General features: G+C 44.5%; 2 protein-coding genes and 1 long non-coding RNA gene across 9 annotated transcripts; 2 read left to right on the top strand and 1 right to left on the bottom strand.

Annotated features, from left to right (window-relative positions):
* Positions 1-38205: 38205 nt before the first annotated feature.
* Positions 38206-42708, top strand: Egr2 (early growth response 2). Of its 4 annotated transcripts, none has more exons than XM_035450325.1 (3): positions 38206-38362; positions 38826-38934; positions 40300-42708. In XM_035450325.1, the coding sequence occupies exons 2-3, from the start codon at positions 38916-38918 to the stop codon at positions 41535-41537; spliced, it is 1257 nt and encodes a 418-aa protein (XP_035306216.1). In that variant the 5' UTR covers positions 38206-38362; positions 38826-38915; the 3' UTR covers positions 41538-42708. The 4 variants fall into 4 exon arrangements, with proteins under 4 accessions (XP_035306216.1, XP_027250857.1, XP_027250856.1 ...); XM_027395056.2 differs by lacking the exon at positions 38206-38362 and adding an exon at positions 38373-38725; XM_035450324.1 differs by lacking the exon at positions 38206-38362 and adding an exon at positions 38377-38520.
* Positions 42709-45089: 2381 nt separating this feature from the next.
* On the bottom strand, positions 45090-49343 carry LOC113833430 (2-aminoethanethiol dioxygenase). The gene has a single exon (XM_027395057.2). The coding sequence runs from the start codon at positions 49129-49131 to the stop codon at positions 48361-48363; it is 771 nt and encodes a 256-aa protein (XP_027250858.1). The 5' UTR covers positions 49132-49343; the 3' UTR covers positions 45090-48360.
* A 91-nt stretch (positions 49344-49434) lies between these two features.
* LOC103160115 lies at positions 49435-96672 on the top strand. Of its 4 annotated transcripts, none has more exons than XR_004771530.1 (5): positions 49435-51557; positions 53399-53588; positions 89536-89658; positions 95032-95414; positions 96312-96672. It is a non-coding gene; the product is annotated as an uncharacterized LOC103160115 (long non-coding RNA). The 4 variants fall into 4 exon arrangements; XR_003481104.2 differs by having other exon boundaries at positions 49435-52257; XR_003481103.2 differs by having other exon boundaries at positions 49436-49909.
* Positions 96673-142152: the final 45480 nt, after the last annotated feature.

Genomic DNA, 142152 nt, shown 5'->3' with positions numbered 1-142152 from the left:
TGCTTTAAAACCTGTGAAACACTCTACAGGCAAGAGTAGAAGGAGCCACTGTCACATCCATCCCCCATCACGGATCACCCTACACAGATTAAGTAATGTGTTAGCAATAGAGATACCTTGTGAGAAGGCCTCCTCAGTGAACTTGCCACTTCTTCAATACCATGAGATATGCGTCACAGACTAAGATAGTCAACCATGGATTAAAAGGCTTTTTATTTATTAATTATTATTATTATTGTTGTTAATTTTGGTTTTTTGAGACAGGGTTTCTTTGTGTATCTTTGGCTGTCCTGGAACCCCCTCTGTAGACCAGGTGGCCTCAAACTCATAGATATCCTCCTGCCTCTGCCTCCCAAGTGCTGGGATTAAAGGAGTGTGCTGCCACTGCCGGCTTTGAAAAGTCTTTGTGGAGTGAGTGCTCCAGGGTTAGACTGTACAAACACCCACCCCGTGTTCACAGGCCTCTGCCTCTTCCTTTCTTTCTCCAACCGTCTCCTAACATTGTCTTCCTCCATTCTCTGCCCATTCCATCCTTCTTGGTGCTCACAAACCCAACAACACTTACTTAGCTGACAACATTTTCTACACTATGCTTCAGAGACTTTTTTTCCCCTTTGAGACAGGGTTTCATTTATTCCAGAAATGGCTTCAAACTCACTCACTGTATAGCCCTAAATGACTTTAAAATTTTAGTTTTCTTGTCTCCATCTCTATCTATTGAGTTCTGGGATTACAGGCAAGTATCACCCTGCCTAGTTTATGTGGTGATGCAGATGGAACCCAGGTTTTTGCTTGTACATGTTAGGCAAATGTTACCAAGTGAGCCTCATCCCTAATCTCTTTTTCTTAGATTCCCTTTTATTACTGTTGTTCTGTTTTTGAGACAGGATCTCACTATGTGTCCTTGGCTGGCCTAGAACTCCCTATGTAAACCAGGTTGGCCTTGAACTCACAGAGATCTTCCTGACTCTGCTTCCAGAGTATAGCGATCAAAGGAGTGCAACACCACACTTGACCTTCCTAGATTTCCTAATCCTTTATAATGAGCATCACTGATTTGGTCATTCTTGTCATCTAAGACATTGGGAACTTGGGGATATTTCTGTATTTATGCAAAAAGAAAATATTTAGAATTAAAATATCCTATCAAAAATAAATGTTTTACAGGGCTGGAGAGATGGCTCAGTAGTTAGGAGTATTTTGCTGCTCTTGTAGAAGACCTGGGTTCAGCTCACAGCATCCATGTGGTGGTTCACAATCGCCAGTAACTCTTGGTCTTTTAAACCCCAAGAGCACCAGGCACATACATACATATGGGCAGAATACTCATACACATAAAACAAATAAATACAAAAAACTTTTAAAAAATTAACCTTTTCAGCCATGTGTATTGGAGTGTGTGTGTGTGTGTGTGTGTGTGTGTGTGTGTGTAATCCTGGTGCTCAGAAAGCCAAGGCAGGGGGACTATGAGCTCAAGGTCTGGATGGGCTAGTGAGACCCTGTTTAAAGAAAACAAACAAACAACAACAACAACAACAACAACAAAACCAGACCCACCTTGAACTCTTCATTGCAATAGCTTTCTTTAGCTCTTCATTGAACTTAAGATTATTATCATACAAATAGTTCTTAGGTGTTTTACATTTTGTCCGAACAACTGTCCTTTGAAAACAGATGGGTTCCAGGATCTCCAGCAGATAAAAAGAGATTCTTAGACATGCATATACATCTTCATACAAGTTGCTTACATGCCCTTTATAGTTAAACCATTCTTAGATCACCAACAGCTCGTTAACACTATGTAAATAGTTGTTATACTGTAGTGTTTAGGAAATGATGGTAAGGAGGGGGAAAAAGTGACATGTTCAGAAAAGAAGTAATGTTAATTCTGAGCATTTTGGGTTCAAAATGTTTTTAACCAGTGGATGTGGAGCTCATGAGTATGGAGGAAAAACTATAAATGTGTGGGGATCATCATTCCTCTGCTTTAAGCAGGGACTTGTTTTTCTTTTGGCTGCTCCCCTGTGTCCAGAACAATCTCTGTCTTGATGGACTGTTAAACGCAAACTTTTATTAGCCAATTTTTTTTGTTACTATAGCAAATGTCTAATACAATTAGCTTATAAGGAAAAAAGGTTTATTTAGGTCTGTGATTTTAGAGGTTTCAATACAAAGTCAGTCATCCCTGTTGCTTTGAGGTCTTGTCTAGGCCATGCATGTGGCAGAGGAGCCTGGACCCCTCCTGCTGGCTGGGTTGTAAAAAAGAGGGAGTGAGCTGGGAAGATGACACAGTCAGTAAAGTCTTGTCCCCAGCAGCATGAGAGCTTGAGTTTCATCTCCAGAACCCATGCAGAAAACTGGGCATGGTGGTGCACACTCTCAACCCCAGTGCTGGGGAGACAGAGGCAGAATTCCTGGAGTTCACTGGCCAGGCAGCCTAGCCTACTCAGAGAGCTCCAAGCAAAATGAGAGACGGGGTAGATGGCAGACACTGAGATGTGACATTCGAGTTTGTCCTTTGGCCTCCATGCATACACATGCAAAGGCACCTCAACACACATGTACGAGAGAGAGAGAGAGAGAGAGAGAGAGAGAGAGAGAGAGAGAGAGAGAGAGAGAAAACAAGGGGGACAGAGTTCTACAAGCTGTTTTGTCACAGTTTCTCAATAACCAGACTCCTCACTTCCTCCCAGTAGGTTCCATTTCCTTAAGGTTCAGCCAGCACTCAATAGCAAAACAGAATGGGGACCAAGCCTTTCACTTGCACATCTGGGGAGACACATCTGTAAACTGCAGGTACATCTAATGCTTCTGAGAGCCCATCGTCATCATCTCCGGAACCTGGCCTCCATGAAGGACAGCTGCTGAGAGACCACAAGGTCTCTTAGGACATCTCTTAAGAGTCCCATCACTTCCATCCTTTGTGAATCTGGAAAGTGTTGTCGACTGACTCTCATGGTGCCACAGGATGTGATTCTGGGTAAATCATGTCCTTTATTTTTTCAGATTACACATCATTCAAAGCCCCACTGAGGTAAGAGCGACTGACGTTATTAGAGACCAAAGAACCGGAAGGGCTCTCACTGTAAAAGAGAATGAAATAGATTTTCAGGACACACTTCGGGGTGTTGTATAAACATGGCTACAGAAGAAATAATGAATAATCAAAACCACGTAAACCTGTTTTCCTTAGACACGTGTTAAGAGCTAAGCGACAGTTCAAAAGCATGGATTTCTAATTCCATATATTCTGATTCAAGATAAAAGTGCCACAGTCCACAGCAGCCACAGTCTGCTTTCTTGAGAGTATCTGCCCCTAGGAGTCTAAAGGTCCAGCATGCAAATGGAGTCTGAAAGTGTTAGACAGGAAGGCAGCCTGGGGACCACGCAGTGCTCAGCCCACTCATTTTTACTAATAGAGACCGGAGGATCAGAGCCAAGATGCCTGTGGGAAGTTCCTGAGCCAGGTCCTGTGAAATAATCTTGGTCTGTCACTCAAGAGTCATCGTTTTCTATCCTCCACCATGGACTTCACACATCAGCTTCTCTCCCCTCTGGGTGGGAGGCAGAGTCAATGAGTTGGAGGTCTAGAGGAAGGAAGGCTGGGGTGTTTATTCACAACAACCTCTCTACCTATTGGGCTTCAAGGTAGCAGACTTGCATTTTCTGTGTGTGTGTGTGTGTGTGTGTGTGTGTGTGTGTGTGTGTGTATGAATGCACATATGTGTGTACAGGTATGAGTGTGTATATGAATGCACACGTGTGTGCAGTTATGAATGCGCATGTGTATATACAGTGTGTGTGTGTGTGTGTGTGTGTGTGTGTGTGTGTGTGTGTGGTGTACAGACTAAAGGACAACCTTGGGTGCCATTCATATTATTTTTGTGAGCAGGGTCTCTCATCGGCCCTGAACTCACCAAGTAAACCTGAGCAGTGAGCTCTAGGGATCAGCCTGTCTCCACTCCTAGCACTGATAGCACTGAGGATAAAAACAGGGGCCAACTTGTGATATATATATATATATTATATATATATATATATATAGTTTTTTACATGGGTTCTGGGAATCGAACTCAAATTCTCATGCTTGCTACACAAGCATCTTATCACCTGAGTTATCTCTCCAGCCCAGGGCTGTATCTTCAACCCAAAGCCTCAGCTCTTGCCAGACTAGCAACCACTTCTCCTTTATTTCTGTTTAGACCTGGACATGGTGAGACTTCAAGTTCTTGCTGGCTCCAGGATCCTTCATGAGATATTGCTGGCTGTGCTCAACCTGGCCCATGCCCTGGTTTCAAAGACCCTTTGATGATAACCTCCTCAGAATATACCATTTGCTTTTTACCTGGACCCTGACTACCAACAAGTTTGAATCAAGTCCTCTGGCTCCGATCCAACCCTCTTTCATTTATATCCTCCAGTTCATAAGCTGGTTTAGAAATCCAAATGGCTCTGGATAAGTTGAGGACATCTGATGTTTGGCATGGTGATAATAATAGTATTGCATTACATACCTGAAATACGCCAAGAGAGCCAGCCTAAAGCATTCTCATTGTGTATGTACAGGGTAGCTGTGTAAGGTGTCAGATATGATAAGTGTTTGATTGCAGTAGTCATTTCATAATGGATACAAAAACATCATGACTGTACGTCTTGAATTTCCCCAACTGTTTTATCAGCGATACCACAACAGAGCTGGAAAGACACGAAAAACCGTACTTGATCGAGAAGAAAGAAAGGCCTATGACTATAAATGCTCGGTTTATGTGGAAACGTTTTAAAGTGTTGGAGGAAGAAGGATTGAACCTAAGAGTGAGTTATGAGCCGCAGGAGGGAAAGGCTGACTCTGGGGAGGCTCTGCAGGAAATCTTGCAGAGGTGAAATTTGACCCAGGTAAAAGTGCAACCGTCTGGGGGCTGGGAGGGTGATGTGGTTCCGGTCATGTGGTTAGAGGAAGTGCGACTGCAGCCACTGGAGTTAGCCCACCCTAGGGTGATTAGATGTTTTCCAAAAAGCAAAGTCCCCAAACAGAAGCCAACAGTGCACGGGAGCAGCGGTCTTTAGCTGGAGTTACAGGGGACACTGGTGTTGCATTTAACATTGGCCTTTGGTCTCCAGGAAGCCGGCTGGTTTAGTTCTGAGGATACATCTGGCCCGGCAGAGTTTTCACCCTGCATCCTGACCCTGATGAAGGTCACCTTTACCTACTGGCATTTCATTTTGTTGCGCTCCCACCTGACTTTTCTCTGAGAGAAAATGGAGACGTGGTAAACCAGGAAGTAGGGGTGTTAGTTGAGACAAGGGACTATGGCCCAGAAGTAAATGAAACTTTATTCCAGTCTCAACTCTGTTACTTTGTGAGACCTCATTCAGGTCTCTAGAACTCTGCTTTCTCAGAGTGAAATGAAAAACCTTGGTGACAATGACCAAGGACATCACTTCTATTTCTCAGACTCTTAAGATTCCCCGAAGAACTGGACTCATGAGAGTCGTCCATCTTGAACTGTTCCTGGATAGCAAAGAATATCTCACTCAGGCCCTTTTCTCCTGGCTTTTGGAATCTGTCTTACAAGAAACGCAGTGAGGTCCTAATATCTCTAGCCCCACCCCCCCCACACACACACCTCCTACAAACTCTGCAAATAGTGTCAGGTTTAAAGACTCCAAGGTCCTGGAGTCTACAGTCTTAAGTTGTAGCATCGTCTCCCAGGAGATAGGAGAATATAAGCCAGGCGGAGGAGCAACCGGTTGTTTGACTACATAGTCAGGAGGACCAGGAAAGTCATTCCGAATATGGTTGGTGTCACCGGATCACTTTCCCATTCAGCTTGGCTCCACTTGTTCACATGTGTGAAAGAAATCAGTGCAATGCCTTTTCTTTTTGGTTTTTCCAAAGTCAACTAATCCTTTTGGCTGACTTTGCCCCTCATTAACTAGTTATTTGGATGCTGCATCGACTCTTCCCTATGGAAAACTCCCTCACGGCATTCTCACGATGCATAGGCTAGTTTAATCAAGGGGCTTTGATTGTGTGTGTGTGTGTGTGTGTGTGTGTGTGTGTGTATGTGTGTGTGTGTATGAACACACATGTGTCATAGCATGTGTGCTGAAGTCAGATGACAACCTTGGGTATTGGTCCTTGCAGGCCACCTTGTTTGAGACAGGGCCATATTGTCATTTTCAACCATGTTCACTAGGCTAGCTGGCCCATGAGTTCCCAGGGATTGTCCTGTTTCCATCTCCCATTTTACCACAGGAACCATGGGATCACAGACATGCACTACTACTGTACTTGGCTCTCTGTGGCTTCTGGGGACTCAGACTCAGGACTCTGAATTTGCAAGAAAAATGCTTTACCCACTGACTCTTTGTTTTCTCCGTCCCCAAGAGGATTTAACTTCTCTTCTCCTTGGCAAACTTTGCCTTTAACTTTTAAAGGAATTCACACGGAGCTCCTCTGGGCAACATTTCACATGTCCCTTCCTTGAGTAGAATCCTTGTCCTCCTCCAGGCCTTTCAGGCACTGTGCGTCTTTCTCCTGGTGACATTTGTCACTCATTGTAGAGTCAGTCATTCCTATCTACTCATGGGGGAGTCCCCAGAAGACAGAGACCCAGTTTTTGCGTATCTCTGACTAGAATATAGACTCCTGCAGGAGGACAGAGACTGAAGAGGGGAAGGAGGCGTGTCTTGTTCGCCACAACCTTGCAGATTGCATAGGCACTTGGTGAAGATGAAGTGACAGATGACAGGGAGAATGCGTGAGCATCTCTGACCACAGCAAGAATAAACAGGGACCTGTTTTCTGGAGACCCCGCCCTCATTCCTGGTTCCTCCATAGCTTCACTTTGGGTGTCTGGAGTTGTTCACTGGGAGGTACTGAGGTTCTGGGTGAGGGGTGGAGAGGAATTACTGACACCTGAAAGAGATGGGTTATATTATTTTGAGAGCATGTCACCAGAGGTAAAAGCCTAGCAGAATGGCTGCATCCTCGATAGAGTCTTCTCTGGGGTAGGAAAAACAGTCTAGAGACACTGCCTTGCCTTGGAGATGAAGACCTGGTCTGAGAGAATCATAAATCACAAGATGAATTTGGCAGTGGAACAGCTAGGCCAAACAGAACACTTTTCATAGCTGGAAGACTGTCTCCAACTAGCTACTGGTCAGCAATGGTCTGTCTTACATATTAAAATTATTGGTTCATGCTGTCTCTCTAGATCTCAAAATTCTCTCTCTGTAAGCTCCACCTTTCTTTTTGGTGGCTAAGGCCACCCTACAGACTCACACTTCTAACTTATTTTTGGAGAATGTAGTGACCTCATTCGTATGTTTTTTTAGTGGTGGCATAGCTGGCTAAACTTTTCCCTGTTCTGACTAAGCTGGTTGGTGGTTTTGGATGATTTGTGGCCTGAGTGGAGGTGGAGTGGGGGTGTGGGGGTTGTGTATGTGTGTGTGTGTGTGTGTGGGGGGGTTATAGCAGGTAACAAATATGCATTTGCACTCTTTGTCCACTAGGGGCTTTAAAAAAGTGATCTGGGTGAATCTTGGTGTGGCCATCTTCAAGCTGACAGACCTAGAAGTTAACCATCTCATCTACATTTTGACACAGGATCAAAAATTAAACCCCCAAGAAATGTTATTTCTCAGGGCTGCCAGACAACTTCACCTTGGTCACAGTAACCTAATCATAGAAAAATCTAAAAACATAGTTCATAACCTGATCATAGAAAACATAAAACCACTAGTTCATACAAGACACAATTGAGTAACAAATATTTATAAGTACCTATTCTGCAATAAGGATTATTATGCATACTTGGTGGGCATATCAGTGAAGAAAGTAAATCACTTTGGCTTTCTGGGGCTTACACGCTATCTGGAAGTGGGAGATGCAATAAACAATTTGTACAAGAAATAAAATGATAAGGAATGGTAAATACTGTGGAGAGAAAAGCAAACAAGCATGGTGAGTGGGGTTGTGTCCCAAAGGGATAGGAGTTAGGAAGTGTTCGGTTTTGATATGGAAGTGTCTCACAAAAGGCTTCCGTGTTCAAGGCTTGGTCCAGATGGCGGTGCTGTTGAGACTGAATGAGGTGGCTGCTGACTTCATTAATAGATTGATGCACAAGTGAATTCACAGCTGAACAGATTATTAAGAGGTTAGGGCCTACCTGGACAACAGGAAGACGGTCCCTGGGGGTGTGCCTTTGTGTGTGTTCATCTTTCCCTGAACACCCCCTTCTCCCACTTCATGAGGTGAGGTGATCAGCTCTACCACAGCCTTCTGCCATGATGCTCTGACCAAGAGTGATGGACCCGGCATACTGAAATTGAGCATTCCAAAGTGATAAGCTAATATGTAAACCTGCCTTTCTTTTAAGTTGACTAACACAGGAAGATGGCCATGGGCATTCAGGATGAGTAAAGCTGACAAAGACGTGGCGGAGGTTGTGGAGTTAGCCATGTAGACTCTAGGAGAAGAACGTTTTAGAGAATGGAAAAGGCAAATTCAAAGCTCCTCCGGTCTTGCTTGGAGACTAAGAAGGGTATGAGTAGAGTTGGAGCTGTGTGAGCATGAGGGTGTAGTACAAGTCAGTGGGAAGAAGACAATAAGGGCTGTGTTAGTGTGTACTCTGAGGGATTTGAGCTGTTGGAGAGTTCTGCACTATGATGTGACAGTTTTGCATGGTGTTTTTGTGTGTAGAATATATGCATGTTTGTTCTGCATGTGTGTGTGTGTATGTGTGTGTGTGTGTGTGTATGTGAGCATGTGTATGGAGGCAAGATATCAGCATTGATGTTTCCATTGTTATTTTCCACCATATTTTCTGAGACATTTTGGCTAGAGTTGTTAAAAAAGCAAGCCTGGGAACCCAACTGTCTCCAGCCTCCCTGAGCAAGGGTTACAAACCCACATGCCCACTCCAGACTTTTATGTGGGTGCCAGGCCTCTGAACTCAGTTCCTCACACTTGAGCAGCAAGAGTTCTTTACCCACATCAAGCCATCTCTCCAGCCCCCAGATATAAGGCTCTTACTCCACTGTCTCTTAACCTATTGGCTAAAGTCAACTCAGAGCATCTAGTGGAGTTTAGCCATACTGCAGACCTAGCCAGAGACCCTCAGGAACCACTCATTTCTGAGGTTGGTCAGATGCAGTTTAATAAGAAAGAAAAGCAGTCACAACAAAATGGCATGGTTGGAACAGTTTAAATAATGGAAACACGATTTCCTCCTGATTCTGGAGGCCAGAAGAACTAAGATCAAGGTGTTGACTGTGTTGATCTCCCCTGAGCCTTTCTCCTTGGCTTAAAGATGGCCACCTCCTTATTGTGCGCCCCTGCCCCCCTAGACAGTCATTTCTCTGTGTGCATGCCTTCCTGGAGTCTGGGTGACAAAATTTCTCCTTCAAAGAAGGACATTAATTATACAGGGTCAGGGTCCCACTTGTGGTTCCAAACTCAGCTACATTTGGAGCAACCACAGCTGAGGACTTGGACACGTGAATTCAGCCCAGGACAGCTAGAGTAGCCCCATCCTGCTACAGCCGTGACACCTTGGGAGGACTGAGGCCTCTTCACACGGTAAGGTCATTTGCGAGAGAGCTGACTTTCACTGAAAAACAAACAACCGTAGACTTGTTCTAGGCAGGACATGGGTCTGAGTCAGACGTCCAAGAGAACATTATTGTGTGCTGCTGTTTTCATGGAAGCCTCTTAGCAAGTTGAGGCTTTGGAGTACATTTGCATGGCTGGTCATGCCAGCTGTGACCTTAATGTGAGGCAAGACTCCGAGTTACTCTATAAACAGAGCCAAGTAGGAATAATGTGGCTGAAGACTGATGGCTCCTTTCTGCATCAACGTTCCCTTCTCATTTTCTATCTACAATTGACAGATGCCCATGAAACCAGGAAATTCCACCGTGAGGTGCCCTGGTGAAGGCTATTTGGAGAGAGGTTTGACAACCACCTGAGGGGGGTGACCTTGTTTTTATGCTCTTACCTTTTTAGTGTTTTTTTTTTTTTCCATTTAGTTTGTTGGACAATATTATCAGGAATATTAGACAAGTGCCCTGCTGTCCTTCCAATTTTACTTTTGGTGTAAGCAGAAAGTATCTCTTCAGTCACAGAGCCTCTTGTGTGAAGCTTCTTAGGACTCTTTTTAGAGACTGGAAATAATGAAGGTGTGTGTTGTCATACTACACAGAGAAGATGAGTAATTTATCTGGAGAATGCAGGTGACCTGGAGAGCTCTCTCCTTATGAACATTGTCTTGGTGGATTTGCAAGGGCTCACAATTTGGTCCTTAGACTATTAGTTGTCGGGACCCTTAATCTGTTCTATAAAAGCAGAATAATTTGCAGTCGCTGAATTTCTGAGACCTAGGTATAGTGAAGAATGTCCCCATCATGAGGACTAGGCACTCCTGTCATCTGGAAAGTCCATCTGGTTTCTGCAACATCCATGGGAAACTATGTTCTAATCAGAAGGTTTCTTGGTGAGTCAGACTTCTAAACAAAAGGAGTTACTTATGTGATTCAAATGTTTAGAGCAGGGATGAAAGACAGGTTTCATTCTGTGAGCTCGCTTATTGATTATTAAGGGCTGTCCAGCATGTTGAGAAATAGGTCATGTTTAGTTTTTGTGGGAAATCAACAGTTGATTAGTGATGTCTGCTGGGGCACAGAATTGGACAAAGGGGCAGGCGTGCTATGTTTGAGCCATCCCCAGTGTAAGACTATCTGACCAATAAGCCTGATGAATTCAGGCCCACATAATCATGAGATTATGAGAACTGGAGCAGAGGTGTCTGGGACATACTTGTTGGGCAATCAGTAGCATTCTTTTTTAGTACTTCCATGTGAGACAGATCATTTGTCTGATGAATTCATGTTTTTCCCATTTGTTTATGTATGTGTGCGTGCGTGCGTGCGTGCGTGCGTGCGTGCGTGCGTGCGTGCGTGCGTGCGTGCGTGTGTGTGTGTGTGTGTGTGTGTGTGTGTATGAGATTATGAATGGATGTTGAGGACAGCTTGCAGGAGTTGGTTCTCTCTTCCATCAAACTGCTTTCAGGTGTTGAATTCAGGCCATCAGGTGTGGTGACTGGTGCCTTTAACTGTTGACCTATCTCTCCAGTCCTAGATCCATCTGTTTTGGTAGATGTGTTTGGTCCAGGCAGGGTAAGTGCTAGAGAGTTGGCATGCCTGTAAACTCCAGTTTAGGCTGCCCTTCACTTTAAAGATAATCTTACCAGATTGCCCGGTATTATTACCGAGACCTGGTATTATTGAGACAAGATTATCTTATCTTTGTGTTGCTGACCTTGTTTTATAAACTAAAGCTTACCTGAAACTTCACTGTGTTAAACAAATAAGTGACAGGCAGATTTTTCTGTAAATTCCAACCATCATTATGTCACAGATGTTATTTTTTTCTACGTGAAAATGTCTTCAAACATACTCTAGTGAACCTTAGAAAGCCATGGGATATTATGGAAAACCATTCAGATAATGGGTTTAGAGTTGACTTTCACTGAAAAACAATCGTAGGGTTCAAGGCCTTCATTCCAGATGTGAGAGAATCCGGAATTGGAGAACAAGTTTTCTTTGGATCACACAGGACATTTGAGGCTGTGTTGGGAGAGGCATCCCCAACTCCTCACTCCTTAAGTGGCATTCTTTCCATGAGACCAACACTGTGGATTTGATGATCATCTGTCAACTCCCAATACCCCACCCTCATCTAAACCGTGAGCCCACCAAAGATGCCGTGCTGAGGACCCCACCGAGGGACATGCTTGACTCATCTTTCCCCCATTTCACAAGTGAAACCTGTGATTAGAAAAATAATAAAAGGCCATCTCACCTGTGTCCCTTATTTATTACACATTATACAGGTATCTGGTTGCAAAACCTGAACTCCTACTCCTGTCTCTTGGTGAGCATTTGAGGCAGAACACACTGACCTGCCTCATCCGATAACATCACATAGGCATTCAAAGAGTGACTGCTCCCTTCCAAGTGACTCCCACCCTCGCTCCACATCCCCCTGGGCTGCACCCCCAGAAAGAGTTCAATATGGGGGCACTCTGGCTAGCAGAAAACCCCCTCACCTTTGTATAAGAGGACTGTTTCTAATCCCACCAGGGGAAATACACAAGGAAATTAAAACAGCACCCCTTTAAAGGGGGGTAAATAGATTTCCTTGACAGGGGAGGGTTTCCTGCCAGCAGAGAGTGGAAGGAAGAAAGTTAAGTCAGAGGAGATTCTCTGTCTCTGGTTCCCTTTAGTGCCCCTCTTTCGGCTTAAGGAGGACGCCAAGGTTATTCAGGGAAACAGCTTTTCCTTGGGGGGGGGGAGGGACAAAGGTCGGGAGATAGGGAGCCAGACAGAGGGAGAGGAGAAGAGGAAAATGCTCAGGATAAAAGGAGAGGGATGTAAGAGGGTATAAAGTAATAACCAGATTTAGCAGTCCCAGGCTGAGCAGCCAAGTGGATGCTCACAGGTGAGAAAACGGGACAGGCTACAGAAAACTAGGCGCAGCACTGCCACCATCGATGCTACAACTCCTTGAATGAGGCCCTTCTCCCCTCTGAACTTCTGGTTTCTCAATATGCCCGGAGAAGAGTATGTGAGAGTCCAGGAACGATTCTATCCCCACCCACCTACCCCATCAACCCCAGTCTTTGCCCTGGGGCAGCCTTGAGTCTGTGCTGAAGAGACAGGGAAAGGAGAACAGAGCCCTTTGTGGCAGGCTGGGGACGGGCAACTTGAAAGCAATAGGGTTAGAAGAATTGAAGCATTTTTTTTTGTTGTTGTTGTGGAGGAAAGCGTAGGCTGCAGGCAGGGAGCCAGAAGCCGCTGACATCACCATAATACTTGGATCAGGCCTCTGAGAAGTGGGCGGGAGCCTCAGGGGAGTGGGCACAGTTACCTGCTAAAGGGACCAGAGGGCCCGCATCTGATCCAGCTGTGACAGGGACACTCACAGAGCTCACTGGATCGGGGGACCAGCAGTCACGGATGGAAGATATGAGGGAAGCCGGTGGAGACTTTGGGAAGCCATTTCTCCACTCGGTTCCTTGATTCAGGTCTCAGGGGAGCGATGGGAGTCAAATGTGTGCCTTTAGAGGCTAGGTCCCAGTTACCCTTGTCTCGGGGCCTGAAGTCAAACACTGGGTACAGCAGAAGTTGCAACTTCTCCTGTTGCTTTCAGAGCCTGCCAGGCAGAGAACGGGTAAAAAGGGCAGCCCCTGGGAGAGGAAAGGGATGCATCAGCTTCCTTACTCTCAGATGTGACCGACATTAAAATGCCAAGGGGCTTATAGTGTCACTGTTGCTAAGCCCCATTCAGGGTTAATCACGAGCCTCTTCTCACAGACTTCTTTTTGCAACCAGTAATTTTTCATCTCTCCCCGGGGATTTGAAAGTACTAACAACCATCCTTGTGTACGACTTAGTAACTCTGACCACTTCTCCTACACTTCCCATGACCTCAGAGCAGACAAGGCTAATCAATTTCCTGCTCTTTCCTGTTGAGCCTAGATACAATATCTGAATCCCTCTCAATTCAGGACCCTACCCAGACCTTACCAACTTATTTCGATCAGCTCTTGAGATTGACTCATCCACCCTTAGCTTGGGGTATATATCACTAGACATTTGCTTTCTGGACAGGAAGGAGGGGGCGGGGCGGGGGCAACAAGGTTGGGAGAGGCAGAGGCGGTGCTTATTTTTAGTGTCATTTGTTTTTCTTTGTGTTTATAACTTCCCTCCAGCTTCACACCACCACCCCCCACAAGAGCTTTTCTTCATCCTGGATCCTGCCATCCTTTCACAAGGGCTGTCAGAATGCACAGGTCAGTCATGAAAAACCTACACAGTTAGCAAAGTTGTCCGCTCATCTCCAGTTGGAATCTCTCTGCTTGACAAGTTCATCCACCAGCGCTAGTTCAAAATCCAGGTGTATCTCCTCTTTCCCCTCATCGGGTCTTTCAAGTTGCTTGAGGATGGCCACCGGGAGCTCCCCCAAAATCTATCACCCGTAGGTGAGATAGCACATTTCCCCCCCCACTTCATGGGACAAGGCACTGAGCTTCCTTGTCCTGGGTGACACCCCTCCCCCCACCACCCAGAGTTTTGGCAACCTCCTGCCATGGCAATATGTGTTTCCTGAACTAAACTGATTACTTGGTCTTGTAATCTAGCAGTTGACCTGCAAGGAAGCTATGCTTGCTTCTAAGATGCCACCTTGAGCTAAACATGCTGTAGCCTTTAGATTTATTTCATAGAATCTACCACCCATCCTGTATCCACTCCACAGGAATTTAACAGCCAATTACTGCTGTTGCTAAACAGGAATGTGTGTTGACTGTCCTTTTGTATGGGGTATGTGTTGGCATGGGCCACAGTAGCTAAGCCCTTGGAATTATAATTTGAATCTTATTTACTCAATATATGCTTATTGTTAGGTCTAATTTTCAGTGGGCAGTCCTTCAGTATTAGAATTTTATACAATTTTGGCATGTGTCCAATAGTTTATGTATCAGATCACTCGCCTAATGAACACCAAGTCCCGTATGTGCATATTCGTTGTGGTATTAATTCAAATTTTAAGAATTTTAATTCTAAAATAAGTGAACTTCAAGATGCTCCAGAGGCCTCCAATAAGCACATGGGTGCATCACTAGTCACTAGGCAAATAAAATTCAAAACCAAAAGATCACACCACTCATCTCCATTAGGATGGCTATTTTCAGAAAATCAAAACTAGCAAGTGTTAGTGTGTTAGAAATTAGAACATGCATGTAACTCTTGGCATGGAAAACAGCACAGTAGTTCCTAAAGAACTTAAACATACAGTTAGGGTATCATTTCCAAGTCTAGCTTCTGGGAATATAACTCAAAATAGGGACTCAAAGAAATATTTAGATATACGTTCATAGCAACAGTATTCACCATAGGCAAAAGGCAGGAGCAGTTGGCGAATGTTGATGGCCCTATATACACACCACACAGTAGCATTCAGTCTTTCAGCTGAAGGAAATTCAGATCCACGTGACATGGATGGTAGATACTGCATGTCTGTGTCTGAATCACTGTGTCTAAAATACTTGACCAGAACAACTTGAGGAAGGAAACTTCATGTTGGTCCACGATTTCAGAGAGTTTAGTATGTGACAGCCTGTACTGGTGAGTTTGAGCAGAACAACAAGATAGTGAGAGTGTGTGCATGAAGATGGTCATTCACAATAGGCAGGAAGTCAAAAGTGAGATGCAGGAAGTGACCAGGGATAATATACCTCCCACACTGTGGGTTCTTAACAGCAATCAAGTGCACTTAAAAACGACAAACAACCAAGCAGATAGATACAACATTTGATAGTTGTTGTCAAAACTATCTCCACTGGTTATGTTAGTTTTTTTCCTACAACTTACTATCATTGGACATATAGTGTGGAGATTTGAAAACTATGCCTACCGAACATCACCCACTGTGGGAAACAGCCAGGAATAGTAGCACACACCTAAGGGGCTGAGAGGCAGGAGGATTATTACCATAGCTACATAGACACCTGTATTCAAAAACAAACAAACAAACAAACAAACAAATAAAAATAACATAGTATAAAAAGGAACTAGTACCGTTCGGCTTATTTTTGGTCTGGAGAAAACCAAACCAGTTATCTCACATGGTTTTTGGTGGACTGCCCTGCCCCCAAATATCCTATTATGAGCCCTCACACCATTCCTCTTTCTGTCTTGCTCACACTTAGAATAACAGGAGTCTAAGCAATCACTGCATGTGACATCGACTTTTGGCAGATTCTGTTCCAGTCGAGAAGACTGGCGGCAAGTTATGACACCACCAGATCTGAGACAGCTAGAGACTGCCTCTGGAAGAAGATGTGTTGAACGATCGGATCGTGGATCATCTAAATTGTGCTCTCTGCAGACTAACACACACGTATAATAGGATTTAGAAGGGATTTGCCACGCCAGGAATTAATTAGACTTCTGGTTCCCATGGCGCCGTGGAACGTCTCCTGACTTCGTGCTCATTAAGTTTAGCTGTAATGGGTGGTTGGATGCCTTTGCTTCTCACTAGGATCTAATGTGGGAAGTTTATCTGCCTGCTCTATTGCTGTATCCCCATTGCTACAATATACCTGGATCATATAATATTAAGTATTCAAAAATACTTTTTGAATAAATAGATGCTCATATTTCACACTCGGTTCTGCAGCCAGGTAAGAGAAGGCTGTATAGAGTAGTATTTATAAGCATCACTGTTAAGTCAGACTACTCAGTCTTCATAATGTTGAACAAATCAGCTTCCAGAAGTATTTTCTTCCTTTCCCATCTTTAAAGCATAGATAAAAAGAGTGCTTATCTCAAAGTTAGGGTGATGATTGAGGTAATTTATTTGAAAATCAGTATCAACCCCCCAAAGAGTATTTAACTTAGTGGAATTGCTTCTCATGTTTAGATATTTGATGTCTTTATGAACATTTTATATATAGTGAGATGTTTCTTTAAAATGCATTCAATGGGTGCATATTATGAAGATTCTAGATTCCCTCCATTTGAAACCCCCATTGTATAAGAAGTTACAATAGAGTACTACTTATAAACTCAGGTTTTGGTGGACTGCGTAGGTTCAAATCCCAAATTCCTTATTACAGGCTCTGTGACCTTGGACACCTAATGTTTCCGTGTCTTGGGTTCCTGTTGGTGGAGATGACAAGAGAGCTATGTTGGGCTGTTGAAGAGTTGATGTGTGTGTGAGCTGAGATGCCCGGCCAAGTGTATTGCATAAACATTTTTTTGTTACTGTTGTTTATCTTTTGCCTTGTTAGTTTTAAGGCAACTAAAGACTTCAATTAAGTTGTAAGGTAAAAGGATATCTTTAGGATAAATATTATAGTTTTCCTAGGAATATCTAATGTAAGCAATTTGAGATTGGAAAAACCTGGATTGTCATTAATTCTTAAAACTCATTAATCATGGCCATTCAATAGGGAAATGTATTCAAATTAACATTTAAAAGTATATAGATGTCAACATCCATAATTGTTTATGATCTGAAAAGAAGAGCTAAATGTTAACTCCTTAACATAATGGCCTTGTCATTTAACAATTACCTTGTGTTAATATGAAGACTATTTAAAGCACAGATCCATGTAGATATCATAAATAAAAATGCTAACCTAAATCTATTTTATACCATGGCTCTCTTTTACAAATAAATAATATATTTATTTTGGTGACAGGCCTTACAATATTTAAGTGTTAGAGTTCTTAAAGAGATTGAAGGCCATTGATCTGCATTGTGAGCTCAGATCCTTTAAGATAGACTAAAAGACCCCAAAATTTTCATCAGTTCATCTTTGGGCTCCATCTTCAAGCTGTTGGCCCTGAACTCTCTTCCCTCGAGCCACATCAAAAACCTCATATGTCCTTGGTCAGGCTGGAATGTCTCAGAATGTCATGCCCAGGCTTCCAAATGTACTATCTTTTCTGCTGAGCCTCCAATTGCATGTCACCTATGGACAATAACACCCTTCTTGTGAATGTCCAGAGAGGAACTAGCATTAATCAGAGGGCAGCAATTCACTAGATGTCAGTTTTTCCCCCTCAGGTTAAACACAGCAATAATAACAGCTACAGTGTCTTGTTCTTTTCCTGTTGCTGTGAAAAAAATACCCTCACAAAAGCAACTTAAGGGAGACAGGGTTTACTCAGGTAAAGGTAGAGTCCATCTCAGCCAGCATCAGAAAGACATAGCCGCTTGTAGCAGCTGTTCACATTGTATCTACTCAAGAAACAATTGTATCTACTCAAGAAACAAAGAGCAAGGGATGCGTCTAATGCTCAGGTGTCTCCATTTCACAGTTTAGGATGCCCTGCCCAGGAATAGTTTCTGCTCAGAGTTGTCATGCCTCTTCCCATACCAAGTCCTCAAATACTGATAACTCTGCACTGGCATCCAGGTGATTTCAGATCCTGTCAAGGTGGCACAATTCATCACAAACTATAATAACAGAAAACCTTGCCATAGTCTCATTAGAGCCAATCACTATGCTCAATCTTGATTTCACATATCCCCACCGAGGAGGCACCTACTGTGTGACAAAACTTTGCCTGGTGAGATGCAGCATGCATATATATTCACCCCAAATAGGGGACCCACTACAGACCAAAGTACAGATACCACTGACGTCCACCCTGGTGAGCCAATGAGGTTTTACTGGTGTTACTCCCAGGAGTATGGGAGACGGGTTACTCACAGGAGTATGGGTGAGGGGTTACTTAGAGGAGCAGAAATTACTCCAAGACAGCTGCATCACCAAAGCCTTGCCCCAGCATGGGGAACAGCTCTTAAAACTGGAATCTGGAGCACACAGCACAGCCTTCAGGCAGCTCAACAGGTTGGGGAGTGTCCTTTCCAGGTGCCTCAGTTGGTCTAAGCCTCTTGAAGGCAGCTGAGATGCTCTTCCCACTTTTCTTTTTTTCAGCCAAGCCTCCCCAGACATCTTTGTAGCTCTGTTATGCCAGTCTCTGGGGAGCTCTCTACTTTTATTGTTGACTCTGGTAAGGAGGGGCCTACTGAATCTGGTGGGTTTCAGGGACTTCCTGAAGCTCATTTGGGTTGTTTACCTTCCTGTTTAAGGACCTTCCCAGCAGGATGGAGGCAACTGTTACACAACAGTACCATTGCTGTCCACATTACAAAAGTGAGGAATCCAAGCTTGGTGAGCAATGTACCACGTGGCAAAGTCATTGTACATCACAGATACCACAGATGAGTTTAGGCTGTTCTTGACATTTACAGGAACTGAACTCTGGTATGCTTATATATGTCTTTTCTCTTTGTACTTCACACTATGCCTATAAAATTTAGCTACCTTTTTCCAGAAACATTTTTGTTTTTATTATGGTGTCCATTATTCTATGTCTTGTAATTTATTTACTCTTTGGGTGGATTTGGACTGAATGGAGTTGTTTTGCTTATTTTTTCCTACACACACACACACACACACACACACACACACACACACGGCAGCATCTGCTAGTTTAATACCCAAGAATTAGCCTGGTCTTATGGTGGGCAAAAGTTCAGCTTTGGAAGAAATGACCAAATAGTTTTCTAAAGTGGTTTGGTGAATTCAACCACAAACCTGGGGTAAATGACTGCCAGTTGCTGCAGATTTTTACCAATAATTGGTATCTGTGGTTCTTAATCTTGCATCTATTCTGGGGGACATAGAGTGGCATTTTGCCATGGTTTTAATTACCGTTTCTTTGATGACTAATGGTACTGAAATGTTTTTATGTGTATTTGTGGCACAAATAATAAAAACCCAGAGACTGATAACAGGGGGAAAGCTGAAATCAGAGAAGCAAAAGTGGCCAACCACTAGAGAGTTCTTTCTTCTATGAAGGCTCAGACCAACAAGGGACAATCCTGTCTTCAGTGTGACTGCAGACCAAATACCCTGTACTCCTGTCTCCACAGCCTTATATTCCTCTCTAGTGCTGGGAATAAAGGCATGCACCATCACCAAGCTTCTATTGTGGCTGCTAGAATTAAAGGTGTGTGCTATCACTTCCTGGCCTATATGACTGACTAGTGTGACTAGTTTTGTGGCCTGATCTTCAGGCAAGCTTTATTTGTTAGATCATAAATAGAATATCACTATATGTATTGGCCAGAAACATCATTATTTTGTGTAGTATTTGTGAAAGTGTTTTGCCAGTTGAAAGTCAGTCTATTGGGATGGGAAGGCTCTCAGTCCATTTGGTGCCTACCACACAAGAATTAGGACCTGAATGTGGGTCCCTAAAACCCACATGAAAACCTGGAGAGACTGCCACATCATGCCTATAACTCCAGCAGGTGCAGGCATATATAGGTGGATTCCAGAAACTCATTGTTCAGCCAGTCTAGATGAGTCAAGGAGCCTCAGGTTTACTGAGAAAACCTGTTTCAAAAATTTTAGCTGGAGAGCAATCAAGGAATGACACCAGCATTAACTGTGGGTTTTCACATATCCATATACACAGTCACATGCACACGCATCACTCATACATACATCAGGACACAGAGGAAAAAGAAAACCAGTTTATCTGCTCAACATTGATTCACAGGATCCATAGGGTCATAGCTGAAAGTTCTACATCTTGATCCTAAGGCAACAGGAAGTGAACTGAAACACTGGGTGTATCTTGATCACAGAAGACCTCAAAGCCCACCCCCCTCTCACTATGCAGCCTACGTTGGCCTTGAACTCACCATCTTCCTGTCTCTACCTGAGTGCTGAGTCGGCAGGTGTGAGGAGCTCTAGTAGTTCTAAGCATGGCAAATGTGGCTCTGGCAGACCTTTCTCATCCCTCATTCTGCCTGTCTTGCTAAACTGTTAGATTACATTCTGTCTTTGTTAGAGTTTTTATTGTTGTGAAGAGACACCATGACCACGGCAACTCTTATAAAGGAAAACATTTAATTTGAGGTGGCTTATAGTTCAGAGGTTTAGTCCGTTATCATCATGGTGGGACATGGCAGTGTGTAGTGTAGGCAGACATGGTGCTGGACAAGGAGCTGAAAATTCTACATCTTGATCCTAAGGCAACAGGAAGTGAACTGAGACACTGGGTGTATCTTGATCATAGAAGAACAAAAAGCCCACCCCCACAGTAACACTTCCTCCAAGAGACCACACCTACTTCAATAAAGTCATACCTGCTAGCAGTGCCAATTACATTCAAACTACCACACATTGCTAAAACTAGCCACTAATTAGGTCTATTCCCTTATTTGGCCATTTCCTCCTCCTAAGGCAGTGGTCCAGCTATCAAAGTATTGAAGTCCAGTAATCAAAAATCCCCTTTTGACTACCCTAAATAACATGTCCGATCAAAACAAACTAACTCATCTTAACACAGGGGACAGGGTAGTTTTTCCCTTTATAAACTGTCATTTGCCTATGTCTATCTCCTCTCTTATCCGGAGGCAGTCCTTTGCCCCTCCAGGGCAAATATGCCTTCCTCCTCTCCCATGTTCCTTTTCTCTTCTCCCTCAGTCCTCTATGTCCTGTGCCTTTTTCTCTTATTCCATGCCCTTTGTCCCTTTGGGGCAAATAAATCTCCTTTGTGTTGAACTTGGTTTTGGGGTGTCTTATGCCAATTCTGGTCCTTTTGGTTGTGTGCCGCTGTGCTCATCTGGTAGTATTTACAATCATATTTTATGCACAAGCTTTTCTTTAGATACGTATGTGACAAACTCCATGGCCTGAGTTTTCATTTTCGTAGTGTGTCTTTTGATTTACATAAGTTTTACATTTTAATGGAGCCTAAATAATCGATGTTTTCCTCCACATTTAATGTTTTTATGGGCCATGTAGATTTATGGCCACCTCAAGATCACAAAAAGGTTTGCTTATGTTATCTTTATTGGTCTGATGTTCAGCTTTATTTCTGTTGATTTTGAATGGATTTTTATAAATGGTGTCAGGTAAGATTAAAAGGCTGGATGTTTTTGTTTTGTTTTGTTGACATATGGCTGGCTAATTATCTAGCAAATACCGATTAAGACCCATCATTTTCCTCTAATATTTTAGAGGCACCTTTAACACAATTCAAGTGACCATATAAGTGTGGGTCTAAGATCCTGTTCCCGTTCCTCTGGTCTGTTTGACTGTCTGTGAACCAGTTCTACTTTGATTTTTACTTACATGTCTGTGTGTATGTGTGTGAGTGTCTGCCATTTGTGTGTAGGTGCCCTTGGAGATCAGTAGAAGGTGTGGGAGCCCCTGAAGCTAAAATGGGTGCTGGGAATGGAACTTGGGCCCTCTGGAAGAGCAGCAAGCACTCTTAACCACTGAACTGTCTCTCCAGTCCCACCGATGCATCTTGAAGACAGTACAGTTTTATAGTAGGTCCACCTAATCCTGTAAAGTTACCTTTTAGAATTTTCTTTTAGTCATGTCGATAGTAAATAGTAAATTGAAAACAACTTCATTTTTACTCATTTTCCCAGTTCTATTTCTTCCTCACAATTTCTAAGTTGAGATTTATTTTATCAGGGCGTCAGGGTTTTCCCCCACAGCTGTCTGCCTTCTCTCATTGCAACTCCATGAGTTCAAGTCACAATTCTAGGCATTTGGTGTGTTTACTTTGCCCTCATTATTCTTGAAGTTCAACAGTTTTATTGCATTGAATCTACCTACCCCAGCTGGTCACACACAGTGTACTCTTTTTTGAGAGACCGTCTCCCATAGCCTAGGTTATTAGAAAATGACTCTTCTTTATCTGTTTGAAAGAAAGCCACTGTGTAAGCACTGTGTCTGTAACAGTGTCTATAACAGTGGTATGGGACTCATCCCCACAGGAGCCATGTCCATTTTTCATATTTGCTGTGTAGTCAATGGTTTAGGCTACGGTACATCAGTGCAATCGATATCAATATAGACTTACAGATGGCTCTTTGCTTTGGCCAACAATCCAATGCTATTTTGTTTTTGTTCAAGTGTTCCAGGTTTGGCCTTGGAAACATCAGCTGATTCCTGCATCCTTTTGACATATTTCCATTGTTGTCTTTTTAGAAGCTATGCCCTTGTTTTCTGGCCCTACAAGATACTCCACACCCATCTTGCATGTCTTCTCCCCCATTTTTTTTGAAGGAGCCCTGCTTACTTTTACATGAGATTGGTATAAGAAGCCAAGGTGTGGGTGCCAGCTGTTTTTGGCATTAAGGTTCTTGCTAAAAGCCCAAGTATGGCCTCTTTCTACAATGTTTCTATATCATCCTGCCCATTCTTTTCTTCTGGACCACATAAAAAGTTAGTTGAAGAGCCTCAAGGTGCCCATCAGGTGTCCTAACTCCCCCAGTTGGTTTAGTGTTTCCTTCTCGCCCACTTCCTCCTCATCTCTTTCATCTTGCTGGCTTCTGTGGCACCGTGTTCCCATTCAATAATCTTCCGTCTCTAATCCAGTTTTTATTTCATTATACATGAAAAATTGTTTTCACTAGTATATCTTTTCAAGATTTCTAAGCAGGTTACTTTTTTTGTTTTTAAATCTTGCTATTGCTAGCTCACTCACAAATTGGCCCACCCCATCACTTGGTGGTTTTGTTGAGTCCCTGGCCCCCAAGCCTTGAGGTTGGGCTGGGTTGTCTTCCTTTAAGCCAGAACCTCAGACCACTAGTCAGCAATTGTTCTGCTGTTTTGGTTTCCTCCATATTATTTACTATATAAGCTGGCAGTAAAGAACCTGCTTTAGCCCCAGGTAAGAGAGTTGGTCCCCAGACAGACTCCCATAGCAGACAATTGCCTGTGTTGACTGAAAACTCCAACATTGTGTCTATTTGTATGGTTTCACTTTTTCTACTCAAATGACACAGGTTTCAAATTTTCAGTAATAATATAGTTTTCTTTTTAAATATTTATATTTATTTTCTCTTTCAGGTGCATTGTGTGTGTGTGTGTGTGTGTGTGTGTGTGTGTGTGTGTGTGTGAGTGTGAATGTGTGTGGAGGTTGGAGGTCTATGTTAGTCTTCTGTTATGATAAAGCCGCCCGAGTTCTACCGCCACGTGGGCGGTCTCCACCAGCCGCCCCATTTCTGCCCGCTGCGTGGATGGACAAAATAATACACAGACTAATATTAGGTACAAATGCTGCTTGGCCAATGACTAGGATTCTCATCTGTTAGCTCAGTCTTAATTATCATAAATCTATATATTTTATAAGACTTATCTTATTGGACACCTTCCATTGGTGTCCCTCCTTGCTGGTGGATCACATTGTGCTGCTGGAGGAAGAGTGGAGGGGAAAAGGGACACTTCCTGTTTCTCCTTGCTTAAATATGAGTCTCCTTGCTATGTCACTTCCTGCCTGGATCACACTTCTCTACTACATTTCCCAGAGTCTTCCTCAGCTTGTTTCAAACCTATTCTTTGAGACAGGGTCTTTCACTGAACCTGAATCTCACCAAGTGGCTAACACACTCCAGGAGTCTGACTGCCTCTGCTACACCAGTGCTGGGCTACAGGTGCTCGTTCCACTTTTTACATGGGTGCTGGCACTTTACCCACTGGGCTACTTCCTCAGCCCCCTTGCTGATTAAGACAAACAAAGAGGAGCACAGCAGAAACAGGAATATGAAATACAATAATAACTCAACCTGGAAAGGCCAATCTCTGAACCAAGCAGAACACTGCCAGGGTTGGAGCATCCCAAAGTCCAGATTATATTGTGAACCCATTATTATCTGTCACTGTGTAGCAATAGATTATATTGTGAACTCATTAATCTCTGTCACTGTGTAGCAATAGAGCCTAAGTTTGGGACCTTACATGTTCAGTGATACTGAGGTAAGGGGATATGATAACTGGATACATTTTTTTGAGACCTATTTTGCAAGACCACAGCAGCTCCCACTGATTGGCCCAGGGCAGCCGTCCCCATGTGGTGAGAGGTCATGACACAGATGCTCTGTTCAAGAGTGGGGGATCCTGAACCCCTTCCTGGCATAGTATCTGACTCTCCGAGGTCTGGGGATAAATGACTACTCCAGACATGACTCACTGCCGTTTGGAAATTCTCAGCTGCAGCCTGCACTTTAAGAAAAATTATTATTATCATCTCTGACTAATAACTTGCAAACCCAAAGTTAAAAAAATAACTCTGTGGGAGATGAAGAGAAAGTTCTTTAAAAAAAAAAGCAAAAAAATAAAAAAATAAAACAAAGCTTCATAATGAGCCTAAAGCACAAGAACACAGAAGCAGAGAAACGCAAACGGCAAGTCTTAAAATATTAACTGGGTAATTATGCCAATTAACATTTAGTTGTATCTATGTCCATCACATTTTGTCTCTAATAGCATGATAGGTGGCAGTTACGGCTGGAGATTTCTGAAAGTTAATTAAGATTACTGAGACAGAACCAATAAAATGTTCATTTTTAAAAAAAATTATTGAAGGATAGATAATCTATCTCCTATTCTGAAATCCATGGACATGTTTTTCCTTCTTATAAAGTCCCTGTCATTTTGTTGCATTTCTCACCTGGGCTTCAGGCTGAGCCATGGTTGATGCAGAAAGTGGGGTAGGGTATGATGTTAGAGAGGCCCATGTATCGCAGTTTCCTGATTTCTCTGGTGTCTATTCCTAAGTCAAAGAGTTGCGTTGTTGTGAAACAAGTTTTCCCTGGCTCTCAAAATTCAGCCGCTGCAGTCTAAGTGTACTCTGAGGTTGCACTCCATGTATGAGCTCCGTGGAGGTATAAACCGAGGCAGCACCTGGCTCATTGATGACGACAACCCTGAGAGGTTCTGACTGCATACTGAATGCAGACCACAGATGGCCATCTGATGGGAATGACAACTGTGGAGGGACCAGTGACCAAATCTCTAGTTGCCTAAGGAAAGCCTATCTTCAGGGACCTACCATGTCTTGGGATGTGGAAACTGACTCTCTCCTTCCTTCCTTCCTTCCTTCCTTCCTTCCTTCCTTCCTTCCTTCCTTCCTTCCTTTCTCCCTTCTTTGTTTATTTATGTTTATGGGTGTTTTGTCTGTATGGATGTTTGTTTACCATGTGCATGCCTGGTGCCTGCAGAGGCCAGAAAAGAGTGTCAGATCCTCTGGAACTGGAGTTACAGACCATGGTAAGTGGTCATATGGGTGATGAAAATTGAATCAGGGTTCTCTGGAAGATAGACCTGCACTCTTAACTGCTGAGGCATCTTCCCAAACTCTTAGCTAGTCCAGTGATGTTTGCAAGGCTGGACTCTTACTTCCTATCCATTGACTAGATAAACCAGACAGGTGTGATTGTGGACACAAGTCCTTCCTTTGTGGGGCCACACAACCACCTGTTTATTCTCAGAATATTCTCCAGGGAAAAGAAAGTTTAGCTGTTGCTAAATATGGTCTTCTTCACTTGTGTGTGTGAGTGTGTGTGTGTGTGTGTGTGGTGTATGCAAATCTTGTTTTTTGCTCCCGTGGCTGAGTCCCACAGTCTTTGCCCAGAAAACTAAAGGTGATAAATACATGAAGAACTCATGTTTACAGCTCTGCATCTACAGGAGCTAGAGTCTGTCAGTTTCCAAGTAAATCCCCAGAGTCCAATAATGCTACCAAAATACTTGTAATGTGTTCCCTGTTAGCAAATATCTATCAATCAGATGATGCATCGATCATTGATGGATGTTTACTGACCATCTCTCACTGGCATCCCAGTATATTCAATCTAGACAGGTGCGTCCTTTATGAAGGGCAGGAACAGTCAATGGCCCTCGGGTGATTTGTTCCACACCTGTGACTGTCCCCAGCCCTCCTCAAGCCTCTAGGGGGTGTTTTGAACATGTCTGATTGTAACTTCCTTGTGAGCATTCTCCTTATTTGTACACTTGCCTGCCTCTATGCTAGAATTCTGGTTCCAAGAGTCAAGGGTTCTAGTTCATCCTTTATTCCTTATAAGCTCTTACACCAGCCTCCACACCCTACAGGTCTCAAACATCGGATGATTTTGCCAGTATCTCCCCCACCCCAGGCTTAACAGATGATATTAGTATAACTGCCAGTGACAAGTGACTCCTGACATTTTAGATACTTTTGGACCACGGTGATAAGATTTTTTACTTAACTTCTTTGCAAGCCCGTTTTCCTTTTACATCGTGCATTGAGTTGTGTGTGTGCGTGCATTTTAAATAACCAGGCTGTAATTAAGCTAACCTATTTTTGATTTTCTAAAAATTATATAAATTATGGTTTCCTTTCTATAGCCCAAATTAAAATACACCACCGAAATTAAAGTGAGCCTACAGGAGTGCTATTAGCATATTCAAAGCCAAATGTTGATAATAATGGTGTTTACTTACCGAAATTTAGCAGTATTCATTCAAAAACAACATGCAGCCCTCACTGCCATGGATGAAATAATGCACATTGCTTTATGGTTCTGAACTCTAATTAGCTGGGAACAAAACAACTCCTTTGCCTCTTATTAACTATTTCCTTTCGATCATTTTCTACATCGCCTTAAGCAGAACATCCCTTGGGAGGGGTTACTGAACTCCTGGGGACTGGAGTTCAACAAACGATAAGCCACCTTTATCATGGTGAAAAGAGGTCCAGGTGGCTACAGATAGTTCTCACTTCCTTACTAACATTGCCCTTATTTCTATCTATCTGGGTGTGGGTTTGCCTCCTTTGTGTTCAAATGCCTTGGCATGAGCAAGACACCAAATAGGAGTTATTTCAAATTGATTTCAAGGAAAAATTTCCTCCCGGGATCATCCAAACTCTTCCTAGGAGAAAGCATGGCCTGGGTCCTTAGATGGAGAGAGGTCTCTTCCATGGGCCCTTTTCTCCTGTTGTGCTGCCTCCATTAGATCATCTAGTATGGGTGGGTGATGGTTGAGACCACAGCCCTTGCACTCCCCACAAATCCTCAGGGCCAGATAACAACAGGTAGGCAGTGTTGTGTAGGACATGGGCTATCATTTTGTCTGGTGCCCTGGTACACAGATGAGGACCCAGGGACTCAAGAGAACTAAAAGTACCAAAATGAGGCTGTAGATCCAAACCTGGCTCATCGTTGTTCCCTCATCCATTCATTTAACAAACTCTGCCTTGCTTTGTCCTCTGCCAGAACTGTCCTGGGTGATGGGGGACTCAGTGATGGTCAGGACAAGGGAGGTCTTTGCCCTCATGGGGCAGAGATTCACTAAGCATGAACCCTTGGTGAGAAAAATGAAGCTTGGCCAGTGAGCATGGTGCCTGGGATTATGGGGAGGGCTGAGAAGAGAAGGCTCACATACCTGAACAAGACCTGAACACAGGGTGATCAAAAGGTAAGGCCTAGAGCAGTGGTTCTCGGCCTTCCTAATTCTGCAACCATTTAATACAGTCCCTCGTGTTGTGCTGACTCCTAACGGCAAAATTATTTTTGTCACTACTTCATAACTGTAATTTTGCTACTGTTATGAATCGTAATGTAATTATTTGTTTTCTGATGGTCTTTGGTGACCCCTGTGAAAGGGTCACTTGACTCTAAAGGGGTCATGACTCACAGGTTGAGAACCACTGCTCTAGACAGAAGGGACAGCCAGTACATGGATTCTAAAATAGGAAGGGGCCTGGAATACTTAAGGGTTGGGCAGGATAATGACCCTCAGGGAGATTAGTCCTCTGGGGAAGCATGGGGGATAGGCAAGTTATCCAGTAGACAGGTTAGAATGGGGCCAAATTTTAGCCAGAAATGCAAATGATACTGTGAGCTTCTCTGAGCACAGGTTAACAGAGTGTGGGAAACGCAAAACCATTAAGGCTGTCTGTTAGAAAGCTGCTCGGCTTGTCCCCTCCCCCTGGTCAGGCTGGTCACCCCAGTTGAGACCCAGCCACACTTAAGCCACCCCACACAGATGACAATCTCTGATTGCGCCACAGGAAGATAACTAAGAGGGTGGCAATCACCGAGTCAGTGCCAGCCTCATAAAAGTGGGACAAGTGAAGTCTCCAATGGATGGAACTAAGGAGTAGGGGGACCCAGAATTGCTTCCAATGACTGTGAGGCTAAGCTCTGGCTGGCTGGTGACTGTTTTTCACCTTTACAGTACTAGTTCTCATTGCTGTATATAATAGGATACCCGGGTATGAACAGGGGCAGTTACAGCTGTGGAGAAGCAAACACATGACCTAAATGATAACTGGCCATTCGCCATCCCAGTGTCTCAGCCATTGCACAAGCATCCACATGCCCAGGCCATCCCAACCAGTACTCGGACTCTCATTCCACAGACTGAAACTGAAATTCGGCACCCAGAGCCATGGTGGAGAATGCTGCCTCTGCTCCCTCTCTGGCTGTGTGACCCTGGGTAAGTCACCTGACCTCTTTGGGGTTCACTTGGCTTCTCTGGGCAGAGGGGAGGTGAACATGGCTTGTTAACACCAAGAGGTTGTGCATCTGAAAAGCTGCTGGGTGGGAGAGAGGGGCTTGGAACGGATCAAGTAGCGTCTAAAACAATACTATTAGACTTTTCAACAATGGGAAGCCTGGGTAGTCAGGAAATTCATCAAGATGTTGCTTTAGATAGGAAATGGACCCAAAGCCCCAAACCCCAAGACTGACTCTGAGAACTGAGATTTTGTCCATAGGGAACAGAAAAAGCCAACGGCGATAGTCCAGTCTATGACTGGTTCTTACAACATTGTGAGTAAGTCCTTTCAAGTCTCCCAAGGAGAAAACAAAATAGAATTCATGATGAAAAGGGGGTGTAGTCTATCTCTGAGGAATGCCTTGTGAGAGTAGACACCGGAATGAGTTATCAAAGCAAGTCTGGTATTCTTCCTCAATGGCCTTAGGAGAGATACCTACCCAAGTGTGGGTGGTTTAAATGGGATTCTGGCTGAAGCCAAGGGGACGACGCTACAAACCGAGTCTTCCCTTTTTTGGTTCCTAGAACAAACCCACAAGAACTTTCAGAGAGTTTTGTTCACTGACACTTTTCAAGCACTTATAATGTTACCTGCACACAGAAGGTGCTTGATAAATATCCAATGAAGAGATTAAGGAACACAGTAAGTTTGTCTGGATGTTTGGAAGTGTGACAAGCCTGTGTCCCTGCACTCACTTGTTCTGGCTAACTGGACTATTTAGCCACAGCCCCTTAACAGGAACCTTGGAGACAGTGAGCCAAGTGTACTAGGCTTAAATATTGGTGTGCAGCTTTCTCCTGAGTGTACATGAACACACACACACACACAGAGACACACACAGACACACACACACAGACACACACAACACACACACACACACATACACACACGCTCGCGCACACATGCACACACACATACATATACACACATGCACATATATACACACACAGTTTCCTGTGGACAGGTGAATTTGTCATTATTTGTAAACACACAGTAGTGATAAAATGCCTGTGTAATATGACACAGTACCCTGTAAAGGCCTTGTTAATCCCTAGTGCTCCTGAGCTAACAGATGTGGAGCCAAATCAACCACTTGGGCATGTCTTCAGTGTTCTTTCATGAGATGCAATCAGAGAAAACAATCTAAAGTGCTCCAGTCCCGTTCCCCCCACTCCCCGCCCCCCTCTTCGAAGCTTCCATGGGCTGTTGCCTGAAAAATCCTGTTTATAAAAAGTAAACTCTGGGACGGACATCACCAGGGTAGACACTGCTGTGTGCTTGTAAGACTGTAGATGAAGATTGCCCTGTGAGTAGAGGATTACCCCAAGGAAACCAAGGCAGCCTATCAGGTACAACATCCCCAGAGCAGAAACACAGTTTTGTCAATTGCTGGTAGTAGGACTGTGTGTCTAGCCTGTTTTAAGCATCAAGAGAAGAGCGAAAGGAACTAGTCCCAAAGGCTAGTCTGGGGAATCCCCCCTTCTGCAGTATGGAAAGGATCTGGACCACCCCCTAATGTGAGGAGGAGGGAGGATCACTTGGAAGGAGCCTTGGGATTTGTCAATTCAAAGTTTCTGTCCTAGAGCCAATTGGGCCTCCTTCCTTACCTTCATCTATATTCTCCCCTGCAGCCCAGCAACCACCCTGGCTGACAACAACTAGGGATATCCCACAATGCCCTAGCCATAAGCAGTAGAGTCAGACACACCAGTCCCCATCTTTAAAAGGATGGGGAAACAGAGGCTCTGAGAATGGAGCTGGTGTATCCAGTTACACAGGCTAGGTGGGGTGAGTACTGGGAACTGAGGCATTAGATTGCTTGGGTTCATAGTTCTTCTACTTCCATTGAATTAGAACAGGGAGTTGAGCTTTGGTGACTTGGCTCCTGTTCCTTTAAAGTAAAAAAAAAGAATAATGATATCTACTTCATAAAATGGTGGGCAGGACAAGAGGAATCAGGCAAAATCAGTTTAGTGGAATGCTTAGTACTCTCCAGTACTTAATATATACAAATCACCATCATCATTTATTTATTTTGCAAGCATCCTTGCTATGGATGGGTAGCCAATAATGCAGTCTCTAACCTACTGCTTTTCCCTTTATCCAGCTCTGTACTGGGTGTCAGTTTCTCGCACTTCCTTTTTGCATCTTCTTCTCCCTTCTCCCTATGCCCTCCACACTGTTCTCATTCACAACACGAAGGTTCAAATTCTCTTTCTGAAGTCCACAGCCATCTGGGTTGTTATTTAGTGTTACAGCAGGCATGAGGGAATGTCATGCCTCCTTGGATTAGTGGCTTATGATTAAGAAGTATCAAGAAATAGGGAAATGAAAAGCCTGTCTACCATGGCAGTCCAGAGTGATTGGATGGCAAGAAGCACAACTGGTTTCTCCCTGGATCAGCCATCAACTCTAAATCATGCCATTTCTCAAGTGATAGAGGAAGACCTGGGAAGAGGTCTCTGGTCCCTTTGCTCTGTGTCCTTTGAATTCACCAGGTTTCCTGCCTGTGGCAGGTGGTGAGAAGAATCAGGAAGAAAGAAATGGCTTATTTAGGGTTTCGAGGCAGATCTGGTCTTAGAGGTCTTCTCTGCTGGTGGCAGAGACTGTAGTCTCTACCCTGACTGATGAGGGTGGCAGCTCAGAGATGAGTGGTTTTTTACTCTTCAAAGGCAGCTCCTGGGGGGGTCCCTGGCTTGCTCTGAAGTACAGTTATCTTGAAGGGAAACTGTTTGCCATAGCAGGCAGGAAGAGCAGCAGAACTAATTAGGAGTTATCTATGAGGTCTCTCTCACTGCCCGGAAGACACTGTGTTCCCATCCAGAACTCGACTGGCTGGAACACAGACAGCAATCATACTTCTGAATTCAGGTGACTTACATAGTTTAAGAAAACAGTAGTATAGAAAACATGTGGGAAGATCATACAAGACAACTTCACAGGGCATACTGAGACAAAGAATGCCTCTTACAGGGGACTTATATTCACTATACATCCCAGGATGGCACGACACTTGACATCTTCCTGCCTCAGCTTCCTGAATGCTGAAATTATACATGTGTACCACTTTCAATCACTTCCATATCCCAATTTTTCCTTGAAGAACAATGTAGCTGTTAGGTATTTTGATCCCTCTGGAGGAAATGTGTGTTAATCAGGTCATTTTAAATGTGTAACTGGCCTTTTTGAGCTTAGATGTTTTTCAAAAGGTATAACCTGTTTAAAAAACATATTTCAAAGACTTCCACCTCTGGGGTTCCCTTTCCTCCTCACAACCCAAGCACGAACCTTCTCAGTAATGGTGTCTTCATTATTCTTGGAAGCAGAAACTCAGAATTTGGGAGAAATACCATGAATCTTTCTTCCTCAATGTCTGAAGAAAAGCTGTTCTGCTTTTATTTGATATGTGTTGTGTATGGCACAAACTCAAAACACAGCTTTGGGACCAACACAGCAGAATCCATTTTCTCATTCTGTATCTTGCTGAGATGACTTGAGGGGGTCATGTACCTCCTCTAAGCCTTGAACCCCCATCTAAGAAGCAAGAAAGAATAGCTGTGTCTTTCAAGTTGGTTCTGAGGAACACAGTGATGAATTCAGAATGATAAAGTTGTGCCTGGTGAATGGCCTTCAGTGATGGGAAATAATTTAATAACTAACACATAGTGGATAGTTACAATTCACCAATAGTGTAGTGTGCTGTCAGCTTTATATCACTGTATTTAATCCTTGCAATAACTAAAGGGTCATTTCATTCACTTTCTTGACAAAGAAACAAGGACAGAGTAGCTATGAAATGTGTTAAAGTACGCCCAGTGAGGGAGAATGGAAGACCAGAACCCATCATCTTAACCATAATAAATGGTGACATTCTTAGTGAGATTATTCAGTTGGAATACAAGAATATTTGTACTTAAACGATATGAAAGAATTGCTTAGGCATAGACACTCTGCCTTGCCTGATCCTTTTATAAACATAAAACCAAAAATTTCATGAGTCAGACATTAGTTGCAAAAGAAAAAGAATTACTTCCCATAAGCTGACAATATAAACAGGCTAGTAAAATAAAACATGGATGGGTTCCCTAGTCCTAATGGCTTTCATTTTTCATTCCCTCATGGACAATACTGACTATATAAGCTGAAAGATTAAATTACACAAAAGCACACACTGAGATGATCTGGAGGGAGGGTTGGTTTTGAGCTCTTATGACCAGACTGACAAACTGTCATTTGTTAAGTTGGGCCCTGGGTTGAAATGTACCTGTCTTAATCATGCACATGGGTACATTCATTTACCTGTTAGGGTTTTGTTGCTGTTGTTTCTAACCCAGGGATAGTAAAGTGACCTGTAGATTTGACACGTCGTTTCTCTGCTGCACCTAAGCACAATTTCATCTTATATGAGACAAAACTCATGCTGTTTGTCATTTCCTTATTGACAACCGAGGAAAGTATTTCATTACAAAAGTCACAGAGACACAACGCTGATGTCACTAAGTGTCTCTGCATGTTCTCCTGGATGAAACCTCGTTGGCAAGTTCTCATTCATCTGCGGAAGCTGAGTGTCAAGAAAAAACTCAAATGCAAAAAAAAAAAAAAAAATTGTAATGCCCCTGCCATTTTCCAGGAAAAAAAAAATAGGGATAGCACAAGAGGTACACTGTAGAGATTAAAGCCTTCTAGAGTACCCACAAGACAGCTGCCTGTATTGGCTACCATCAGCCTCAATGTCAGGCACATAAGATGACCTAGAATGTCTACCCACACTGGACTTTCTCTACTACATGCTTTCTCCCACCTTGAAGCCGCCTTTCATCTGCTCTCTCCCTGAAGCATCCTTCCCATAGATCTTGCCCCCAATCCTCAAATGCCCTTCAGATCTGGGATTTGATCAGCCATGAAACACCATTGGATCTTTGTTTGCTGAGAGCAAACACAGTCACCGTGATGATGGGTTCTCATGATGGGCAAGGCAAACCTCATGGGGTTGGGAACTGGCCCTGTCTGTAGGCACCACTGTATCCCCAGAGTTTAGTACACTGCTGGACACAGTAGATCTTCAAGAAACATCTTTAAAGACATCCATTTCTTGAGCCAGCACTGACATGTCTACAAAATACGGTCCTAAGGGTCTTCTGCCCATGTTATTTATGCCAACGACACTTCTTAGCTTGGGCTCCACAGCTGCATTGGTCATGGCCTGAGGTAGGTTTATAATCCATAGGGTGCCAGGCTTGTAGTGGGATACTGGGTGTAGGGAACTATTTCCCAGTTGTTTCCTCCCCCACCCTCGCCCAGGCCCTGCACTTAAGGGATGTTTATGATGATATTGCTGTTAGCATCCATCTGTGTGCCATCTGGATTGGAGATCTAGTCCTTGCTTGTGTCTACAGTTCAGGCAGATTCTAACGTGACTACATCTCCCCCTGCCCCAGCAGTTAGAGGTGGGATGAAAATGACATCACAGAAGGAAGAGTGTGTGAAGATATTCAAACACGCTGCTTTGCGCATCAAAATGCATGTGGTAAATTATTTGACCTGTCTCCTGAGTATAGCTGTCATCCTGTCACCACACTGTGAATGGCAGCCTGGAAGAAAATGGCAGACTGGAAGAAAAGTCCCAAACCACTCTGACAGGGCATTCCTTAGGACCTGCCAGATGTCTCCTTCTCCCAGTGACCCATAGGCCACCCCACCGCAGCCCCAGGAACAAGCCTGAAGCACAGAAGCTCCCCTGCTTTCTTCACTTTTCCTCCTTTAGACAAAGCAAATTAAAGCCTGGTAGCAAGTTGCTCCTCTTGACTCCATATGTTTTGGAATGTCTCGTTTACATGGGCAATTTGACCACTCTTGTTGTATTTATTTTTTATCTAAACACCAAAAGTCCAAATGCTTCAAAGTAGGGACCCTGGTTTCACCTTTGCATTTGACTCCCACGTCTCTTTGGGTTTCTTCCTTGCCTCAGCACAGAATCACACCCCTGCCTTCCTCTTAACCCTCCTTGCCTCCAGGAAGGATACTGTGGGGTTGGGTGCTCTTAAGATAGCAGCATTAATAGGCTGGGTTTGGCCAGCCTGGTCATTCCTTCCATCATACACATCTGCGGAGTCTCTACATTTAAATTCCCCCAGTATCTGTTGGGGTCTATCTGTAACAGCACCCCTCTCTCTTGCCTTTAGCCGCCCCCCCCCCGCGACTTCAGCTTTGCCTTCCTCTGAAATGCCATAGAAAGATGAAATTGATGAAGACGAGTTCTTCCCTAATGGGGTGAAGCAGGCTTTCAACACTCAACTGCAGACCTTCTGAAAGAGTTCTGAGCGCCCCACACAAGGTCCAGCCCAAGGGACTCGGATTCTGAAGACCAGAGGTAGCAGGTTTGAACTGGACCAATCACCAGCTTCGTGACTTTAGGCAAGTGTTTTAGGGTTTCCGAACTCATCTGTCTATGCGGTGGCTGGTTTGAAATATGTGTTCTTGATATTGTTCCATTATCTAAGCTGCCCATATTTAAGCGTTTGTAGTTAAAGAGACACTTAAAAAGGGGGGGGGGAAGAGAGGGAGGAAGAAGAAAGTTAAGTTAAGGCTATTAGAAGCCACCACAGGTGCGTTCCCCATGGATGTTGTGAAAGGACTGAGAGGAGGGCTAGCTCCGGGCACCTTCCAGAACCTGGCCTGCCAGGTCTTGGGGAGCTAGCGTCTACTGGCACTTGCTCCCTCCCCGACGCTGTTGCTCTCCAACAGCTGGATCCAGGAAAGCTCTTAAGAGAGGGTGAGAGTTCTTGGAAGGCTCGGCTTCCATAGGGTGCCCCGCTCCCACGCTCCCCCTTTCTGGACTCCTCGGTTGTGCGAACCCCCTGTTTTACCACCACTGACCTCCTGCGCGAAGGTTGGTAACCGCAATCGGCCAGCTTCCCGCGCTCCAGCTCTACCCTCGTCGGGGTCCTGCCCTCCTCTGGCTCCCTCTCCCCGCTCCCTTGGCTGCCCGGGAGCTCCCCCTCCGGGCGGCGCGCGGCGGCAGCCTGCGGGGTTGGCGACAGCGCCTGTAAGAGGGGCGGCTGCTGCAATCCTCCCGCCCACGTGCACCGACGGCAGCGAAGCGCCAGCAGTCGCCAAGCCCGCGCCGGCCGCGGGTGGGTGCTTCACCTCTAAGGCTGGTGGGGGGCTGTAACCCGAGCCCCACGGCCGGGACCTCTATTTGCATAACCCGACTCCCCCCTTCTTCCCGACCCAGGCTGGAGATGAGAGTCGGGCTCCCCTCCGAGGCGTCGTCTTGCCTGTGGTCAGCGCGGGGGCCGAGGGACCGGCCAGAGTGCAGGCGGAGCGGGCTGGCGCACGTGGTAAGAACGCGATTTTCTATTTCTTCTTTTCTTTCCCCCGTTTCTAAACAGGGCTTTGCAGGGTTTTTGTAGAGGGTGGGACACCTATAGAGGTTCCACCCTCGCTGAGCTTTCTCTCCTGTCCCCTTTGAATTTGATCCCCAATTAGAAAGGAGAGCGCGCACAGCGCGATCGAGAAACTTTCCGAGATTTGCTTTTGGGCGTTTCAAGTCAGGGCGATGACCATTCCCGGGAGAACAACTTTCGCGGCTGGCATGGGGAGAAAAGAGCTGCTGGGAGAGCGGTACCGAGCTGGCTCTGGTGGCCCTGACCTCCGTACTCCAGGAGGGGCAGGAGCGGGCTCGCTGCAGCCGCGGGCTCCGCAGGTGATCGGCGGGAGAGCGCCTGTAGCGCCGCTCTCTATCCACGGCGTGGCGCCGTGGCTCCTGCCCGCCCGGGTATCCTCGCTGCTCCGGGAAGGGGGGCAAGAAAGAGAACCGCGGGGCTCGCGCCCGATCTCTCCTCAGCCTGACTTTGGAACTGAGAAGGGCAGGGCAATTTCCCAGCCCGCGTCAAAGATCTCAGGCTAGGCAGGTCCGGGAGTCCGGGGTTTTCGGGAACCCGGCCCGCGCAGTGCGAGCGCTTCTGGTGAGGGCTGGGAGCTTTGGGAGGTGGGAGCCCAGAAAGCCAGCATGCGCCACTGTTTAGGTCTCTCGAAAGTTTTTGGAAAATTAACATTAAGGTTTCTACTGGAAGGGCTTGTTTGTTTGTTTGTTTATCATTGCCAAGGGAAATGTGTGGGTCCACCGAGACTCGAACCTGCGCCATTTGTTGTCACTCAGCACGGAGCAGGTTCTAAGTAAAGGAGAGGAAGACTATTCCTGGGGTAGACCTTAGGCGCGAGTGATAGGATGCACATCCCCACCCCCGGGAAGTGTGCACACAGGGATGGGGGGGGGCTTGGTGGCTGCGGACTAGGAGAGGTTGTGAAGGTGAAGACAGTGTCTTCGCAGGATGTCCTGTCTGGCTCCTGGGGACCCTCTCGGCTAGGCAGACACAGGCGCGCGCGCTGTCAAGAGGGAGGCATGTGGTGCGTAGAGTAAGGTGTGTGAGTGGGTGTGTAAGAGGGCAGCGGAGGAGGGAGGGAGAGTGCGTAGCGGAAGTGGAGTGTGAGTGTGTGTGTGTGTGTGTGTGTGTGTGTGTGTGTGAGCGCGCGCGCCCGCGCGTCGGGCAGAGTGAGTGTCCAAGCCTCCATCTGGTCGCCCCCCACGCAGCTGACCGCCCAGACACGCCGGGAAGGGCGCCCGCACTGCGCAGCAGCCGGGGGGGGGGGGGCGCGGGCAGAGGAAGGGGGTGCCTCCGGCGGAGGATCTCTTGAAGCTCCCGCAGCTCTTCTGCCCCATACTCTACTCTAACCCCTACCCTTAAGGTGCCTAAAATACTTAAACAAACAAACAACCCAGACCTGTTCCGTTTTCGCTCCTGTATAAATAGCACAGACTTTCCAAAAAAGCAAGACCGCATTCACTCTTATCACCAGACACTACTTTCCACCGTGTAATTCAGAAAAAGGCAGTCAGCTTCCGTGAATGCGGGTAGTTTTTTTTTTTTTTTCTCTCTGTCTCTTTTTGCTTGCGGTTTTGAGCTGCCAAGAAAGTGAAGGAGGGGTTTGACTCTAGTGTCTCGGCTCCGCTCGGTTTCTTTCCGAAGTTTAATTTTCCGGAATGGCTCCCAAACAAGGGCCGGGGAGGCGGAGCTGCCACTACCGGATCTTCTCCTTTTTTGGAAAGTCTCGGAGAACCGGAATTCCTCCCGGCCCCAAGAGACAGAGCTGCCATCGCGGCCCGCGCGTTCACCCGGGGCTACCGCGCGGGGGGTCGCCGATCGCGCCCTCCCCCAGCTGGACTCCGCAGCCCGGAGTACCGGCTGCAGTAGGGGCCTAGAGCTCCAGACCACGGAGGGTGTCCACCGGCGGCGGCGAGCCGTTCCCGGGGAGCTCGGCTGAGCCCGCACTGCCAAGCCCGTATGCAAATTGGCCATGTGACGGCAAAAGCTGCCTGGCCCAGCCCTGTTCCTCAGTCCATATATGGGCAGCGACGTCACGGGTATTGAAGACCTGCCCATAAATACTCGGAGCCTAACACTTTCCGTCTGAGAGAGCAGCGATTGATTAATAGCTGGGCGAGGGGACACACTGACTGTTATAATAACACTACACCAGCAACTCCTGGCTCCCCAACAGCCGGATCACAGGCAGGAGAGAGTCAGTGGCCCATAGCCATTTTTCTTCCTTAAGAAGCTAACAACTTGCTTGCTAGTTTTATTTCTGTTAGGTTTTATTTTTTTATTTTTGTTTGTTTGTTGTGTGTGTGGTGGTGGTGGTCTTTTCTAAGTGTGGAGGGCAAAAGGAGATACCAACCCAGGTTCAGCCCAAACCCTCTCCAAAAACGGCTTCTCTGGCACTCCAGGTAGCGAGGGAGTTGGGTCTCCAGGTTGTGCGAGGAGCAAATGATGACCGCCAAGGCCGTAGACAAAATCCCAGTAACTCTCAGTGGTTTTATGCACCAGCTGCCTGACAGCCTCTACCCGGTGGAAGACCTCGCCGCCCCGTCGGTGACCATCTTCCCCAATGCTGAACTGGGAGTCCCCTTTGACCAGATGAACGGAGTGGCCGGAGGTAAGCCTCGTGTCCTCTTCGGAGCTGGTGGGTGGGTGGGACTTGGAGGGGAGAATAGGGGCTTCTGGTGGTGGACGGCTCTGACTATACTGCCTCTGAAGACTGGAAGTGAGTGCAGGAGGAGCAAGAAAGAACAGGGACCAGGGCGCCCGGGCTGTGCGCGCCAGGAGATGCACCTGGTCACCAAAAGCTACTGGCATGCTTGCCGCCCTTGGTGCGCCCAACTTGGGGTGGTCGCAGGGCTCGAGGGATACCCTTACTGGGCTGCCAGGCAGGAAGCAGGTCCACTGGCCAGTCTCTGCGTCTCTGGGATAGGGCTAAAGTGACGGGAAAGTTGGGGAGTCCGGGCAAGAGCTGCGCGTCTGGAGAGCCAAGTGGCAGGGGAGCGCTTAGGAAGCGCGCTCTTAGTGCTCTCTGGGCAGAGCCCCCTTCGGGAGGGTCTCGGAGCTCGTTGCGCTTCGGGGGCGACTGGGAGGCACTCACACCACTTGCGCATCGCCCCAAAGTGAAGGGGGTTAGCAATACAGGGTGGCCGAGCAGGGCAAACAGCGGGAAGCGGTCCTGAGACTGCTGAAGGAGGCCAGCGCAGGCACCAGTGTGCGCCAGGCTCCGAGGCGATGCTGTGTAAAGTCGTCCCCCGCAGTCCCCGCGCCTTCCTCCAAGCCCAACCTCAGGTCTTGGGCTGGGGCGGAGACGGAGACGCGCGGGTGTCGGGCAAGGCTGAGGATGTTGGGAGGGAAGGGAAACCTAGACTCCTGCCTCCGCAGCCTGGGTTCCCACTGGCAGTCGTCAGCTGAAGCACAGCGGGAGAGGGAGGGAGGGGGAGATGGCACTAAGAATTAGCAGTGGGAACATCACCCACCCACTTACCAGTTCTGGGGTTCCCCTCTCCCGCGGCTGGCACTTTCTCAGCCTCGCCTGGGATTGGTCGGATCTTGAGTGGTGTCTGTACCGTTGCCTCGGCGGTGGGACCGACCACAAGGCAAAGGAGTGAGAAAGAAGTCCGAGGCAGATGGGAAATTGCTTGATATTGTTGCTATTATTGGGTGTTTTTTTTATTGGGGACTAGAGTCACAGATGGCTGGGGGACAGGGGGGGAGGGACACGTCCTGCTTTCTCGAAGATAGTCTCAGACTCTAGCTAACGTCTTCTTACTGTCTCCGGGCCTCAGTTTCCCCACCTGCTGGATTTTGCTTCAGCCCTATAGTGTTGGAATCCTGAAATGGGGATGGCCATGGTGTGTGTGTGTGTGTGTGTGTGTGTGTGTGTGTGTGTGTGTACACGCGTACACACACGTGCGCGTGTGTGAATTGGTTCTTGGCTACATTCTCATTGTTCCTTCTCTTTCTTGCCTCCCCTCCCCAGATGGCATGATCAACATTGACATGACTGGAGAGAAGAGGCCCTTGGATCTCCCATATCCCAGTAGCTTTGCTCCCATCTCTGCACCTAGAAACCAGACCTTCACGTACATGGGCAAATTCTCCATTGACCCCCAGTACCCTGGTGCCAGCTGCTATCCCGAAGGCATCATCAATATTGTGAGTGCGGGCATCTTGCAAGGGGTCACTCCTCCAGCTTCAACCACAGCCTCATCCAGCGTCACCTCTGCCTCCCCCAACCCACTGGCAACGGGACCTCTGGGTGTGTGTACCATGTCCCAGACCCAGCCTGAACTGGACCACTTGTACTCTCCACCACCACCACCACCTCCTTATTCGGGCTGTACAGGAGATCTCTACCAGGACCCTTCAGCATTCCTGTCGCCACCCACCACTTCCACCTCCTCTCTGGCCTACCAGCCACCTCCTTCCTACCCATCCCCCAAGCCAGCCATGGACCCAGGTCTCATTCCTATGATCCCAGACTATCCTGGATTTTTTCCATCTCCGTGCCAGAGAGATCCGCATGGTGCTGCTGGCCCTGATCGAAAGCCGTTTCCCTGCCCTCTGGACTCCCTGAGGGTCCCCCCTCCGCTCACTCCACTCTCTACCATCCGTAATTTTACTCTGGGGGGGCCCAGTGCTGGAGTCACCGGACCAGGGGCTAGTGGAGGCAGTGAGGGACCCCGACTGCCTGGCAGTGGCTCTGCAGCAGTGACTACTAGCCCCTATAACCCGCATCACCTGCCTTTGCGGCCCATCCTGAGGCCTCGAAAGTACCCGAACAGGCCCAGCAAGACACCAGTTCACGAAAGGCCCTACCCCTGTCCAGCAGAAGGCTGTGACAGGCGGTTCTCGCGCTCTGATGAGCTGACCCGGCACATCAGAATCCACACGGGCCACAAGCCCTTTCAGTGTCGGATCTGCATGCGAAACTTCAGCAGAAGTGACCACCTCACCACTCACATCCGCACCCACACCGGGGAGAAGCCCTTCGCTTGTGACTATTGTGGCCGCAAGTTTGCCAGGAGTGATGAAAGGAAGCGCCACACCAAGATCCACCTTCGACAGAAGGAGCGGAAGAGCAGTGCCCCCTCCTCATCTGCGTCTGCCCAGCCGTCAGCCTCAGGTCCTGGGGGCTCGCAGGCAGGAGGCAGCCTGTGCAGTAACAGCACCATTGGAGGACCACTGGCCTGCACCTCTCGGACCAGGACACCATGAGATGAAGCTCTGGCTGACACACCATTTTCTCCATGCCCCAGAGGCCCTCCGTCCACTTGAGCTGCGCAACACTACCACCCTTCCTGGTTCCTCCCTGTGATCCTCGGCAAAGGACCTTGATGGAGCCCGGCCCTGCTCCACCTTCCTAGACACAGGGCCTTCCTAAAATGTAGGCCGTTTCTCTCTTTGGGAAGTTGACTGCCACTCCAAGCAATGGGGAGCCAGAAGAGGGTTGGGTGAGGGTCCCTGGACTAGAGGGCTGCCGGTCTGGTTCTGACTGACTTCTCACTAGGTTTTGCTAGTCCTTCCCTTTGTTTTGACCCTGGATGCCAGAGTTGTTCTGAGACTTTTTCTACAAGAGGTTGGGAGATGCTGATTCCTCTGAGTGAGGCCAGCAAAAAAGACTAAGAAAAACTGACATTGCACTTTATGGCTTGGGACTGATGTGGGGGAAAAATTGTACAGTTAGAGGAGCCTGGTCTGGGCTGCGGTATTCTGTGTAGCCCCAGAACAGTGAATTGATGTGTATCTAGCCGTCTCAACCCTTAAGCAATATGTACTAAAAACTCAGAGAACAGAAGTGCAATGGTGGGGGGGGGGCAAAGCAATATTGGCTCCTTTTTGTTGAGAAACAAAGATTATTTTTTCAGTGTATATCCATTCAGATTTTGTGTATTTTTGATGTGCACTGTTCTCCGAGTTCTGAACCTTCGGGAAAAAAATGTAAAGCATTTATGATCTCTTGAAATGAGTCAGTGGTTAACTTATTTAAAGGGGGGTGTACATAGGATGCATGCAGTTGTGTTGGAAGTGTCCTCTGTGCCTTTTGTGATGTGGGCAGTGTTACAGGGTCTGCATGTATACAAGATGCCTTACAATGGAAAAAAAAATCATTCCCTGGGTTTAAGTATGGCTGTATATTTCTGCCTATTAATATTTGGAATTTTTTTAGAAAGTATATTTTTGTATGCTCTGTTTTGTGACTTAAAAGTGTTACCTTTGTAGTCAAATTTCAGATGAGAATGTGCATAATGTCACTGCAGCTGATTTGCTCATTAGCTCTTAATAGTTGTGGAAAAATAAACAATCTATTCTAACATAAAACCACTAACTGGAGTTCAGATAATGGATTGTTTATGACTATGGTGTAAATAAATACTTTTCAACAATATTTTTGCTATAGAAGTCATTTATGAAGTACTTACTGGGTGGAACTAAAACAGCTATTCCTGTCTGTGAACTAAGAACAAAAGGTCACTCCAGCTAGGGGGCGAGCACAGGACCTCCACGTTGCCTCTCTGGCCTGTGGATACCAAGGGTCACTATAGTCTCCATTCATAAGCCATAGCTAGTCTTCAGGGATTTCCCCCTTGAATTAGTGTGAAAGTTGGGAGGCCTTCTGACTCATTGTTCCATCCCCCCTAACAGCCTATAGCTTCTTTCTGCTCCTGAGTGGGCTCCGGTAAACAAATACTTACAAACAAGTGCCTACTTGGAGATGACAACCTCAGGGCTGCTTTCAGAACTCTGACCACGGCCTGGGACTCAGTGGAGTTGTGGCTTTGTGGAAAGTGTGGCGGCATGGTCAAATTGGAAATGACTTTTGGGTTCCAGGATTAATCTTATGACCACAGAAAACTTTTTCAGAGGGCTATCATCCTTTCAGATCAAAATTGCTCAGACACTGCCTATGACAACATTAATGGGTGGTTGCAGGAATTACCCCAGGACTCATTTCTCTCCAGTCCTGGCTTCTCAGATGATTGCCCATATTTGGAAAGATTATTTGTCACAAGTTCAGTGGATCTAGAAGTGATTCTCAAAATAGCTTGTTAGGTAAGATAGGTGAACACCAACCTGTAAAGACTCCAAGGCAATCTAAATTTAATAGGTAAGTAGCCTCCCCCCAAGATACCAGATAATGGTTTGCAAAATAATAGTGTTAAGGTTTCTTCTACTGGGAACCTTTTCCCATTTTCTTTTAAACCCAAAACAATAATCTGACCTACCCACTTACCCTACAAAGCAAGCCGATCATGTCTTTGTTAGCATCTTTACTCTGAGAATCTAAACCTAAATACTTAATGTCCAGTGCCTCTAATAACCAGTAATCTGCATGGTCTCATCAGAAATCCTTCCTTTTCTTCTGGTCCCTCAACAGTCCTCTGGCTAATGGCTGCTAATCAAGGATCTGTATTTTATAGTAAGGGGTCACATTTTTGGTTCCAACAGCACTAGGATTTGAGATTCAATTTACAGCGGCTACTAATATTTTTCTCCCCCTGCATCGCCTTCCTTCATCCCCATTTCACCAATATAGAAAGTCTAAATAGGGATTTCAAAACCTGAGTGTTTTCCTTGTAATTTCCCACTGGATTCAGGCTTGCCAACTGTCAGTATTATTGTTGTTGTTTATCCAACACTGTCAACTATAAAGTAATGCCACATTACAGTAACTTTTAAACAAATACTTCTCTTCCCAGAAGCTTTCATTATTTAAAGATCTAATACACCTAAATTTTCAAGTTTTTAACCATCTTCCCAACTTTAATTATAGAGCATCTCCAATCAAGACCACGAAGGCCATTTTAAAAGCAAGACTACATGTCATTTAAAGAACAAAACAAAAAACTCTCTATGCTAAACACACCAGTTGATTGTGTGATCAGTTTCACCTTGGTGTGGTGGCAAGCCTCACCAACAAGCCCTAAGATATAAGCTCATCTGTTTGCTCAGGTTCAACCTAGTGGCTTTTGCCCCCAGATTGTTACACAGCAGATCAGTCAGTATCTTTAGCCAGGTTTCTTTCTCAGCTTAAAGCATTCAGGGCTATTTTCAAGACATTTTTAAGTTTGCCCAAGAAATCAGCACAGAAAGGTACGTTTGGTTCCTGTAATCTCTTCCCCCGCACTTTAAGGGATACTATAAATGTTTTGTGTTCTTGTGAAGCGTGATTCCTTAAAGGTTCATGCCTCTGAGATGGTTTGATTTGTATCATAAACTGTTGATTAAACCTAAATAATGCTCTGAAGCCAGGTTATTTAATTTCCATATCCTAATTGCTAATGTGACCAAGGATAAAAGTTTCTCAACTGTTAACACTTCAGTGTGTCCGTGGAGGCAGGTAGGTCCAGATGCCTAAATGCTGACAGTTCAAACTACTATCAAGTTCGTAAGAAAAGACCAAGAGATGAAAATTCTTAAAGTCTTGAAGAATTTTTTCATCTAGGTTAGAAGTTCAATGTTTTCTTGTTATTTTCTTTAGGTTAAATACAAAAGTGGCCTTTTCTGTTGCAGCAAAATAGTGTAATTAGACATTAAATACTCTCAGATGTGTTTTCAGTCATCTTGTTTCAAAGGCCACTCTCAGGAAAATAAAGCCATTTTAAGTTTATACCACTTCTTGGTCTTTGGAAAGCTGTAGTCATTGGCTTTTGGTACAATACAATCTTATGGAATAAACTGTGAGCTTTTAACAATAATTAAAATATAGTTATCATCGTAGGTAATGTTTCCCTTTTCTACTTTGTAATAACCAACATTATTTCCACATAATTTTAAGCATGCCTTTATTTCCCATAAGTACACAAATTTTACTCAGAAATGTAACCACCCCTGCATTTAAAGCTTGGTTATCATTAACAAATTATCTTTCTTTGACAGCAGAAACCTCAGTGCAACGGACCAATGAGCATTTGAAACATCTGGATTCCGTATAACCCTAAGCTCTTAATTCAGGACTGTAGGTCTAGGAGTAAATGCTGTCAGGATAGCTGAATAGCGGTGGCAGAGGTCTGAAGTGCGGATGCCTTGCTTCCCTGCCGCCTTGCTTCCCTGCCGGGCAGGAGAGCTAAAGCAGAGGACTCATTTGCAATAGAAGTGGGCCAAGTCCTCCCCAGATGTCAAGAACCTACAAGACAATGCGATGGGGGGATGGAAGGTGTACATTTTGATAGGGAGACTCTAGCCATGTTGAAAAGTCAGAGCTCACTCTTTATTGATACAGCGGGTTACTTAAAAAGCAGGGTTTTTCATTTAATCAGCAGCATTTGGTATTAAAACCATCAATTCTCAAAGTAGTAGGAAGGTACGAAAAATCTTACATCAATGTAACTGGTCATTGATATAACTACAGAATTTAAAAGCTTCAGAGTATTTAGACAGACAGTTTCTCATCCATGAGCTGCAGTTATTGCATTTATTATTCATCAGAAAAGTTAAGTGACTAATACCATTGTGCTCATTGGTCTTCCCGAAGGAAAGGAGAAGATAACTTTTAACCCAGCTTCTAGACTGATCTATAGTGTAGACCTATAGGAAAACACAACGGCAGCAGTTACAGCTAATAGTTTATGCATAGAAGTGAAAGGATTTTTCTGCATTTTGTCTTAGTAATGAGCATATCTCTTCCATAGTGGCTCATTAAAACATATTACACTGTTTTCACCATAAGTTTACTCAATTTATTAGTGAAACAATAGTTCCACTGTTCTTATTGAACGGATGAAGAACACAGTATTGCTGTTTTAGCCCAGAACAATTTTAGTTATTCTTTTGAAAAGCACCTTAGGTTTTTCCCTTCCAAATTGCTTATAACATCTTTAACATTCCCCCTCCTTTTTTTTGCAATAAAGGCCTTCATAATAATTTTTATTACTAGCCTAGTTCCAGGCAGGCTTAAAGTACCTCAGAGTATGCTGTAATATACACAAGACTTTGAACAACCTTTGTGAAAGAACCAACCATTGCTACAATCCAAAAACTGCATGTGGCTGAAAACTACACTCATTGCTATCCTATGAAGAAAAATATCATCAAGTATAAAACCATCCGTTGCTATCTAGATTTCCTAGTGAATGGCTCAAAGAGCTGCTTCACAGGGATCCAGAGACATTTCAAACACCATGATGGGAAGCAACTCAAAATCTAGCAGCCCTGGTGGAAGTGCTTGGTGGTGGTACCTGTGTCAGATTTCCAACAGGTTTTCACTGGCCTGTTGTTTTCACTTTTATTAAAAGAAAACAAAAACAACCACAAGCCACAGCATCAGGAATTTACTTTTTCAGGCTACTTTAGCAACTGGGGACAAACACCCTGTCAGACTGGATCAATATAACTTGGATATGTGGAGTCAAATGCAGTTTCCCGACCAGGTCAACAAACACTAGCCACCCATTTATTACAGGTATTAGAATTCTATTGCCACGTGAGCAATCAAGAGGGCTTAGAAGACAGCTGGACACATTTTATTTCTACAGTTTGTCTTTATGAAAAGGACTGTGATTAAAAAGGAACCCTATAAATAGTAAAAAGGGAGAACCAATGCTCCATGGCCAGAAGCTATGGTGCCAACACATCTGTAAACAAGGTAAAGGTACTTAGCCCGTGATAATGCTGCAGACAGCTGCTAGTGTTTGTTACAAGAGTTGGCACAAGGGTTTAATCTTCAACCTTGTTGCCCTAAAATGGCTAAATTCTCAGTTATTTATCCATGTATCTATTATATATATATGTGTGTGTGTGTGTACACATATATATACACAGATTTATGTTAGTGTCTCATGTACCCAAGGCTCCTCTCAAATTCCCTATGTAGCCAAATCTGACTTGTAACGTCTGACCCTCCTGCCTGCCTCTACGTCTTAAATGCTGGAGTTATAGGTGTGCACCACATTTGGTTTATGTAGTGCTGAGGATCGAGCTCAGGGCTTCTTGCCTGCTCAGCAGGCAGCCTGCATCCAGAGGTACCCCCCTCCCCCCAGGGTACCACATGCCATCTACCCCTTCCTATAGGAAGGGACAGCAGGAGCCAATAATGGCTCTTGTTTACAGGTGGGCTTGAATGCAACATCCAGCAGCACTGCAGGAACCACAGCCCTCTGCAGGGTTCCTAGGAGAATGCATAGGATGGTCAGATGGTCGGAGTATCCTGTAAAAGCCTCTACTTTTACAGGAAGATGCTGGAAGTAAATAGTAGGAAATTCAACAGGTGGCCAGGGGCTTTACATTCAGTTATCTGGAAGCAGAACAGATTCAGCTCCCCTGAATCTACTGGATCATCTTTGAAGTACACTAAGAAGAAAAGTCACTTGAGGATAATATAGTCTTTGCTTCAAAGCTGAATCCCCAACAACAGGAACAAGACTCAAGGGACTGACCTCAGGGAATCCACATCGGTGAACTTCTTACTAAGGGCTACCTGAGAACACAAATGTGGTGGCTAGGCCAGGAGGACGGAAATCGTCCTCCACGATTGGAGTGAACCCCAGTGCTGGAAATGTCTTTTCAGATCTACTCACTTTAGAAACTCAGTTTTGTTTTTTAAAACCAAACCAATGACTTGAACTAAAAAAAATTAATTCAAGGTCATGCACAATCAGCAATAAATTATTAAGGAGCAAAAGGTCCAATGGGTAGGAGAGAAAACAAATCTTAAGTCTTCGAAGAAAGGAGGGGCTCAAAACCATTTAGTGTATTTTGATAGAGGAAGAGAAACAATATTTTCATTATGGCTTTAGGATGGAAGCGCTTTAGGGTCCCCTGCCCCACTCCCTTAAATCAAAGCCTTGGTGGCAGTGACAGTACCAGGAAACAACCTAGCCTCCCGCCCACCCGCCCGCATAACCGTGCCCGGTGGCTGTACTCCTGTGGGCCGCGCTCCCCAAGGTTGTCCAAGATGAGGTGCTGGTCACTCCAGTAGATCCATCGCTCAGGAGAGGGGACAGAGAGAGGAGCCCTTATGGTAGGTGGCGGGCAGCCAGGCCTTTCTCGAGCAAGGCACGGCCTAACTTTGGCCCACAGTTCCCAGGAGGCAGCGAGCTCTTCAAGGTAGAACCTTGGGGCCTGGATAGGGCTCTCCCTCGCACCAGAAGTCATCGGCCTGTGGGGTCTCCAGGAGCCACACTTCTCGGGGCAGGTCGCTGGCAGAGCTGGAGGCCTCCTTGGGTGGGATGGGCTCCAGCACACGGTAATAGTGGCAGTCCCGTCCGTCGTCCGGGTCGTAGGGTGGGGCCAGGATGTCCAGGAAGGCGGCTGGCCCGTCCACCGCATCAATCTGATGCAGGTTGTCCCGGTGTGGCGTGAGCACGCAGGGCCCGCTGGCCTCGGTGTACTCGGCCCGGGAGCGCAGCACTCCCGGCCGTGCGGCCTCCCGTTCCCGGGGCTGCAGCGGCGGCTCGAACTGCTGCTCAGGCGGCGGCGCCCGCGGCCCTCCACCCGTGTCCAGCTTGTCCATGCAGCTGATGCGTACCGTGCCGTAGAGCACCTTGAGCATACCGTGCATGCCCGGGTGGTCGTGCAACGGGATGCACGTGCCGCTCTTGAGCAGGAACACGCCCAGGCTGAAGCCCTCCGTCTCGTAGATGTGCATGTAGGTGACCGGCGGGAGGTTGCGCGGCTGCGGCTGCGGCAGCGCCTTCCGCGGCGCGATGTTGAGGTCTTCGGCGCGCACCTGGGTCAGCAGGCTCTTCAGCCGGCTCAGGTTCTCGGGGAAGCCCGGGGACGGCACTTCCGAGCCCGCGGAGCCGCCGCGGAAGGTGAGGCACGCCTGGCGAGCGATGCGCTGGATCAGGGAGGCCATGTTGTCACGGGGCATGCTTGGCGCTTCCTGCGCGGCCCGCGACCGGCCCGCTCCGCCTCGGCGCCGCGCCTTTCGATCCCCGGCGGCCGCCACGGCTGCCTGCAGCCCCGCGCCAAGGGGAGACGCCCCGCAACCACCGGCCGGCGGGGCGCGCGGGGCCGCCTTGCACCGTCGCCCCGCTAGCGCGCCAACCGCCGGGCGCTTGCACGCGCGGGCGCCGGCGCGCGCGAGAGGGCGAGTGCGCACGCGTACGCGCACGCGCACGGCGGCGCTCGGGGCACAGGTAGGGCAGCGCCGCGCGGGCCGTGCCAGGCGCGGCCTCACGCGCGCAGCTCCATTCACGCGGCCCGCACCAACGACGACAGCCGGGGCGCGGCGGGCGCGCCGCCAGGCACGCTGGGATCTGTAGTCCGCGGCTGAGCCTGCGCCCGCACGCCACGCGCCGCCGCGCGCGCGCGCGCGCACGCACTCCCGCCGAGCGGGGAAACCAGGACTCTTGAAGACTTGGCAGAAAGCGGGGCCGCTCGTTCTCCTGAGCCGTAGGTTGTTTCTGTTGTTGGCTAAAGCTTAACAATGGTGCAAGAGGACCAGCCTTCTAACTACAACTCCCGGCATCCCCGCAGGCGGGGTGACGCACTTCCGGCAGCTGTCCCGGCTTGGTTGGGGCTTTGCGCCGCTCGGAGGAACCGGGTTGGAGAGCTGTCAGCCTTCTGGGTCATTCGGGGTCACCTTTGGCCTTGGCCCTGGGGGACGGGGCTGCGGGGTCAGCCTCAGCTGCTCGTAGGCCGCGGAGGTGCGGGGATGGCGGGCGCTCGCTTCCGTGCTCTTGTGTTTGTTAGGAGGTGAATGGGGTCGAGCGGGTAGCCGGAGCGGTCACTCGGCACAGCTGCGCCCAGCTGTTGTTTGCCGCGGGGCCTGCTGACTCACCGACAGCAGGGAGACTCTGAGAGGACGTTTGCTACGGCCAGGGTTCCCTACACCAGCGGTTATCTATCCCTGGAGCGTCCCGAGAAGCACCCGCCAGGGGCTTTTTGTCTGTAGATGATCGCTGTCATCGCGAGATGAAGGCTCTAGTGCCATGCAGCCATCGGGCCTGCTTCTGGAGTTAGTTCACCTCCGAGTGATTAATTATGCTCTGGACTTTTGACAGACGTAGGTGGTGGCTGGGGAAAAATAAAAATAAAAATAAAAAAGAAGAAGGCACTAGATAACCGTGAAATTAAACCTGAGTTTAGGGTCTTCTTAGACTTTCAAAGCTGAACACGGGTCGCTTGTACAATTTGTAACGGCAGTGGCTTAGAAACTCCTCTCCCCAGTTAAACAGGCATGGGTTATGGGATCTAGCCAGTAAGTTATAATCAACAGGTGCCTTGTTAAGCGCATTAAATGACTAGCGTTATCTTAGTAAACCTTCACAGAAACTCTGAAGTAGGCACTGAGGTTATCATTTCCCTCTGTACACGAGGGGATACGATGAGGGTGCACATGGAGAGGAGCAGTTAAGTGCAGCTTTACTAAACACAGTTTGCACTGATGTAAAGGGAACCAGGAGGACGCAAGCACTTAGCTTCTCCAGGGTATTCTGTTGCTTACAAGCTCCATATCCTTTGGCACATCCTACCCTTCCACGTCCTCAGTTTGTTCATTCACAGAATGTTGATTTTGGTGTAACCAGACTTCTGAACCAACCCCCCCTCCCCCATCGAAAGCTCCTGGTTGGCTTAAACGGTGATTCTAGAAGTTACACTCTAAGGCTTCTGACTCAGGAGAACCGGAGTGAAGGATAGAATTCTGGTTTTTTTTTTTGTTTTGTTTTGTTTTTGTTTTTTTGCGGGGGGGGGGCTGCTCTCTGAAATAGTTCTATATTCAGCACCATGTGAGGGTCACTGTGAGATCTGTAAATGGTAAGCCAACTCGTAATAGTAGGAGGCTGTGAGTAAGATCAACTATTTTTGTGTAAAAGGATCCGTTAGAAGCTGGTGGTGTGCCATTCTTAAACGCACCATCAAAGTTCCCTGCGCAAAGAAGTCCCGTGCAGTTTGTTTGTAGGGTGAGGGACATTTTAGAGAAAGTCCTCTCCATTTGTTCACAAACACAGACTTTTACTGGCTGGCTTTCCTCATATTAAGGAGTAATTAGGGAGAGGTTTAGACTTCACAGTATACAGACTTGAACAGCCTACAGACATGCTCGCTTTACACGAGTCCCTTCTTAATAATTGTCTGAGTTTACATAAATGAAGCTGAGCATTTAATAAGTAAATTGGCAAGGTAGGACATCACCTACACCTTTGGGAACATTGTTACTAACACAGGACCATAGGTATTAAGAGTTTCAAAGGCTAAAAGTGACCCTTTAAAAGCCAACAGGTTTAACCATTCAGTGGGCACCACCATGGAATGCAGCTTGACTTCATCAAAGGCAGAGCAGAGCTTCTAAAGGTGATTTTGTTGTTTTGAGCTGGTCATACCTCCACTCAAGCCCTCGATATTTATTCATTCCTTAGCTGAAGAGTTCACAGTTTCTAGATTACCTGCATAAGGAACTGGGGGTAAAGTGAAGTTCCCAAATTACATTAAAATCTGTATCAGAATCTCTTTGGAGACCCAGTGAGTATATGCAGGGCATACGGTGCTTCATAGGTCACAGGCAGGCCAACTCATAATTCCTTTAGATGCTGTCCTTCAGAGCCATGCTAGTGAAGGGTACTGAGCCCAAGGGGGGTTGCCATTAGAAGTGCCTTGCTTGGCTCTCTGCCCCGCTGCCAGTAACACAGACTGAATGGGACTCTGTATTAATAGCCTTTGAAATATTCTTAATTTTCATTTCTCCATCTTGTAAGCAGAGTGAAGACCAAAAGAAATTTGGGAAAAAAATAATAACAAAGTCCAGGAAAATACACGGCAGCAACATGTTTGGAGAAGTTTGGGACACATGGAATATATATATTATCAATAAGTAGTATCTAGTTGGTACAAAGTATTGCTCTATGCTTTGAAGGTTTAGTGAGGAACAAGGAGGGACAAGGTTTTGTTTCCCAAGGAACTTACTAGTCAATGTGTCTCCCTCAAAGAACATATATTGATGACACAATATCCAGATCCACAGGTCCACGACTGATGGAGACGGGTCCTTTGGGAGGTAGGCATATTAAGTGATGAGTTTGTAGCCCCATGATGACATTGGTGGCTTTATGAGAAAATGACAAGCTTTCTTGTTACCTCTTTCTCACCACGTGATACCTACCCTCTGTCTTGTTAGGATGTAGCAGGAAGGGCCTTGCTGGATGGAACCATGCTCTCAGCCTTCAGACCACAGGGATAATTTTATTTATAAATTCCTCAGTCTGTTATAGCAGCAGATAGTAGACAAGGCAGGATGTTCCAGAGTACAAAGACATGAATGTGAAGTTTCTTACTGTTGTAAACACAGGGAGACAATTGAACAGGGTAATGGGATGATGTGGTATTTGTGTGTGGTATCTTACTTCACATTCAGTTATCAGGAGTGATCAAGGGTAAGAATTGGGTTTGCCCCAAGTATCAAAAAAATAGTTATGGAAAAATATCAGAGCATGGCAGTTAGGAGTCTCAGCAGTTAAGCTTGCTGGCTGCTCCTCCAGAGGACCTGGGTTCAATTCCCAGCACCCACGTGGTGGTTCACAACCATCTATAAGTAATCCCAGGGGATGTGAGTCTCCTTCGGCCTTGCAGGCACTGTGCTGCATACACGCATTACACGATGTATAAGCAGGCAGAACACCCATACACTTAAATATTTCTTAAAAAAATAAAATGATGTCTGTGGTTCAGATAAAAAGGTGCTTTCCAACTCAGAAGAGCTCTGTGTGCATTGTCACTCTCCCAGAGTCCCTGGCAGTGTGCTCCTGAGGGCCTCTCATCTCATGCTGTGTCAGTGGTGCTTGAGAAAGCCATGCACTACAACAGCAAGGATCTCCAGTCCTGCCAGGCCACGGGGAAGTTGCTTAACACTATTCATGCCTCTCAGGAGCTATGAAACCTGTAGTCAGGACATAGCCATGGCCTGACACACTGACTGGCCGAGTCAGAAAGAACTTGACTCCTACCAAATAGGAAGGGAAGAGAAAGGTTTCAGGGACATAGAGAGTTGGGGTGCTGGTGGAGATGAAGTTAGAGAAGTGGGCAAGACCTAGCTTATGAGTGGGGTTGTGCTGTTTTATAAGTATGGCAGGAAATGTTAGAGAGCTGTGGCTGGACAGGGGACTTGACTGGCTCCACTTGCTCATTTCTTTTTTAAACAGGAGACAATGCTGGTGAGTCCAGTGTAGTGATTCAGGAGAGACCTGAGAGATGGTGTGAAGATAAGAGCTTCCGCTTGGAAGAAGGCACAGCTAACCCGGCTTTCTAGTGAGCTGTGGCTTTGGTGGTCTATCTCAAAGTGTGCTCTCCACAGTCTCCCTTTCACAAGCTAACAAAGCTCTGTGGTGACAGGTAAGAGTGAGGAATCTCTCATCCTTCCTTCTGTCCACAGCTATTAAATTTAGAAAGGGGAGAGCAAACAGAAGCAGGAATAAAACAAATCCTTTTTTTCTTCAAATTGCTTCGTTCACGGGGAAGCTGCTGGAAAAGCCCCAGCTGTGTCTGTTTAGCTCCCTCTCCCTGCTAGGGTTATGTTTTAGTCTTTGGGATAGGCTGTCCTTTTGCTTTTCATCTTCTTCTCCCCTTCAGTTCACACAGACTAATTTTCCTTTATTCACAAGCTAACCTCCCAACTTTTACACAGACCTTTCCCTACAATGCATTCTGCCCATACTCATTATTAGCGCTCTGGACGGCTGGAAGATGGTAAATAAACTGCTAAATTTCCCTCAGTTTTAGACATACTTGTATAATTAGACTACTTGTATTTCATTATATTTAAATATTTGGGGTTTGTATTGTGGCTTCCTCTTCAGATTTTAAAGCATATTAATTTTCTCATTCTATATTATGAGTGAATACCAAGTTGCAAGAAAAATAAGTAATTGCCAAACCAGAAGAACTGGTTGCATGGTCTTGTGAGTATCTGGGTGTCACCTGACTTCACTAGATGCTCTGCTTCCAAGGGGTGTTGTGGGAGACGATGCTCACATTTCCTTCTAGCTTCTCCTTTAGCCCAACACAGAGGAAAGAGACCATTATGAGAACAATGTAGGCAAAACCAAGCTCTGATATTTTCTCCATTTGGGTCACTTAAATGGCACCCTCTTAACTCAGGCCATCCGCTATAATCTCACACAGGAACTCCTTTACTCTAGCTTGGTTTGGTTATCTGAACTCTCACTGCTCTGGTGTGGAAGCTGTTCACATACATATGCTAAACTCAGAGATATTTAATGTTGGGTTAGACATTAGGTGGCCATTACACCAACACACTGCAGATTTCCATGGTGTCACATAAGCTGTAGACACCATTTTCTGGCTAATTCTGTAGACCAGGACTTTTTGCTCTTTTCCCACTTGTGACCCCTTTTTGACAGATAAATTTTTAAATCACCCCTGGTTATAAAGGTACATAAACTTTATGTCTTGAACATATATAAGCCAAATATTTACTGACACTACTTCATAAAGACATTTATTTTGAAACAATTCCGGAGCCAGTTGTGGTGACTCACTTTGTAATCCCATCACTTGGGAGGCTGAGGCAAGAGGATCACTAAGGGGTGGAGGCTAGCCTGGGCTACAAAGTGAGACCTGGTCTTAAAGAGCTCACAAAAGTTAAAATAAAAACAAACCTTTGGAGTCCATGTGATTTTTTTTTTAACATTCATTAAAGAAGAAAGAGAATTTGCATGCTAATGAGATTGATGTGTCTATTTATGTTTGCATAAAGGACTAAATCTTGGCTGAATGTTTAATACTGAACGACATAGAGCTTCTCCCAACAGTTTTTAGAGTTGCTGGATATTTTTGATTCACAATTGTGAGTGCTGAGAATGCCACTCTGTGTAACAATGCAGTACAAAGCAGCCACATCAGAAATCATTGTGCATTCTATCTTACTTCTAATCCAAAATTTACTTTAAAATCTTTTTTTTAATGAATCCCAAGTCAGCAACTACCATAGTGAGTTTTAAAACCCAGCAGTATAATCTAAAGGTAGACTAATCTGAGTTGTGCTGAAATGTAGTGGTTGAGAGCATGAAGAGACTGTTTTCCCTAGTATACCCACCCTTTTCCCGTAAAAGCAGAAAATGTTCCGTGTACAGTAAAACACTGCAGTTGTAACACAGTAGGTGGGACTTTGAGCACGGTGTTTGAGGCAGTGCTCATTGGTGGTGTGTGGAGTGACAGCATGCAGAATGCTCATTGGTGATCAGAACGAAGGCTGCCATGGCATCATCCAATGTACCATAGGCAAGCACTGTTGGAAATGCCTTGGCCTGAATAGGCATTTGATTTTGAAGTAGTTTTGGTTATTGTGCATTCAGAAATTACCATTGGCATATTTTTACACCCACCTCCTGCATTCACTTATGCAAGCCTCCCCGGGGATCACATCCCCAGTTTAAGAAGCCAAACTATGGGTCTGTGAATGTAGTTAGGATAGGGAAGGACTTAAGCTGATTCCTTCCCATTCCTTACCAGCTTATTTGAGGCAATGAGAGATAAGGGAGAATGTAATGAAAATCGAATTTGCAGACAGAAGTGGGGTAGGGAGTGACTCACAAATTGTTAAAGAAGAGAAACTTTTGCTCTGCACAGCCTGGCATGCTGCCAAAGTCCAGTGTTCCGGCTAGTTTCATGTCAACTTGACACAAGCTAGAGTCATCACAGGTGGGAGCCTCAGTTGAGAAAAATGTCTCCATAAGATTGGGCTGTAGACAAGCCTGTAGGACATTTTCTTAATTAGGGATTGATGGGGGAGGGTCCAGCCCATTGTGAGTGGGGCCATCATTGGGCTGGTGGTCCTGGATTCTAAAAGAAACCAGGTTGAGCAAGCCATGAGGAGCAAGCCAGTAAACAGCACCCATCTGAGGCCTCTGCATTAGTCCTGCCTCCAGGTTCCTGCCCTATTTGGGTTCCTGTCCTGACTTCCTTTGATAGTGGACTGTGATGTGGAGGTGTGCACCAAATAAACCCTTTCTTCCCCAACTTGTTCTTGGCCATGGTATTTTATCACAGCAATAGTAAACCTTAACTAATATGCCCCTTTGAGACTGGATTCAATGGTTTCGGTAGCCTCCTTACCAGCTTGATATTAGAGAGGTTGTCCCCTTGTGCTTTAAGCAAAGTGACTATTATGAGACCCAAAATAGTCACAAACTGTAAATTAAATTCAAACACATCTTACCTCTCTTAAGTAATCACCCTCCCTCTATGATTTTTGTTTTTCTTCCCCCCAAGAAGATAACAGCTATCTCCACCTCCTCCGCTTTTCCATCTGTCCTTTTCCTCCTGGCTGAAGCTGAGACTTTTTTTTTTTTACTCTCTATTTATTTTAATTAATGGATTTTAGACACAAGTGGTGAAACAGTTGATGTTCAGCTTTAAGAGGCAGTGAAAGGGAAAACTGGCTTCCCTGACTGTCAGGAAATATCTGTGTGTTTGTTGCCGGCACTTGCCTGGACAGTGAGTGACTGGAAAGAAGAAGGCTAGTGAGTCCTGTGAGCTTGCAGGTGAACCCAGGCCTGACTGGAGGGAAGTGAAGGTGGGAAGTGCTCTTTGGAAAGTCATTCTTTCTTGGGAGGCATCCTTCCTCCAAGGCTGCTCATAAGGAGTTCTGTGGTCATGGACTGTGCATTTTAGGATCAGATTCCCTAGGAATAAGATAGCTGGACACAACCTAATTCTCTAAGCATTCTGATTTGTGAAATTCACGGTTCCTCTTTAGACAGATTTTAGGCAGGATGTCTTTACCCTCCACTGTGTGTGTGTGTGTGTGTGTGTGTGTGTGTGTGTGTGTGTGTGTGTGGTGTAATCTGCACCCTTGGTAATTAATCTTAAAATATATACAGTGCATTTGGAAGACTTATAATAAACAGTTATGTTATTGCATGTATTTCTTTTGAGGTGACCTTGTGGGTATTTTGAGAGAGCTACCTTTCTCAGCTTTTGGTGAGCTTAACTCTGAAAGCTAGGGTGCCAAGCAATCATTGGTCACCAACGCCACCCTGAGCCAGTAGCTTCCAAGTTTGTTGACTGACTCCTAAGCAAGATAAAATTTGTAAAAAGGATGAGCAGAGTAAATAAACATTTATTAAGGAAAAATAAGAAAGAGGTCCTGAGAGTGGGAGGGCCTCCAAGAGAGAAATAGTTATGTTGCCTGCCCACTATCTTTTATGGCCAGAACTGGCAGGAATTTGATGGACACTCAGGTACTTTTTTATTGAGCTTAGTCCTTTTTTTTTTTTCTTAGCTCATCATGGGTTCAACCACTAGGACATCCACATGCCCTGTTCCTGATCCCACCCAGTCAGAGGAGTGGCTAGTGGTGCTCATGATCCACCATGGACTTTGCAGGTGAAATGCACTCCCTTCTTTTGGAAAAGCAACATTGTCAATAGTGGCCCCACTCTAGCATCTGAAAGCCAAGTGCCAGGGGTCACAGTACAGTCTAGAAATACAAGAATGTGAGCAAGAATCTCATCTGACTACTGTACACTCTCCATCCAGGTTAAAAAAGTGTGATTAAATGACATTAAGTAATGTGTTTTCATACTTGCAAACTGCTGTGGGGTGTTACAAAAGATACCTTTAAATGTATTTTTAAAAATAACACACAGGGAACACTCAGCAACATTCTTACAATGATGATCTAGTTTCTCTTTTGTGTCTGTTGTAACTTTTTTAGTTGCTGTGGATTGTGACTTTTCCTGAATATAGATCATGGAGCAGAATGAACAGGAATTCCTGTTGAAAGCATTTGTCTTTATTCTGAGTTTCCACAGCCTATTTTTCAAAAGAAAACTACTTTTTTCTTCCTAAGTACAAATTATCATGCAATCAGAGTGCCATGTATTGCTGTTAAGAAAAGCAAAACATGCCTTGAGTTAACTACACATTTCAAGAAGACGTGCTGAGGTAATTGACAGCCAGCATCAGAGCTCCTTAGATGCCTCTAAGCCAGCAGCCTTCAGTTTAATTAGATAATTAGCCCTGGTCAGCCTGTGATGAATGCATAGGCAATTAGCAATGAATTTGGGCTGCTAAAGCCTATTTTTCCTCTTTTGTGTTCCTTTGCTGTCATTAACAGTTTTAACTACTGAACAATTTATATCTTCACACTAACAATCAACTTTATTATCATCAAATTCTTTGCAAGTGAGAAAGCAATGAGACCTGATGTTGGTTGCACAACATTAAGTGATTATGTTAAGTAATGCCATTTATTTGCCTGGCCATCCTGCTGCTGTATTATGCCAAACAAATAAGGCTTTTAGAAGTAGTGCACACTCCGTGATTTCGATGATTGCTTTATTTGTCAAACTCAAGCAACTAGCAAGAGCTGCACCTCAATTTGTAGTTGTTTCTGAGTAGCTTTCAGGAGACTGGAATAAAAGAGAAGTTCCATAGTTTCTTCCAAAGGCCAGGCCCTCAGATCAGAGCCTTTCTTCCTGGCTTAGTGGTTCTTGGAGCTGGGACAATTGACAGGAGCCTTGGTAAGAGAGAAAGTTCCATGGACTCATGGGTGAGGAAAGACACCACTGTGGCCTTCCTGCAGATATTTCCACTGCATGTCTTTTCTGCAGTTCTTGATCTTGCTTTGGGATGACAGGAGAGGAATGGAAGGGAGGAGGGTGATGCAGGGGGAGGTGCCTGCAGCAGTAGGGGTTCAGAAGGGGTCACCAGAAAAGGACAGCTGAATTCTCAACACGTGTCTTGAAGGTATTTATGTTGCTCTGGTTCTGGATGTGTGAACCACAACTCTGAATTACAAATCAGTCAGAACTGAGTTTTGAGCAGTGGACATTTTACATTGCTGCAGGCTATTTTAAGTTTTGTACACCTACAGGAGGATCACTTGTAGTAGCCAAAACCAATTCCTGCCATGTGTGTGTGTTCCCATCACAGTTTATGAAGTCCTTAATGCACAGACCTTCTCACAAAACTCTGCTCTGCTTATTTACAATCTAATAGGATTTGGGAGATTAGGCCCAGTGTTAGAAAATTAGTCAGCCAATTAATAGCCATTTAGGAATCAATTAAAGAAATGTATGGCTTACTACTTAAGTAGAATTAAAAAAACGGATAAACAGAATTTTTCTTCTGATTGGAATATGAATGCTGGCTTATAATTCTTATCTTGAGACTTCCCATCTGGCTGGTCTTGGAAATATTTTCTTCCCACAGCAAAGCAGTAGCTAACAATTAGAGTTTCAAAAATGTCAGTTTTAATCATGACTTCCATTTCCCAAATAGAAACACATACATGAACTATATAAAGCCTCTTCCTTTTATTCAATTAACTGTTTGGGAAGTAAATTAAATAATTCAGAATCGAGCTTAAGGTAACTCAGAAATGCCTAAGAACACAGTGCAAAGTCTTCTGAGCCCCAGCCCCTTTTGCTCTGAAGGTGTCACAGAGGTTTCACTAGCAATGGCGGCTTCTCAATCAGAAAGCAACGTTACAGCTGCTAGCATATAGTAGGCCTTACTATATAGCAGCTAGCACACAATAGGTTTTCTCCATTCTGACACTTGGCAGTGTCAGAATGCCAATCCTTTTTTATTGGTGATGTTCTCTGTGTGTAGGATGTCTAGCAATACTCCCAGCCTCTTTGTTCTGTAACAGTAGCACCAGCTTCTCCACTACCCAGTTGCCAGAACCATACATATGTCCATCTGTTGCTGATGTCTCTAGGCTAATACCCCCAGCTAAGAATCAGTGGTACCAGATAAGACCTTGGCAAGTTTTTCCTTTAAAAGCATACTTATTTGTATATGCTTATATCAAACAGAACACATTTATATACATGAGTATATACATACAACACACATATGTATAGTTTGCATGTAATGCACGGATGTATATGTGTTTACATATAATTCACATGTATATCGCACAAATATCTATTTATATAAAATGAAATGTGTCAAATTTGCATGTCTAGATAGCCTTTAGTAAGTCTTTTTTATTTGTTTGTTTTGAGACAGGGTTTCTCCATGTAGCCTTGGTTGTCCTGGAACTTGCTCTGGAGACCAGGCTGGCCTCAAAATCATAGAGATCCTCCTGCCTCTGCCTCCCAAGTGCCAGATTAAAGGTGTGTACCATCACCAACTGGCCCAGTTTATCTTAAAGATAAATCAGTTAGAACCTTGATGATTTGGGGGCTCCATGGTGAAATGCTTCTGCACCCAAATTGTAGCCAGCCTTCCTAGTGGCCTCTGCAGTTGTGCAAACCCTGGCCCTGCTCTTAGAATGCTGGTGTCTCAAGGAGCATCTTTTATAGCAGAACTGAAATTTCATCTTAAAGCTAAGATACTGTTAGTACCTCCCTAGCTTCTAACTGCCATACTCTTTCAGGCATAGGACCTAGGAGAAATGTACCACAGGTCCAGGAGCTGCTGGGTGAATGGGAAATGCCTTGGCGGAGAAAGCAATGGAACAGGGAAGTCTCTAAGAGGCTGCTGTTAATGAGTTAGTCCAGTTGCTCTCACCGCATTCAAGTATTTGTTTGCTTTTCTCTACGACTTTTATCTTTGTTTTCCAAAAGTCATGAATAACCAGACTTGGCATTCTTTAGTAGATGAATGAATAAACAAACCATGGCCTATCCAGGCAATGGGACTTCACCCCTAGAAAATAACAAGCTACAAACACAGTGGCAGATAGGGAGGGAAGTTACTGCATGGGTCTAAGAGAAAGAAGCCCCTCTGGAAAGACTAAACAGTCTGTGAGTCCAACCATATGAGGTTTGGTGGGGGGGACATGACTATGTGACAGTTAAAAGTTGATGGCTGCCAAGGGCTAGAGGACAGGAACTGATGACTAGTCAGAGGACAGAGGGCTCGTAGATACTAGAACTACTCTTTACAGTGCAGTAGTGGAGGAACATGCCATGTAAATTTGCCCAAATCCATAAAGTCTACATAGAGTGTGACTCCTAATGCAAACCAGGGTTCTGAGGCATGATGATGTGTCAGGGTAGCTCATCAGCTGTAACAAGTGCTCCACTCTGGGCAGGGCCAGGGCTGACTATGAGGACTGCATGTGTGGGAGCTGATGTTACTGGGATCTGCACCTTCCACTGATTTTTATGGGAACCTGTTTTGGAACATCAGGCTGAACACCACAGGATGTATTCATTATTCTTAAACAGAATCCAAGACGGTGCCGTGAGTGAACACACAGTAATGAATATGGTACATACTCCTTTTGTCTTTTTCCCAAGAGCATTCTGGACTCCATGCTTAGAAGAGATGGCAGAATGATTGGGGGAATGTTCTAGAGAAGCGAAGACTGTTACAAAGGAACAAAGAATCTGAGGTGGAGATGTTTTATTTGTTCTGTCCTGAAGTGATGAGAAGAATGATTCTGAGTTGCTCTCCTTGCTTATAAAGAGGAGAAGAACTGGGGGAGTCGCTCACACAAGACCTCTCATCTAATATCAGTACAGCCCTGGTTTGATAGCCAGCATCACATTCATACCAAAAGGTGCCAGGGAAAGATAAACTTCAATTCCTGAGCTTTAAGCATGAAGAGTTGGGGAGAACTGTCAAATAATGCAATGGATAGTTGTGTATATGTGTGGGAGGATGGTTTGCTTGCATCTGTGTACATGCATATGGGGGTGAGAGGACAACCTCAGATTATCATTCTTCAGGTGCAACCACATTTTTATTCTTTGATAAAGGGTCATTCATTCAGCTAGCCCTCGGAACCAGCCTGGCTGGGATTATAGCCAGCTATATATATAGTGTGTGTGTGTGTGTGTGTGTGTGTGTGTGTGTGTGTGTGTGTGTGTGTATGTGTATTTTTCACGGAGACTCTCTGGGACTGGAACTCAGAACTTCATGCTCTCAAGGCAAGGACTCCACAGACTCCACTCTCTGTGCAGCCCACCAGTTAATACATTTTTATTGCCCTTTGTCCTCCAATGCCAATAGAGGGAGCACCTTGGAAGCACCCCTGTCCACAGTTGCCAGTTTACTCACACAGAGAGCACACCTATTCTTGTGTGTCACTGCTTGGTGATAAGCTAATAAAGATGAAGGGAAAGGGTCCCAAGGAGACTGTGCCCACTTGACATCTTTTGCTGGCCCTTTGAGACTCCCTGCTGGCTCCTTCCCATGTCTGGGGAGGCTGTTTCCAGAATGGCTAGCAGTAGATGGGAGAGTTGAGTTCAGCTGATTTACTGAGACTTTGGAATGAAAAGAATTGATCTAATTATTCCTTATGGTTCCTTAGAGGAGAATTTGGTGAAAAGCCAAGAATCAGTACCTTTATCACCCAAGACCTCAGAAGTGGGGTTCTGATCCTCAGAGCTGAAAGGTGGCTTGAAAAGATGCAGGCCTTCAGTGGCATTTGGGTCACAAGATGGAATTCAGGGAAGACATTTGCCCATCACTTACCCTGCATTGTCTACCATGTACACTGGGTTGTGTCACAACCTGGTCGGTCCCTTCTTTCACCCCATCTCATCTTCATTATTATTCTACATCCCCCCTAAGACACAGAGATGCTCACTGTACGTTGCTGTATCTGCTTGACATCTGGCACAGTTCTTTTCCTCGATCGGGTTTCTGTGCCACTGCTCTCTGACCTGGAATCTTCAGCTCCTTGATGATTTCCTCAGGGCTTCCTTGAATGTGGCAGTTGGGTCTAGCAGTCCTTCCTTGCTTCCCACCCCTTGAGGGAATGGCAGCCATTACTCTCCTCCTCCTCTTTAAGGGGGGTAATCATTTCTCTTCCTCTTAATGCATTTCAGGGTTCCACAAACTACAATTCTGTTGCAGAGACGCCTGTTTCCAGGCACAGTATTCCAGTCCTGTAGGATATTGTCTCCAAATTCACCCCTCGGCCTTTACTAAACAGTGTCCATGAGTTACTTTCATCATTCCCAAATAACCTGATGGAAGCAGGGAGGGAAGACTCATTTTGGAGCATGGGCTCAAAGGGCTCAGTCCATGGTTGCTTGGCCCATGCATTTAGATGGAACATCATGGCAGGGGGAGCATGTGACAGAAGGGATGCCTCACTTCATAGTGGATAAGAAGCATGTGATAGAGGAGACTCTTCTCTTCATAGTGGATAAGAAGCAGGAAGAGAAGAGGGCTGTAACCCTCAAAGGCACACGCCAGTGACCTCTGGCCCGGTTCCTAAACTTACCACTACCTCACAACAAGGAAATCCATGTGAAAACTTTCAGGAGGATCTGGATGACTTAGGGATCTCACTAGTTTTGAAAGTACAGAAAATGAGCCAATGTATCCTGGCATTCATTAGCATCTTCCCCTGAGATGTTGAATGGATGAAATTCGTTCAAAACTCGACTTTCAAAGTTCTGTGGCAAACACACTGCCTGTGAATAAGAGCATGGCTCAAATGCCAGTGTATGTTCTAGATGTAACTGGTGCCCCAGGTCAGCTTTTCACATGCTTCCTCCAGAAGGTTGGACAACTGATAAAAGAGCAAGCCCATCAAACAGGTGTGCCTGTGCACGCTGGCAAAGAGAAAGGACCGATGTTGTTAAAATAGTTTATCCAGACACTATTTCACAATAGAAAATTGCCCGCTTTCCCACACTTATTAGTCAAGCCTGTCTTCTATTTAATGTATAAAATAATAGTTTAGTTTTCTGGGGGCCCTGGGATTTCCCCTGCACAAAAAGTATGGGGTGCCTTTTCATATCTCCAAGCTGGGGAAACCCCACTCTAGGCAAAGGGCCAGTTTCAGAGCCAGAAGCTCATTAGGGAGATTAGAGTCTGGGGAACCACAAAGAGATAATGACATGGAGGACACAAGTAAGACAATACCCACTGTTCCGATCAAGTGTACAGTGACCTCGCTGTCTTAGAAAGAGGAAGAAGGATACAAATGAGGTGGGATGCCAAGTGAGAAAAGTCACACTCGTGGCAGTGTGACTCATTGGCAAGTCTTCCAGAGACTACAAGGCCACTTTTATCTTAAGTGACCCAAACAGATGCTTTATAAACCATGAGATAGAAATCAGTCTTAGACTGGAGAAATGGCTCGGTGGTTATGAACCCTGGCTGCTCTTCTAGAGGACCCGAGTCCTTCCCCAGCACCCACATGGCAACTCACAACCATTGTTAAGTACAGTTCCAGGGATCTAGGGTCTTTTAGTCTTCAAAGGTACTGAATGTACATGATGCACAGACATTCAGGCCAAACACCCACACCCACCCCTCACCCCTCACCCAACTCCCCCATCCCTCCCCACACACAAGAAAAGAAAAAAGAAAATATTAAAAAATATCAATCTTAATACTGCCCAGTCACAATCTCTCTGATGAACATAAATGCAAAAATTCTCATTAAAATACTGGCAAGCCAGGGCTGGAGAGATGGCTCGGAGGTTAAGAATACTGCATGTTCTTCCAAAGATCGTGAGTTCAATTCCAAGCAACTGCATGGTGGCTCGCAACCATTTATAATGAGTTCTGATGCCTTCTTCTGGCATGCAGATAGAATGCGGTATACACACTAAATAAACAAATGAATAAATACATAAATAAATAAATCTTTAAAGAAAATACTGGCAAGCCAAATTCTAGAACACATCAAAACGATCATCCACCATGATCAAGTTGGCTTCATTACAGAGATGGCGAGATGGTTCAGCATATGCAAATCAATGAATGCAAAATCCTTCACATAAAGGACTTAAGGATAGAAGTCACATGATCATTTCAATAGATACAGAAAAGACTTTTGGACAAAATCCAATGTCCCTTTATAATATCCTTGAAGAGAGTAGGAGTAGAAGAAAGGTATCTCAATATTATAAAGGCTATTTCTGATGAACCTAGAATAAGTATTATACCAAATAGGGGAAAACTGAAAGTGTTTCCACTAATGTCAGGAACTAGTCAAGGGTGTCCACTTTCTCCACTGTGACTTGACATAGTGCTTAATGTCTTAGCTAGATCAATAAGACATGGACATAGAAGGGGTACAAATAGGAAAGGAAGAAGTAGAAGTCAAAGTATCCTTTTTTTTGCAGTTGATTCCATACATAAGAGACCTTAAAAACATCAACAAACAAGCCAACAAAAAACCCCTAGACTGAGAAACTTCCATCTAAGTAGCAAGATTTCAAAATTAGCCTACAAAGACTGGTAGCCTTCTTATACACCAATAACAAAAACACAAAGAAAAGAAATCATAAAAACAGTTCCATCCCCAATTTCTATGAAGAAACCAACCCCCTAATCACAGCTAACCAAGAAAGTGAATGACCTTGATAAGGAAAACCCTAACATCCTGGATAAAGGAATTTCAGAAGACCCTAGAAGGAAAGACCTCCCACACTCATGAACTGGGAACTAACAGTGTGAAAATGCCTGCTACTGAAAGCAATCTACAGAATTCAGTCATGTGTCAAAATTCCAATGCTATGCCTCACAGAAATAGAAAAGTGTTGTAACATTTATACGGATGTACAAAAGACCCCCAAAAGCAAAGCAAATGAGCAAAAAGAATGATGTTCAAGTTATCCCATACCTGATTTCGATTATACTACAGAGCCATAGCAAGACAATAATGGATCTTTGCCTTTCTCCTGCCTAGTAAGGACCACGTGACTTCAGACAGCTACCCCATAGCTTGTAAGCTTCCTGCTTTGAGACTAAGCACATCACACACTTCTGCTCTCCTGGTTCTGGTCACTCTACTGGGTTGACTTAGTTTGTGCAGGTCCTCCATGAAAACCATGGCTGGGTGAAAAACACAATTGCTGTGTGTGAGAGGTATCCCCCCGAGTCCCATGTGTTGAGAGCAACCTTCAGTGCAGCGGTATGAAGCCATAGGACCATTAAGAGGGGATGAGCTCATGAGGCCATGGCCCTTGCATGGATTAATAAGGGGTTGTTGAGGGAGTTTGTGATAAAAGGATGAGTGATCTCTCTCCCTCCCACCCGCTCTTTTTCTCTCTTTTCCATACCACCTTTCATCTTGGGTCAGTGCAGCAATAGGGCCCTGACAAAGTGCCAGCACTTTTATATTAGATTTCTCAGCCTTCTGAGCTGTGAGAAATAAATTTCCCGGTTGGAGGTATCCTTTTATAACAATAGAAGGTAGACAAACATTATATAATAGTCTTCTGGGTGGAGTCCTTGAAGTCTGTACCCAAATGAGTGACATCATCTGCTGAGCTGTGGATGCAGATTGGGCATCTGGCCTCATTGAAGTTATTACCACCCTGTGGCCTATATTGATGTGCTCATAGGACACTTCATTTCAATTGTTTGAAACATAAGTCAGGTTCTCCCCTCTACATCTCTGCATGCATGTACAGGTATGTGCGTTCTTTGTTGTCAGGGTGGTTAGATTCTAGGTCGGTGTTTCAGTTTTCCCTTTTTGCAACAGATAGATTTGATAAGAAGCAGACCCTTGCTTATCCTCTACCCCAAGTCACCAGTCATGTGTTTCAATAGGTGCTTGCAGCCGGCAGCAGGGAGGAGACATCCACCCATCACTTCAGTAGGTTCTGAGTGTCTAAAGTCACTCTGTGTCTTCCTTGCTATCCATAGCACTTGACGTATCTCCTCTCCTTTTCTGTAAGGATCTTCACATGTTTTGAGAAATGCTGGCTGGAGTGACCATACATAGTATGGCATTTCCCTGGGTGGATTTGCTGTGCCTTTGAGGATTCTTGTGACCCTTTCTTAACCCAGCCTCCTCTTGGTGAGGATGGCTTTATTTAAGCCCCTCTAAGAAACATTAGGATATAACACCAACTATCATTTTTATTTTCCCACTGCGATCAGTTTTGTGATTGTAGGCAAGGCAGTTCATCTCTTCAGACTTCCCCCTTTAAAAGAAAATCTGTGCAGTGATGGGCATTCTGTTATCTAGAAGCCTATGCTTACTCTAGATGGTTTCTGGAAACAGCAAGCACAGCACTGTGCTTAGTGACATTTTTCTGGAAAGAAAACTTAAAACTATGTGTCAGATGACATCTTTTTTTTTTTTAAAAAAAAGACTTGTCTATTTCTTTATTTATTTTGTTTTTTCAAGACAGGGTTTCTCTGTGGCTTTGGAGGCTGTCCTGGAACTAGCTCTTGTAGACCAGGCGGGTCTCGAACTCGCAGAGATCCTCCTGCCTCTGCCTCCCGAGTGCTGGGATTAAAGGTGTGTACCACCAAACACCTGGCTTATTTATTTATTTATTTATTTATTTATTTATTTATTTATTTATAGTGTACATTGGGATTTTGCCTGCATGTATGTCTGTATGAGGGTGTCAGATCCCCTGGAACTAGAGATACAGACAGTTGTGAGCTGCCATGTAGGTGCTGGGAATTGAACCCCAGCTCCTTTGCAAGAACAGCCAGTGCTCTTAACCACTGAGCCATCTCTCCAGCCCCATCAGATGACATTTTTAGATATTTAGCCATATTTTAAGTCTTTTCTATGGAAAAAAATAATCTATATAAATCACTTAATAGAATCAAATACTTCCTCCACAATTTTAATATATTTACATATGGTTATATTTTTGTGTGTTCAAGCATTTTCCTCTGCACAATTTTAGTACAAGAGACATATACATAGTCACGTAGAAGGATTAGAGGCCCAAATTATAGCATTTAAAAAACAGATCAGAATCTTTATTCCTGTCAGTTTAGTTGTTTTCTTAGGCCTCTGATGTTGTCTGCCTCTGAGTTTCTGGAAGGGCATATGTGACTTCCTACAGTTCATCAGGCACCTCAAGGCAGATAGGTTGTGGGTAGTTGAAGTGACGTAGATAACCTTTCATGGAACATGGGGACCTCAGAACCTGCTGTCACCATGACCAATGTTGAATCTCTTGACTCTGTGGACTTCAGATTTGGTCTTGCTTAGGCTGCTATGCATTGTGGGCTATGACACAATAGCCTGAACACAACAAAGAACTTCCCTATGTCCCACAGATAAGCTTCAGTAAGACAGTTTGCTTCTGCTGCTGGCAGTGAAGCAAATGTCTTAACTGACAGAGTACCTGGGACTCTGGGTTCCCAGTAAACCATGTCTAAATTCACCAATAAGGAGTTTTTTAATCTCACATAATATGAAGCCTAGGAGTAAGCCATTTCAAGGTTGGCTAATTCAGTGATTCCACAGACATCACTTTTAACTTTTTCAGTTCCTTGATCGTTTTCTGGATCATCCTCTCATGGTTGCTGGTGTTCCAGACATCATCACATTCTCACCTGTTTTCTTTGAGGTGAAGAAAAATAGAGTTCTCTCTCTCTCTCTCTCTCCTCTCTCTCTCTCTCCTCTCTCTCTCTTGTTTTAAATCAAGGAGGAAGCGTTCCCCCTGGAAAGTTATCATGAGAGCCCCTAAAACATGGCTAGCCAAAATGATGGTAGAAACTATCTCTAAACCAGTGGCTGATTGGGGAGATAGAATTACTGTGATTGTGACTCAACTCCCAGCAGTTTATAGGGGCTTCTCACTGAACTAATAAGATAGAGTGTAAACAAGGTCAAAGTTCACTTAAGCAGCAATTGGAGCCAACGGATGTGAAAGTGTATCCAATATTGACCACTACTAATTGCTACAAGCATTTTCTGCTTGAGCTGTGCGCGTGCATGTGTGGAGGTCAGAGGACAACATCTGGTGTCATTACTGCTGTCCACCTTGTTTATTTGAGACAAAACTCTCACTAACCCGAAACCTGCCAAGCAGGATGGGTTGTTTGCTATTGAACTCCCTTCTCTACCTTGCCAGTCCTGGGATTTCAAGCACACTCTACCAGTTTTGATTGTTTTTCCATGGGCTCTGGCTCTAAACTCAGGTCCTCATGCCTCTGCGCCATCCACCTAGCCCACATCTTCTGAGACATGCAGAAGAAAAGATACTTTGTTTTGTACTCTACCTTCCCTGAAAAGAAGACAGGCATAGTCTGTACAAATAGTAAAAGTTACGGGCTGTTTGTAATACTGAAAAGAAACATTCTTTCCTTTTTTCCTTTTTTGAGTCAGGGTTTCTCCTTGTAGCCCCGGCTATCCTGGAATTAGCTCTGTAGACCAGGCTAGCCTGGAACTCACATATCTGCCTGCCTCTGCCTCCTGAGTGCTAGATTAAAGGTGTGTGCCACCATGCCTTGCTTGAAAAGAAAAACATTTTTTCCCTTGAGTAATATTTTTATTAATTATTTGGGAATTTTGTACAATGCACCCCACCAATCATACTTCCCATTCCTCTCAAGTCCACCCTCCCACCCTTACACCCCCCCTCAAAAAACCCCACTCACCAAGTCCAATTTGTGTTGCCCATATACTTACTGGAACATGGTCAGACTCCCAATGGACAGCCCCTTAAAGAAAACTGAGTTGTGTATCCATCCCCCCTTCCTGTCCCCCTGCCACCAGAAGCCAACAACTGTGAAGAGCTGGGCTTCAGCATCTTTATCAGTTTTAAAGGACTCTCTTCAGTAGCTTCCTGTCTGAACTGCTCCTTCCTTCCTTCTTTCCTTCCTTCCCCTTCCTTCCTCTTTCTTTCTTTCTTTCTTTCTTTCTTTCTTTCTTTCTTTCTTTCTTTCTTCATTGGTGAGTGTGTGTGTGGGGGGTGTCACAGACACCTTCAATGTCTCTCATTCTTAGTTACGACTGCAGTCATTGATACCAGTGCAAAAGAAGCTTTCTTGCCCAAGGCAGTGGTGGCAGCATGGATCACAGACATCAAAGTACCCTCAGCTTTCAACCAACAGAGAACATAAATAGTAACAAGGGCAGGCCTACCTACTGTTTCTGAGTTTACACTTCCAACTTTTGCTCTTCCTTGCTGACACACTTGACTCTGGGCAGGCACAGTGCTGAGGTAATGTTTTCTTATCTCAGACTATCAGGCAAGTCTCTTTCCTAGTTTCCTTGCAGCGTTCCTTGTTGATTGTGGTGGTCACATGAAATTCTGGCCAATAAGTAGAAGTCCTCTGAATGTGGGGTTTCTGGGAACTGTTATTTTCATGACCGAGTGATAAGTGTTAGAAGATAGAAGGCTCTCAGGGACCTCCCCCTTCTCACTGTAAGATAATATCAGGTGCTATAGTAGTTCTCTTGACAGCATGAGGTAATGAGCATGGGGCAAATATTCATACTAGAGATTGGGAGAACAAAAGATTCTGAGTCATGAGACCAAGCCTAGAACTACCTACGTTCAGATTTCTGGCTGTGTGAGATCACTGAATGGCCTCATTGTTTAAGTGATTGAAGTTGGTTCTGCCATTGCTTGCATCTCAATGTGCTGATGGTGGAAAGGCACTGAACTCTGAACAATGTCTTGTGAAGATGCTGCAGCTGTCTTTCACCTCCCTCCCCAGTAACGTGTTAGCGATGGGTTCAGGGAGACTGAGTAGCTGGACCACAGCTTCCCAGCCCTCAGGGCCAAGTCAGACGACCCAACCCCATCCTTATTTACTTTTAGTCCTTTAGAATCACTTGAATTTCTTTATTTTTTAATCCAATTCGTTATCACTATCACTATTATTATGTGTATATATGCATATATGCACGAGTGTGTGTCATGCCATGTCTGTGGAGATCAGGTGATGGTGGGAATCAATTCTCTTCTGCCTTTAGGGCCCTGAGGCTTGAACTCAGGTCATCAGACTTGGTGGCAAGTACCTTTTCCTGCTGAGCCGTCTCTTCAGGGGATCCTCCACTTGAGTTTCTATTTCTTTTCTATATTGTTATGTTCTCTATGCTAACTAGATGCGACAGCTTCAGGTCAGAGGTTGGAACCTTTCCCCTTCTGGCATCTACTCTTACACTGTGTGGAAAGAAGATTCTCAATGGCTGAGACGAAATGAGTTCCAAGGCATCTTTCCTTTCTCCCCAGCAGCACAGAGGGAGGTAAACATCCGGACTTTATCTTGGGAAGATCCACATTCACCATCTTCTCAGTTTTTAATTTGAGAATAGAAGACCTATGTGTCCTACAGAGATTTCCCCATGCTAATCACTAACACTGGGGCGGGACGTCCTTTGGATCTTGGTTGCATACTGGTATTTCCATTTCTGTACCGCTTAGACACATGGTTCTCGGGGTGTCTGTGATAGTTTGGCTTGAAACTCCCTCCCACAGGTGTCAGTTTTGGGTTATTTTGTGATGATTCAGTCAAGTGGCACCTTTGATGCATTTGTGTGAGCATGTGCTGGGGAGGTGGTGCTGGGGTGAAACTCAGGGCATTGCCCAGGCTGGCAAGCCCTCCCACCACAGCCCTACCTGTGTGCATCCTTGTCTCAAGAGTGGCACCTTGCTGGATTAATGTCATCATGGGCTTTGCCTTCATCCCTCCTGTGCGGGACTCCTCCTTTCCCAAAGCCTGCCCTGCTCATTCTTTCTCTGTAAGCACAAGAGCCTTTTGTGGGCTCCAAGATGTCATTCCAACATAGAGCTTTGTGCCATCAACTGTGGGTTCTCCTTAAGGTAACTGTGGGTGGCCCTCCATTTATTTTTCCTGCTTCCTTTTTGTTTCTGTGAATTCTCCCCTCCAACCCCCCCCCCCAGCACATGCCGTGTCATCTGAATGACCACTTAGAGGAAGGATCAGAAGTTTGTTGTTTCATTTCCAGCATAAATCAAAACTTTGTGTTCACGCTGTGATGTGACTGAGTCCAGGAATAGCTTTGGGATTGCTAAGTGTCTGGAGAGCACCGACTACAGACATGTTTTGAAGCTGGTCATAATAGTTGCTACAGCTGTTAACAGTTCTTGAAAGAATGGCAGCATTATCCACCAGGCCTGAAAATGTGCCGGGCTTGCATTGCACAGAAGTCACACTGGGATAGATGTGGATCTTTTTTTTCCCCTTCTGAAACCCAGCCATAAAGGTCTTCAATAACTAGAGAAATTCCTTTCACTGCTGAATCCAACATGAAGGACATTGTGTTGTGACAATTCCGTATCACAGCCCATGAACGTTGTCTTTGTGTGAGTGGATGTACGGGCTGTACTGTTTTGTTTTTATTTATTCTGCATTCTTTAGTCTAATGTCCTTTCCTTTTTCCTGACCAGAAAGATTGTTATTGAGCCCTTAACAAAGCTGAAATCCTGCAGTGTGTTAAAAAAATGTTAACAATTCAAAGAAGTTATAAAAATTTATAAGTTGGCAGAATGCTTGGGAAATATCTGCATATTTTAATATAAATAGATAATGCAAATATTTGTTCATTGCATTGAGAGATGAGTCTCTGTTTTCCAAAAGGCCCTGCTATTTAAATTTGATTTATTTGATTACATTGAAATAAAGGGTGTCCATATGAATGAGGCCAAAGATGAAATGCCACCATTGTGAGCAAATGAAAGAAAGTTAGCTATGTTGTTGTATTGTGGGGGCTAAACAAGTCCTTCCCAGCAGTGGGGTTGCTTTGCAATTAGAGTTCTTAAGAAGGTGACTTGCTCTTAATCATGTTTTTATTTTTTTTTTTTTGAGATTTCCAATTTGAGATGAAGGTTTAATGTTTAGAAGAGTGATTAGCTATCTTTCTCCCTCCCTCCTCCCCTCCCTTCCTCTCTCTTGTCAGTTTTACTGTCTCTTTGGAAAATGAACAGACGAGGCCAGAGAGATGAGATGGCTCACCCGTAGGGGTACCTGCTACCAAATCTGATGACCTGAGTTTGATCCCCAGACCCAAATGGTAGAAGGAGAGAACTGACGCCTGAAAGTTGTCCTCTGACATTCACGCATACTTAGTGGTGTGTACAAGTGCACACACACACACACACACACACACACACACACACACACACACGTAATTAAAAGTCTTTAAGTGTATTGGCAGACTTAAGGTAAGCATGGGTTGGCTATATCAAGGGGATAACCACGTAAAGAAAAGTAAGTAGAGTAAAAATAGTTAGTATATAAGTTTGTGGGGGGGGGTGCTCTGCTTCATTTCTATAGTCAAGAAACACACATTTAGTGAGCCTGGGCCAAAGGCTGTGTAGAAGGATTAGGATCTAGGGTTCTAGGTTTTTCTCAAGTTCAAGTCAAGGTTGTCAGTGGAAACCTAGAGGATGGGTGGCTCCACAGGACAATGTACCAGATAGGTCTCCCCATCTGAGGGGAGACCCAGAATGTGCTAGGGATCAGTCTGTAGGCCAGAGGCATCTTCAGGAAGCAGCTTCCTCCCCAAAGTTTGTAACAAATCAAGAGGGTGCCCTCAGGAGATGAGTACAGACAATGGCTGAAGAGGTGACTCTAGTTAAGACACAGGAATTATAGGGCTCAGCTTTGATGCTCTCAAAGTAAAAACCAAGAAAGTGTGAATGTGTGCCTTCATAAGAAAAACTCTGCAAAGTGCTAGTGAATGGTCACATTCCCCAGGGTAGTCACACCTCACATTCCCCAGAGAGTGGTCACACCTCACTTCCCCCAGAGTGGTCACACCTTGAATTCCTCAGTGCCAACTTTACCTGCCAAGGTCCCAGGGAGAGGATAGACCAAGGGGAGTAAGAGGAAAGGATGAAGGCTACAGCTCGGACTGAGCAAGTTTATCCACACAAACATGCAAACTGTCTCACAGTATCATCTGAATAGCCATTGGCTGTCATCCTACACTATGTCAGAATCGCTCTCCTGCTACCCAGGGCCAGTAGACAAGCTACTCATGGCCCACAGCTCTCGGAGGCTTGTGGGAACCCAGTACACCTGAGAAGTCTGGCCTTCTTCAGGAAAGAGGCTTAAAGGGGAATAACATTGATAATGTCTCCCAAACAAAACAGATCTGCTATCCTGAACTAAGAGGCCCCATTTTAAGGAGAAATAACATCCATGGCTGACATTTGTGGAAGGCTTACAGTGTGCCAAGCATTGGAGGTCTTGTTTAAAAAGTATTGGCAGAGCTGAGCCTGTAGCAGAGGTCTACTATATGGAGGCTGAAACAGGAGCATTGGAAACTAGTGGCTAACCTGAACTACACAGAGAGAACCAGTCTCAAGAAAAACAGCATGACCCTAGAGAGATGGCTCTGTGGTTAAGAGTATTTATTGCTCTTGTAGAGGACCAAAGTTTGATTTCTAGCACTGACATGGTGGCTCACAACCATCTGTAACTCCAGTTCCAGGAGACCTGGCCTCCTTCTTATGACTTCTGAGGGCACCAGGCATTCAGGTAGTACAGGCAAAACCCTCATACCCATAAAATAAACACATTTTATAAAAGGTGAAGTAAAATCAGCTGTAGCATAAACAACAGAGGGAATTGTCAAAATAACCCAAGGAAAGATGAAGCCTAAGCTGGAGGTGGCCAGGAAGCATATAGGGAAACTATTTTAGTCCTGTTATTTTCAGTACCCTGGGTGTTGCTGTCATCTTGCTCTGGCCTCTTCTTGTCTCCATAGTCTTTGTAGTCTCTAATGAAAGAATTCCAAGAAGATATACCGAGTAAAGTATAGAACAAGCTCTTGGAGAGAAGCCAGACTGTAAGAATTTTCTTGTGAAAGAGACTATCTATACAAATGTAAACAAGTATTTAAGAGTATCTGAAATCATGCATCCATATGGAGTCTCAAATGCTACCAAATGCCTGTGTATGTTCATGTTTGTGTATATGTGTGTGAGGGAAGTGTGTGTGTGTGTGTGTATCAGGGCACATGTGTGTATGTACAATGGTATGGAAGTGTGTGTGTGTATGTGTGTGTATCAGAGCACATGTGTGTATGTACAATGGTATGGAAGTGTGTGTGTGTGTGTATGTGTGTGTGTGTGTATGTGTGTGTGTGTGTATGTGTGTATCAGAGCACATGTGTGTATGTACAATGGTATGGAAGTGTGTGTGTGTGTGTGTGTGTGTGTGTGTATGTGTGTGTGTGTGTATGTGTGTGTGTGTGTGTGTATCAGAGCACATGTGTGTATGTACAATGGTATGGAAGTGTGTGTGTGTGTGTGTGTGTGTGTGTGTATCAGGGCACATGTGTGTATGTACAATGGTATTGTAAAATATAGGAAAGAAGGTATTAAGGGGCAGATGAGGGATCCCTATTGGCTGGTGGCAGTCACCCCTGACTCAACTCCACTTCCCATCAGCACTTGGTTTCTTTACCAGTTCTCAACACCAACACTTTGTGTTTGGGCAACAGTCCAGGTACTTCCAGAACTGGGGAAGTCCTTTCACCGTGTTTTCTTCTTAGGCGTTCTTCAGGGTGGGGCTTGGAAGCAGGGGAAAGAATGAGGTGGGGGAGTGAGAGGATGCTCTGAATAGGGCAGCATTTGGCAGAGGTGGGAAGTGGTTTATCTGAAAGAGGGATACAGATAAAACTCTAGGGATTCTGAAGGAGAGGAGACCTTAAGGACCACCAGGAAAGATGGTCCAGAGAAGGTGACCTAGAAAGTGGGCCTGAAAGGGTATGTAGCATTTCTTTATTTTTTCTTTTTGGTAGGCATGAGTGGAAGAACATTCCTTTGAAAAGAAACAGCCCAAACAGTTGCTGCCCCACAAAATGAAGGCAGGAATGTGCTTTCTCCCACCCGAGGCTCTTCATGGGATCTAGGGATTAGCAGTCCCATCCTTTCTTCTTCCTTTCATTCCCATCGTCTCTATGGTCACTTTACCCCCACACTTTATTACACCGTGTCCTTGACACTTGCTTTATTAAGTGCTGAGACCAACATTATCCTCCTTGGGCTGACTTGTGACCAGGATGGAAGCGGTGTTAGGTGACTGCAAAAGCTAGGTCATGAAAAGTTAAGAAGTGTCCCCCCGGGACTGTTGGGACCTTCACCTTTGGAGGCTGAGCTGCCATGCGGGGCTCCAGGGCTCCAGGCTGGGGGTGAAGGGCAGCAGCCCCACCTGGAAATGCGAATGAAGGATGCTCCTAAAGCAGAGTCTCCCTAGGTTGTCAATTCTTTCTATGCCACTTTAGATGTCACTGAACAGAATAGGTCAACACTACTGCGTCGTTTTCAAAATCTTGGCAGAAAATAGGTGAGCGCAACGAAATGATTGTTTATGCAGCTAACCCTGGACAATTTGCGCATGCATCCACAGGCAGCCATCACAGCCAACGGTGATGCTCTCTTCTTACAGTTCACACCTTTCTGTGCAGCAGAGAAGGGAGGGTGGGGATTATCAACTCTTGAGAAGCCCTGCTTGGCTGATTTACACCTGTCATCTCATTCCATTTTCTTAATACCCGAAAGATTTAAGTGAGTGAAGGCTGGATACCACTTTACTTCAGTATTTGTGAATGTGCAAACAGGACTTAGCAACGGACTGAGGAAGCCAGGTAGGAAGTCTGGAATTGAGTTTTGGGATCACCAGGGACAACTTTCCTGTTTGTATAGAGGAGTAAACTGAGGTGCAGAGAAAGGAAATTGCTGCGCCAAATCCTGGCTCTGTCACCCAGGGAGATGCACTTGTTTTCTCTGAAATGTAGGATGACAGTTGGGCCAGTTGTCTTGGGGCTGAGTGAGTCAAACAGCATGAACTTGGAGACTGGAGCCTGGCTTGGCTACGTGGTTGCTGTTTGCTGCCCGGTTTCTGTTCAGCGGCCTTCACAGAGCTGGCAGCTGACAGAGTCAGGCCCAGACCTGGCTACCTTTTCCAAAGCATGAGCTTCTGTGGTACCTGGGATCCCAGCATGCAGGCTCACGGGATACCTGCGTTTCTCAGTGTGGTCAAGTGCTATTTTAAGAACTTTCTCTACAGAAAGTGCCTGGGGACAATGGGCTCTGGATGGCTGCCTCTAGTCTCACAGTCTGTTCTCAGGGGTGGGTGGCCTCTATGTCCTGTCCTGTCCTGTCTGTCTGTCTGTCTGTCTGTCTGTCTGTCTGTCTGTCTGTCTGTTTGTGTCCGAAGGTGCCCTATACAGCTGCCCCCTTCCTGCTTGTCTGCTACAAGGGGTCACAAATGTGGGGCTGAGGCCTCAGAGGCTATGACCACTTAGTTGGGACATGTTTCTCAGCACCGAGCTCCCCCGAGCTTTAGGGTGTGGGACAGGAGGCTTCTGGCCAAGAGGTTTGAGTGAGTCTCTAAGCCCTAATCTCTTTGCTCCTCTGTCAGAGCTTGACCAGGAATGCTTACCTCACAGGATAGTTAGGAGACTCAGAGAGGATGGGGTGAAGCACAGGAAGTTGCCCATACCCTGTATGCAGTAGTAGGTTGTCGACTTTTAACCCAGCCTTGTGAATTCAGAGGAGACATAGGATATAGAGAGCAAAGAATTGCAGTTTGAAGTGCAATATTTTAAATAATCACAAAGATAAAAGGTCAAAATTGAGAGTTAATTAAAAATATAGTATGGTTTTATAAAGTCAAAGAAATTGACAATGGTTCCCAAAGAGAGAGAGAAAGAGAGAGAAGAGAGAGAGAGAGAGAGAGAGAGAGAGAGAGAGAGAGAGAGAGAGACAGATAGTGACAGACAGAGGAAGCAACTTCAAAGCTTTTTTTTTTTCTCTAGCTCTGTGTGTTCCTCTCAACTCCTGCCTTTCTACTTCTGCCTGCATTTGTCATCATTGTTTAAGACATTGACTTAAAAATAAATGTGCCAGGAGGGCCTATAAGGTTAATAAGACTATATTGCAGGACTTTGAGGAGGAGTTTTGATTAACAATAAATCCTGTTGATGGAGTTCATTTATACTCTTAAATTAGATAAGGGAAGCCTGCTGGTCACAGAACAGTAGGCAAGCAAAATACATTTTTACTGGGTTTCAATGTGGAGAGAAAAACTCTCTTTAGAGGAGTTGCTGAATCAATGAGGATAATGACCGACCCAAGACTCTGGCTTCTGAATCCTCCTTTTGTGCATGGTTACTACATTATTCAGGACTAAGTCTGGCGATACTGCAGTAACAAGCACCCCACTCCCCAAGGCTCCTAGAGACAGAAACAAAATCATTTCTTCCTTTAGTGACAAATTTCTTATCAGTTTGTCTGGGCCCCAGGAAGCCAGGATGGAGCAACTTCTGTGGAACATGCTGCTGGTTATCACGGTCTAGGGTCACAGTGGTAGACTTAGCTATCTGGTAAATTAAAAGCTTCCACCTAGAAGTAGCATACATCACTTCAGGTCAGGGGTCATGGGCAAAGCAAGGACTATCTATCTATCTATCTATCTATCTATCTATCTATCTATCTATCTATCATGAAGTGGAGAAGTGTTCCTACTTTGGGTTTGGGTGAACAACTCCAATACATCAACACCCACACCTTCGCAGCCATCAGCTCCCGTTGGTTATTGACTGGTTCTTTGCTGTCTTCCTGGCCCCAGGCTGCTGTAGAGATGGGATTAGAGTTAGGTGCTCGCCTGACTGTGGAGCTGAACATGTGGCTGGACCAAAATGAGAAATGGGGCCAGAAAATTTGATCTTCTGTTTCATTTCCTCTGTTGGTGCCCCTCCTTCCTTAACTCTGGGCTCAATGACTGGCATACTCTTGGGTCACCATTCAGCCTCTCTAAGCACTTGTCTTGCAGATGGCAGATGGGTACTTTTGGTCTGGTATGGATAATGATGGACATGTAAAGCATGCTCAGTGAGGACTCTCAGTGACCTTGCCTGGGGTTCTTGAGTGCCCATCAAGGCTGAACGCTCCATTGATCCTGCTGCTCCACACTCCCACTAGGCACACAGCCTATTCCGATCTCTCCACTATTATTCCCCTCCTGTCTCCATGTTCAGGTTCCCTGTTCATATCTGACTTTATCACAACACCTTTGTCTATGAACTAGGATAACATAATACCTATTAACTCATGGATGGCTGTTCATACCTATTAACTCAAGGAAAGATCCCTTCACACCCCTAGTGACTGGATAGCCTGAAAGAAAAACAGGCTAATAACAGTTACAGATTTATGGTGAATATTATTTTATGATGAATATTATTTCAGAATGAGTATTATTTCAGAAACCACCTCATCTGATGGCCTTTCCCCCCAAGACTCTTGCCTCTGAATGGCTGAGGGGTCTGCTCTGCTTGAGGTTGGATGGGTATTGCCTCCCTTTTTGGCTCTCCAAGAGGCCCTGCAGCACATGACAGATTTTAGGCTATCTCTGTTGACTTTCTGGCCCTTGATGAAGAGAGACTGAGGCCAGAGGGAGCAAGGGATGCAGAATTCCAGACAGATTGCTTGAGGTCAGGCGTAGGAGACCCGGTTACCATCATGTTTCTTGTCTGACATACCTGCCTAGAGGAAGAAGCCAGGGAAGAAAGGGGTCGTTCCTGGTGATTCACGGATCTTTTCATAAGCAAATTTATTTTTCCTTGTGAGGCTCTGGGTGACTAGACAGAGATAATAAGATTAAAAAAAGAATCAACTCTTTTCCTCTAAATGACTGGTTAAAATGTGGTACAGGCTGTGAGTTACTCAAGGTCATTATTGTGCGATGGGTTATCAAAGGCCTATGCGAAATGTGTGGGACTTTTATGAGCTTGTTTTTATTATAGTAGACTGTCTGAGGGCCCCTTTTGTACAAAGTGCTTTGAAAGTTCTAATGGGACCCCATAATCATCCGTGTGATTATGAAGGTCAAATTGTGCCGAACAAACCCCAGAGCTATTTTTGACCAAATTAGTAGATGAACAGAACTGAATATTAAAAAAAAATAATTTTGTTGTTGTTGCCCTTTCAGCCTTGTGGGCACAATGAAATCTGTCTTGCAGCTGAGAAAGTGGCCACTGTCCCACTTCTCTTGTTTTCTGTTATGGTGGCCATCATATATGCCTTGGCCAGCAGGGATAGTTCCTGCATGGCACAAAACATTTAGGGTGTTTAGGGAAATGATTCAGTTTTCAATCAAGAAGAAAAAGAAATGAACTTTCAGGTGGAAGAAAACGTGGTAGATAATAGGACAGCTTCTGTATACCAGCATAGCCATGCATAGATTATTTATGTGTTTACCTTTGTGAAGGATGGGGACATGCAAACAAAACAACCCAGTGTCCCCAAAGGTCCTAATGGGCCTAATGTGTAGGGTTTGGCTGAGAAGGTTTTCTTTCACTGGGTTCAAGGTGAAGGATAGGACTACACTAGCTTTGGGACAAGAACTGATAGAGTACTCACCCCTGTTTGCCAAAGTGTGTCTATGCCTTTTTCTGTAGCACGGGTGCCCCGATGCTCTTCCACAGGGAGACCTGTGCTTTCGGGCTCCAGTTTGAATGTTCCATGTTATACTAGGAAACTGAGATTAGAAAGGCAGTGGGCTGTTTCCTTTCTCCTGTGAACCAAGAGGCTGGAAGGACTTTGAATTCCTTACCCACAAGATCGACTTGAAGATAAAGGTTATTCAAGTTCAAACACAACCAAAGCTCAAGTATACATTGAGGCCTCTGGGGTCAAATGGCACCTGCCCTCTGCCTCCAGCTTTCTAGTATTTCGTATGGCCATTGGGGTTCTGAATTTGCTGAAAACAGCCTAGATCGTGGATGTTGGGAAGGGTATGGATACAAGTCGGGCACATTTTAGGGAGGAGTCTTTGCCTGTTGCTTAACTCCAGGCTACCTAGAACTCCCCCAGACAGTTATGTTTCCTAGAAATTCAGATTTCAGGTCACTCACTGCTCGGCAGCTAAGATGCAGCTACTTGCCACTCTGAATCTCCTCTCTGTAATATCCTTTTGCTGAGGGCTGTGTTCTCATGGCTAGACAGCTCGTAGCCAGAAAGCCTTCATCTGGGGAGTGACACAGATGTCACAGGGTGCCCATGTTGCCTCATCACAGAGACTGAGAAAGAAGTGACCTCTCTCCCACCAGGGCCTTGTCTGTCTGTCTGCACTATCTACATGATAAAGATTGCATGCCCTTCTAGTCAGACCTCCTCAATGCACTTGAAATTCACAGGATGCAGCCAAAGGTTGCAAAGCTGAAGCAATGTGATGGTGGGGACTGCAAAGAAAGGTGTAATGGGAAATCATCTGAGCAGCACAGAGGTCCTATGAGCCATGCTTTGCCAACAGGTGGGACACATTAGGACTTTTAGGGGCACTGGATGGGTTTGCCATTATGGTCCTGTTCCCCGTAAAAGTAAATACATTAATAATTGTACCTTATGGGTATTTAACAAACAAATACCTTCATTCTCTATCACAGTATTTCCTTTCTCATGAAAATGTACTGTTTGCTTCTTATTTGAAAACATTTTCCTGTGTACTGAAGGTTTTGTGAGATATTGACCACCTGTTGTACCAGATGGTTAAGTTGTCCATGCTAACAACAAGCAAATGACTATATCCTCAAGACGACCTCGGGAGGCTGAATATTTATGAATAGGAGTTATTTTATTACTCTAAGTGGTAATAATACATGTTAAAAATGGGTGTGGTTCATAAAGTGGGGGAGCTTAATTATATAGGCAATCTACATGTCGGTGTCTCATGATTAGCAATAGACTTGTCTATGTAGACCTTGACATTCCAAAGCAAAACTCAAAACACTGGTTTTAGGGTCAAAGGCAGGGGTTTTTATAAAATTTTAGGTGCCGTGGCCTTCGGTGAGGATCCTGCTTCAGTTAACCACAAACTTGTGCAAGTCTTCTTAGGCAAGTTGTCTCATTCTGTGCTGTGACTTCCCTCTCTAAATGAGGTGGAATGACAGAAGCCCCACTGAGAGAAAGCCATGAAATGAAGTGTTTGCAGAGTCCTTTGTACAATGCCTGGGATACCGTATGTTTTCGGTGTTAGTTACTATAATTGCTATTATAATTGCTATAATTATCATTATGAAGTTATCTTATTCGAAAGATAGAGAAACTCAGGATTCTCCATCATTTTGCGAGGCAATCATTTTGCTAAGTTCAGACAGGTAGTTAAGAAAAAAAGATGTCAGAGGTTAGAATTAAGCAATAATTTGTGAAGAGAAGAAAGAGTGGGAGGTAACACAGACGTTTCAAAGATAGATGAACTATAGTAGTCCTTTTTATCCTGCTCTATCTGGCACTGGGTGTGAACTATGTCCCTTTCAGCATGTCCACACTCTACCACCTTCCTGTAGTGACTTGGCTGTCTTGGGTTTATCAGATCAACTGTCATGTGTTGCTTGGTTTTAGTTCCAGGAACCCTTTCATAGTAGGCTAATTTGTTGTCACAACGCATAACCTGCTTTATCCTCACGTCACCTCATTATGTAAGCATTGTATCATCTCAGATCATCACAAGAAGGGTGGCTATAATACAGTACTGAGAGAGAGAGAGAGAGAGAGAGAGAGAGAGAGAGAGAGAGAGAGAGAGAAGGAGAACATTCACATAATCTTTGTCATAGTACATGTAGCAATTACTCTATTTTACTATCATTGCTGACATCTTATTGTGCTAATTTACAAATTTGGCTTCACCATAGGTACACACACATAAGAAGAACCATAGTCTATAATGGGTCTGGTACCAGCTGCAGCTTCAGGTACCTGCTGGAGTCAGGGAACATGTGTCATAGATAGGATGGCTTATTGTACCAGTCCTCATCAAACAAAGACTGCTGGAGACAAGATATTTGGAGAAAAGGCCAGAGATAGCAACAAGGCTGGCAGCAAACTGGAAGGGTGGAACTTAGCTGCTCAGCAAGTGGGGGTTCTTTTCTGATGTTCATAGTAGAAATTGCCCAGTTAACACAGTAGCACTGGCCACACTGCATCTAGAATGGCTAAAATCTTAGTGTGGAAACAGCTATATGAACAGCATAGGTTGGTCTTGTCACCCTGCCCAACACAAGCAGAATATAACTGGATGCATCATAACAGAAATAGGATAGAGCCAGAACGCAAAGGTAATGGGGCCATTTTAATGGCACTAGCAATGATAATGGCATTAATATTACCTAATATTTAGTGTTTCTAATTAGAAAAACAAGTCCTTTTGTTTTTCAGCTGTAAGTGTATATTATACTACAGTGCAGCTATTGTCTTAATCAATGGAGTCTGGTTGGTTTGCCTAAATCACAAAACTAAGTTTTGGGCCTTCAGTAGTAGATCTTAGATCTGTGCTGTCTGTTGTATTCTTACAAAATCTTCAGATCGACCATGATAGTAATAAGTGTGGGCCACAGAGATGGCTCAGCAGGTGGGGGGTACTCGCCACCCAGACTGACAGCCAGAGAAAGCCGACTCAGCAAGTTGTCCTCTGACCTCCACATGCTCTCCATGGCACATGCATGGTCTCCCCAACAACAAAATGTAATGAGAACGACAATAATGGTATTTGTTGAGCTACTACTGTTTCTTTGGCCCTGTGCCAATGAATTGACTCACAGTTTCCCATGGTTCAGTCGAAAGGTATAGGTTCGAAGCCCCTTTGGTAGTTGAAGAAGCTCAGACTCATTGAGGGCACATAACTTATTCCTGATTCTAATTTTTGTAAGTTGGGGAGTTCTAATTAAGGTCTGTCTCACTTCATGGGACAAGATCTTTGTGCTTGGTACTTGTTGGCATTTGAGTGGATACAATTTTAATCTTTAGTGACTATTAGCCTGTGTGATAAGTAAGTACATACAGCTGTAAACAGAACCCATCAGGCCAGAAAGATGGCATCATTTATACAAATGAGCTAGGATGTAGAATTTTCAGAAATGAGACTGAGACATAGAGGAGAACCACCCTTCCTTATCGACAAAGCTCACCACTCCTCATCAATCATTGTAAGATTTCAGGTGTAGGGTAGTGAGGCCTTGAAGGTCTAGGCTAGACAGTGTCAAGCTTTCTTTTATCTGAAGATCAGAGAAGCCTGCTGGCTGAGCCCAAGTAAGGGTACTATTATTGCTCTAGTGGGGGGGGGTCTCCACACTGCTCTCTGCTGTCTGTCCTCTTGGGGGTTTCAATATACACTGTGTTGGATGTGACACGCTCTGCTCCTCAGAGAAAGATGGGATTGTCAGGACTTAGAGACAAGCTGTGAATTGGTCTTTCATGCTGAGCAAGGTTCACAAGGCCAGACCTCAGCCTTACCCGTTCCCAAGGACTCATTCATTACATGGACTTGCCTAGATGTGAAAAATAGCCCTCAGTTCTTCCCTCACTCATTTTCCATATTGCCTTTTGTGAGCCTGAATATCTCGGAAGATTGTGGGTTTGATAAATAAACAATAAACAATATTTTTTGAGAAGCGAAAGTTTCTATGAACCTCCCAAGTCAAGTTCAAAGTTTTAAAGGACCCTGCACTGACGGACTGCAAGCATTTGGGTTGTTATGTCCAGAGTGCATCTGTCCATCCACTACTGTTTTGTGGCAGTTAAGTGGAAAACACCTATAATCACCCCTGCAGGGTAGGGTTGACTAAACAACCCATGACACTGTTTTCCTTATAGACTACCTTAAAAGTACTTCTGAGGCCTTACCCTTCCCACAGAGTTAATCACATCCATATTCTGTAGGGTGTCTCTCTGCCACAGTCCTAAAAATATCCTGGCATCTTGCACCATTCTCTCCTTGTTTCACAATGGACATACATAACCAGGGACATAGAAGCGATTGTTTTTGGTATGGTTTGGTTCTTTCAAAGGAATAGATAAATCATCATGCTACGTGATGAGAGAGGAAATGACAGTTTTTATCTTTTATTCAGGTAGCCTAAATTTACATGAGACCACAAAAAGTTCCTGACAGGATGTTATTGATTGCATTCACCCAGCTGGGGCCTGAGATAGACGGGTCTTCCTGCCACGTCACGGGGCACCCTCTTCCTCTCACTCCTGCCCATGAGTCAAATCTGAGGTCGTTTGAGTCTCCCACAAAAGTGGATGTTTAGGGCAGCTATCTCAGGACCTTGGGCAGATTTCCCATCAGTCATTCTCCACTGGGCCCCTTCTCTTCCATGCTTATCAGCAACAGTACCCTCTGTTTTTAATGCTCCAACTGATGGGTGAAGTGAAGCTTAGCTGTAATAGCTAAATGTATTAAGTACCAGTTTTCCCCATGGATGATTTATTTATATTAACTCGCATCATCTTCAAAACTTCTTTCTGAGAGAGGTGCTATTTTTATGCTTATTTTATAGGTGAGGAAGTTAAGAGCCTGGCTTGTGGTTTCAGGCAAAGGCAAGCCATCCCCCTTCGCCCACTTCCTTCCTTGCTCTCATTCAGGCCCTAAGTGTTAGCCCTTACTGTGTGCCTAGTGAGCTGAGCTGTGTGATGGAACTGGAGCTGGCAGTAGACAAAACCACTGTCCCCATCTGATATTAGTTAATTACATTTCTTCCTGATGGACTCTTCCCAGACACCTTTCCCTGCATGCTAACCTTTCTAAGTGATAGTCTCAGCTTTCTTTCCAGTTCAATACACCTAAATTGTTTCAAAATTCCAGGTTTTCTGTTTGATTTAGTGTTCCTGTTTGAAGTCTTACTGTGCTTGTTGGTGACATGTCTTTCCTCCGAAGCCCAGGAAGGCCGCTGCAAACTCTTGCCTCCTGTTCACAGTCCCTGAAGTCAATGTTACTGATACTTCCTAGACTGTGCCACACACACAAAAGCAAAAGGATGGGGGGAGGGGAGAAGGAGTGGGAAGGGAAGGGGAAGAGAGAGACATGCAGGAAGAGACAGAGCAATCGGTGGTGATGGAGATCATTGGACTGGGTTCAAGAAGAATTTCTTTCCTCATAAACTCATTCTAAAAAGTTGATTTCTCACTAGAAATGATCACAAAGTCAATTCAAGGTTTCCCCGAAGAAGTTTGCAATTTGAGAATGGAGCGTCTGATCCTGAAAGCCATGATCCCATGGGCTTAAGAGGTCAGTCTAGATTTAGCAAAATATTGGGCCCTAAAGAAAGCTTCTAGATGCCTTAGTTGGGAGCAGCTAAGTTCACAACTTCTTCAGTTTCCCACTGTAACACTCCTCATGTCGGGTGGTGTGGGGAAGCCATGGCTGGCTGGCTTGGCCTTAATCTATCATATTGGAGAACAGCTGGGGATGTATTTAGTATAGAGATAATGAGATGTGAGTTCATGGCTTTGGTCATTTCTGTGTTATCTCTAGTTATATACTGGCATACCTTCCAGGGAAATTTCCATGAATAGTGACACAGAGATTTGGCACAGAAGACCTACTGTTGGATGGTCTGAGCACTAGGAGTGAACCAAGGAGAAACAAGGTTGAGACAGCATTAAAAGATGATGCATGTAGAACTCTTCCAAATCCTACAGCTCAGTGTCAGGAACGTGACTGTCATTTGCCCCAAAGCTGTCAAGAATCCTGAAAATACAGACTATACGCCATTAATAAAGACTCAGGTTTCCAGACGCTGTTAGAAGAAAGGTATTCTTCTCCCTGTTCTCTCAAGGATAAAGTTATTATCACAGGAAGAGCAAAAAGTAGAATAAATATCATCTAGGTGTGTCAGGTGGTTAATAATATTGGGTCTGGAGAGACAGTTGAGTGGTTGAGAATGCTCATGGGTCTTGTAGCCCAGTGGTTCTCCTCAACCTTCCTAATGCTGCGGCCCTTTAGCACAGTTCCTCATGTTGTGGTGACCCCCAACCATAAAAATATTTTCATTGCTACCTCCACAACTGTAATTTTGCTGCTGTTATGAATCTTAATGCAAATATCTGATATGTGTCCCCAAAGGGGTCATGAACCACAGGTTGAGAAGCAGTGTTGTAGAGGATCTGGTTCTATTCCTAGTGCCCACATGGTAGCTTGCAACCATCCGTAACTACGCTTCCAAGGGATCCAATGCCCTCTTCTGGTCTCTGCAGGCATCTGACACCCATGGTGTACTTACATACATGTAGGCAAAACATCTGTACACATAACTTAAAAGTCAATAAATCTAAACTATGTTATTATTTTGGAATTTGTTATAGCATTTGTCAACTTTTACAGTTTGCAGTTTGTTGTGATTCTTTTTTGGATGCTCAATAAATATTTACTTCTGTACTTCATTTTATTTGCAACTTTGTGTTCTTCAAGGAGAACTCTCAAACATGTTTCATTTTTTTGAGAACTGACCCCTACCCTACTCAGGTACCATTTAGTGGTAAATGAAGTATGTGGTGCACGAGTGTCTTTTACTAGCCTGTGATTTTTTTCATGAATCTCTAGGCCACTAAGAAAGATTTTTCCCAGGATAGGCTCCAAAGCTACACAGAGAAACCCTGTCTTGAAAAAAAAAAAAAAAAGAAAAAAAAGAAAAAAAAGATTTTTTCACTGTCAGGTATTTGATGCAACTGTCTCTGAGGCACTAGTATGTAGTGGTTTTTGTTTGTTTGTTTGTTTGTTTGTTTTTCTCTTTGAATGAATAGGAGAAACCACCAGTGTGGTATCAGTGTTCCCATGCAAAGTTTATGTTTCATTCATATCATATCATAGGCCCGTGGGCAACTCTATTACTTTGAATAGTATGTTCCCCCTGGTTCCTTTAGATCTGGGCAGTCAATGAAATCAGAGAAACAGCATGGTGGACTATGACCATGATATAGATTCAAGTGTGCCAGGCATGGCTTCTGTTCACATCCCCTTGTTCACAATTAGCTACATTAACTCATGCAAGGAGACCAAGAAGCTGTAAACACACAAGTAGTAGCACTCCATTCTAGATTTCACTAGACATGTAAAAAGGAAATGATAATTTTTTTGGAAGATAAGAATGGTGTCACCTGCTGACCTAAGCTCGTGGGAACTCATAGACTCGGGGCCGACAGCTAGGGGGCTGCATGGGACTGACCTAGGCCCTCTGCATGTGGGTGGCAGTTGTGAAGCTTGGTCTGCTTGTGAGGCTCCTAGCAGTGGGATCAGGATCTGTCCCTGGAGCTTGAACTGGCTTTTGGGAACCTATTCCCCATGCTGGTTTGCCTTGCCCAGCCTAATGTAGGGGGAGGAGCTTGGTCCTGCCTCAACTTGATGTGCCATGCTTTGTTGAGGCCCATGGGAAGCCTGCTCCTTTCTGAACAGAGGAGGAGTGGATTGGGAGGGGAATAGATGGGAGGCAGCAGGAGGAGGGAGTGGGTGGAGAGGAGGGAGGGGAAACTGTAGTCACTATAAAAATAAATAAAAATTTTAATAATAAGAATAATGATAGTAATAATAAAGAATGGTCTCATAAGGGGATTGCCATGGTTGCCCAATGCATGTTTTGTAATTGGATGTGCTACTGTGCTTTGGTGGAAAGAGAGAAGGATTTGGAATCAGAACAACTGGATTTCTGTCTGTCCCAGAATATTGCTTATTAGTTAGCTATGTGACCTCTCATGAGACACAATCTTTCTGAGCATCAGTTTTATTAACTATATAAGAGGGCTGATAATAACATCTGCCTCACTTACTGCAGGGCTTATTTTCATGGTCAAGTGAGATCAAAGACAGAGTTTATTATACTTAGTCAGATGCTATACAAATGTGAGTACCAACCCTTTTTTCCTTTGGTCCAGTCTTGTTAGATCCTCTGACTGAAAGATTAAGTGAAGATCAGTCAAGGTGACATGCTGCATTTGCCTGCCTATAAAATGGATAAATATGATGATGTGTCTGTTACTAGGAGACCAGAAGACCTTTTCAGTCAGTCTTCTCCCAGATACTATTGAATGGAGGTGGAGTGGTATACTCTGATACAGGCTTGGAGGTAAAAGGACAACTTGCAGGAGTTGGTTCCTTTTACAGTGTAAGTTGTGGGGTTTAAAAACTCAGGCTGTCAGGCTTGGCCTCCAGTGCCCCTGCCTAACACTAGTCTACCAAACCAACCCTGAATAAGTGACTTTGGGGGTATGCTGCTCTGTCTTGGGTTCTGGAAGACCCTCTCCCAGGATGCATGCAGTGGATAGTTTAATGCCCTTACTTATTTCAGTATTCATGATTTGTGGGAAAGCTAGCATCACTGATGAAGAGCCAAACCAGTTTCTGAATTTATTTCTTAAAGTCCTTAAGGGTGACAGCACTCTCAAAAGCCAAGGCTTTCTGGAAGGGCTTGGACGCTGAGAGGTAAGAGTCTGGGGTTGTCAGTCAGAGAGTTCATGCTAAGCTGTGGAGTGGGAGGGAGTAGCTGAGAGAGGTGGGTTTGAAGGAGGCATCTGGAAGGAGAAATTGAGGTTAGAGGCTGGTGAAAGTTCTTGGTCCACTCCCCCCATTCCTTTTCCTTGTAGCTTCTGAGGACCAAAGCACAGGGTTATATATTGTTTGCTGATACAGTCCAAGCAGTCCTTGTACAGAAGTCTTCTGTTAAGGCGAGGCCTCACTCAGCAGAAAGGTTTGGGTTTAGAAAGTCAGAAGCAGTATCCCATAGGCCTGAAGCCTCAGATGTTCTAGAGGCCAAAGACATCTCCCTGGGATGAATGGAATGTGGCCTTTTGGGGTTTCCACTTTCTAACACATGGAGTTCACAATGGCTGCAAATCTGAATCCTTGCCTTCTGTCTTTCCTCTCTTATATGTAGAAATGAAACAGTTCCAAAGATTCTGGACTCATCTGTGTGGCCTTGAAACCATCTATCATGAAACCATGACAACAGATAACTGAAGCTGGCATGGCAAGAAGCTAATGGTCAGGGCTGCTCTCAGTGAGTACTTATCAGTAAGCCCACAAATGGTCAGTCACTATCTGTCCTGTTGGTTGATGTCAATGTTCTCCTACTCATTGAACTGACCATCTTGGTCTGGTATCTGCTACCCATTGCTCGATACCAGAAAGTTTCATAGACCTCTTCTCTAGACCACTCAACATAGAGAGGTAGGTGGTGGAAACTTCAGGAGGTAAGACCCTCCAGCAGAAAAATAATAGATATTATTATATATAAAATGTAAATTACTACCCTGCATATATAGACAATTTTGTTCAAAACATAAAAATCATAGATTTGTGTAGTCTAATCATTTGTCATTAAGATCTAGGATGATGAGAAGTGATAGTTTCATATTTGCTTATTGTTTAGTCTTGCTTGTGAAAAATTCTTTGTCATCTCTAGGCCCCCACAGCTTTCTATCCAGGTTCAAGAGCTACTTTTCTTCCTAGACATCAATAGGGTATCTATCACACATCCCTCCTCCAAGGTCTCGGGGAACATTGCAGAAGAAGGGGTGGAAACAATGTGAGAGCCAGAGGGAAGAGTGGTGTGGAAAGTTGACTTCCAGGCATGGCATGACTGCTGCTTTCTCAGGCTCCAAGCAGTTGTGGTTACCTGCAGAAGACTGGGTCTGTCTACAGTTCCTCATGGAAGGAGGCAGGACCCATCAGTTCCCATCCTCTATAAGGGTGTATGTGCAGATAATGATTGATACAGGGGGAAGGGACACTTTCTTCAGTGGTGGTAAAGTGTCCATACTCCTGTGATCAAACTCCCACCCATGGTCCTTTAAACAACCCTAATGGAACACACACACACACACACACACACACACACACACACACACACACACACACACACACACATGCATACACAGGCATATACACACACAGACATGAATGAAAGTCAAAGGGCATTACTTCAAGTGAGAGGGAAACAAGATAGGATAATGGGTGAATATGGTCAAAATACATGCACACATATGAAATGTTATGATGAAGCCCATCATTAATGTAAGGAGATGTAAGGAGAACATTTAAGAAGAATGGCTTCTGTGTTCCTCGTCAAATGTGCCGTTCCTGAGTAACGTCTACCACAAAGAAGAGGTGAAAGCACGTTATTACTCACTTTGTAGCTCTTGGTGCTGTATGTGTTGAATCACTGTGGACAGATTGCTCTTCAGATCCCTGACAACTCCCTGTTTAGTCTGCTCATATCACATAACCCTCTGTTGTGCTGCCCTGGAACAGTAGCTTCCAGGGACTTTATTACTGATTATCACTTTGCTGCTCTGGTGATGATCACCAAAGCACTTGTGCAGAAAAGTGCAAAGCAAAATTCATTTTCTGCTCTTGTTAAGCTTACTGTCAACACTGTGAACTATGAACTATAAATGTAGGGTAATATATGTTTTCAAGCGTGTCTTCTCTGGGATGCTTTGGGTTATATCACTGTATTTATTTCTTTTTTGTTTTGTTTGTTTTGTTTTGCTTTTGGAGATAGGGTTTCTTCTGTGAAACAGTACTGGCTGTCCTGGAACTGGCTCTGTAGACCAGGTTGGCCTTGAACTCACAGAGATTTGTCTTCCTCTGCCTCCCCAGTGCTGGGATTAAAGGTGTGAGCCACCACCGCCTGACATATCAGCCTGGCATATCATTGTATTTCCAGTGATCTCTTTCATTGTTGATGGTAGGAGAGGATCCTCAGAGAACATGAAAAAAAGTTTACCCATTATTGTGAAAAGGCCAGCCTGGGAAAATGAAGAGGAGACGTCCATTGTAAAGATCCATGACCATGTGCATTGTGTAGCAAGTCTTCAAACACCTTAGAGTTGGAGGCTATTCCTGATTACCAAATGTGACAAGAAGCCTGTCATAGGTGGTGATGGGGGAAGAGTAGATCAGATTAAGAGCAGCAAAGAGAGAGAGAGAGAGAGAAAGAGAAAGAGAGAGGGGGAAGGGAGGGAGGGAGAGAGAGCACTCATGACACTCAACTCCTATACGGGTCTATATGGGAGAGAGCACTGTCCTGGGAACACTGAGAGACATATAATGGCAGGTCCAAGCTCAGGTAGATAGTATGCTCAGAGCCCTGAAGAATTTTTTTTTGTCCAGTGTGACTGACAAACCAGAGTGTCACAACCTCTCTGGAAGCCAAATCTTGGAGTCCAGTGGGCTGATCTGTTCACAGACACCTGCTTGCAGCAAGGCCTGGCTACCAGCCTGGCAATCATAGAGGTATGGAGGCCAAGCTTCTTTAAGGCATCTGGTCAACCTCACAATGGGACAGACAGTTGGAAAGTGCTCTGAATAGAATCAGTGAAGGAGGGGGAGGGACAGAGCCATCCACAGTATGGGGTCCTAAGATCCAAATGGCATATTGTTACTAAGAGATCTGAAGCAACTGAGAAAAATACAGAGGTCTGTGGGGGGTGCCGATCAGGGTGTGACAAGTGGATTCCAAAGCATCAGAGGTGCTAGGTATGGATTACCAAACCTGAGTCGGAGCTGGGGATACTTCAGTCCTTCATTCAGCAACGAGTCTGCCTGTACGAGTGGCATACTTTTTCAAATGAACACCAGCTACTAGGAAGTATATGCATGTTTTCATTCCCTTCATTTATCTGTGTGCATACATATAGGCACTTACAGACACTTATATAGAAATAATTACATAGTTCATGTAAAATAAGATATAATTCATACTTTATGAATGTACATATCAGTATAGATACTTACACCTTTCACATATGTGTTTCTTCCATTTTGTAGATGCATGTGGTCTTATTCATTTCTTCACTTAATTCTTTTTCATTTGTGAAACCTATTATGTAGCAAACACAGTTTCATGTTTCGTATCTAAATGAACACTTTATTTTGTGACGTGACCCTCAGATAACATAAATATTCATTTCTTCACTTCACAGGTGAATGGGGCAGGTGCTGTGCTGAGTACTCTGTTCTCTTTCTAGTCCTAGCTTCTTTCCAGGGGATACTTTGGTGTAATTTGCAAATGCTCTTCTTTCAGCCGTGTTCATCCAGCTTGAATTTTTCTTTCAGTTTACAGGGCTTCTTGTCGTATTTTCAAGAGAAAACTTTATAAAGGGAAAACTTGAGCAAATAAAGGAAATGAAAACCCCAATGACATTGTGTAAGAATAGAATTGTATCATTACTCATGAAATATTCTTTCCTATAAACAAAATGAGGAACCAGACTAAGAAGCATTGGGTATGTTTAAATATGCTGAAGTGTTGGAAACTTGAGCTGTAAGAGCAACACCCAGTGCTGCTTATGTTTAGAAGGTGTCTCTTTCTCATTCTTCACATTCACTAGGCTTTTGAGAAGTGACACAAGGGTAGGCTTTGAGCTTTGTGCTTCCAAACTCAGTGTCAACAGCAAGAGATATCTGGAAATATCTTGTATGAGTGACAGTCATATCACGGGTTGAATGAGGGACAAGGTAGACCTTGTGGTAAGGCACTGGCAAGGATAAACCTTGAGTGCTGAGCCATGGAGTAGCAGATCTGGTGGAATGCCCGCACTCTGCTGACACCTCAGTGGGAAACACAACAGTCCTTAGCCATAGGAGGGTTGGGTGGGTGGCTCTCAGCCAAGACACTTTCTAGGTACTGTGTATAGTCTCTTGGTGGAGTCTGCAACCACCCTGAATGTGGACGACTCCTTCAGAACATGTTGCATCAGAACCATGGTAAAACATCTCCTGTTGCTGAGTCATACTTACCTTTCTCCCTGATAGGGGACTCGGGAGCCCACATCCAATAAGCCTCCTGCACACAGATCTTAGCACTTCCATTTTCAGGGCACCTACCTGACACAAGTTCTTGTCCAGCTCTATGGCCAGAGAAACGATTTTCACAGCTGCCTCGTTAGACTGGAATAGTAGATTGAATGCAGGTTAAAATGAGGAATAGGTGTAGAAAGGACTCCCTGTGTTGGGTGAAAGGGCAAAGCTGGAGGGTCAAAGTGGGCAGGTTGAAGAGGGGACTAATAAGCATAAGGGCAGACCTGGCTCATTTATGTAAACTTATCATGATGTCCCTCCTGGTTTCTTGGAGACAACATTACAAGTAACAGAAAGAAGCATGTTTATTGTGAACCATATCTTCAGATACAAACGCCACCACAGTGGACCACATCGTGAACTGTTTTACTCAAGAATCTGGAAGTTGAACAGATTGTCCACCTAAGCAACCTTCACATACATTTTCAGAAGAGCTGCTAAGGTTAGGGCTATTGGCTCTTCCTTGGCAGCATGTGCTCTCCTTAGTGGGGAATCTGCTGTGCATTAAGAGTGGGTGTGTCACCTCAAACCTCATGACTCAGCCAGATGGGGGTCAAGAAACCAAGGACAGACAGGACAAGGGACTTGCCTAGGGAGGAAAGGTAGGGTGGAGATGCTATTTAATCCCACATTCCTCTAACTTGGAAGCCCCAGCCATGCAGGTCAGATGAACTGGTCCCATGGAGCCCATGATCTAGGCCTCGTGCTCTGGGGCCCTGACTCACACCAGTGTGGTGACCAAAACATGTGCTTATTAACCCTCTTAAGTCATCTGTTCAGACGGAAGTAGTCATTCAGCAGCTCAACAGTTGACCCAGGCTATTTCCTCTTTAATAATAATGATAATCACAAAGGCACTTCTATTTTTAGAATCCGTGGGGCCCTTTCATGTGTGATGTGTGTGGCTCACAGTGAGCAGCACGGAGCACTGTCCCCATTCTAGAGATGCAAAATCTGAGACACTTGTGTCCATGCCCATTCACCTCAAAAGGAGCAGGGTGATAACACTCCCCTTTCTGTTGAAATTGGTTTCTCTTAAGTCACTTGCTTAAGCAACTGAGAGAGAACGAGCTTCTGTGGAGATCTATACCTCCACTGTGTGTGTGTGTGTGTGTGTGTGTGTGTGTGTGTGTGTGTGTGTGTGTGTGTGTGTTCGCATGTGCTTGACTGAGCACACACGCTCACACATGGGCATGTGGGTGTATGAGCATATAGACCTGTGTGTGTGTGTGTGTGTGTGTGTGTGTGTGTGTGCATACATGTGCAAGGTGTGTGAATGTGTGAGCACATGCATGTGTGTAGAGTCCAGGCATCATCCTTCGCTCTCATTCATCAGGAGGCATTCACCTTGTTTTCTATGCAGTAAAGTACTGCTACCATATTTATCTTCATTTTCCTGCCCCGTCCCCTTCCATTCTGGCTGACCTTCTTTTTTCTTCCCAAATCCTCTTCCTACCTTCATATCTTTCTGTGTGTGCAAGCTTTGTGAGGTCAGCCCCGCTGCTATAAAAACAAGTGACTGTTGAGTGCTCAGCCCTCAACAGAACACCTATATCACCCTCTCCAGGGCCCAGAGAACATTGCAGAAGAGGCAGCAGAGAGATCAAGAGCCTGAGGATGGAGAAGAGTTGCTATGACACTGTCTTCTAGATATGACGTGGCTGTTGTCAAACCTTGTCCTGACACACAGTCTTTCCACATGGATCCAAGCTCACAGATTAGACTGGATGGCTGGCCAGCAAGCTCCAGGGATCCACCCGTTGCACCTTCTCATGCTCTGGGATTACAGATATACCTGGTTTTACATTAGGATGCTGAGGATCAAACTCAGGTCCTCATCCTTGCTCAGCAAGCACTGTACCAACTGAGTTATCGCCCCACCCCCTCTTTCTTTGACCTTGGGTGAACTGGAAGGTTCTGGAAATATACCCAGATTGAAAGATTCATCAGGTGAGAAATAAAAATGGCACATTGAGAGTGATTAAAACCAAGGTCGACCCTATGTAACTTGCTTGGTAGACATCAGTACTTGGCAGAGTGTAACTGGCTATAATTATCTCTCATTATCATTCTGCTCTGCTATGTGCTTCTCTTGGTATCAAAGCTTGATCTTTTCCCCTCATGTCATGCAGAGGGTCCTTTCTCTAAGCTCCCTAGGACTGTCATTTAAAACTGATTATCATGTCCCATCAGCAAAGGAACCCAGGTGACTAAAGTGAGCGCCATCCTTCAGCGCTTGGGTTTTCTCTATCTGTGTACCTGGGATCTTGGAGCTCTTATCTGTGTTTCTTGGTATTCCTCATCTTCCTGATGTCATTTGACACAGTAACAAATTTCTAAGCACGGGATATTTTGGTTGGTTCCTGATTTTGCGATATACATCATTAGGCCACCCTGCTGGATAATGAAGATGGGGACTACCCTGTCCCTGGGACACTGAGTAGCCAGAGATGGGATAGGGAGAAGAGGGACAGACACAGCAAAGGACAGGAGTGGACCCAAGGGAGGGAATGTTTCTCTTGGGGCTTAGCAGGGCACCACACTTCTCTGTTGAAACTTCCTCTTTTTTCCCCCTCCATGTAAGTGAACTGTGTGAAGGAAAAATGACCTCACACATTATTCTGCTTTCCACGAAGTAAAAGATCGTGGTGGAAAATTTACAAAGAAATCCATTCGATTTCTCTACTTCTCTTGCCGTATGATTTTCAGTATGACTCAGTTCTAAGACTGTCACTGCTAAGTAGGTCCTTATTTTCCTCATTTGTTTTTCCAGACACTTTATTTAGCAGCTTGCTAAATATAATGCCCCCTCTCAACATGTTTTTTTTTTTTTTTTTTAAACAACAGATTAAGGAAGAGACCGGAAGTAGTGACAAGATCCCTGAATTCACACAGTAAGCTATCAGCAGTGATACGGGGCAGGATATGACAGAAATAGGCAGCTCCTTCATAACCTTTGTCATAGAAAATAGACCTTACCCACCTCAGAACATGGCAACCCTCGCCTTTAGAGCAGTGGTCAGCTGACCGCAGCCTAACCTAGCCAGGTGATTGTTTTTCAATGGCCTGTGAACTGAAAATGGTTTTTGCATGTATCAGAAAAAAAAGTCAAAATACATGTAATATTTCTTAACAGATAGCAAATTCTGTAAAAGTCTGATTTGAGGGTTCCTGAATACAATGAGTTGCACTGGAGCATAGCTACTCCCATCTGTTTCTGTGTTATCATTTTTGGCTGTGCTCACAACACTGTAGTGCAAGAGGCTGGTGGTCGTAGCAGAAACTCACGAAGTCTAAAACAGTTTATGATATATGAACCACATGACTCACGGAGCCTAGAATATTTGCAATGTGGCATAAACGGAGTTTACTGACCTTTGAGGCAGCAGATTTGGTGGCAGGGTGGTGGTGGTGGTGGTGGTGGGGACAGTTGGGTGAGCTATAAACATCAGATGGTTTGAGGCCAGCCAGTGAGTGACACAGGGAAAAAGAGGGCCAGGTGTGGAACGAGGGTACAGAAAACTTCCTTCTTGTCCCACTGCAAGTTCTCACTGAGTCCTTCAATACAAAAAGATCCTCCAGAGACACTTCCTCAGTGGTGTAACTGCTCACCCATTACATATGCTTCTGTAAGCAACTGTATTTAAACTCACTGGGGCACCAAACAAACTAACATATAGATGTGAAAATAGCAGGGAAACTATTTGAGCAGTAGGAAAGAGGAAAGGGATTAGTGGGGATGCAAGGGGAGAAGAGAAGGTATAGAGGGCCAACCGGCACCCTGTGGTCTGGCTGGATGAGCGGGTCCCACTAAGATGAACAGGTGTGTGGTGGGAAAATGGGAGAGAAAGAGAAGCAGAGCGGTTTGTGCACTGTGGAGTGAAAAGGAACTGAAGACAGGATAGTGGCCAGGAACAGGCTGATACGGGTGGCCTATGCTGCCACCTGGGGCTTGCACTGCCACCGAGGGTCATGTCTAGATCCACAGCCCTGCTGCAGCTGGGAATCTGTGTTATGTCCATGGTTCTTGTTACTACTGAAGGCCATGTGGATCCCCAGGGTCAGTGTCTGGGGGCCACGCTGCCACCCCATTTAAGACCTGCGGGAGATCATGAAAGGACTTGTCCTGTGGAAACATGGCCATAGCATTTCCATTACTCAGGGAAACAGCAGGATACCCAAGAGGAGTTTGAGTGAGGGTCCAGTATTAATGGCGCACCAGAAGTCAGAGGCCTTGAACCTCTGGACGTTTGTCAGTAAAGCTATTTGGGAAAAAGTGTACACTGCATGAGACACCATAGCTCCCAAGGCCACTATGACAAAATAATTTTTGATGGAGAGGTGGCAAAGACATGCTTTTCCTTTTTTAAATTTTTTAAGTTTTCTTTTAGTGGGGGAGGCTAAAGGGTGGAAGGCAGATGTGGAAGGATGAGTGGGATTGGATGTGAAATTCCCAAAGAATCAATACAAATTATGTTCATATATAGTATGCATACAAATAAAGAAATATATCTTCACTTTTGTCATAAGAAAGGTCAGTGAGACCTAGAGAGAGTCCTGATTTTCTGGAAAGCCACAGTCTGAGAAGTGGTTGGCATAGGACTGACACCTAGCTCTCCTCCAATCCATGGACTTTTCTAATAAGTGCTTATCTATGAAGAGAAACCCATGTTTCCTGGTTAGAGCCCTGGTTGGGGAGAGACTGCGAGAGAATAGGAAGACGCCCAGCGCTGTGCACAGTTCCCCTTAACACTTCCTGTCTGTCACTCTGGTCGTCACAGCACACTTGTCCTCTAATGTCAGAGGCCCATGAAGTCATGACTGATTCCAACAACTAGGGAATTACTGCATCTGCCAGATAAGACAAATTAAAACTACAGGATACCAGTTAAATTTGTATCTCAGAAACTCAGACAATTCTTACTATCTGTATGTCCCACAGAAGATTTCAACTTATCTTCATAAAGTACACCTGGAAAAGTTACATTGTAATTATTTCTTATTGGAGCCAGAGAGATGGCTTTGGGAGCAATTGGTGAGTACTGTTACAGAGGAGACTCAAAAATTCCTGCTCCAAGGGAGCTGACTCTCTCTTCAGGCCTCTGCACTTAATTACACACACACACACACACACACACACTATAAAAGAGAAATCTTAAAAAAATAAAAATGTGGAAATTAAAAAAATTATAGTCAGAACAGTCTTAATGTTTATAGCAAACGAGAGGAAAGCACAGATAGGGCCCTTCTTCATATATATATATATATATATATATATATATATATATATATATATATATTGCTGTATTCTAAGTCTACATTGATACAACACAGCCACCCAAAGATCACAGTTTACTGTAGGGCCCACCATTGGTTATATACATTCCATGGGTTAGGGAAAATATATGACAACAGATATCTGCCCGTTTGGTGGCAAACAGTATATTCACCATCCTAAAACTCCTCTGAATTCTACCTAATTCACCTTCTGCTCCAAATCCATGGAACCAACTGTTCTTTATTCACCTTACAGTTTTACCTTTTCCCAAATATTATTTGGTGCAAATCACATAGCACATGGCTTTCTCTTGGTGACATGCATTTCAATTTCTTTCTTGTCCCTATGGCCCTCCTCCTTTTCGGTGCTGAATAATAGCCTCATTGTCTGGATATACCACAGTTTGTCTGTTCCAATTTCCCCATCACTACAAAGTGGGACATGAAGGATCTTTAATTACACGAAAGAATCCCCCTTTCTACATTTTTCTTTCTTTTAAAAACCTCCTTCCTTAGTTTTTCAGTTAAAATTTTCCCAAACTTTGTCTGATTAGTATTTTTGATGATATTTGACTATGTATGTTTGAAAACACTGTTCTGAGAAGAGGCCCTCGGGTTCACCACCCAGCCATAGGGGGCCCCCCAATGGTTAAGATTCTTTGAACAGAGAAGCAATTCAGGATGCTGCAAAGGGAATTGTCCTCCAAAGCAAATAAAATATCACCTCATTTCTACAGATCTCAGGATTACAGTGCCAACTTGTATCTAAAATATGATGCTGGGGAGAAATACTTAGGACACAAATGGTGGGTCTTAAGATGTGCAACAGCTATAAGTCTCTGTGTATATATGGCACCCTGCAGTAATAAAATAGAAGAGAATCAACCCATAATGCTAATAGGCCACCTGTTGCTTTTTGTGCACATTTTGATAATAATTTAGTGCTCTGATAATTTCATATGTGTAAATGATGCATTCTGATTACTCCCTCCCCACCCCTCTCTTTTCTCCCTCTATCCCTATCATCCACCCTCTTTGCATCCAGTACCTTCCCAACATTCATGACTTCTGGGTTGGTTTTATGACTCCCATAGTTTAACCAGGGCCATGTGTGTGACTGTTGGATTGGGACTATCCACTGGGGCCTTCTGAATTCAGTTATTTTATTATATTCTGATATTCATTGCTACAGCAGCATTGAGCCCAATGATTAAGGAGTACCAAGAAGGCAGAGGGCTCTTTACTCTGGGGAAGAGATTATCAAGGCTTCTGAGAATATGTGGTACTCAAGCTGGGTTTGACAGTGAGAGTAAGCATTTCTCAGACCATGCAAGCAAGGGCAAGTCAGAAAGAGGGAGCAGTATGTGTGAAGTTGTTACTGCAGAAATGGGAACACTACATTTTGTAATGATGAGATGGCCAGGTCACTGGCACACAGGTGTCTGGGGGGATGATAGACAGTTGAGGAAGACAGAGTCTAAAGTTAGACTTAGAAATTAAGTTTATGTAGATGTGGCCTTAGAGATAAGGATGCCATAACTTCCATTCCTAAGGCAGAGACATTGGTGGACAACTCTAGGGCCACCAACCTGGCAGCCTTTGCTTGAAAGCTAAAGCACACATTCTTGTTTTGTGTCTCTTTATTTCAGGTTGACCTCATGCTATGCCCTTGGCCATGGTGTGAAAAAAGTCTTATAGTGATTGATATTCAGTATCCAATTATTTTATTTAACCTGGTGAGGGCAGGAGACTCACAGCATAGACCTGGTACTGGAAACTTCTTCAGACTTGAGGCTTTAACTAGCTTTAGGAGACTTTCTGGTGGAGAGAAGTCTGATGCTAGTCAAGCTGATCCTATTCACTTCAACAGTATTTATACATGACACCTGTCATAAGCAACAGCAACAGATAATAGGCATAGCATCTTTTATTTGTCCCCTCAGATCCCTTCTCCACACTTGCCATACTTCTAGGTTCCTTTCTTCGTTAGCTTTAACTATGGCTGTCACCCTGACACAGCCTACAGTCACTTGAGAAAGGAATCTGGTTGGCCTGTGGACATGTCTGTGAGGATTACCCTGATCACTATTTAATTGATGGAAGGAGGCCCAGCCCACTGTGGGAAGCATCATTCCCTATGTACAGTGGTCCTGGATTATATAAGAAAGATATTGAAGCATGAAACTTTGAGTGAGTCATCAAGCAGCATTCCTTGGTTTCTGCTTCAAGTTACTGCCCTGAATTCCTTCAAAGATGAACTCTAACCTATAAACAAAATAAATCCCTTTCTCCCCTAGTTCACTTTTGGTCAGAGTGTTTTTATCACAGCAACGGGGGAAAATGAGGATAACCTTGAGAAGGCATCAGTCTATGGATAATTCCAATGACAACCTTGCCTTCACCTTGAGGGGTAGAGCTTCTGTGTCCCTGTTGTAGTCCCTGTGTCCCTGTAGTCGTCACAAGTTGGCTAGGCTGCTTTATTCTGCAAAAAATTGGCTTCTATGGAACCCTTTCTCCAGCATCAGATGTGTTCTCTAGATCCAGGAAATCTCTGCTACCCAGACTTTAGACTAATGGACCCTGAGTCTTTCATAGAGCATGTAGTCTTTGATAACCATTATCCACACCTTCATAAACAGTTATTTCTTTAAACTCTTTTCAACTCCCCTAATTTGAGTGCATCCTTGTTTCTTTGCAGGATTCTGACTATTACATGGAGAGCACGTGTTACACTAATCATTCATTTGCTTATTAATGCATACCACAGAAAAGGTTAAGGAAAGAATAGTTCATGTGTTGCTGAGTTGTGTATCCATTAGATGACTTTCTACTATGCAAGGGAACATACTGCATTTGGTAATAATTTGTAATTTCAATTCAGCTAATATCTTTACAGAGTATCATGTGTTCAACTTATCAGAATTGTTGTTTCTTTTGCTGGCTCAAAATTATGGTCAAGAACACTCTGATAGGGGCTAGAGAGATGGCTCAGTGGTTAAGATCACTCTTCCAGAGGACCCGGGTTCAATTCCCAGCACCCATGTGGCAGCTCACAACTGTCCATGACTCTTGTTCCAGGAGATCTGACACCCTCACACAGACAGACATTCGGGCAAAACACCACTGCACATAAAGTACAAATAGATAAATTATTTAAAAAAACCACCTTGATGTCAGAGAGATCTAGTTTGGAGCCTGAGCTCTCTTAACTATTACTTTGTGGTTATGGAATAATGATAAAAATGTTACCTCGATAGGCCGTATCTCTAATATGGAGATGATAATTGTTTTCTCACAGATTAAATGAGAGATTATTAAAACTTAATTGCTGCCTCATATATAACAAACAGGATTATTGCCTAAGTGATGCTTTGCAGGCTGGGTGTCTTAGGAGCCAGCTGTGGAGGCTACAGCGGCACCTTCCATCAAAACTGGCTCCAGTCTCTGTCTGTGTCTGTGCTGTCCTCTACGTGGCCATTGATACTTGTGACTGAATAGCTGAATTCTTATTTTACATAATCCTTTGTGTCCCTATGGAGGTTCACATGTATGTGTGGTTGAACTCACACATGGAGGCCAGAGATTGACTTCAGGTGCCTTCCCCTATCATTCTCCAATGGCTTTTTTTGAGACAAGGTCTCTCACAGAACAAAATGCTTGCTGATTCAGCTCATCTGGCTGGTAGGCAACCCTCCAGAGATCCACCCGCCTGTGTCTGCGGGTGGGATTACAGATGTGTACCATGGGCCCAGCTTTCATGCGGTCCTGGGGATCCGAACACAAGTCTTTCTGCTTCTGCCTCAAGCGCTTTATCCACTAAACCATCTCCCATCCCATTTTATGTAATTCTAATGGACTTTAAATAGTTACACATTGCTCATGGCTGTCATATTTGACAGTGCAGATTTCAAGAGTAGCCATAAGAACCAAGGCATTTTGCAAGATCGCCAGCACCATTTGGGCTTAGGCACTGGAAAAGTGATCACTGGGATAAAGTCAGAGCAATCTGTCAATCAGTCAGAGGTTGACATGATGCTAGAGTGTTTGCAATAATCACTGAAACAATGGGTGTTGTCCCTGAGAAATTTGAGAGAGAGCGAGGTTTTATATCAATGGATATACATATTCATACCTAATGGAAATGTCTTAGAAAAAAATTGTTTTTAGCAGGAAGCTATATTGGTCACCTTCCATTCATTCCCTTGTGAATCAGATGTTAATGGGAAGACCCTTTGATGCTCCAGTCTGGAGTCCCTGCCAGACATTTTTCCACATAGCACTTGTTCCTGCTGAGCCCTGGGCTTACCGCACCCCCAGGTACCACACTGGACTCAGGTATAACCAGGGATGAGAACAAACAAGTGAGATGAAGTGGAGTTACCATGCTAGATTTCGACACAGGCTCTTAACAGAGCACTTGGGTAGTCTAGGGAAATAAAAACAGCATATAAAATGGCAGATACATTTAGAGGAGACTTTCTAGGGAGAGAAGGTTTAGAGAGAGATCCTGTTTTTCTTGAATGTAATTAAATTAAAATATTCACAATTTTCTGCTGTGACCCCTCAGAGTTCCCTCTCCAGATGTCACAGCCACCTTCTTCACCCTGCTCTCTACCCTGCGAGGCTGTTGACTACATTATTGGGCTTCTTCGGCTCTTCATTTCTCCTGGAAATAGCCCAGTTGGAAGCATCTATAACAGATCTGGAAAGCATATTAGAGTGAAATTGGGGCCTTTGTCCCCCTAAGTCCCTTCTCATGGGGCAATTTGGACTGCTCAGGTATCAGTGCTGAGTCAGTGCCTGTCTTTTCCCAGCTGTCTCTCTCTCCTTGGATGTTGACCCCTCCCCTTGAATCTTTGTCCTACAAAGGCTGAGAAGCATGTGGCTGCTGCTTGCTCCGAAGGCTGCATGATTCTCTTGTGGTTTTTCCCCACCCTGACCACTTCTCTGAAAAGAGCCCTTTATTATAAACTCCCCTTGAATTTCACAACTGGAGTTTGCCATTGGTTCCTGCTGGGACTCTCTCTGCTCTATCTATGAAATAGTATCTGGATGCTTCTCACCAAGCTGTTTCTTCCTTGAGACAGTTGCTACAGAGATAATTTAGGACAGGACGTTTTAAAGCAGTTGTTGTTTAATCTAACTGCCTCACCAGACACCAGCTCAGACCCCTCCAGCGTGACTCATTCTATTTGTGTGGGTGGGGTTAGTAAACTCCCTGAAGTGTAAGAAAGATTGTCTTGATAGTGGTGACAGAGAATTTTCTCAAAAGTCCAACTGTATAGCCCCAAATAAAATAAACCAAAAAAAAAAATTCTATGCATTTGGAAGCCTTCGACAGTGACCCATGGCTCAGCCCATACTTTACTGGGCAGGATGTGGTCAAAGTGCCACACATGTGGTTAAGAAAATTCCCTTCTGAACATATTCATCCTGCAGCTTAGTGTGGATAAAAGTCTATTCCAGCAACGATTTTTTTAAAAATTTTTTCCAAGACAGGATTTCTCTGTATAGCCTTGGCTGTCCTGGAACTTACTCTGTAGGCCAGGTTGGCCTCAAACTCACAGAGATCTGCCTGCCTCTGCCTCCAGAGTGCTGGGATCAAAGGCATGCTCCACCACCACCTGGCCCAAAGTCTATTCCCATTGGCTCTCAAAGTTGAGATACCGTGCACATAGAAACAGTAGAAAGGTTTGAGAAGAATTGAGACAACACAGCAATCTTCTGCTTCAAAAAAAAAAAAAGGTGAAAAATGGCTCTTGGGGCCCACTTCCTTTATTCTGGGGCACAAACAGAAGAGGCTTGGCTTTCTATGGCTTGCCAGGGACAGATGACAGCCTTCCTGGGTGGTTGACTATCTGGTGGAATGTTTGCAAGAGTGCTAAAAGCCCCTCCTCCTCGGCCTGTGAAATTCCCTTCTTTTCAGAGTCTCTGTCACAATTCCTGAAAGTCCCTTGCTTTGCTTGGGACCCTCTTGGTGTCGTGGACATTGTTGGCAGGATGAAATGTTTATGGCTGAAGCTGCTGTCTCCTAGTAGTTATTGCAGGATGGGGAAGTTGGTTTCCTGATTGGGAAGGTTGCAGGTGCAAGTGTGACCCAGAGACTCATTCAGGAATGGCAGACCTGTTGGAGACAGCACAGAGGAGTGGACTGGTGTCCATAGAAGACACTGGATCCTCTCTTGTATTGCTGTGTGGATAATACAATCACCAAACACAAACATCATTGAACTGTGCTCCTGCAGCTTTTGTAAAATATCTATGTAAATGTTTAATAGCATAGATATATTTCCGTTCCTGAATCATCCATAAGGAAGATGGAGGATGTCTACCACAAGACACTGACAAAGGTTGTCTAAGGGTCCACTTGATCTGGAAGAACTAAACTAGTAGGATAAATCAGAAGCCAGAATGCCAAGCACCTCTCAGGATTGCTGACTCAATGGCATTGCTGACCCGCAATGAGCTTGCGACTTGGGTTTGGAAGGAGGGGAAAGGGATGCACATGGCCCATGTCTACCAGGTCTTCCTGGCTTTCTGGCTTCAGTCCATTATTAAATGTAATGGGTATTCAGTGGTCCCAGGTAGACTCCAGGAGGTTAGCTCTACCCTCCTTCAAGTTTACTGCTGTGAGTCAGTTCCCAAGGAGTGAATTCATGGGCCTGTATTCCTTCCTATGCTCATGTCTCTATCTTGGGCACGGTGGAGGCTTATTCTCTATAGACACATGTCTTCAGAAACTAGATTTCTCATTCCTATCTTATCTGAAAAAAAAAAACCTGAAGAATCATCCTTGATTCCCCTCTTTCTACCACATCTCTTTCTAATTTAGTAGTAAATTCCTGGAATAATGTGCTCTGAACAGGACCACCCCTGCCACTGCTCTCCACCATGGTCCAACCAGGCACCATCTCTCATCCCATTTTCATAGACTTCTGTCGTGGGCCCTGTTTTCACTCCAGATCCCTGCAATCTTCAACACAAGTCAAAAACACAAGGTAGGTCATACCATCCCTCTACCTGAAGCCCTCCGTCAGCCTTCCAACACATTTGGGGTGAAGTCAGAAGGTCTCAGTGTGGCCTCAGATGTTCACATGATCTGACCCTCACTCATCGCCAGCTACACTTCCCTTTATCTCTCTTTCAGGTGCCCCAGCCTACATTTCCTCACATTCACTCACACATTTCACCACCTCCATTTTCCAGGATGTTTTCTTCTTCGATCTTCACACAAATTCCTCCCTCGCTCATTAGTTCTCCTTCAAATTCTGCCTCCTCCTTCCATTCCTCTGTTGGAAGTGATGCCCTTTCTTCTCCATGTTACTCCCAGCACTTTCTTTACCTTGTCTTATCTTCATATGGCAGTTCACCATTTCCAGGTTTTATTCTAATAGCACCTTATCTATGTATGGATCTCTCATTCTCACCTCCGGAATGCTAGTCTTTAACAGCAGGGACTTCACTTATTGGTCATTTTAGCCTGTTGTCTAAATGAGTGTCTGGAATATAATCATTGTTAGGAATTGATTGTTGAGTTCATGAATGGGTTTTGGAAAGAGGCCTTAGGGTGGTGATAGGTCAAGTCAGGTGAGGTAATGCTTGTGGAGACAATGAGAAAGGCATAATAAGGAGTGGGGTGAGGGCTGGTGGCAAGAGTTGTTCTGGAAGCCACAGCCACAGACATGGGACACTACAGAGCTTCTAAGAAGTTGTAGCCATGTCAGAATTCAGATCAGTGACCAGAGCAATGACCAATGCCAAAGCCAAGGTGAAGACCATGACAGCCAATGTGAGTTTCCAACAGGAAGAATGTAAGACACCTTGAGGTCATTTCTTAGATGGAAACTGTCTTATTGATAGAATAGAGCCACTGTGGGGCCTGGGTAGCTCTGAAGCTGACCTTGGTAAACCCCTTAATCCCAGGAGGCTGTATATTCAGGTCAGTCTGCGATGAGGCCATTGTCGTTCAGTCCATTTAAAACTGTGGAATCAGAGAGACACATGTTTTCCCCAACCCGTTCCCAACACACTATAACCTCCCCCTTGAATATCACCACACCTACTCCCCCAAATAGCTCAATGATTCTTTGGACAAGATGTCACAATGAAGACAGCCCCCCAGAGACCAATGAGTTCCATGGCCCACTCACTTCTCATGTTGGGGAACTCCGCTCAGCAGCAAGGGGCTCTGGGCTGTCTGGGAATCCCCATGGCAGTAGCAATCTCTGTGGAGCTGAACAACAAAACGATTTTCAGATTTAGCACCACAGCCTCACGAGGAGGGCAGGCAGGCTGCTGTTGACTCTTCAAAAAAGCAAAGCCCGGATACTGAGATTATCTGGGATATGGGATGTCAGTTCTACAGACTGGAGGCAAAGGCCAGGCTGGAAATGCTGCAGATACCAAGCTCTGTGTGCCCAGCCTCGCCAATCTCAACTCTCTAGGCACACTCCCTGGACCTGTACAGCAAGAAGTCCATGACTGTGTGTGCATAACCCAATCAGTCACTCGAGGCTAAGAAGAAAACAGGCTTGACTTGGCTTGCAGAGGAAGTGAGGTGAGAATTCTCCCCCACTAAGCAGCTAAATAAACCACTCAGACTTTTCATGACTCATAAACCACAGACCCCACAGCCGGCATGCACCTCTTCATCCTTGTCTACAGATATTGATAGAGAGCCTATTATTGTGTGACTGACACTGCTGGCTAGGGTTGAAAATGTAGTGGTTAGAGCAAGATTCACTCTCTCTGATCAAATGTGGACAGTCCCACTCCGGAGTGGTGTATTCTATAACATGGAAGGTAGTGAGTACAAGTTACAAGAAATTGGCTTTTGCCAGTTATTTAGCCGTGACCTTGGGCAAATCACTTCACTTCCCTAGCTTCGTTTTTTTTTTTCCTACCTATATTTTAAGGAAATAACATAGGTTATCCAGTCCAATGAGGCACAATTTGTTAGCAAATACTTACCACATATGCCAATAAAGGTTAGTTCTGTTTCTGGTTATGATTTAAGATAAGAGTTAGTAGAGAACTGCTATGAGGACATACTTTATATTGAAATAGTTGGGTCTTGAACTAATGTACATACTTGTAGAGCCAAGACTAGAAAAAAAATGACATTTTTGCTTCCTGATTGACAGTCTTTCTGTCCATGTCTATTTCCCTCTCACTGTTCTAGAAGCCCCTGTGTTTTAGATCTTCTGATTGACAGACCAGAGTCCAAGTGATACAGGTAGACCATACAGTCATGGGGTTCAGAGTGGGGTCTTCCTTGGAGGGCTTCACCTTTCCCCAAATGATGATGCCATTCCAGGCATCAGTGGGAACTCTCCTGAGAGTTATTGAAGAGTTGGTCATTGGTGTTGAGAGAGACACACGGAGATGGAAAAGCTACAGCAATAGACCCGAGACTGTGTGGAAACTTGGTCCTTGGCAGATCTTTGGAGAAAGGAAGGCCTGTTTAAACAAATGTGGTCATAAGCTATGGAAGAAAAGAAGTGTTCCAAACTCTGGATGGCACCGGGGCCTAAACTGAAAGTGGTGGTTTAAAGTCTTGCAAAGTTCATGTAGAACACTGATAAATACAAGGAGCTCGACTCTAAGTTTAGATCCCCGTAAACTGAAATAGTGAGTTTATTACTAGTGAAGACTCCACAAACAAAGTTAAAGCATAAGCTTCAGGCTAAAGAAAGATATTTATAATGCCTGTTAAAATCCAAGCAACACAAGCCAATCAGATGATGGAGTCACAGGAAAGGGAGCACAAATTGCTATCAGTATCAAGAGAAATTCAAATTCAAATCATAACATGATGAGATTTTCTACTCTGTGGGCTGGATAAATGATAGATCTGATAAAACCAAGATTTGGAAAGGAGAAAGGAGAAAAACATCCCATATACTGTTGGTGGATGTGTGGCTTGGCAGATTACTCTGCCCAGGCAATAGCTGTCAAAATTGATGTCTGTATCCTAGGATTCAGTGACTCACCTCCTTCCTTGGTGTGCAACCCAGATACTCCCTTGCACATGTATGCTCAGTGTCAGGCACATAGTGTCTATTGGCCATTGTTTATGAAGGAATCAGTTACATAACACAGCATGATTTGATAGCTAAAACAAATGAGATGGAGCTTCATTTACTAATAAAGACCCATCCTGCAAAATTGTATTAGAACAGGAATAGTAAACTACAGAAGCATCTGAATTTTATGATTAATTTAGATAAGAATTTAAAAATATACCAATTACATACTGGTAACATTTTATTATCCATTTATACATGCACTTTGCTTCTGGTATATGTCATATGCCTACATCTGAACAGCATACACATTTAAGGCAACTATGTGTTCACATAAAGTACATGCTGAGAATTTTCAAAACCAAGAATGGGCTGGTCATTACCCATGGAGGACAGCTTGTAGTTAGAGGAAAGAGGAGTAATGATAGAGGTTAGATATGAGAGGGTTTCAAATAATAAAAAGTTAGTATTAGATCTAGGAAATTGATGTCCACACTCTGACTTAGTGAGGGTTTTTATTGCTGTGAAGAGACACCATAACCATGGCAACTCTTATAAAGGAAAACATTTAAGTGGGGCTGACTTACAATTTCAGAAGTTTAATCCATTATCATCATTATGGAACATGGTTGCGTACAGGCAGACATGGTGCTGAGAATGAGCTGAGAGTTCTACATTCTTGGTCCACAGGCAGCAGCAGAAGACTATGTTCCACATTGGGCATAGCTTGTGTTGTAATTTTTAAAATGCTGCGAAGAGAAATCACACCATACAGCAGGACTCACATAGGAGGTTTATTGGAAGAGGAGAGAGAAGGGGCAGAAAAAGGTGCAGAGAAATGGGCAGAGACTGGTCCCAAATGTTAGTATTCAGGCATCTGTACTGGCTGCCCTTCGGGTTTTGACAGGATACGCCCTCAGCTGCAGCTACTAAAAGCACCACCTGTGCATATTCACTATGTTCCTTTTTAAAAGGACCCTGCCCACCTCCCATCTTTTGCTCTTTCTCTCTCTCCCTCTTTCCCTTTTTCTTTCTCTTTCCCTTCCACCACTCTTGTTTTCAGTCATTGGCTGACACAAGTTCTTCAGCTCCCTCTTCGGCGATGGTCCCCGAGCTTCCATGTGGTATAGATGTCCTGTTGGTTCTCTTTCTTGTTTATGGATTTCAAATTAGGTCTTCAGTTGGATGAAGGACTCCTGACTGTGCCTCCTGGATCAGTAACACACAGTTTGACTCTATGCTATAATCCCCTTGCTCATGTAGAGCATCAGGGGATGAAGATCTCAAAATATTGGTTATGGTTTTAGGCACAGATAGAAATAGCTGTTTACTTTGCAATAAACATCTCATTGTTCCTTGATATCCCCTGCTGATCCAGAGGTTCATAAAGGAGAGTGAAGATATAACTCTCACTTCCCTAAGCCTAGAATAAACACAGAGCCCTGCTATGTCCCCAAGTAAATAAGGAGATAAATAAAGGGGATAAATAAAGCAGAAGATCTTCTGCTCTTTCAGCTGTCCCTGTGGGCACAGGCCAGCATCTTGCATGCCCATATCAAGCAGAATTGGCATTTTTTGGCTAGTTCAGGCACCTAGAACTATGCTGACCTATGACTAGAATGCCTTTTCTATTTGTACAGAGGCATAGGTTGGAGTAAAAGCAGGAGCAGGAATTGGCCAAGTCCTTAATAATAAGGTTGGCACACAACCCACTGAGGACACAGAAAGAGGATGGATTGGATTGGCTCACTCATCTCTACTTCAGCCTTCTTTCTCAACATCATCCACGTCTTCAGTGTATGAGAGTAAAGTGGGTACCACTTACCTGGCCCATCTAGCCAAGAAGCACACATATTAGGACTAGTGGTGAGCTTTTATCTTTTTTTTTTCTGAGACTGTGGACATTTTCTGATGGACTTGAATGGAAATTCACAAAAAGTTGAGGTATGGTATATTAGTACATAGCTAGGAAATCAAACTAAGGCAGTTTCAGGTAAAACAATATATTCAAGCGGCATTTGCCCCTTATTTACTGGGGGACATAGCAGGGCTCTGTGTTTATTCTAGGCTTAGGGAAGTGAGAGTTATATCTTCACTCTCCTTTATGAACCTCTGGATCAGCAGGGGATATCAAGGAACAATGAGATGTTTATTGCAAAGTAAACAGCTATTTCTATCTGTGCCTAAAACCATAACCAATATTTTGAGAGACTTGTGTTGTTGATGACGATGATGATGATAATTGGATTGGCACATTATAATGGATTACCCCTGTTATAAAATATCATTGTTATAAGTTAAAGCCAGTGTATTTTATATCGTGTGAAACAACAAGCCAACTTGCCCATCTATTTTTCCTTAACCAGTAACCTAACAAACACGCGGTGAGTGCCTACTGTCTGCTGAGTGCCAGGGATTGAAGATGAGGTCAGAATTCTTTAACAAAAATTCCCAAGCCCTTTAGAAGTTCTACTACAAAAGAGAGAAAGAGGGAGGAAGCGAGAGAAGGAGGGACAGTGAGGAAATAAAGCCAGGCAGGAAGGAAGGGAAGTGAGGACAGGAAGTCCCTTCTGGGGATGTTGGTTTGCAATGAAGAGTGGTAGGTGCCAATGGCATCATTTAAGCCTCTGCTCTTGCCTGGCCTTTGCTTCTCACTCTGCAGAATGGTTGTTATTCGAAGTGTGAAGGACACAAGAAAGTATGCGGATGCTTCATACAGAACCCTGGGGGGAGGGGGGCTCTGCTGGAGACCACTCGGCATCTAGATAAGCACCTGGTTGGTGCTCAGGGAACATGCGGATGACCAAGTAATGCAGGCTCAGCTTCTTAGCTTTAGCCCACAAGCCTGAGGTCTATTAGCCAAGTGCAGACAATTAAAAGCTCCTGCTTCTTCATTGTTGTAATTACAGCAATAGCTTTGGTACAAATTATGATTCATTTCTCATTTACTCTTCAAGCAATTAACATCTGGGCTGCCACCAAGGAATTTTTTTTTTTTGGGTGCAAGATGGCATTACATGATGCTCACAGAACTGTGGAGATTCAGCTCCAGAAGAAGGAAGAGGCTTTCTTTGCTCCTTTGTCATAGGGGTGGGGTTTTTGTCCCCTTGGGATGAATGAGATTCACAAGATCAATGTGACTGTCATTATTGTTCATAATATTGTCATGAGAATACACCTACAAAATAAAATTATTCATAAGGCATTATGTATTCAAGTGAAAGCATTTTGATTTTTTCCCAATTTGTCTCTTGGAGGTAGCCAATGGAATTTCTCCATAATGGATGCTGTGACCCAGATGTTTGATCTGTAATGGATGCTGTGGTCCAGATGCTTGATCTCTAATGGATGCTGTGGTCCAAGTGTTTGAGCCTCTTAAAATTGTATGTTGAGAGTCTACCCTGAAGAGGATGGCATTAGGACTATTAGGGAGGTGACTGGACCATGAAAGGGAGTTCTCACATTGGGGTCAGTGCCCTTTATTTAGGGGATCCCAGAGAACTGACTCCATTCTACATCACAAGACACAGGAAGAGGTGTTGCCTATGTCACAGGCAGCAGGCCCTCAAAGGACACGAAACCTGTTGAAACTTTGATGCCAGACTCCTCAATTCCCTGAACTGTGAGAAATACATTTCTGTTGTTAGTAAGCTACTGTATTTGGGGTGCTTTGTTAACGGTGTCCAGCACACGTAGACATAACAGATACAAACAATCCAGTGTTCTAAAGAGAGTACATTGTAAGGTCTGTAGCAACTTGGGGACAATCAGGACATTATCTCAAAAGTTGGTGTTGGCTTCAGAGCTCTGAAAATGTTACCTCTGTTACAACTCATGCCACTGCAAATGACAGAAACCCAGGCTCGAACCAACTTAAAGATAGTTGGGAATCTCATCTCTAAAGAGTCCTTGAAACTTATTTGACTTAGACTTCACTTGGAGTTATATTTTCTCTACCCTACATTTTGCTGACTCTTGTATTGGATGTTTCTAGGCTCTGGGTAGGATCCCCAGAAGTTCCAAGTTACCCCTTCACAAGCCAAGATCTATTCAAGTTCAGCAAACATTTGACCTAGAACTTCATTTTAAATCCCTCAAATTCATCAGGATCGAGCCAGTATAGGTCTGAATGAGCCTCCATAGCTAAGGGATACTGATGACTACTGTTGACTTTTACACAAAAACTAGAATTAGATTCTTATACTATATGAGGTTGAGAGTCAGGGAAGATTGAGCACCACCAAGAAACCAGCAAGCACACAGACTTGAGAATCAATGCTGCTATGAGAAGAAAGGGGTGCCTTAGAACAGTGGTTCTCAAACTATGGGTCATGACTCCTATGGGGAAGTTGAACCATCCTTCCAAAGGGGTTGCTTAAGACCATTAGAAAACACAAATATTTATGCTATGATTCATAACAGTAGAAAAATCACAGTTATGAAGTAACAAGGAAAATAATTTTATAGTGTGTGGGGGGGCACACAACATGAGGGACTGTACTAAAGGGTCAAGATTTAGGAAGGTTGAGAACCACTGCCTTAGAGGAAATCTCAATCACCCATCACAATGCTTTGAAGAATATGGCCCCTCTAGGTATGATGTGGAGGTGAGAGAATGAACAGCTACCCTACTGAGAGCTTGCTTTCATTTCCTACCATTAGCCTCAAAGAGTCCTAAACTTGGCTTCCAAACCCTGGCATCCTTGGAAGGCGCTACAGCCATAAACCTATGGTGAGAACTCAAGGAGTAAACTAACATGTAATCAGCAGGGTTGTCTGAAAGAGGTGATCTGACAATTACTCCGATCTCCCCAGAACACACGAAGCAAAGTTGAGGCAGTCATTTTCTCTGTGGGAATTCTGGCAACCAGCTAAATGGTGACTTTGTAAATAGGTCTCTGAAAACAGCTACCAAGAGCTCTCGTTGCCCAGTAGACCTGCTCTGTATACTTGGGACTAGGTGCTGTGTTAATGCATTTATGCCTCACTAAGGTCTACTGGAGAAGATAGAGTCATGTGCATCACACAGGTAAGGGGTCTGCAGGCCAGCATAGGCAGAGAGATGTCTGGATCCGTAACAACCAACTGTGCAGACAGGATTCAAGCCTTGCACAGTCAACTCCAGAGCTGGGGTTTCCCAGCTTGCTTTAGCCTCCCTCCCTTCTTCTGAGATCGTACACAAGCCATAGCATCCATCTTTACTGTTCACCCATCACCCATAGAGTCTTTTCTATGATGTCTGGATGCCTTTCTCAGTAGGAGACCCGTTCCAAGCATTTCTGGAACACCAGCGGAGTTAGACAATTGAGGGTAGAGGGAAGGACCCATGATAGTATATTTCAAGATGAGTCTTCAGCAGAGGAGAATGTATTCCTTGGACACCTTTTGATCCAGTTTTTGCAACAATCATAAGTCTGGTGGTTGGCTAGGGAGACACCACCACCCAGCTCTCCACCTGGCTGGCAGCAGCTCCCTCGCACTAGTGAAATGATGCACCAAAAAGCTGCCCTGACTCATTCATGGAGTCTGTCCATGCCGGCTTCTGCCACCCCCGCTCCACAGAGACCACACTTTTAAGATCTCTGAAGTTCCTTGCTCCTAAGCCCACGTGGAAACTCTTCTTCATGCCTCTTTCTCGTCTCTGTCTCCACGGTGCATGGATCACTCCGTGATGCCTTACATTCTCTCCAGGAAGCATTAGCTGTGCTGTCTTCCCTAGGACAATATTCCATGTCATTGCTTGGTGGTCCTATGTGCCTCATCTAGGACTGATAATCACATTAGTGACAGATCAGCACCCGCTACATTTGATCCCATCAGTTTGGACATGTGGCTGAGATGTAGCTTGTGCCCCAAGAGATCATGTGTAGGATGTTCGGTTCATGCAGGATGGAGGTGGTAGAAACTTTGGAGATGGGGCCTAGCAGAAGGTAACGGCTGCTTCTTGGGATTGTGTCCAGTCTCTTAGGACAACTACCCCAGCATATGGCTCTCAGCTTGGAGGACGCATGCCGCTGTCCTTTCATCGTTGGGCATGTTGCATAGCCATTGGCATTCCTGGTCTCTGTGTTGTAGATGTGGGATTACAGATGAGTCAACGCACCTGTGTAGCATTTACATGGGTGCTGGGTATCAGAGGACCAGTCCTCAGCTTTGTGTGGTAAGCACTTTAACCACCAGCATCTCACCATAGCAGCCCTTGTTCTTGATTGAGTGTTCTCTAGTCTGAGAGTGTCGTGTTGTCCATGCTGTTACTCAGTACTGGAAAGGAGTCTCTGGGGTCCTCTATGCTCCCCTGTGGTGCCACAATGGACTGGCCACTGCTGCCCTGACATCCTCTTCTAGTCTTGGGCATCTTAGTTCCTCCTGCCTCTTCCCAGCTTGCTGGGCATCTTAATCTAGAGTTCCTCCTGCCTCTTCCCCAGCTTGCTTTTGTATCACAAGAGACAGACTCTTCCAGTTTTGTGTTGTTCAGGCTCTAAGACCAACTGGATTTTGAAAAGATCCAGCAACTTGGAGAGGCTGTAGCGAATTTCAGGGAGCAGGTGGCATCGCTGGCAGAAACGGGGTATCTTTTGTAGTTCTCGTTTCTATTGGACAAGCACTTGTACCCCTTGCCGTCTCTCTTCCTTGTCTTCCAACCTAGTGGAGTTGAATCCAAGCTTGATTGCCTAACTTCTGAGTTGTGTCTCTACCTCCTGCTTGACCCTTGGTCCCGTCAACATCTGGATAAACAGTTTCAAAGGTCTGGTTCCCTGTTTTTGCACAAACAACCCAAAAGATACATTGGAAAAGGCTTGTGCCTTCAAGTAGAAGTGATTCAACATAAAAAAAGATCAAACTCCCATCAAGCAGATGACAGCGAAAACATTAGCTATGATTTCATAGGTTACATTCAACACAATGGATTGATGTTGAGACTAACACCACACATGCAGACTTTGCAACCTCCCCCCTTTAGCTTTTATTTTTATAATTTGAAATATTCCCATGATTCATTCCCATGATCATTCATCTTCAGGGTTAGATAGAGATCAACAGTCATAGCTTGAAATTGGCATCTTTGGAGAAGAAATATGTGATATGTCTCTATGTAGATTGGATAGCATCCCAATTAAGAAAACAGTTCATTCTTTGATAAGTATGCCAGTCTGCAGTACCCTGAACATTATCTGATGCTGTTGCTAAGATTCTGATAGTCTCAGGCATGATCTTATCTATCACTGAGTTTTCTTTCTTGTCTCCTTGGGCTTATTCTCTGGAATGGGATTTTGTTTAAAAGGCCCTGGCATGGGAAAGAATGGCTGTGGCTACTTTTCTGTGGAAACTAAGAAAAGTGATCAGATGGTCAAACACTCAAGAAGTCTGCCCACTGTTGAACCTTCTAGGATGTGGTTTCCACAGCAATTCATTTCATTTGGGGAATGATATGTCAAGGGAAAAGTGTGTGTACGTATGTGTATACACATGTTGTTAGGAATCAAACCCAGGGCCTCATACATACTAGGCAAGCACTGTACGTTTGAACTACACCCAGAATCTAAGCATGGGCATTTTGATGTTGCAAAATTCTGTACAAGGTTGGGGTTTGATTATAGTTGCTATCTGACTTGAGAAAAGGCAGCCCTCACAGTCATTCACCTGGCAGGGAGGGCTTCACTGTCTACCCTTTCAAAAATATTTGTTGAGGGTCAATAACATAAAAACATCAATAAACCATAAATTGGTTAAAAACTCTATCCTCATAAAAAATTATGGGTGTGTAAGTGTAGAGAAAAATTAGCCAAGACATTCTATCCCATGTATACATGTATATGAAGTTTTTAGAATGAGAAATGTCTCCTATAGAAGACATTTGAACACCCCGTCCCTGGCAAGTTTAGGAGGTAAAGTCTACCAGGAGGAAGTATGTCACTGGAGGTGTGCTTTGAGGATACACAGCCTTATCTTACCTCCATTTTGTGCTCTCTCTGCTTTGTGTTTGAGGCCACATATATGATCTCTCAGCTTTCTGCTCCTGTTGCCATGATGGGCTCTTAGCTCTCTGGATCCAAAAGTCCAAATAAACTCTCGCATAAGCTGCCTTATAGGTCAGGGTTACAGAAAAATAACTAATATAGTATTGTGATGTATGTATTATCTACTATATATATGTGTGTGTATTTATTATATATTACATATATACATGTACAGATTCATGTATGTATTATCTATTATATATGTATGAATGCATGCATGCATTTATTAACCATTATATGTACATATGCACATGTACTATTATATATGTATATACAGGTGTGTCCTGGTTAGTTTTTATTGTTAACAACCTTGAATCATTCAGGATGGGGAAATCTCAGCTGAAGAATTAAATCTATCAGATGGGCCTGCAGCTGTGTCTTTGAGAGGCTTTCTTGACTGACGATTGGTGTGCAAGAGAGAGAAGGCCTAGCCCACTGTAGGTGGTACCAACCCTAGGCAGGTGGACCTTCTCTGGATAAGAAAGCTAGTCAGTGGTTGAAGGCTAGGCTCACAACCAAAAGTGCAAGAACACTATGCTAGCTCAGCATGCACCAGAGAGCTACCAAGCCAGCAAGCACAGTTCCTCCATGGGTTCTGCTTGAGTTCCTGTCCTAACTTCCCTCTGTGCAGGACTATGACTGGGTGTGTAAGTTGAGATCTTTCTTCCCTAAGTTGCCTTTGGTCATAGAGTTTGTTGCTGCTGTTTTAATAGATCACAGAAACAGTGGAATTAGAACGGTATATGTGCACCCACTTATCCATCTATCTCTTTATCTGTCTCCTTCTGCCCCTCAGATGGTCATAAAGGTTATGAAGAAAACCACACCAGCAAGGAAGGTCTCACAGGAGAAGCACATTTGACATTTGGTCAGAGAAAAAAAGGGGGTTCAGGGATAATCCTGCAAAGATTTGGGGGAACAGCAACTGTAACACTGAAGTATGAGGGATGGACTATCAAAGACAGGCTTGGTGGAGATACAGCCTGATGGCAGAGGGCATCCCACTGAGTCTGTCTGCAGTACTCCAAAGGAAAAAGGCAGGCTCCCCAGATCTCAGTAGCTGGATGTAGTTAGAGATGTAGTGGGGACCAGACTGTCTGGAGCAAAGTCTCTCTCAGTTTGTTGTCTGTCAGGGACCACTATTTACTAAGGACCCTATATACCCATATATCACATTTGCATTTCTTTTTGTCTTTGTCTACTCCAATTTAATATAACTTATTTTCAATTATATCTAGTTTATTGAATGCATCTAGGAACACTGTTTGTCTGAGGATGGAACTCAGTTGGGTAGAGTATTTGCCTAGATGCATGAGACCTTAGATTTAACCCCCAGCCCTACAGAAACGGGGTATGGTGACATTGGCCGATCATCCCAGGAGGATAAAAAAGTTCAAGGGCATTCTCTGCTACATGAAGAGAAAGATCAGCCTAGGCTACATGATACCCTGTTTGAAAAAGAATATTATTCTGATAAAGAATATACCGAACCACAGAGATTTCCTACGAGATTTACATCATGAAGCAGGTGAGGAATTACAGAGCTGCTGTGCCAGGATTGAAATTTTTATTCTGAGTGAGATAAGAGAGTAACACAGAGGATCATGCAGCCACCCACACTCCCATACTGAGTGTATGAAAGAGAGAAATGCAGGACATAAAGGGTCAGTGAGGGGGCTCTGCCAGATAGTGGCCTGAGTCCAAGGAGTAGCCATGGAAGAACCATGATGACCATGAGGTTTTGATGGCCAGAGTTGTTGCTTTCTTCTGAGATAGGATGCAGACAGGGGGAGCAGGCAAGAGATACAGCCAAGCCCAGAAATGACTTAACATCTCACTGAAAATGTCACACCCACAGCTGGAGACATGAGCCTGAAAGTGTGCGGAGTAGTCGAGGCTATCACTACAATGTTTAGAAAAACTAGTTTAGTCTTGGAGTTGCTGTCATCATCTTAGAGAGTGGTTTGTGAGAGGAGAGGTGAGTTTTGATAGCATTGTCCCAGAGCAAGTAAAGTTCTGGGTTCGTGAAGAAAAGAGCATTCTGTGATTTCTGAGGAAATCCAGCATGGGTTGAAATCCCTAAAAGCTAAGATGAATGTGTTTCAACCAGGAGCAACTGCTACACACAGCAACAGGTCAAATTGGCCTGAAGCTTGGCTATGGACTTAGCAACTTGGAAACCATTCATGACCTAGACAAATGTTCTGGACAAATGTTTGAGATAAAAAAGTCTTACTGAAATAGGCTCAAGAAAGAGAAAGGACGATTGGAGAAACTAGGAATACATAAATCCTTTGAGAAATGTTCCCCAGGAGAAAAGCAAGCCTTTGGTGAAAGATTTTTTAAGACTAAACGATGCTTAAAGTGGGAGGGATAGTAACACATTTGCACTCCGAAATTGGTTATTTTGTAAAATCAGGACTCAGATGACTCAAGGGGAGCCAAAGGCTTTAGGTAGGTGAGAAGTGGGTGGCATCTAGTGGAAGAGTAAAGGCGTTGACCTCAAACAGGGCCCAAAGAGTTCACAACACAGTGATAGACAGGAAGGCAGAGGGCATGGGGAAAGGGCTGTGAGAGGGGGCGGCAGTAACTCTACAAATTCTCTCCTACTGCTACTGCCTTGTTGAGAACAACCAGAGCCATAGTCATCAACAAATGGGGAGCGGAAAGAGGTGGACGGACGAGAGAACCATCACGGGTCATGCGAGAGTATGAAAGAATGAATGAGGCAGCTAAACACCCGGGCATCCCGGGAGCACTCAGGGCCTATGTTATATTTAAAATGAATCACTTGGCTGGGAAGATGCCTCAGCATGCATGTTAAAAAAAATCTGGGATTGGCAAGTTCCAGGACAGGCTCCAAAGCAAGACAGAGAAACCCTGTCTCGAAAAAAAAATTCTAAGATTGGCAGCACATGCCTGTTATCCCAGTGCTGGGGAGACAGAAACAGGAGGATCCCTGGGGCTTATTAACCAGTCAGGAAAGCTGAATCGGTGAGATCCAGGTACAGTGACAGTGAAAAGATCCTGTCTCAAAAGATATATGGTGGAGAGAGAGAGAGAGGAAAAGATCCAGTTCCATCCTCTGATCTCTATATGTTACACACACACACACACACACACACACACACACACACACACACACACACACACACACTACTAACAATAAACAAAATAACTAGTCTCTCAAGAAAGTCGTATTTTTTTTTCTAGTTTTGTTCAACCCTTTGGGGAAAGGGCTGAAATAGACGGAGAATTAGATGGCATCTGGATTGAGTTTTGTCATGTGAGCCTGGAAAAGGAAAGAAAGAGCAAGGAATTCGGTAAAAGGAGTGAAGGAGAGACGCCATGAAGCGGGTGCAGACAGCAGAGGAGGTAGAGTCAGTGGACACATGTTCAGATCAAGGAACTAGAAGAGAGGACGATGGGGAGCAGTGGCTAAGGAAAAATGGAATGGTTAGTTCTGGGACATTGGAAGGGACGGGCTGTCTGTCAAGACCAGATCTAAAGAATGCACATGGGGAAGCGATCCTGAGGGCAGACAGACATCACAGCTGTTCAAACACCCAAGGACCCTCTCAGGGTTGTCTACTCTGGTGACGCTCAGGGTCAGGAGTGATGTTGAAATAACGACAATTACTACTAATTAAGCCTGGAAACCAAACCTTCTAGAAATGGGAGTGGTGGTGGTGACCCAGGGCGTCTTGACGACTGAGCAAGTAGACTGTGAGGGACAGTTCAAGGGCCTAGGATTCAACGCTGGCAGGTGGGGACAGTGATCTTCTTTCTAATATGGTTAAGGTGATAATCATTTCCTTAATATATATTCACCTGATTTCTGTTTCTAGAGCTTTCACTATCAAGTGGGTACAGCAAAGAAGGGCATGACATAATACACCATCATTGCCCTTTTTTGGCAGAATTTGTATTTTTGGTATTAAATTTTATAGGTCAAGTTTTTAATTGTACTCTGAGATGACAGGGCTTTTTTTTTTTTTTTTCCATCTTTGAAACAGGCTCTCACATACCCCAGGCTACTTTGAACTCATTATGTAATCAAAGATAACCTTGAACTCCTAAGCCTCCTGCCCCTACTTCCCAAGTGTAGAGGTTGCAGACGTGTGTCACTCTGCCTGGGTGAGTGACAGATACTCTTGATAATGTTGGTGAAGGCTGACCCAACTCCCATCCACAAACCCTTTACCCAGACACATCCTGGCTGGTGGTGTCTCTCTGGCACATTCTGTCCAATGGAGTACAAGCAGAAGTAATCTGAGCCAGGCTTCTGAGAAAGTTTTTCCTTTCCTAAGAAAAGAAAAGAAGCAGACTCAGTAGTCATTTCCGTTTCACCCCTTGCCCTTCTTCTTCTCCTTTCTGTTTTCTTCCTTTTCTGTAGAGAAGATGGGCGGCCTCGAGATGCAGTGACCAATTTGGGACCATGAGGGCAAGCATAAAGCTGTACCCACATCCAGGTTGACAGAACAGAAACACAGAATGTTGTGCTGTTGGTTTTATGCCAACTGACACAAGCTAAAGTCATCCGAGAGGAAGGAACCTCAATGAGAAAATGCCTCCACAAGATCGGGCTACAGGGCATCTTCTTAACTAGTGCTCGATGGAGAGAAGCCCAGCCCATTGTGGGTGGTTCTAACCCCCAGCTGGTGGTCCTGGGCTCTATAAGAAACCAGGTTGAGCAAGCCATGGGGAGCAAGGGAGTAAGCAGCACCCCTTTGTGGCCTCTGCCATCAGTTCCTGTCTCCAGGTCCCTGCCCTGTTTGATGTTTGAGTTCATACCTGACTCCCCTCAGTGATAGACTGTTACATGGAAGTGTAAGCTGAAATCAACCCACTCTTCCCCATGTTGCTTTGGTCATGGTGTTTTCATCACAGTAATAGAAATCCAAACTTGGACAGTGTCTGAGTCCCTGGTATGGATGCCGAGCCCCACCCAACTCAGCTTCTACCCCTGGAATTCCTGTCATGTGAGACAAATCAATTCCTCTCTTGAAGCCAACACAACAGTTTGCTTTGCTACTTTCTCAATCTGTTGCATCCTAAGGCACAGAGTTTCATTCCAGTGAACACAGAAATACTAAGCCATTGGGTCAGAAGGAGTTTCACAGACTTATTTTGATACAGCTGCTGAGTGGAGGTGCTTGCTTGAGTCTATGTTCTTTTGATTCCTGGCCTTATTCTCAACCTTTGTTTTATTGATAGGTGTGTGTGTGTGTGTGTGTGTGTGTGTGTGTGTGTGTGTGTGTGTGTAGTATGTCATGGCAGATGTGTGGAGGTCAGAGGACAATCATCTTGAGTACCAGTCCTTTCCTTCTACCTTGTTTGAGATAAGGCGTCTGGCTTGTCTCTGATCAGCAGCTCACAGGATAGCCCACCCATGAGCTTACCAGGATTCTCCTTCCTTACCCTCATTGCTCCACAGGAAGGCCATGAGTACAAATGATTGCACTAGGAGTTTGCATTAGTGATCCTGCCTGGGCCATCAAATTCAGGTCCTCATGTTTGCACACAAGTGCTTTTACTCACTGAGCCAACCATTTTCCAGGCCAGAAGATCTCTCTCTCTCTCTCTCTCTCTCTCTCTCTCTCTCTCTCTCTCTCTCTGTCTCTCTCTCTACTGTTGTGGAAGAAATAGCTCGGTATCAGAGTGCTTGCCTAGTGTGCATGAGGCTCCAAGTTTAATTCACGGTACTGCAAAACAAATAACAGACAGACAAGAATTATTAAGGTAGAATTGATATGGAAAGAGTTGAGTTTATTTCAAGAATACACTATGATGAGTTAGAACACATGAAAACACACACACACACACACACACACACACACACACATACACACACACACACACACCATTACTACAGCCAAGGGAACAGAAACATTTAGCATCTCTCAAAAGCTTCTTCATGCCCCTTTCCTCTCTGTCCCTATGTCAAAGGGACTAGCAAACTGTGCTAGTTAGATTTTTTTCTTTCTTGTCACCTTACATAAGGTAGAATCATCTGAGATGAGAGATCTTCAATTGAGAAAATACCTACATCCGACTTGACCTATAGTCAAGTCTGTGAGAGCAGTTTCTAGATTAATGATTGATGTGGCAGGGCCCAGACTACCTGGGACAGTGCCCTTCCTGGGCAGGTGGTTCCAAATTATACAAGAAAGCAGGCTGAGCCAGCAAGGGGAGCAAGCCAGGAAGCAGCATCCCACCATGGCCTCTGCTTCAGTTCTTGCCTCTAGGTTCCTGCCTTGTTTGAGTTTCACCTTGGCTTCCCTCAATGATGGACTATGATAGGGATGTATAAGCCAAATAAGCCATTTCCTCCCTAAGTTGCTTTTGGTTGTAGTCTTTCATGACAGCAATAGAAAGCAAACCAGGGCACGTTATCCAATTTAATAAATTTTGAAGTACAAGCACAATAGTGCTTATATGAATGAAAGTTTAGATCTCCCAAGTAGCAGTTGACTCCAGCCCACCCAACCCCCTAGCAATTAATATTGTCTTTTCTTCTATATCTTTGAGTACAGCGGAAGCTCCATGCAGGTGGGATTGCTCAGCCTTGTTCCTCATATGACTGGCTCATTTCACTTAGCACAACATCCTTCAAATTTGCCCATGGTGCCATACACGAGAGGTCCTTCTTTTTAAAGGATTGTATGTACAGACCACCTTTTCTTAAACCATGCATTTGATAGTGGATATTAGGTAACTAGCTAGTTAGTTGAGACCCTTTCTAGCTTCCTTTAACCTTAGATGAAGAGTCCACAATCCCTTTACCCCTATATCTTTCCTGACTATAAAGCCAGAATCACTGTGGCTGAAGCTTCTAACTTTGTCTGCCTGCTCAGGATGGAACCTGGCCCGCTTCTTGAATTGTGTTTGCATAAATTTTGATTCATTGTTTCTTCTTAGGACCAGAAAATTCCTTAGACTTTTCCCTTCACAAGTTGCAGGATTAGCTGGGTGGGGGTCTTGCCTTGAGTGTACCACTTCCTTTATCCCATTTCACACCAGGCCTCTCTTCATCTCTTTCATCACAAGCCTTGGCTCCAGCATTAAATCTCCTGGTGCTCTTTTTATCTTCAAAATATATATTTTATGTTTCTTTTCACCTACTTTCTCATTTCCAGTTTGCATCTGTGTAAGTGATTACTAATAACCACCCAAGAGAGGCAACATCAGGCTGTCTTGAAATCTCTTCTGCTGATGAAATTAGTTCAGAAATTCTTCAGTTTACTCTCAGACATATTCTTAGAACAAGGGCCCAAAGCAGCCACACACTTAACCAAAATATTGCAAGTATGGTCTCTAGTGCAGTTGCTAATGTTGTCCTCCTTTGAAATCTCTTGATCTGAGCCTCCGAGCTCTTGTCCTCCAAGCTCCAACTAGGATATCTTATTAAGCCCTGATTACAGCATTCTACCACTTTCCTACTCCAAAGTCTTCCACATTTCTCCACAAAACAGCATGGTCAGGCTATTCACAGCAGAAGTCCATTGTGGGCTTCAGTTTTAGTTACCTTTCTATTGCCATGACAAAAATACCATGACGAAGGCAACTTACAAAAGCAAGCATTTAATTTGGGTTAGAGTCCATGACCCTAGGGGGCATGGCAGCCAGAAGGCAAGCATGGCTCCGGTGGAGTAGTTGAGAGCTTACATATGATCCACAAATACAAGGTAGAGAGTGCTAACTGGGAATGGTATGTGCTTTAGAAATCTCAAAGCTGACCCCTAGTGACACTCCTCTTCCAAGAAGGACACAGCTCCTAATAGGTCCTAAATAGTTCCACCAACTGGGAAACATGCTCAAACCACCACATTCCCTTTGGAAGTGTTGTTTGTTTTATACTTGTTAACTTTGTATTGTTAAAAATGTACATATAGTGTGTGTGTGTGTGTGTGTGTGTGTGTGTGTGTGTGTGTGTGTGTGTGTGTGCGCGCGCGCGCGCGCGCTCATGTATAAGCTATGCTGTTGCTTCTTCCCATGAACTCTGCCTCTGAATGCCGATATCAGATACCAGCTTGAAGTTTCTGACACCTTATAAAACTGTCACATTTTCTTCTACTTTCAAGATTATTTTGCTAATGGCTATTATCACATATCAGTGATATAGATATCCCCCCTTGTTTTTGCATGAGTATGTGTGTGGGTGGTGTGGATGCATGGCAAAGACAGTGTATGGCTCATTGTGTCTTTGGGGGTCTTACCAGCTTATCACCGTCTCTATTTGTAACAACCTCATTGTTTGGAAAGTTAGTGAGGTTTGTCACAATTAGTCTTGCTGACTTGAAATTGGAATCAGGAGTTATTGTTAGAGATGGCATGTTTGTGGCAGATAGACCCATGATAAGCTATTATAAAGTAAGGGAAAACCAGGTTTGTTGCATTTAATTAACAAGTTCCCAGAAATATTTCTCTGTACCCGCTGGCTAACAATTTGGTAGCCATGTTTTTGTGTCTGTTTCTTACTCTCTCAAGTAACTCAAAGTCTATGTGAGGCAAGGGATCATACCATATTTCAGTGCTGGCTCAAGCTGATGGCAGCAGAGCATGGGCATGGCCCTCTCAATCAATCTGTCTACAATGTAGGAGGGAGAAACATTACATTATAGGAACACCACCAATTCTTTGTGATACCTGAGAGCAGCATGCCTCTGCTTCCTCTTGCTATCTGGTTTGTGGAGTCTGCTTAATTTTTTCCATATATGTTGTTCAAAATGTACATGTAGTTGGGAAGTCATGAGACCATAGCTCTAACTAGAACTCAGGCGCTAGACTCCAGAGGTCATGATAGGGAGAAACAGAAAAAAACTGACAAGCTTTTGTCAAGGTGGGACAGCCAGCCAGCTCTTAAATAGCATGCCAAAGACTTTCAACAAGCTCTTCCCTACCCTGCATGACCAGGTTCTAGATCTGCTGCTCCTGAAAAGGATGAGTTCAGTTCCTAGCACCCACAACAGATAGCTCACAAATTTCTGTAACTCCTGCTCCAGGGGATCTGAAGTCTTATCTTGGCCTCCACAGGTACTTGCACACATATGCTAGGCCCGCATGCATACGCTTGTGCGTGTGCACTCGCGTACACACACACACACACACATACACACACACACACACACACACACACACACACACACACACACTGACATGCACACATACACATAAAGAAAATAAATCTCAAATGAAAAGAAAGTAAAAAATTCTAATAGAGACATGGTCTAGCAACCATTAATCACACTAATTTTTGTTAGTAGTTACTATGGAGTTGCAGGGACAGATGACTTGGAGAGTGGGTGTGTCCTTGTAGGAGAGTCATCCTGACCGCATCTCACTACACCTGACTCTGGCGTTGCCATGCCCGACAGTGCTGGGGCAGACTCCACTGTGATGTCAGTGGAAATGGAAGGGAAATGTACATAAACCACCTGCTAGTGGTGCAATGGAACACAAGTGAAGCCAGACAACACAGCTGGCTCCTCTGTGCTTTAAGAATCTGACTTCCATGTGATGACACTAGCTTGGATCCCAAAAGGATTAAACAGCCCTTGAGTGACTGTAGCTAAGAAAAGGCAAGGGTTTAGCAAACAGATTTTCTTCACTGACACCAGTCTGCAAGCATCTATGTCTTTGGGTATTTTTTTTTCAATTGTTGTTTTTACTACTAGAGTAAGAGTGGGCAGCATAGCGTGGAAATAGTCTCACACTTGTTTTAGATGATTTGCATAGCATTCTTAGAACAGGGTCTTTCTGTGACCTCAATGAATTGAGCAACTGGACCAACAAGAGAAGAACAAAAAGAAGACATTTTCTTGAGGCCCTTTCAGAGTTTGCTGACATTACACACCGGTCTGTAAAGCATACCTGAAAGAGCCCATTGGGGGATATATATGTATATATGTATATATATGTTATATAGTTATAACCTAAATGGTTTTTCTCTGCTTAATAACCTTTTGGACAGAACTAAATTGTTATAGAAGACACTTTTGTGATGTTCATCTTGACTGTCAAGCTAATGGGACTTACAATCCCCCAGGAACCAAACTTCTGGGCACGTCTATGACAGAGTTTCTAGATTAGATCAATTCATGGAGGAAAGCTCACCCTAGATGTGTTGGGTATCCCAGACTGAATCAAGAGGAGAATGTTAGCCAAGCAGCAGCGTTCATCTCTCTCTGCTTCTTGACTGTGGATGCTTCATGTCCTGCCTCTCACCATACCTTCTGCACCCCTATAGAAGACTGTATCCTCAAGCCATGATCGGAAATGAATCCTTTTCCCTGTAAATTGCTTTTGTCAGGTCTCTCACTGTGGCAAGGAAAGTAACTAATACAGCTTCGAGTGCTTGCAACGTCATGACAGCCATTTGTGTGCTAGGTGGGAGCACAAGAGGACAACTCTTCACTACAGCATGTGACCACACATCCTAGTAAGTAGGAGGAGAGAGATGACTGTTTGCAGACCCCCTGGGGCAGAGTTAAGTAGAAGAGCCGCAGAGGGTCTGGCTAAATGTTTTTGAAGGACTCTGATCTTGGTGTGTGTTTTTGAATGAAGTGTAATCTCAATGTTATCTCCTATAATCTACCCATAGGTCTATGTGCCCCTCTACACAGAAGCAAGCCCTCCATCTTCCCTTAAAGTAGCATTAAAGGTTCAATGTTGCAAACTGCACAAGTTCCCTTCACTGCAGTCTTCCTGTCAGTTTAGAACTAAACTTAGCTAAATGTCTGATTTAAAAAAATTATTTGGAACACCTTATGTTTCTTGTTTTTACAGTGTTAACCTCTTCAGCCACCTGTCACACAATATGCATGTTTGCAAAATTTTCCCCAAGTGTAGAACACTCTAAACACTGACTAAGAAAACCCACAGCCCCCGTGATTTTTGGATCAAGGACACAGATAGTTGTGAGTCAATTCGAACAGTCAGAGAGCTCCACTGTAGAACACCTTGCAGAGGGGTGTTGGCTCTCCCCAGACCACCTATCTGAACATACAGGTAAACTTTTGTCCAACAGTTCTTGGTGTCAATCAGAACTAGAATTTTATTATTATTATTATTAAATTTTATTAAAGTTTTCTCAAAGCTGTTCTTGGACTGGAAATTGCCTGCTGAGTTTTTGCCCAAGGCAGATTTTAATGGCCAAGCTCCACAGGCATCAAAGGAAAGAGGAGCTCACAGGGAGGCTCTTCCCAAAGGGTGACAGCCAGCCAGCTCTCCTCCAGAAAAACTCCACAAAACTATCACAAGTGAGGAGAGACTGCAGCAGCACCTCTGACAGGTACCTGGAGCTAATCATTTCACTCCTCTCCATGCCACCTCAGCACCAACATTTCATGCCCTTCCAAGTTTCTTCCCGACCCCCCTCCAGACTTATGGAAGCATCAGGAAGGTAGATCTCATTTCCCCACAGCTGCCCTGGTCCTTCATCTCATGGTGCGCTTTCACGCATTAATTGACTTCTTTTAAACTTGAACTTGCCTTTGATGGTTCCCTCGTCACTCATTTCTCCCATTCTGCTCCTTGAATGACACATTTGAAGACAGAAGAGAAGGGGATTGAGATGTCTGAGTCGTCTCAATGAATTCCAAATGATTGTGAGAACATTTGGCTTTTTCTTGAAAGTTCCCCCCTCCCCCGAGAAAATAATGCCCAGACAAGCCGCTGCCCATGTTTTTGTCTCTCTACTGTCATTATCTTGCCGTGGGTGTGATTTTAATTAGAAGACAGAAGCAAGGGTGTGACCTTGATCAATATCTGGGTGGTGGATGCTACAGAATGCAACTGGACCGGTTATTATTCAAGGATGCCCTTTTAGGGATAGCATGGGCCAGATGTAGGTAATTCCAATATGGAAGGGAATTGGCTGAAATCCACACATTGTCTGTGTTCAAGGAAGTCTTCAAGGCTTGTGCGCCCCACCTCGCCACTGCCACCCCAAGACCTTTTGACTTGAGTAAACACTTCCTAGAAGATTTCAACTCAAAGATGCTAGTCTCTTGTTAATCACAGCCTATTTTCGGTCCCCACACCCTTCAGAAATCACAGATTCTTAATTCAAATTAGATGCCAACAGTCCTGATTGAGTCTACTTTGTTTTCATTTCATAAGCCAGGTCTCCAAGTCTGTATTCCTCTTACGCTTTTATGTTCCAAACCCCTGTTGAAATTAAGCTCTGGGCACTCAATGGCTTTTCCAACCCTAAATTCTAAAGTTCATTCACAGCCCCTCCCAAAACAACTTAGTCAAGCTGTCACAGCAAAAGTTCACTCCCTTGTACCAATTAACACTATTGGTGAATATTGTAACAACGTTAAGAGCATAGGAAAACTGCTTCTGCCTTGGGACCACTCATCATAACAGTTAATGTGTATAGGGTGCTTTTGCAAATGCTTTTTCATTACCGAGAACTGAATATACATCGCTTGTCCACTATCCAGCCCCCAGGGGTCTCAGCCCTAAATCCCACACATCCTGGCATTGCAGAGTACTAACTTCATACGAGGCACTATTCACAGGAGTCTTGTGTGCTAGCATACTTGATCCTCACCACATGACCATAAGGAAAGTACAGTTATTACACAGGTAAGGGAAACTGGACAAAGAAAAATGACAAGCCAGCCTGCTAGGAAGTGGTGGAGTTGGCATTGAATTCGGGCAGTGTCTGCTCAGAACAAATGCTCTGAACCTCTGGGCAGGACTGCCTGGTGGTGAGACTTGAGAACTTGTGCCTTCTTTATTCTTTACACCAGAGAACACCCTGACCCCCCCCCCCAAAAAAAGGGCCAGAGCTATCGATGTGCACCTACTAGGCCATTTCTTAGAGCAAATAAGGAACTTTCTAGATCTTCAGTGTTTCCAGGACCATTCACATTTTGCCAAGGGTGAAGTGTAGTGGAGCTTGCCAGCTTCGGGCCTGTAGGGTTCTCTGGAGGTTGTTCTCATTGTGTCTTTTCCCTGTACCGAGTATGTCTTCTCCACCTCCCTGTCACTGAAGCATCAATGCTCCCCCTTTGGTTTTAGGGTTTTAGTTACGACAGCCTGTTCAGCTATTTAGCAGGCTGACTACGATGTGCCTATGTGTGAGTTTCTGTTTGTTTAGAGCAGTGGTTCTCAACCTTCCTAATGCTATGACCCTTTAATAGAGTTCCTCATGGTGTGGTGACCCCCAACCTTAAACTTATTTTCATTGCTACCTCATAACTGTCACTTTGGTACTGTTATGAATCATAATGTAAATTCCTGTGTTTTTTGACGGTCTTATTTGACCCCAATGAAATGGACATTTGACCCCCACAAAGAGGCCATGACCCACAAGTTGAGAAACATTGTTTTAGCTGCTTTGGAGATCGCTGAACTTGCAGCTGGGGCTTGGTATCTTTCAATGGCTTTAGAAGAGCGTCAGCTACTATCACTTCAAATGTTTCTTCTGCTTCATTCTTTTCTCTTTTTTTAACCTCCTGGGATTCAGTTTTCTGTGTGCTGCCTGTATTGTGTGCAGGGGTGGTTTCCCTCCACAACGAGGCGTCTGTCATTTTTGTTTAAATGTGCCATACAGACACCACTGAAGAAGATTGTAACTCCACACCGATCTTGTTTGCAGTTTCGATTTGTTTGTGTCCAACTTGCAAAAGCTGTTAGTAACATATACATGTCACTGCCAGCTTAAAAATAATTTAATAGCTGAGCTTTGCACACTTAACCTACTATGCAGGGAAGGTAGTTTTACAATTGGGTTGGTTTTTTTTTGTTTGTTTGTTTGCTTTTTTCATTTTATGCAGCAATGTTGAAAATATTCATTCGTTTATACTTTAGGATCTAGTGAGATTTTGTTTAAAATACCTTATTTTGAATAGGTTGATAAAAAGCCATTGATCTAGGTGATGCATCAGGAGTTGGAATGTTTTAAATTTAAACTGACATCTAGTTGTGTGTGCGTGTGTTTGTGCATGTGCAAGCAGTTGCACACATGTCTGCTTCTCTCCTTCCACTTTGTGGGTCCTGGGGATTGAATTCAGGTCACCATGCTTGGGGTCAAGCTCCTTTAGTCATCGAGTTATCAAGCTGGCCCAGGATTTGGAGTTTAGCTTGTGGTGTTTCTATGAAACTCTGTCTTGACTATTTGTGTTTTAATTGGAGGACACATTCTGCTGCTACCTTGGCAAGCACCTTGTTCAGTACCCCAGTGTCTCTGTGGTACAGACCTGAAGAAACCTAATTCATATCCCAGTGGCTCTTTGGGATGGAACTGCTTTTAACTCCGGACTGCTGCTTTGGCCCAGGAAGTCACTGTGGACTCCCTGGGATGGTTTGCTTTGCCAACCTCACTGTCTTCCGTGGAGGACACTGAGAAAGCCAGAGAACATATGAGACTGACTACATTCTTAAAATGACAGCATTTTTTAAAATCAAACGTATCAGAAAAGAGCTGTATCCTGAACAAAGCAAGGACCAGCCCACATTTTTATTAACCAGTGAATGAACCTTTACTAAATGCACTTGCCATCAATAGAAAATTCTCCTTCCAGCTGGGTTGGAAGAATATTATATCTATGTCAGACATTTGGTTTAAAATCATATTGTCGGGATCCATGTGTCTGTGGAATGCACTAGGTTCTGGATTTACAAATTTATTCCCCTCAGGTCAGAGCCAGATTTACTGTGGCACTCCCGAAGCTCAAGCTTGCACTACCCTCCTAGAAAAACTCAACATTGCTGGGAGCTCTATAGTGGTGGGGTGGGAGGGGAGCAGGGCTGTGTTTAGGAATCACTTTTGTATTCTCATGTACAGTAGATAGAGAGAAAGGCTTAGGATACACACACACACACACACACACACACACACACACACACACACACACACACACACCATGCCCCAGTGATGCCTTTATCTGCACTTCATTCCGAGCTGGGATTTACAGGTACACCAGCCATGCCTTCCTTCCTGGTGTTTTACATGGGTTGTGGGGATTTGAACTCAGGTCCTCATGCTTGCTCAGTATGATCCATCTTCCCAGCTCCCACAGCATGGTTTCATGAAGGTGGTATTGGCGACACTTATTGCAGCTTTACCTTTAGCTTCCTGTAATACTCTATCTTCTCTATCTTGCTGATTTGGTTATATGGTTCTAGACCACGATAACGGCTCATGCAAGCAATGTAATGTCTGTTCTCGATTTTGCAAAACAACAACAACAACAACAAAACCCCACAGAAAACAAACAAACAAAATCCCGTCTCATTCCAACACCCTGGAGTGAAATGGATACACATGTCTGACAGCATATAACTAACTCAGATCAAAGTATTGATCAGGAGTGGATATGTCATCTTCCAGTGGGAGGATAAGGTGGGAGAAGGCGATCTATTATTGCCTCTCTCAGCAGTCTCACTGACAAGCAGTTGGGCTAATGATACCAGCTTGTAATTGTCGATTTATTTTAGCTAGAAAGTAAACAACAGCTCACTGTACTTTCGTGGCATCTGTTGCGAGGATACGGTTGAGGATGGCGGCTTCCAAGTGCCATGCTCTGCTCATCTCATGTACTTTCTTTTAAAAGAGAGGCAAGAGTTACTTGTTTTTCTCATTTTTTAAAAATCATTCTTAGACACTTTTATATAGGTAATGTACCTCAATCACATTCTTCTCTGTTACCCTCTTTCACACCCCTCTTCCTCTCTGGTGAATCCCTTTCTGCTTTCCATCCAGTCCCTCTCCCACTGGATAAAGCTGATTTGTGTCATTTATTTGTGCCTGGCATTTGATTACTGTTGCCTGCATAAGCACAGCAGGGGATATTACTAACTTGAGCAAGGACCACTTACCAGTGGTTACAACACTCAGGAATGTGACCACTCCTCTCTCAACAACCATCAACTCCCCCATTGCTCCTCAGGGAGTGGTGAGGACTGTATGCCCCTCCCCCATTGGTGACAGAACCCTGGTGGGCCCAGCCTTGTGCAGGGAACTGCTGCTACTGAGTTCATTGTAACAGTCAAATCATGTCCAGAAGACAGCTGTTCTTTCACAGCACTCCTTCTCACCTTCTACTCTTTTTGTCCCCCAAGTCGCCAATGTTGAGCCTTGGAGAGGGTCATAGAGATGTTCTATTTAGGGATGAGCATGATAAAGTCACTTATGTGTCTCCCACCATCAACAGTAAGAACTAGTCTGGTTTGCTTTGTCTTGTTCTTTTCAAGACACTATATCACTATGTGGTTCTTGCTGTCCTGAAACTCACTGCCCGCCTCCACCTCCCAAGTGGTAGTATTAGAAGCCTGAGCCACTACACGTAGGTAGCCTTTTCTTAAATGAAGGGTGGAGCTGGCATCCTGTTCTTTCTTGATGACTTCCAAGAACGCATGACTTGCTATTGGCATTTGCTTATGCGTCTAGCCTGACTATCTGGTCTTTGCTAGTGTCAGAGTTCTAGCTCCCCAACTGGTTTATATCAATTAGTCAGAGGTCAACAGTGTTCTGGTTTCATAAAAGAGAATCAGGGAACCCCAGGAAACTTGAATAGACCCCTGAAAACCCATGGTCCAGAGTTGCAAGCCTGTATGTATCCCATGGCCTCAATCCAGCCCGTAGACATGTGTATTTGAATTTTCAGTGTTTTCATAGCTTAGGGATAAAAACATGAAGTATTTGTTGAGTGCCTACTGTGCATCCCTTCTTGGATTTCTTTTGTGTGCTGTGTCGTGTAAGCCTGGTATAATCTTACAAAGTATATCACTGTTATTTTATAGATAGGAAAAGTGAAACATCTTAAACAGCTACCCCAGGACTGAAGTTACTAAGAAGCAGATCTGAAATCTGAACTAGGGCCATGTAGATTTAGAGCTCACCTCCACGTCTGCAGAAAGAAATGATTTGCCAACATTTTTTAAGATCCAAGAGACTTTACATCATCATGGTGTAACACTGCTCTCTCTTGAACAAGTATAAGTCATGGCAAGACTTAACACGGTGGCTCAGTGTTAGTAAAGTGCTTGGCACACAAGCATAAGGACATGAGTTCAATTCCCAGAAGCCACATAAAAATGATAATTGTATACAATTGTAATCCTGGTAGAGGGAGTCAGTGACAGGAAGATCCCCAGGGCTCAAGCCAGTGAAAGATACTGTCTCCCAGCATCTGAAGACGAACAGCTGAGGCTTCCCTGTGCTGGTGCCTGCACACATATGAACACATATGTAGTCACATAAGGTATATCAAGAGTCCATTAGAGATGAGGATACTTACTTATCAATTTGTTTATTTTCTTTAGAAGATGGTTTACGTCTTTCATGTATATAAGTGCTGGGTGCTTATTGGCATTTATAAATCCTGACCTAAATGACTGTTTCTCAGCTGAGGTTATTTTCCCCCTGGGGAGGATTTTTTTTGGCAATGCATGCAAACATGTTTTGTCACAATGTGATGAAGGAATGCTACTGGCTAGAGGCCAGGGATGCTACAAATATCTAAAGAGTTTTCTGGTCCAGAATATCAGCATTGCTGAGGTTGAAAATTATGGTCTAACAATTTCTTCACCTCTATCATATCAAATAACCTCAGTGTCATCCTTCAATAACTCGTTATTTTGTATTATTATGAGCCATGTCTGTTTGTGAAATCCACCATGAAATTTTGACTAATATAAAAATTAGAGTAAAAAAAAGTCCTCATGCAATAATAAACACGTTTTGACAAGCTGATGTCTGCTCTAAATAATCAAGTGTTGCTCCCAGCTTAAACTTTCCTGCCTTTCCCCTTAGATACAATCAATTTCCTCAAGTATATAAGAGAAGTAAACCCAATTTTACATATAATTATAGGTACCTACGATTGAAATAAAAAAGCAACTGATGGTCTGACTCAACTCCATTGTATGCAGGAGAGAGGGCAGGGCAGTTAAGAGCGCTTCCCACTTGTGCAGAGGGCCCAGGCTCAGTGCACAGCAACCCATGCTGAGTGGCTCATAGCCACCTGTAACTTTCAACTGAAGCACACCTGACATCCTCTTCTGGCTTCTGAGGGCACCTGCAGAGTCCCGCCCCCCCCCACATAAATTAAAAAATAAGATAAACTATATGGAAGGAAACATTTCAAAGGCCACGACTTGCTCTAATCCCAAAGGGAGCCAATGCTAAGAGGGGTGAGAAGCCACATAGCTTGGCCTTTTCTGACCATCATGAGGGTTGCAGGTGGTGAGTGGAGATTTTCATCATTAGTGCTTTTTTAGTTTACTTGCTTTCTGAAGGTGATATAAAGAGAAAGCCTTGGCCATGGACCTGAAAACCCTCATTGTCTAATGCACCGGATAGAAGATTTGCTAATTAGGAACCTCCTAATTAGCCATAAGTGGAAAAATTGTAGGGCTTCAGAACAGCTGCTGGAATCCCATTAAAACCACGCCCCCTTCCCAGCATCTATAAGGGCTTGAGCAGTGTGTAATGCATACTTGCCGGACAGGAGTCTCTCCGATTCTCTCCTTAGAGCATTTGATGTACAAGGAAGAGATGACAGTGCCCTTGGTTGTGATTTGATCAATAAACAAAGCTAGGAAACTTGATCCTAAACTGTACCCTTTGTTGTGGGTTTTATGATTTGCAGAGGAGGCAGCAGTCTTTGCTCAGATCTCTGAACTTTGCTTGTACGATTGCTGAGGTTCAGCTGTCTTGTTTAGAAGGGGAGCACTTCTGAAACTTCTAGAAGACCTGAACTGGGTCACTAGGAACTGTTGCCTTATTGCTAGGCTCCTTACTCAGGGCAAGATGGAAGACACAGTTAAGATCTCTCCACACACTCAGTGGATTGAATACTGACTGCATACTACACACTGCTAGTATTTTCTGCACCAGATTCTATTGAAAAGAGAGATGCATTATCCTACACAGTCGATAAGTAAGCTTGCAGCTCCATGTTGCTGACACACCAATGGCTTCAGAGACTCTGATTCTTTCCCTCATTGTGGCTGGTCTCCGTCCTCAAAAGGAAGAGTCTGGCAGGCACATGGCTACCGTGGTTCAGGGTGTCACTTCCTTCCTTGAGAGTTTGCAACAGAAGAAAAAGATACTTGCTTCTTTTGGGTAGGTCTTGTTACTTTGTTTAGACAGGAATCCTTCCAGAGCCTCCCTACCCCACCCCCACAGAGCGGGGCTAACCTCTCGAAACAGGTTAGTCAGAAAAATGACCATGTTCTGTGAGCCTCCCAACAGCTAAGGAAAATGAGTTATCTATCATTCTGGGTCTAATAGAACACTTCACTATGAAGAGGAGAGTTAGCCACAAATAACCAGGGCTCTGTTAACAGAACAAAGCAATAGCTGGGCTCAGGAAACAAACACGGTGCCCGGGAAATATCTGAGTTGTTTTGGATTTCTATTGCTGCCCCTTTAACTTGGGACACAGCAGAAGCCCTTTCCTAAGCCTGTGTGTCACATTCCAAACAACAGAGGCGTCCAGATGAATGGCTAGAGTCTTAGGACCCCCTAAACTGAGAAAGGGCTGAGAAGTGGGTCATCCTTTGGTACCCACATGCCCAAAGCCAGAGTTTCACATGCTGGCAAGGCAGTGCTCCTGAGACAGCAAGTGGTGGTGGCTCCAAGGCTGATGTAAGACGGGAATTTGTGCCCCTGTTGTCTGACCAAGGAAAGGCCTCAGGTTTCCTCACTTTTTTTTCCTCGTTGTTCTTTGTGAGCAGTCCTTTGAGATGTCCCATGAAGGTCATTTTCAACTGATTCACCCAGACCAACACTAGTGAGGAACCCACAGGGAAGGATGCTGAGTGCATAGCTCTTTCTGACCTGATGCACAAAACATCTGGATTTGAAGCTGCACTGTGTGGACACCGAAGTGGAGTCATTGGGTATGAACACCTGAGTTCTGGAGTCCTCACGCTAACTAACATTTACACACTGAGAACTTACTGAATTTCTTAATTTCTCCAAGTTCCAATATGCATGCCTATCTAGGAAATGCAGATAATGCTAACACTGTCTGGTTTCTTGGAGTGGTATTCCCTGTGCTAGTGAACGGAATACGAATGTAGAGGAAACACATGCAACAGGGGTCAGACACATAGTCTCAATGGGTCATTGAGCACCGTCATCTAGGACAGAAGCCAGTCATCTGCAGTGTTCCTTATCTGGCCGACTAACACCACAGTCACCAAAGTCAAGGTCTATGATTGGATGAAATAGATCTCTTCTCATCATGACGGCTCCTCTGAGCCCCAAACTCATCTCCTGGAAAAAAAAATGTCTTTTAAATATGAAGTGAGGCTGGTGGAAGAATTAAAAAAAATATTATATCTGAGGCTTAATTAAATGTAAGTGCTATAAATAGTGTGTCACTTCCCAGCAGCAAGACTGTACATGCCAAGCTTAAGCATTGCTGGATTCTCAAGAACTGGATGTGGGCCTTTCTCCTCCTCCCCTCTTGGCCCCACAGGGGTGCTCTCCCAGCCCGAAGTGGCTGGGGGAGTTTGTTTAAACTTCTGATTTGCAAATTGGAGGTCAGACCCCTCCTTGCCACTCTTCAAAGCTTGGGTTTAATTAGGATGCAGATGTCCCTGCTGGCAATCTAGCATCCTTTCTGCCAAGGGGAAGGCCTTTGGCTATCTAGGGAGGGACTTGGTCAAAAAGGACCCCTGTGTAGGGTTCTCCATCTTTGTGAGGAGAACATGACGACGATGATGATGTATGAGACAGCTGTGCCTTTGGAGCCTGAGGGGGACATGACAGGGGGATAATACGAGAGAACAACCCTGTCTGCTTAATGGAGACTGATGGCCTTCGCCTGTCTCCCTGGCATTGTTGGCGTTGGAGTTGAGCTGCCTTCTCCAAGGAAGTGTCACATGATGGCAGGTTCAATATGCCAGCCACACTGCCCTCCATGGTAGTCTTGCACCATGGTGGGGTGATGGGGCAAGCACATGGAGACATCAAGTGGGGGCCCCTGGGGGAGCCCTAGCAGCCCCCCACCTTGGCATTGACATGCGTGTGTCAGTGTGTCAGCAATGACAGCCCTCACTTGATTGGCATTTGTTTTCCTCTCTTTTCCCCACCTTTCATTCTCCCCTGCTAGCCATCCCCCGAATAACTAAGTTTAACTGAAAGTCTGAAACTTAATGATAAAAAAAATCCTCAATCCTCAGGAGGGCCCCTGTGCTCCCCCCTCATGTCCCTTCTGGGCCCCAGGAAAGAAAGCTGAAGACTAGAGTAGGAATGTCATCTTTGAGAGTGGTTTTATTCATTTCTCTTCGCTGTGGTTACCACATGATTGGGGAAGACAATTGATTTCACAGATCTGTGTGGGAGGCTGAGGATTTGGCTCTGAGGCAGCAGTAGAGAAGCTACCCTGAGAACAGGGTCCCTAATTGACACATAGCGAAGTCATTCTTCAAGGAATTTTTTTTCCTCTTGGTGCTAATTTTTAAAAAAAAAACTTAATTTTAATTTTAATCCGATTGTATTTTTGAAAGGAGAGACATTATTTTCTTCTCCCTGTTACCTATTATCCCCCCAAACCCCTCTCCACGATTTCCATATGGAGAGACAGACCAAATGTTAAATCATCACTTCAGCCTCAAAGCAATTACCTTCGACTTACTAGAGAGTCCAAGACTAAGGTGAGGAACCCTTTCCTGGAAGGAATCTGAGTTTGGCTCAGCTTCCTCTGGTTTCCCACACCTCTGAATGAGATGTTTCTGGTCTGAGCCAGGTCTAATGAAGGTGGGGAGAAGCAGGGGTTACTAAGCAAGCAGTTAATGAGCGCTGATGACTTTGCAAGTCTGCCTACCTCTGCAGGGTTCCTGTTGCGGGTCCTTCAAGATGCTACAGATGTCAACTCAGATGGCTGCATTTCCCTGAAAGAAATGATTTCTGATTCTAAATAAATAATAAGCCAAACTGAAAAAAGAAAGAGAGGAAGAAAGAAAGAATGGAAAAACCTCAATCGCTAGATCTGTGGGTGGCGGTGGGTACATGCTGCTGTTTTAGAAGTTTAAATGTGGATTCCTCCGCATTTGCTCTATTTAAAATGGCGTGGTAGCTTTTCACGCCCTCTGAGAAGTTAATAGCCCACCTTAAATGAAATGGTAGCCTGAAGTGGAGCAGTGTTTTTGTTGCTAATTATACTGCCCTGTGGGAGGAGTACATGTGCTTTTAGAGAACTTAGGGAGATAGGGTTACCCCCCAAACAGCTCCCTGGATGACTGGGAGCCAGGCTCTGCCTTTGATTGACGTGAGAGTCACCGGATATGAAATAGACAGGAGAGGGAGGGGCTTATGGACTCGCCCCAGCATTCAATGCCCAAGACAGCATGGCTGGAGCCCAGTCCTGGGCATCTTGCTTCTGCCCTTTGTCTTGTCTTTTGTTGAGTCCTCTCCTCTGATCAGGCCAGTCAAGTCTGAGTTCAGCTTGGAAAGGTGAGAGGAGGTCTTGGCCACTCCCATGACTCTGCCTTCAACTTTTGCGGAGTAGCGTGCATGCGGAATCGGTCAAGCCACAAGACTGACCCTGTAGTAGGTGTGGGCCCTGGGTGAATGAGTGGAGTTAGGGAAAGGGAAGGAAATGGCAGACAAGGCACGTGTGGGTGGGAGGCCGTACCAGATTCAGAGGATGACAAGAAAACTGCTGTGGGTCTCATGCTGAGGCTCCTGGGGCGAGGCATTTAATCTCAGCTCTGCGGTCTCCAGCCTTGGGACCTTGGCTGGGATCGGACCTCTCAGCATCACCAAAAATCTCCCCACCCCAAAAGGGAACTCTATTGTATTGGCTGCCAAGGAGGAGTATTATTTCAAACACTAAAGCATTACAGACAAGAAAAAAATAATAAATCAATGGGACCCAGGGGAAGGATGGAGCATGGGGTCTGGGACTGGAAAGGAAATGACACGTTTCATGAAATTAGAGGGTTTTTTTTAGGGTTGCTTTAGGCACAGTTTCAGGAGGAAGTGCTGGTTATTAAGACAAACAATTGTTAATCTAATCTCTATCAGAGAGGTATCTAAACTCAAGAACACATAAAAATATTCTGCATTTTGAATTTTCAGCTAGATGATCTCATGTGAAGTTAACTCTGCATGAAGAAAATATTTTAAGGAAGAATTGCGCTTGTTTCTGATCCCCATAAGAAGGTTCAAGGAAGACTGCAACTAGTAGAGCCACTTCCATTTTTAGACCTATCCTTGGTGTTAAATTGTCCTTGAACTAAGACTTCCTTTCAAGGTTCCCCCCTGCTTCTGTTCTGGGCATGCGCCTGTGGCCCAAAGGCTTACTACCATCTGAACACCGTGGCAATGCCTGGTTACTTCTCTGTTCTCTACTAGCCTGACATCTTGAAGACCAAAAATATCTGGAGCAAATGAAACACCCGGCAAGCTGCTCATGTTGACTGTGGATAGGAAATGGAGACTAAAGAGCCTTCTAGTAACAATGGACTATAGCATATAACAAATGACCACAAAGGCAGTTGCCTTAAAGCAATAGCACATCCAGTAAAAGAGATGGACCAGTGAGTGTGAGGAATTGAATTCAGGTTCTCACATAAAGCCTACAGCACTCCGGTTGTGAAATGACAGGGAAAAATCCTAGAAGCTCATTGGTCAGTTAGCCTGGTACACACAGTGGTCAGCAATGAAGAGACCCCATCTCAAATGAGATGGGAAGCAAGGACCCACACTCCAGGGTCCTGTATGTCACCAGCAGTTCACAGCACAGGGTCTGCTTCTTCCAGGCTGACAAGGGGGGGACTCACTTTAGGCGGCTGGCTACAATTGAGTTTGGATATTTCCTCTGCCATATTTTATTTGCGTATGTCTCAGGCACACTAAGGGTATGGGAGTTATGGGTAGTCATGTCGGGCTGGGTTGACTTCAGTTTCTGAAATTACCATTCACACTTTCATCCCATCCATTTTTTTTTCTTGAGGCATATGGGAGAGTGGCTTCATGTTTTTAGGTGTATTTCATTACTCCGAGCAGTTTTTGTAATTTTGTGGTTGCTCGTTCAGAAAATACAGTAATGTGGTATTTTCTCCATTCATGTGCTATGCAAAGGTCACTGTATGTGTTAGTCACTGAGCTGGTGGTTTTGACCCCCAGACTTGACTCTTTGTGATGCAGGTGCTCTGAAACCTGCTTTCTTCTTTGTCAGCTAGCTTCATGGCAGGTCCTTCCAGCGGGGGTGAACACATGGAATGTGCTTTTTCTTTCTTGGCTCCTCATGTCCGTGTTGACTGACTGTGGCCCCTTTGCCTCAGTAGGGGTGGCTGGTTCCAATTTGGCTTCTCCTGGCATTTTCAGATTCAGCCTCTCTCAGCCCATCCGAGAGCAGCACCAGCTGAGCCTGGCTCCTATATAGACTGGGTCCTGGCTCCATGGGACTCATCACTGAGATAGAAATTCTGATGACTCCTCTATCCCTCCCTCCCTCCCTTCTTTCCTCTCTTCCCTGCTTTCTTTTTTCTCCTTCATGATGAGTATTTCTTGTAGTTATTATTTGACATTAGCTCTATGTAGGTTATTTTGCATATGTATGTGTAGATGCACACATGTGTTGTTTCACGTGCACAATATGCACTTGGAGGCCTGTGGTTGATATCATGTGTCTTCCTCAATTGCTTGACACCTTATATATTGGGGCAAAGTCTCTCCTGGAGTTTGATATTTTTCTTCTAGTCTGGCCAGCCTACTTGCTCTGAGGATACCCTCCCTGTCTTTGGGCTTGTTCACACTAGAATTGTAGACAAGATAGCATGTTCATTGAGTTTTACCCGGGTTTGAGAGATCTGGACTCTGGTCCTCAACTTGCCTGGTAAGGACTCATCCACTGAGTCATCTTCCAAGCTTTTCACTCCCTAGCATCTATCCCCCCCTCCCCTGCCAATCTTCGGTTCTCCTGTTGAAACACCTAACATGTTTTGTTTCTTACCAGACCTTGTTTATACATTTTAGTTGCATCATGGGATATTGGTAGCCATCCTGTAAATACCAGAATCTGTGGTTATCCAAACCCATTATATAAAATGGCAAACTATTGATGTATAACTCAATATATGCCTTTAATATATTTTTATTGTTTTTTTTTTTAAAATTGTGTATCCATGCCTATGTATGTCTCTGTAAAGGTATGTACACATGAGTGTAGGTATCTGTGGAGCCCAGAAAAAGATGCTGGATCCCTTGGAACTGGGATAACAGGAGGCTGTGAGCCAACAGTGTGAGTTCTGGGATCTGAATTTTGGTTCCATGAAAGAGCAGAATATGCTTTCAACTGCTGAGCCATCTCTCCAGCCCTTCAAATATTTTTGGTTGTGGTTTGTTGTACCACAGATGGAAAGCCCATAGATAAACGGAAGGAAACT

The sequence above is a fragment of the Cricetulus griseus genome (assembly GCF_003668045.3).
Source record: "Cricetulus griseus strain 17A/GY chromosome 1 unlocalized genomic scaffold, alternate assembly CriGri-PICRH-1.0 chr1_0, whole genome shotgun sequence".
Taxonomy (NCBI): domain Eukaryota; kingdom Metazoa; phylum Chordata; class Mammalia; order Rodentia; family Cricetidae; genus Cricetulus; species Cricetulus griseus.
This window is presented reverse-complemented; position numbering and strand designations above follow the sequence as displayed.

Excerpts from the sequence above, each read along its gene's own strand:
- Egr2 (XM_027395055.2), top strand. The coding sequence starts at position 38,766 with ATGATGACCGCCAAGGCCGTAGACAAAATCCCAGTAACTCTCAGTGGT. Across the intron at positions 38,935-40,299 it reads GATGAACGGAGTGGCCGGAG|ATGGCATGATCAACATTGAC; the intron begins GTAAGCCTCGTG and ends TCCCCTCCCCAG.
- LOC113833430 (XM_027395057.2), bottom strand. The coding sequence starts at position 49,131 with ATGCCCCGTGACAACATGGCCTCCCTGATCCAGCGCATCGCTCGCCAG.